At 44.2% G+C, this 144179-nt stretch overlaps 6 protein-coding genes across 13 annotated transcripts; 4 read left to right on the plus strand and 2 right to left on the minus strand.

Moving 5' to 3' along the window:
- Positions 1-15695: 15695 nt before the first annotated feature.
- Positions 15696-29433, minus strand: LOC105278805 (F-box only protein 11). The gene is made up of 8 exons (XM_011338169.3): positions 29279-29433; positions 25450-25767; positions 24289-25110; positions 23098-23950; positions 22735-22955; positions 22095-22313; positions 21775-21982; positions 15696-21645 (listed from the first exon to the last, which is right to left on the minus strand). Exons 1-8 carry the CDS (start codon positions 29373-29375, stop codon positions 21516-21518), a joined length of 2868 nt encoding a protein of 955 aa, XP_011336471.1. The 5' UTR covers positions 29376-29433; the 3' UTR covers positions 15696-21515.
- Positions 29434-29934: 501 nt separating this feature from the next.
- Positions 29935-33687, plus strand: LOC105278801 (CAAX prenyl protease 2). Of its 2 annotated transcripts, XM_011338160.3 has the most exons (6): positions 29969-30120; positions 30828-30933; positions 31060-31198; positions 31279-31515; positions 31767-31829; positions 31912-33687. In XM_011338160.3, the coding sequence occupies exons 1-6, from the start codon at positions 29996-29998 to the stop codon at positions 32124-32126; spliced, it is 885 nt and encodes a 294-aa protein (XP_011336462.3). In that variant the 5' UTR covers positions 29969-29995; the 3' UTR covers positions 32127-33687. The 2 variants fall into 2 exon arrangements, with proteins under 2 accessions (XP_026830201.1, XP_011336462.3); XM_026974400.1 differs by having other exon boundaries at positions 29935-30120; positions 31767-33687.
- Positions 32754-58924, minus strand: LOC105278802 (BTB/POZ domain-containing protein KCTD3). 4 transcript variants are annotated; one of them, XM_026974399.1, is made up of 11 exons: positions 58743-58924; positions 50052-50365; positions 49802-49964; positions 38435-38626; positions 37793-38272; positions 37560-37676; positions 36422-36442; positions 35617-35756; positions 35336-35522; positions 34934-35212; positions 32754-34570 (listed from the first exon to the last, which is right to left on the minus strand). In XM_026974399.1, the coding sequence occupies exons 3-11, from the start codon at positions 49905-49907 to the stop codon at positions 34365-34367; spliced, it is 1728 nt and encodes a 575-aa protein (XP_026830200.1). In that variant the 5' UTR covers positions 49908-49964; positions 50052-50365; positions 58743-58924; the 3' UTR covers positions 32754-34364. The 4 variants fall into 4 exon arrangements, with proteins under 4 accessions (XP_026830200.1, XP_026830199.1, XP_026830198.1 ...); XM_026974398.1 differs by lacking the exon at positions 58743-58924 and adding an exon at positions 50581-50827; XM_026974397.1 differs by lacking the exons at positions 32754-34570; positions 34934-35212; positions 35336-35522; ... (5 more) ...; positions 50052-50365; positions 58743-58924 and adding an exon at positions 43129-47209 and having other exon boundaries at positions 49802-49941.
- Positions 58925-60364: 1440 nt separating this feature from the next.
- LOC105278800 (putative odorant receptor 92a) lies at positions 60365-69930 on the plus strand. 4 transcript variants are annotated; one of them, XM_026974265.1, is made up of 7 exons: positions 60365-60571; positions 66879-67187; positions 67575-67858; positions 68114-68213; positions 68296-68400; positions 68856-69005; positions 69528-69930. In XM_026974265.1, exons 1-7 carry the CDS (start codon positions 60416-60418, stop codon positions 69585-69587), a joined length of 1164 nt encoding a protein of 387 aa, XP_026830066.1. In that variant the 5' UTR covers positions 60365-60415; the 3' UTR covers positions 69588-69930. The 4 variants fall into 4 exon arrangements, with proteins under 4 accessions (XP_026830066.1, XP_026830067.1, XP_011336456.2 ...); XM_026974266.1 differs by having other exon boundaries at positions 67635-67858; XM_011338154.3 differs by lacking the exons at positions 66879-67187; positions 67575-67858; positions 68114-68213; ... (1 more) ...; positions 68856-69005; positions 69528-69930 and adding exons at positions 61743-62051; positions 62433-62719; positions 63032-63131; ... (1 more) ...; positions 63790-63939; positions 64446-64941.
- Positions 69931-77902: 7972 nt separating this feature from the next.
- Positions 77903-81301, plus strand: LOC109610939 (kinesin-like protein KIF16B). The gene is made up of 2 exons (XM_020031477.2): positions 77903-78209; positions 81005-81301. Exons 1-2 carry the CDS (start codon positions 78129-78131, stop codon positions 81101-81103), a joined length of 180 nt encoding a protein of 59 aa, XP_019887036.1. The 5' UTR covers positions 77903-78128; the 3' UTR covers positions 81104-81301.
- A 5998-nt stretch (positions 81302-87299) lies between these two features.
- On the plus strand, positions 87300-113876 carry LOC105278799. The gene is made up of 6 exons (XM_026974312.1): positions 87300-87304; positions 101840-101946; positions 102598-102902; positions 103896-104073; positions 106766-106935; positions 108107-113876. Exons 1-6 carry the CDS (start codon positions 87300-87302, stop codon positions 112898-112900), a joined length of 5559 nt encoding a protein of 1852 aa, XP_026830113.1. The 3' UTR covers positions 112901-113876.
- Positions 113877-144179: the final 30303 nt, after the last annotated feature.

A 144179-nucleotide genomic window follows, 5' to 3' on the forward strand; every position in this document is an offset into this window, starting at 1 on the left:
GCTAAATTGTTGGCGGCAGGTTGCAGGCTATAATCAAAACTCGCCGTTCGTGGAGATTATAATTAATCGTGAGCACGCGAGGTCGGCGATGCAATTTTGCTTTTTGATTTATAATTGTAGCCGTTCGCCGGCTTTTCCCTTCGTCGTCCAGGCAAGAGCCTGGAAATTTTTATCGCTGCACTATCTAGCCGATAAAATTAATGAAATCTCTGATTAAAATGCGTGACGCTTGCCGCACGCGGTAATTTTTCTTTGAGCGTTTTAGTCAATTGATTAGCCGCGATATCATCGCGATGCGCGAAATGCGCTCTTAATAAATCACGGCGACGCGGAGACCGTGGGCTTTGAAAATTTCGTGCCGCCGCTTTTATCTCCTTGGACAAACACGAGGGAACGACTAATGAAAGTTACATGGAGCGCCGGGGCGGCGAAGACCTACCCCTGCTTTTAATCCACGGACTTTCCTGGAGGGTGTCTGTAGCTATCGCGGCGGTTGTGCGGCTGCGCGAGCGGTGCATTCACGCCGTCGCCAGGATCGGAGGAAAGTATTCATGAGAAAACAAATTGGTGGCGCGGAGAGGACCTATTCGGCATACAGGGTGTTTCGTGAAGTTTACATGGGACTCGAGCAGCCCCCGACGTATTCTGTGTTCAAGATTCCCCACTCGCCCCCTCGGAAATTGCAACGCGAGCGAAGTTACTTCTGCTCCTAGCTCGGAAAGAGTCTCGATGCTGCATTGCACAATATAAACTAATGGACAGAGAGTCTCTCTGTCAAGCCCAAGTAAAAGAAATTGGAAAAAAACGAAAAAAAAAGCTAAGTAATGAGGAACACTTATCGCGGGAAGTTTTAAAGCCGCGAACGATCCCGGACGAGTCTTGCCAAGGAATTTTACCTAGTCAAATTGGAAGAAAAACGTCGTGAATTTAATTCATAATTAAACAAATTCCAAATTCCAACTTTCAAATTCCAATCCGAAATCCGAGTACGTACGCCAGATTTACCGTAGAACTTGCTACCTGTATCGATTCGCAATCTTCGGCGACTTTACAGTCGAATCCTGCCCGAGAAGCCTCTTCAACTCCCGCAAAGTCGTATGAAAGCGAACGAATAAATCACGACGGAAACGGATAGTCATCCCGCGCGTCCCCGTGTCGCGTGCACCCGTTATTGACACACCCTGTACCTCGCGAGTCAGGTGAAACCGTCGGCTCGTCGGTCTTACAAATTATCCGGCGGGGAGGAGGGAGGGGACGAAGTATCTGGCCGAAAGACGACGATAACCCGAGAGGGTGTCTCCGGCCGGAAAAAAAGGAACGAGCGCGATCATCTGACGTGCCGGAAGTCGAGGTTCCCTCTTCCCGCGTCCCTTGTGTCCGATCAACCCTGCGCGGTAATAGGTCCCTCCTTTACTCGGCAAAGTCACGATGCGTCAGGGGTAGGTGATAGACGCAGGGCCGTACGATACGACACCACCCCCGCGCGCCCCATTACGGTCCCTCGCGAGCGATAAACGATAAAATCTCCGGGCCGGTTTTGTTGACGGCGATGTGTATCGAATTGCGAGGGTAACGCGACACCAGCTCGGGTTATTATGAGCCCCCGGAAACGCACCCCGATAACGGGTGGATTTTTGCCGAGCGGGCCGCCCGCGAAATGATGTTATTCGAGCAAAAAAGGTAGCCGTTAACAGAGAATCGAATGGAACCGCTCAATTGGCATAAAAGCGACAGCGGATAACGGACAACCAGCCCGTGAAACTATTCGCGCTCGAGTGTCAAGCGCAAGTGCAACCCCAATATATATTCAACGTGCCGTCGCGCTCTCGACGAGATGCTCTCGATAATAATCGCTGGATATAAATACGCCGGTGCTGCCGCGCGCGCGAATTAACACTTAAATAATTCATTGCCGAGCGCCCTTCTCCGTGTCAGCGATCGACTAATTCATTCTTGTAGGGTATCAAATGTACACCGCGAGTTGATTGAGTGTCGCGGTTCTGTTGGATGCGCTAATCGCTAAAAGCGTACAGCAAGGGAAAAAGGTTGAGACAGGGAAAAAGAGAGAGAGGGAGACGTCTCTCTTCTATCTGAATAAAGAATGAACTGATGAACCCGTTGCTACCCCTTGCACACTCCCCGTCCTTTCCTCTCACGTTATTTTCTCTCTTTATTAATAGAAATTCAATTATTCCGCGACGGCCGCGCGCCGCGACGTTACGCGCGAGCTTCTTTCGCCATCCGCGCGACCCAAATTTTGATTTAGCCCGAAGTAAGTTTCGCAATATCAGGGCGGTTACGCGGGGAGAGAAGAAGGCTTTTTGCAGGGGGGGCTCGAGCAAAACGGCAATACGCGGCGTCCGCACTCGGAATACCCGAAGAAATTGCACGCGAGCGCTTTCGCGCGCGCGCGCGCACACACACGTACTCATGCTTGCAACATGGGCTGTCCAAAGAATTAATCACGTTATCGTGAATGCAATTGACGCTACTTACGAGGACATCATTGAATCAATGTCGTTATGTATGGAATATCGAACCAATAACTAGCTTCCACCCCTCTCAGCCCCGCAGCTCCCCCGCCGCGAGCTGAACTGAACTCGACGATATCAGACGGAAATTGCCGGGAGATATAAATAAGAGTACGCGCCCTCAATCCCTCCGCCCCCTCCAGACGCGAGCATCAGGGAGGAATCGTGGATTATCTGGCGAATCAGGGGGATGGTGCGTTTACCGCGTTTTAGACGTAAGAAAGCGTGACGAAGGGTTGCGAGTTCCTTTGTGGAGTCCGCGGCGCGCGCGGGGGTGGGCCGCCGGGACGCGGAGGACGCGAAGGGACACCGGGGGGTGGCTCGATATTCGGCTGTCGGAGGGTAAGATCCTCCTTCGAAGCTGTCGGATCGCGCTTATCCTCCATATCAATAATACCCTTATTCGATATTATGTCCTGCTCGGATGCCGTTTGAATACCGGGTTACGTCCGGGAGATAAAGCCAGGAGGGAGGAGCGAGGAGGGGGAGGAAGCTACTTTTTTTATCGCGCTATACCATTCGTGCGGGACTTCGGGGGAGGAAAGGGCAGGGAGAGTGCGATCGTGAGACGCGCGTAAATTGACGTGTGCCCGTTTCGCTTCACCCTCTTATACATTTTATCGAGATCACGACGCGTGCATGTAAAATCAATTATTAATTTTTTTTGGAAGGGAGAGGGTTGAATTCTCCTCCTCTTCGCGAGGAGAATCTTGAGAACAGATCGGGCATTTTTTCACAAACGTGCGCAATTAACACGCTCAATTCGCGAACGCTGGAAAATGCGAGGAGTCGTTCGCGTGCGGCTTTCATCCCCTGGGCGTATTAAATGCGCACGATTAATATTCATTAATAGCATTAACATTTATCTGGCTCGCATCGCACGGGTGCCGCGTTATTAACGCCGATTGCGGCCCCCGCGAAAATTTCCACGTAAATGCGACGTTCTTATTAATCCGCCAGAAATTCACCCCGCGATTAACTGCCGCTGAAAATCTGATTAAAGTTCGATTAAAACGTGATTAAAAACCGTGTTATTAAAGAACGGCGATATCAACGAATCGCACGGACTCGAGCCATCGGGCAATCTGCAACCCTCGACGCGAGGACGCGGAACGCGAACGTGATACATATCCGGGTATCCGCGCACCCCAATCGTTATTGCCTCTTTTCTCCTCTCGTCTCCTCTCGTCCCTCACCACCACGAGGGGCGACCGCGTGTCGGAACGCGCGCGGGTGACTCCGTCATCCGCGAATTGACTTGTTACCCGTCAGGGGCGCGCTTCGGCTCGCGTCACCCGCTCCGTACCTCCGGACAACCCCCGGACAAGGTACTCGATGTTACGTTCGTATGATGCGCGTGTCAGCCGAAAAGCGGCAGGTTGTCGCGTGCGTACGTACGTGCGTGCGTGTGCGTCAGATTCGAAATGCGGCTGCCGTCGCCTTTGGGCGTTTCCGCAGGGCGATCGTTAACCACCGCCGCCGCCAGCACCGCCACCCGCATCCCCGAGTGTCGAATGCAAGACCCCGAGGATCTTTTCGGGACACCGACCGACTGTTCCGCACCGACGTGAAATCGCAAAAACGGGTTGATGGTGGGAGGCACGAACAAATTCGTTAGCGCGAGAATAATTACGTGCGTCCGCTCGCGCGCGCGTGCACACACGCGGATGACGATTAAACGACAAACGCGATCGCGTTTGGGCAAATTAACGTTGTTAACCGGGAGCCGATCGGTGCTCGCGCTTCCGTGCGAGCACACGTGAAACGAACGAATCGACGTGCGAGCGTAAAAATGTAACTAATTTAATTGTCGCGATAATAGCCGTGTTTTATTGCGCTCGAAACGTAATAACGCCGAGAGGATGATAATAATAATTCCCCGGGCGACGGAAAATAGAGTTAAAAAAAAGAAATAAAAGAAATAAAAAAACGAGAGAGAGAGAGAGAGGCGCGTCGAGGTCAAATGGCGATCGCGAACGCGCGGAGCGGGATAAAGCAAACTGGAATTCGATCGCGGGAAATAAAGCGGAAATGCACGACGCGGGATAGAATGAAATTAAGTAAAGAGCGGCGCGGCGCGAAATGGGGTCGAATTACGTCGAGATTAAATTGAATTATATGCGGCGGCGCGCGGAGAATCGAACGGAGAAACGAGATCAAACGAGACCGACACAGACGCGGACCGACGCAGTTGACGGCGAGGAAATTGCGCGCGCGAGGAAAGACGCTGCGAGATAAAATCTCGCGATTCCCGCGAGACGACACGCGGTCTCGCGAGAAACGCGAGCGTTTACGCTCGCGTAAAAGCGCGCGGCGGCCCTTGGCACGCTTCCTCCTCGCGAAATTACAAACGGATCGATCGGGCCGCCTGCATCGGCCGTGCATAATGATGCGCATTGTGCTGATCTCTTTTTCATGCGAGCCCCGTGCACGGGGGTTGGTTGGTTGGTTGGTTGGCCGGCAGCGCGCGGCGCTTCAACGCGGACGCGCGTGAATGTTTCACGAAGATACGAACGAACGATCGGCGAACGAAAGGACGGGGCGTAATTACAAGCGGGTCGCAATTTCGCATCGTCGGACCGCTCGATAGATAGATCGAGACGGCGGGAGCGAGGGGAGGGGTGGGTGGCGGCGGCCGATCGAAGCCGCCCGCACCCCCTTCGCGGTGACCGGCGTGACCGGCCGGCGATCGATCCGGATTTCATCCGCACCCCCACGCGCGCCGGTCAAGACCGGCGTTATCTGCAACGTCGTTGCGAAAATATTCATGCCTGCGGGGTATTCATGTGTAATTGAATTCGTGCATACGAGCGCGCACCTCTCGCCCTCGCTGCCCTCTCGCTCCCGGTGGTCCCTCTGTCGCGCGTTTCAGCCCCTATGCGGCAATTCATACCGCAATTCCAGGCCGCAAAACGCGGCCGCAAGACAAGACGCGCTTTGCCGGCGCTATTTTGAGATTATTACCATCGCGATTGTCGATGTTCATTGTTTCTGCGCGTTAATTAACGGCGCGATTGATTCCGCATGGAAGCCTTACTAAATTAATCGCATCTCCCTCCTGGATTAATTTTATCAGTGCTGATAAGGTAGCCGGCTGCATATTTTAAATCGCTCTCCCGCGGAGAAGTGATCCATAATTAGATCTGTGCTACTGCTACTGTTCTATCACCACTACCACGTGCATAGACTTTTTCAGGCGGCTCGAAATAATTAAATAAATGGAGTACCCGCGGTGGAAAATCAATATTCGATATCGATACATCAAGAAATGTCTGACGAATGTCCAATATTGATATCAATTACACGAACACGGTTAATCTTTCCTCGCGTGCTGCCGGTGAATTAATATTCGCGTAGCGAACTGGCTCCCCCGATTTTACGGATTTTCCAGGAGACAGACGGTTCCCCATTATTTCTTCCCCTGTCGCGCGGCATTTAGTTGTCGCGCAAGAGTTTCTTTTTCCTTACCTCTCATCCCTTGACTCATTCCGGCGTAAAACTCCAGACGAGTTTTGTTCGTTCACATTTCGATGCGGCGATCCGCTCCGCGAGGAAATGATGGCAAAAGTTCCAGGCGCGTTGTGCCACCTCCTGCCAACTTCTCTCGAGGATGACGGGGCGCGGAATTATGCAGAGGGATTTGATGTCCGGATACCCGTCGCTCGTTCCGCCTGTAATCAAGCCTCGCGTGCTTCGAGGATGGCCTTTACACCGGTCCGTTATTTTTAGTTGTTCCTCCGCTCGTCCGCTGCACCCCTCTGCCCCGTCATTCCCCGCGACGGAGGACGGTGCCGGCAGATGTGGGTCGAGAATTTTTCAGGCACCGCCCGGCGCCTCGTTGCGCGTTTAGGCGTAATTAAGAATGCCCCGGCATCCCCTTCGAAGCTCGCACCACCCCTCGCGTGCTCGCACGCGGTTGTTACGAGCCCGCTGCAAAAACAGTCGCTTCAATCCTCGTTATTGTGTAATTTCGTAATTATGCATAAATCTTCCCTCTCGCGCGCTTCTTCCCGTTGATTACCGCGCGCGCGAGTTCCCGGCTGAATTTTCGGGGTGAAGGGACTCGCTTCGAGAGCGTGACAGAAAAAAATAAGCGACAAGGGTGACAATAATTCCGAGGTGGTTGCCTAGTCGTTGTACTATTTCTGAGAGCTCTCTGCTCGGCGATGTGTGACGGGATATTTGAAAATTTATTATTCTCTGTCGTGGAAACGAACGGCGGGGTGGTTTATTATTTGAATAACACTCGTATTTATCGAGTCGGTATTTTCGCGACTCCGTCAATATTTTAAATAAATGGTGCGAGCGTTATTCGTCTGTTTCTATTAAAAACTGACCCGTTTAACGTTGTGTTACTCGCGGGTAAAAATCAACCGCGCGCATTCAAGAAAGAAATGACCACCGTGGAGTAAAGACGTTTTCCCCAATAATTTTTAATTCCGGGTGCCGACTATTTTTTATTTAAGCGAAGAGACTTCTGTACACACACACACGCATGCACAATGCGTCCGCGTATTGCATTATGTTTCACCTCGCGTGTATTATTCGCGAGCTGAAATCCGCGCGCTCGAAGCGCGGAGACACATTCGCATTCGCGTCGCGCGTTGCCCGACGTAAAACAAGAAAAATATGACGTAAATCTTTATTACAACGGAAATAAAATTAGTGCGCGCACCGTATTTGCACGCGTGACGGACAGGGTGAGGAGGTCGCCGGGTTCCCGCGGCGAAAGGATAAAATCTACCGTGTCCGCGTCAAGCTATCCTCCATGAATGAGTGATGAATTCATTTTCAGTTGACATTTATTTCACGCGGTCATAATTCGCGACGCAATTATCCCCCTTTTTTCCGCGGGGCTGCAAATAGACAGCTTTTGCGGACCGGACGCGAGGCGGACAGCGCTAAAAGCGACGCGACGCGCTCGCTGGAATCCTCTCTCTCCCCCGGAATCTAGATTTTAATAAATAATTCGAAATCGCAATTTGCCGCAGCTGAAAGATCGTCGTCGTCGTCGTCAACTTATCGCGGCTCTTAAGCATTCCGTTTATCCAAACGCCGTCACCGCAGACGCCCTCTGAAATTAAAATCCCATTGAAATCAGGATGCCCGCTCACCCGAGATCAGAGACTCGAATGAACCTCCCGCTATTTGCCCGAACCTTATTTCGGTCCCTGCAAACGCAGACTGATGTAATAACGTCAAATATTAACGGCGCAAAGAGAACGGAAAACGCGTCGGCAATTATTATATCGATGTTTATCGAGGGGTGGATCGACCCTCTCGAAATGGAACGAGAGAAAGAGGTCCGCAGCCGCGGAAATCAGGGTCACCGGATGCACATCCGCCGCGCTCTTATTTTTCTGTCGATCACGAAATATTCGAGGATACTATCGGTTTGCCCCGACACGATTGCCGCGCGGGAGGGGAGGCGCGAAGGGATGAAAAATGGTTTTGATTGTCACTCGACGTCGATTAAAGTCTTGAGACTCGTCTTGCGGCTGCTTAAAGAATAATCAGCGTCGTCAGCTCGATGATGACGTTGCCGGCCGTCGATCGCGGCATCCGGTATTTCCGACCTGACTGCGCCAACGTGGTGAGCATTCACACGCAAAAACTTTCGAAGAAAACGTCCACTGCGTGCAAATCGATACGTATCGCCTAGATACGACGCGTCGCGACGTAACTACGCGAGCCATAGTGAGCATTCACACTGATCGCAAAACCATTCGAAGAAAACGTCAAAACCGATATGTATCGCCTAGATACGACGTACCTAAGCTATAATCATAGCGATTAGGTTCTCGGAGTGCGCAGCAACCAGTGGGGAGTTCCATGAGTTCCGGTCACCATCACACTGTTCTGGTTCTGTTAATAATAGCATTATATTTGAAATAGTAATGTTTACAACATACAATTGCGACTTGTTACTACAGTTCCAAGTGTTCGATAATGTCTCGCAAAGACGTCGCGAGATTCCGCGTACCACACGCCTTTCTCTCGCTCTCTCGTTCACGCGATCTCATTCTCTCTCTTTCTCTCACACTCTCTTCCTCCCTCTTCTCGTCGAGGGAGAACACCACACCGGCTCGTTCGGGGGGTAGCTCGCGCGAGGGGGTTCTGGTGGAAGCGGCAAATCTAATCGCAGACTAACGGCGTCGAAAAATAAGCCGGCGAGTAATAATGTACAGTAACGGGATGCAACCGGATGTAGGTGTACGTGTGTGTAGTAACCGAGGGCGCTAGGCGGGTCCGGAAATCAATCGATCAATCTCGGCTTCACGTGTGCGTGCATGCGTGTACATATATACGTATACCGTCGCATCGGTGCTCCTCCGTGGAACCGCTCGCATCCGACTCCGATCCGCGGCCGATCGAGTCGCGAGACGCAGCGACCACGATGACTTCCGCTCGCCGCGTCCTCGTTTCGCTCACGCTCTCTCTCTCACTCTCTCGTCACGCGCGATCGCAATAATCGTACAGCTAATTGCTCGTGTAATTAATAACGGTTTCGCACACCCCCTTTCGCTCTCGCTCTCATGCTCTCATATCCCCTCTTTCTCTCGCGCGCGCTTCCTCGCGAACAGCCGCTCTACCGATCTCTATGTAATTGTAATCGTGTACCTATGGACTATGGCACTTGGTGCAGCTAGAGTCTGAGAGATTTACGGGTTGGATACGGCTTAAACGGTGTGTCGTTTAGGTACTTATCGTTTAGAGCGTTATCGTTCGCCGTTGTTCAAGTTTCGGTGTTGCAACCTACGTGCGGGAAGGGGAGCAGGCAATTCACGCGGTTTTTCGCTCGTCGTTGCGCGATACAGGCGATTGCCCGCCCGTGTCGCGCCCGCGACGGAACCACCCCGATCGGTCGTAACGATCACGCGATCACCGCCCCCGTCAGCGGTGGCGGATAAAACGGGGGTGGCGGAAGGGTCTGAAACTGCCGTCCCGCATGGTGAGCGTTTCCACAGGTTTTTCCGCCATCACCGTCACGCCGTGATAGGGGTTGCTCGGCCGTTTTTTTTTATGTCCGACCTTTCCTCCCTTCTTTTGCAAGCGTACGCGTCATTAGGCGCCCTTAAACAAGCCAATTTAGCGATACTGTCGTCGTAATCGCGCTGGACTCTCGGTACCTCGTCCGCGCGAGGGTGACTTGTGACGAGAGCGGTCAAGGTTTTTTCCCGCGCTTAAACAACCCCTTGTGCGACCGACTTTTACGAGTTTCTCCTTCGCTCCGGAGTCTCGCGCGGTCTTCTTGGCTCTTGACGCAGGCTGGGGATAGGTAATTCTCTTAGCCGAGAAAGAGAGAGCGAGAGAGAGAGAGAGAGGCTTAAAGCGACGTTGATGCTGTCAGCTTTCACGTCGCGAGCCATGGTTAATTAACTCTGGTTAATGGTGCGCGTTGCTCCGCGCACAGCGACCGTAATTCCAGCCATTTTTGGCTCGGGAAATTTCGCGAGGTGGCCTCAGAGTCGCGCCCCAGAGGGGTAATTAGAAGGCAATTTCAGACGTAACGCGCCGATCAGCGTGGCTTAACGCTGGCATACAAAATAAAATATGTAAAAAAGAAAAAAGTGAAGAGAGAGAAAGGAAATTCAATAGGTAACACGAAAGATGCATGCCGGGGCGCAGGAGTGACTCACCCTCTCGCTCGGAACTGCCGAGGCGAGATAGCGAGCGATCGGAAGGGTGAAACGTCCGCCTCGAATTTACCGTCGATTCTCCTCGCTAAATATTCAATCCGTTCGGTTGCGAGACTCGAGACTGCACGCGAAAATGTTGACGTCGGGTGGTCCTCATCCCCATCTCCGTCGCGCGCCCTGCAAACGAGTCCCCAGGCATTTGTGCTTTGCACGGCGGACGAGAGCAGACCCGCATCCGGAGGTGAAAGATTAATCGTACCGCTCCTCTCCGCTTCGCTTCTCTGCTGCGCTATTTACGCGTCAATCCGCTCGCGATCGGCGTCGAATATTTCATTGAAGGACCGGTCGACGTGCGTTTCCGCCCTTAATCGTCGATGATTATTTCTCGCGCCCTTCAAGGAGGTACACCCCTCGCGCGTGACATCACGAGATTTTTCCGCCACCGTGATGGGGGTTTGCTACGCCGGGATTCTCTCGTGTTTTCTAGAAATCGCAGGGGGTTGAGAGACCCTCCGCGAGCCGAGATTCATTTATGCACGTGGGAGAGACTCGCGTGCCGCAATCAATTCCTCCGCCGCTACCCGAAGGGGTTCGTGTTGGCCCTTCGTCTCGTCCCAGATCGGAATCGCCCCCGCGCTTTTAGCACGTTGGATCTCACCCTCTGCTCTCCAGCTAGCTAGCTAGCTCGCTATCTATCTATCTATCTCTCTCTTTCCCGCTCCCGCAGTTTCTCTTGCCAGAAAAGCCGCTTAGGATCGATCGCACCGACAGTCTTGGTTAATTAACTGTTTAGGTTGTATCTACCGGATGGGCGATAAAAACGTGGTATCCCCCGCAGCGAGTGAACGAGCGAGCGAGCGTGTCCTGCAAATACCGGTATCGCAAACACGTGAAGAGAAATTAATATAATCCCGTGAAGTTTCCGTGCGCGATAGCGCACCGCCGAGCCTTTCTCGCCCGTTCGTCCCCCCAGTGGCCAGCAGTAGCTGCCGAGCTAATAATAAACAGACTCGAGATTCGATAACTGCATTCAGGCTGCGCTTGATACAGGACGATCACGAGCTTCTTCTGTTTGGCAGAATATTCCGTGGGAAATTTTTCGCTCCTGTGTTCCTGATTGGCAGTCCGCCAATTCGAAATTCCGCCGCATGTATAATAAAATTCGGTGGCTCGCGAAAATTTGTCGGACTTGTGGTGAACGCGTTTCTGCTGGTGCACAATTAGGAAAACCACCCCCGCGCGGTGAGTAAGTAAGTAGCGGCGAGCGCCACGTTAGTGGAGCATGATTTAATAATTGACCAGCAGCGTTGCATGTGCGGCCATGAGGACCGCGTGCAGCCCTGATGAAGTTATTCCGAGTCCCGAGCTGTCCCGGTTTATAGCCACATCGTAGATACATCCATAACACGGATGAATAAAGAAAACTCTGTTAACCATGTCTGACCGACTGACCAACTAACTCCCGTTAACAATTTGCCTCCCCCGTCCGGGGATTGTTATATACCCGGCACATTGTGCCCATCGCGATTCTCTAGCTAGGGAGCGCGGGGGTTGCAAAGGTGAACGACGGGCGACAACTATCCCGTCGGGGCTCGTGAATGTGTCGCGTCCTCCGATTCCAGTTAGCGATCCCCCGCGAGTCGCACACTCGCAATCCGCAGACTCGAGAGAGTTCACGCCGTTCACTGAATCACCTCAAGCGAACAAAGCGAGAAGATTTATCTGAAGGGAGCGAAAGGGGAAAATTCGCGGGAAGAGCCGGAAGCTTAATTCGAGACACGGGGGTAAAACGCGGCGCGAAATTAATCACGCGCGAGCGTTATTAATTGACGCGGGGGGTGCGAACGGTCAATCCGGGCTAACCGACTCCGATTAGCGATTTCAGCTGGCTCATTCCAGATCATAGCCGTGCGAGCGCTTAGAAGAGAGGAGGAGAAGGAGGGAGGATGGGGTTGGCGCGCGCGCGGAGGAGGGACGAGAGTGAAAAATACTCGACGGGTCGATTAATCAACCCCCGCGCGCGCAACCGGTCCCGTAATCGCGTGTTCCTCATCAACCACCGACTCCCCGACTCGAAGGGGAAACGGCGGGGGCGGGGGGAGGGAAACGGAAAGTCTTGGCTGGGAACAAAGGGAGATTAACACGTACGCGGATTACATCGAACACGGATTTTGCGGGGAAACTCCGTATTACGGTAGATTACACCGCCGTCTTAACCGACGTCCGACGTGGCTGAGTCAAAGTTCTCGCTAATACAATTTGCATCAATAGGAAGCCACCCTTCTCTTTCCTCGTCTTCCGTGTCCTCTTTCATCCCTCTGAGCGGTGCCATGATTCGACACCGTGCACAGGCCACAAAGCTCCCGTATTGTCCGTGACGTTAGCGCGCGCGTTACGTTATATTTAAGACGCGATATTGCGAGGAGTGTGTCGGAGGGCGGATTAATATCCGGCGAGGCTGGAGGGAAGACCGACGCGATTTTGCAATTTGCCAGTGAAAGAAGAGGGGAGAGGAGAGAAGAAAGAAAAAGATTACACGAGATGTCCGAGACTCGCCGAGAGTCGTTCGCTCCGGAGGATAGATTCCCGATAGACTTGGGACCGAGAGGCTCCCCCTCGATAAAATTCAATTGGATGCTCTCCAGAGCGTCGAAGCATGCTCTTACATTTTTTTAAAATCCGCGAGGGAGAGGGGGAGAAAAAGGGGAAGAGAACAGGGAACACGCGCGCGGGATTATATCTATCGGAAAATTATGCGCGGTGTACGGAGATGATTCTCCCGGCGTGTGCTAAAAGCGCACCGGAGGGTTAAACGAATTGGCACCGCGCTGGCTTCGATTAAATTATAGTCGATTTACATTCGTTCCATCCCCTCGCTCGGCCGCTCCGTCCCTCCTCGCGCGAGTGCCGGCGACAGTCTTTCCTTCGCGACGAGAAACGAGCCCTCAACCGGAAGTACACGTCTACACGACGCACGTATTGATGATATTGTGCAAAATGCCATAAAATTATTGAGACTGGATCTATTATTATAAAGAGGTCACAATCCACGCCAATCATCGAATTTCATTAATCATCACGGACGAGCACAAATCTCGACGGTACATTGAGATCATTGATATTTACACTCGAGCTTGAACCGGTTGCAATTTTTTTAAAAATTTTACTTCAAGTAAAAAGTAGAAACTTGCCTCATCTCGTTCTAAGACTAGGGCTGGCCCTTTGCGCGCACCCCTCAAGCGTAATCGCGTAAATTCGTAGACGCTATTCAAAATTGCATTCGTGAACAAAGATCGTTCTACGTTTAATTTAATTTAATTTAATTTATTAGAGGAACTCGCGCAATTGAATAACAATTAAATGCGCTCAATTATAGCAAGATAATAGTCTAAAAAAAAGAAGAAAAAATAAAGAGAGGAGAGAATATAAATCGGTGTTTAAACACGCTGGGGAAACGCGGGTTGGAGTTTTGCGTACACAGCAAAAACATTTGTGTAAAATTTAATACATTTTACAAATCTCAAATGGTCCATTAAAATTTTTGTATTAATTTAACATAGTGCAAACAATGGCGTCAATATTATGTAGGTAAACTTAATAAAATTGATAGGAAATGTTTGGAAGCAAAAATTTTATGTAAAATAAACATATTCATAATATTAAATTTTACTTAAGGAAAATGTTGTTAATTGCATGGATCGCACAATGTTGCACTGCGCGTCGCGTTAATGTTTGAAAAGGGTTGATTTAACACACGTGCTGAAATATGTTATAAAGCAAAATTCTTGCTGTTACACAAAATATATTATTTTAACATTTGGACGAGTTAATTATAAATTCAACACATAAAATTCAATTAACGCAACGACAATTTATTAAATTCACACATGGATGTGCTGCGTTTTTTAACATAAAAAATTTTAATGAGGAACAGATTTCCAACAGAAATACAAAATATTTATTGCTGTGTAAGACTTCGGTCGCGAAGCTCCTCCTCGCGATTATCGGTCGCGAACAAAGGGGTGCGTGCACGATTTTGGCGCGTTGCGTCACGGAATAGAGTAATTTCGAGCCTCGCAAATATTTCGGGCTGTAACGTCAGCGTCGCGTCGGCCCTTAAGTGACTTTTTAAGCGTTTTTAGGGGACTTTTTAAGAGCGACGTTAAATGACTCTTTACGTGCAATTAACGTATACGACGACTTTTTATGACGGTCATTGTGTATCGATTCGACGTACGAGACGCGATGCAGAAACGTTTGACATTACGTTGACGTGACGGTGACGTTACGTTTATAGCTCGTACAATCGGTCTTTACACCGCTCCGACCGTCGCATGCGACTTTATTACGCGGCACTTCTGCATAACAGTTACAATTCCTTGCGCATACGTACGCTAAAACCTCATTTGCTATAAGGCGATTTACCATTACACGAAATCGTAATCGAACGGTATCTTTCGTCTCTTCCGCCCCCTTTCTTTCTCCCTCTTTGTCTATCTCTCCTTTACTCTCCTCCCTCACGCAACCCTCATCCGAAGTTCACTTTCAATCCAATGCGATCGTGATTCCGTTCCGTCGTTATCGGGGATTGAAACCGGCGTAACTCCGACGAGGAGCCCGATTTCCGACGAATCGCCGCCGAAACGTAAAAATAGAGCTCACAGCGTTCCCGGGCCGTTCGCGGAAGGGGAGGAAACGCGGGTAATATTTTCGCGCACCCCTTGTCGATACTCGATCTCTCGCAGAGATTCCGCGAGTTCCGCGAGGGGAAAAAAGCTCGTGCGCTTTTTTTTCACCGCGATGAACTCAAACGACGAGGAAACGATTGTCGTTGCCGGGATGTCTACCGCGGGATCTACCCCCGCGATTGTATCGCGCATTTTCCCCCGTGCCCGTTGTCGCCGCTTCGGGTGGCGTGCGCGATACGCCTGAAACGTGTAAACGCGCGCGAGCTTGATAGATAAAATGATAAAGGCGCAATGCGCCGTTTCTTATTGTCGGTTCTGTGGCATTACGTGCGACGCGATAATTTAGATATTCCGCGCGCGGGGACCGGCGCGGCACCGCGACGCCGTAATCAGTCGCCGGACTCTAATACAATCTTCTGTCGTTAACGCGTGTTACTTAAAGCGCTGAGTAATTATTACGTACCGAGATCGCAATCTTAAGCGAATAATCACGACACGGAGAGAAAGCGCGCGCGAGAGAGAGAGAGAGTGCGTTTTCCTTTCCTCTTTCCCTTTGCAATCATGCCGTTAAGCGTCACGCTTCCCGATCCGCTCGACCGGAAGGTCCGTTTTGCATCTAGAACAATTATTTGGTAATACAATTTGGTTTACTAAAGCGGAAGAATAAAAATCTACGGCGGATCTACGACTGCCTGCTTTTCTCCTTTCTCTCTCTCTCTCTCTCTCTTTCTCCTCTCCGAAGAAGCGAACGGAAGAACCGTGTCCCGGCGAAACGAAAAAAAAAGAACACATGAATCGACGTGACACACGCATAATAAAGGATAAAAAAATAAAGATTATAATCGACAATAATATATATATATTTTTTTATATAATAGTGCAATCAGTACGCGGAGCACGGACGGGCGCGCTCGTCCGCGCACACGCGCACGCCCGCGCGCGCCACGTGCACACATATATAATTATATATTTATGTATAATGATCAAGTTTTTAATATTTACATCATATACGTACTGGTATCGGTTGCAGTTTCGCGGATCCGTGTGTGTGCTTGCACGACAACGCTCGGTGTGTCTCGTGTGTATGTGTATGTATGTGTGTGAGTGTGTGCTCTTAAAGCTACCTAGCTTCTTCCGTTACCGCACCGGGGCTATGGCAACTAACGTGATAATGGCAAGTACCTGCTGAAATCCGGAGGGAGGAGGAGGGGGTGGGATGACGTCGACGTCGATGGACGTTACTGGAATCCACGGAGAGGAGCGATCGAGGATCCAATCGGGGACTGAAGCTTGTGAAGGGATCTGACGGCCGGTTTTCCTACTCGCTTCGATGCGATCAAACGCAACTGAACTGAAGAACGATCCCTCCTTGCGCTCGTTCTTCTCTTTCCGCGGAAAAGCCGGTGAAACGCGGAGCGACTCTGCGCGACCGAGTCTGCTGCCTGATTGACATGAACACACATAATTCAGTTAATAATGCGATCATATAAGACGACGTTGATGACGTCGAGAATTGAATGTTTCAGGGACGATCATCAGCGCGAATGATCTGCCCGTGGAACATTTTCCAGCGTTCGAGATACGTGCATCAGCATTTTTCATGATGATGTTTTCATAATGACGATTAAATTGAACATTGGACAAGGCTCATCCGATCATCCGAACGCCGAGTCCCCGTCGATCATTATATAAAATGTTCAATGAGAAACGCGAGATGTATATAATAATAAATAAAACATAAATATAGCAACAAAACAAACAGAACATTTTATAACATATATATAATGTTATATATATGCTTATAGATATAAATTAAAAATTTATGCCCTTTTGTGCGTCCAAGTATCGATCGCCGGAGGGGGGACGACGTACCAGCCAGCGTCCGGATAATCGGCCGTGCCGCGTCGGTTCGAGTTGCGCTAATTGCGAGTGATCCGATTAAGAGCTCGACAATCCGGCACGCGTAATCAACGCGCGATCGCGGCATCGTGCTGCGACCCTGCTGTCCGCTACATTCCCTGCTACACGACCGGAAGAGCACGCATACTGCTGTTCGCGAGAATGTCGCTCGCGCTTTACCTTCGCTCTGCCCCCTCGCCTCTCTTTCATCAAGGAAAGCTCGCTCGTTCACGTTCCTGAAGCCTCATCTCGCGGGCGTGAAGCGATTTCGATGATCGCCCTGACGGGCGAGCGGAGCCTTTTGTTTAACGTCAGTCTCGAGAACGACAAACAGAACGGCGGCCGGGGATGGGGCTGCTACATTGATCGAGCTTCATCCCTAACGCATTCAACAACAAGGAGAAACGGAAACACGGGATCGCGAATACGCAGCCGAACACGAGAGTCTCGCGACCCATTGTGTCGCGCCGGGGTCCTTTGTGCGGGAAAGCCTACACATTTCTACCCTCATCTCCCGCGTCTGCCAGCGCGTGCCGCCCTACACGCCTTCTCTCTTTCTCCCTTCTCTCTCCCTTTCTCTCCGAGTTTCAGGTCACGCGAAGGGTTGCGAGCGCCGTGGAGGCGCGTACGCTCGAGCGGAAGCGGAGGCGACGGTCTCGGGGTGCTGCTATTACGGGGTCCACGAATCGCTGCTCTCTCGGTTCGCATACACAGCTGTTGCGCACGCGAAAAGAAGAAAACAAAAGAAGAAGAAAGGAGAAGACAACGTATTCGAGACATTACTCAACATACACACTTGAAACGGGGGAAGAGAATGGCGCCGACACGCCGGGATCTGTCACTGTCGCGGCGAGTTCGTTGGTCATTGTACGAACAGCGGGAAGACCCGTCCAGAGAACGAGGCTCGCTCTGCCACCGAGGGTTCTCTTGGAATTTGCAAATTATCTCGTTGTAATGATAAATTGACTGCTGTGTGTGTGTGTGTGTGTGTGTGTCTCGGTCGGTCTGTGTGTGTGTCACGTGTGACGTCCCCCAAGTGTCTTAGAAAATCATACTAGGGTCGCTCGCAAAAGCTACCTGCTTCAGTAGTACGCAAAGCCGTCACTCTATTACTTTGATCGTGAATTCACGAGTCTCTCGGCAGACTTTTTCTGACTTTTCCAGAAGCAGACAACAATACGAAAGATTTTCAAGACTCTCAGATCAGCGAATTGTTGTTGTTCGTTCTTACAGAGAAATGCGCCGGGAATGTCAACAAAAAGATTTTGTCGAATAAGTAATGGAGAACGATCAATGTGAAAGATTCGAGACGCTTGCTTGCAGATCATCATCGAGCGAGCAGTAGCAGCGACAGTTTTGAGAATTGCCGCGACATTGCGTCGTGCTGGCGAGATTCTTTTCCTCGGCGTACGCGAGGTGGTGAGAAACGCTCGCGCGCGCGACGATGATGAATCTTCCCTTCCGAGGGCTTCGTTGCGGGACTTCCATTTTTCCAGAAGAAAAATGACGTGTGCGCGAAACTCTTCCTTTTTTTCCGGTCACAATCGCGATAAGGGAGAACAACGCATTCACAGTCGCGGGCCTCCGTGCACACGTGTCGCATACAAGACAGACTGCCGCGAGTCGCGGAAATCGTTCGAAATTAAATTAATGTAATTTACAAATGATTGACGCGAGCGAATTATAATGTTCTAATTATAATTACGATTACGCATCCGCGTTTGTATTCGACGACGAGGGACAACGAGAGGCAACAGACGGAAGAGAAGAGTCACGTTCGCGTTCCTCCCGCAGCGTCGCACACGAAGAGGGATCCACAGAAGCCCGTTCATCGGAGAAACAAACGTCGACGAACGAGGTAACGGACCATCGCACGGCGCATCGTCGGCGAGAGGAACCTGAAGGATCCGACGCGTCTTATCGATCGGTTCCTTTCTCGCCTCGAAAGGATCTGATGCAGCGTGCGCGCGTGAAAAATGCCTTTCTCGCCTGAATATCAATCGATATTGAATATCATCTTGCACAATATCTCCCCCTGTCTAGTCGCTCGTGTGCGTCGTCACGCACGATTTTCGCTGCGATACGCACAAGGACGACGTATACTGTATCAGAATTGGCGAACACAAAAGGCACCTTTTCATCCGGCGCAGCGCCGAGTGCGACGCACAAAGGACAACGCGTGCGGTACAGTGGTACGTACGATAACGAATCGCTCGCTCGCTCGCCGAAACTCTCTCTCTCGGCACGAAATTCGCAACAGTGATTCGCGTCACGACAATACACACACGTTCGCCACTTCTCCTTCCCTACTTATCTGTATATTTGCGTATGGACCGCTTGCGTAAATAAAGCTTGATCTCGGTCTAAAATTATATCGCTAATAGGCGCTTCCTTGTTCTCGCACGGGAGCGCGCGTCGCTCCCGGGAAAATTACAATTACAACATTAATGCGATTAGACTCCTGCCCTTCTTTTTATCCTCCTTTTCCTCCACCCCTCTTTTTCTCTCTCTCTCTCTCTCGCTCGCTTTCTTTCTTCTTTTTATCCACTAACGTAATAATTAAAAAAATCGGATTACTCTGAAAAATTCGAGATTACTTTTAAAAACTGTTCCTCGGACAGTACGTTTTTTTTTACGTTTTCCTTTTCCGCTCATCAACTCCTCCTCCTCCTCCTCCCCTTCTCTCCGTCTCACTGGTATTACACCCCGTCGTAGTGTGTCCCACGTGCGCGCACTCCTCCCATTTCTCCGCACCACCCTTCACCGCACTCTTCGACGTTAATTTAACTTTGAACATTTACCCCCCCTCTCTCTTTCTCGTCCACTTATTATGCACTTCGCCCGTAAGAGGGAAGAGAGGCGACATTTTTTAGGACCATCACGTGTTTCACCAGCGATTATTAAATGGAAACCGTTGCGCGTTACGAATTACGAGGTACGTTCAAGTCGAAAAATTAGCAGAGGCTCCATCTTCATTTTGATTATGTCACCTGTGTATGCGTACGTCTCCGTGTGTGTGTGTGTGTATGAGTTTCGTATATCACATATTTTAGACATTCGTGCCGCGGATGCGTCTTCGCGGATCCTCGCGTTCTGGATTCCCCGTCGCTTCCTCGTCCCTCTTCCCCTGCCTCGCCTTCGTCCTTCTCACGTTTCGCCTCCGCCGTGCGTACCGCACGGATTCGATGAGTAGTCTCCATCGACGAACATTGCACACAGTTGTGTCGGTACGTTGACGTTGACGATGATATTCCATGGGTGCCGTCGGTCCTTCCTTCTTCTCTTCCTGTTCTCTCTCTGGTCGCACGGATGTGATTCAGCGTTCCCGATCACGACGCGCGCACGCTTTCGTAGCGTCTTTTCTTTTCTTTTTTTTTACACATCGTAGTCCATTCCCTTTATTAACTGTCGAGTGCAAATTTTTTATTCCTATATTTTATATATATATATATATATATATATATATATACGATGTATGTATATCGTTATCTTATCGAGATGTTGATGCTTCTGCTCGGGAAAGTAGGTAATATATAGTCTCAATGTCGCTACTCGCTCTCCGCGCTCGATTTACACAATTTACATATATCCCGGACACGCGCGCCGCCGCTTCGCACGAACGGCGTGAGCCCAACGCTCGCGTTCCTCCTGTCTGCACGTTCACCGCGGCGTTTCGTTAGTCCTCAAATAGTTCATTAGAGCATGTTACGAGGCGTATCAAGTATCCTTATTATGGCGTATACACACGTTGCTGCCCTCTCCTCTCCTCCCTTCCTCTCTCTCTCCTCCCTCCGTTCTCTTCTGGTTTTTTTACACGAATGCACTTCACTTTTTTACGCGCAAAGATTCTTTAATACTTCTTTTTTTTCTTTCGTTTTTCTTTCGCAGAGAACTTCGATAAAAAGGACTACGTGAAAAGTTCAATTTTTTTCTCCTCCTCCTTTACGATTAGCCTAGCGCTCCCTCCTCCCTCCCTCCCTCGTTTACACATTTAAATTAATTAATTTGATATACCTAATATTATACTGCGTTTTACATATGAGGGTTTCATCTCGTTACTTTATTACTACCATCTCTCTTGGCGTTTTTTTCATGCGCCGAGTTCGTCATTAGCTTCGACCGAGATGGAGAGATCTACAATTAGCTTCCCCCCCTTGATAAATTTTCAACAAGAATTAAACAAGAAAAAAAGTTAACAATATTCGCAATAAAATTCGAAATACGATCGAGATCAGTTTTCGCGTCAGTTTTGCGTGTCGACAGGGAGAATTATTCACCCATCATTCGCCAATCATCGGTGGATGAATGACACGCGCGTGAAAATATAGCAAACTATTTTCTTTCTAATGTGTACGTAAAACGTAAGAATTTTCGTTACCGAACACAACGAATCATCAGAAGCAGAAATTCGTTAAATGAGGGAAAAAACACGTACAACACGCGGGAGATGAATACGCAGCAAGAAATCATGATCTCGACGAGAAAAATAAACGGGCGGTACATTGCGCAACACACGTAATGCAACGATAATGATGATACGTCAACAACAGTCAATGGTTACACGGCCCCGGGGAAAACAACGGACAGTTTCCTCGAGTAACCGCAAAATAATCAACAATCGCGAGTATGGACTCGCGAGGATTCTCGAGAATCCTAATGAAGAACTCGGCGGCTTACGACGTGCGTGCGCTCGCGATAGTTACTTGGACTTACGGCTCTAACATCGTTTGATTGTTTAAATTAGTTTACGTTAGTTCCTAGTTAACCATAAGTGTATGCGATTCCATAGGAGCCGCGCTGTCGTATAAAGTGTCCGTGTCCTGCGTAGGCTCGCCTTGCAGCTGGCATTGGTTACTCAACGTGCCAGCACCGCAGTCGCAGAAGAATCTGAAAGCATGCGAGACACACGTGCGTTACACATCGTTTGGCCGACGATTACGCAATGATCGGCGCCGCGCCGCGCGTCACGTAGAAGCTGATAAAGCTGATAGAACGAGAAACCCGCTGCTCACTCACCGATCGTGTCTGATGAACTCGACGTCGTGACCGGCGTGGCAGGTCTTTATGCAGTTGACGCATATCGCGTTGCGGTCTGTCGTGTTGCACGTCTGACAGCGATAGAAGTCGTGCATGGGAAAGGAGGTGTACGACGATATCTTATAGAGGCACTGGCCATTCCCCACTGCCTTCTCCACCGCGTCTTGGTTGTTGAAGATTTTATTGCCTGAAAGCGCGCGCGACACACGCGTAATTCGTCAGGCTCATCTTCATCGAGAGAAAGTACTTGCGGAAGAAGTTTGTCCGGTGGAAATACCGGCCGGAAACGAGACGCTTACCTCTAGTGGTCGGCTGGACGCCGCTGGCTAGACAGAGCCCGCCGAACCGATTGTTGAATATCTGATTGTACTCTAACGTGGCAGTGGCGTTGTTGGTGATCTCGACACCGGCAGCCAGCCCGTCGAAGATCCGGTTTCTCCTCAGGATCGGCTGCGACTGCGTCGAGATTAGCACACCCGCTTGCGCATTGCGAAATATGTCGTTCTCTTCCAGAACACCTGCGACCGAAACGTGCCAGCGTTATTAGCGATTCGCCATGATGATATATTCGGAAGGCAATCTGACAGAAAGATTTTGTTAATCTTCATTTCTCACCGTCAGAGAATGAAAAGAGAATAGATGGAAGCTATAGTCTTCGTACTAGCAGCGTCGCGTTTAATTATTCACGATATATTTCACTTTGCAGCGATTGTCGTCGCGACTCGACGTAGATAATTTATCTCCAGCATCCGCGATTAAAGCGAATCGCTTGAAGCGATATAATTTTGAGTTCATGCATTCGATAATTGGAATTTCTGAATCTATTCAGGTTCAATAAAAAGTGACCGTTTAAGACTCGAGGAAGTAAATTCTTGAGAATTGTCGTCGCACGATTCGCGCATCGGACGCACGCGAGCGGAAGTCGAGCTGATACGTTACCTTTGCCACCGTTAAATATACAGATACCGCCGTCTCGTCCGTCGAAGATCTTATTTCTCTTGAGAGTCGGGTTGCTGTCGGTCTTGATCCAGACTCCCGCCATGGCGTTGTCGAAGATCTCGTTCTGCTCGAGTAAGCCCAAGCCGCTATTGTACACGAGTACGCCTCCGTTCTGCCCGCCCCATATCTTGTTGCCACGTATCACCGGATTGCTGCCGGTCCTAGATTCGACATGAGAAGGGAAACGGCGTTTCAGGCGCGTCTCGTCAATCGCTCGCGCTTGCACGGAAGCGGGAAGTAAGAATTATAATTATAATGTAAAATAAAAATAAAGTTATTATTATTATTGTTATTATTAATTACCTTATTTGTACTCCCGAGTATAAATGATTGAAGATATCATTGTCCTCCAACTTGCCGTGGCCGTTGTCATAGAAATACACGCCGACCTGTTTGCCACTATGAATCCGGTTTCTCCTGAGCACCGGCGTCGAACCCGTCGTGATCCAAACACCCGCGAGAGTATTTGCATAGACCTCGTTCTCCTCGATCAAGCCCTGGCCCTTCTCGTGAACGTAAATGCCGCCGTGCTGGCCGTGGTGTATCTTGTTGTGCCGCACTATCGGGTCAGAGTTTGTTCTAATTTGTATACCGGCCAACGCATTACCGTAAATATTATTGTGCTCGATCAGGCCGCGGCCCTCGCCGAATATATACACGCCGCCCTGGTGGCCGTTGTATATCTCGTTTCGACGTATCGTCGGATTCGAGTTCGACGTGATCCACACGCCGGCAAAGTTATTCGAGTGTATCTTGTTGTCAATGAACTGCCCGAGACCGTTCTCGTGAACGTAGATGCCGCCCGTCTGGCCGTGGTGTATCTCGCAGTGCACGACGGTGGGATTTGCGCCAGCCTTCACCTCGAAGCCGGCTATGCGATTGTTGTGGATGTCGTTCGCCTCGAAGTAGCCCAGCCCGTTGTCGAATGTGAAGATCCCGACGTCACGCCCGTGGTGAATGTGATTCCGTCGCATGATCGGGTTCGCGTAGTTCTTCACCCAGATGCCGGCCAGAGCGTTGCGCGAAATTTCGTTGTCCTCGTAGGTGCCCTGAGCGTAGTCGGTGACATACAGACCGACGTTCTCGCAGTCCGATATGTCGCAGTTCTTCACCAGTGGATTCGCACCCACGCCGGAGACACACACCGCAGCGCCGACTGAAAAGTAAAGATCAACGTCAGTACAATTTCTCTCCAATAAACCCTCGTTAAGCTGAATTCCGTCGAAATTTATTCGATTTAAAATTTCTAATTTTTAAATTTATTCGATTCAAAATTTCTACTTTTTACATTTATTCGATTTAAAATTTCTAATTTTTAAATTAATTCGATTCAAAATTTCTAAGTTTTAAATTTATTCGATTCAAAATTTTTAGTTTTTAAATTTATTCGATTAAAAATTTCCATCAACATTAATCACAAAGCTCTACCTACATTCGAGATTCTTCATTTGAACTGAACTGAAATATCTGCGCTTGTTACGAGCATCGACTCACCAACGCTAGAACTTCTGATGATACAGTGATCAACGGTGGGACTGCAATTCTCGCCAACTTCTAGGCAGTAGTGCTTGTGATGAGGCACAGTGCTGGTCACGTCGGGCGTGAACTTCAACGTGAGATGCCCGGCGTACGCACGTTTCGCCCCTTCGACAAACATTACCGTCGACTCGCTTTCCCGTTCCAGGATGACCGACTCCGCGACGTTGCCCGGCGCTGCACCAATCAACGCCACGTCGCTGTCGATCACGAGGAATTCACCTCTGTACGTTCCAGCGTGCAGAAACACTAGATGCTGCGTCGTCGTGTCTTCACCATTCGTCTGCGAGTTGCTGTTGCAACAACCCTGGCCTCCTGGAGCCGCGCTGCTTCCGCTCGTATTCCCGCTCGTAGTGGATGTGCTGCTGCTGCTGTTGTTGTTGCTCCTGTACTCGTCGACGTAGTCGAGCGCCCCCTGAACCGTGTTGAAGTACGGCAGATTGCGACCCTTAAACTTGAGGTCCTGGAAGCCGGGCCGCACGTGCACGCCCCTGTACAGCTGCCTGAAGCTCTCCTTCCATGGATTCGGGTACTCGGACTCGTCCGGCGACACGAACTCGAATTTACACGGAGCTGGGTTAAACAGCGGCAGATCGTACTCGTAGACCTGCTGGTACAGTGATTTCCACAGCTCCGTGTCATTCGCGATCGCCTGGAAACGCTTGCACACCTGCGACACTCGGCAAAGGTCCTGCTCCATGAGATAGTTGAATATCGTGAGCAGCACCTCATCCGGTAGCTCATACTGAAGATAATGCGCTGCTGTGTTTGTGTTTATACCTGCCACGAAATCAGAAATCAGAATTAGACGAGTTACAAAGGGAATTTTCGAAAAGAAAAGAAAAGAAAAAATTAATGAAATAAAGATTCGCGTCTCGAAGGAAGGAAATTGCAACGGTACCTTTAGAAGTACGAGGACTCTAAAGCTAAAGTCTCCGTTGCTCAAAGATTTCGTCTAAGGTTGCATGCTTTTGCGCAATACAGTGACATGATACGTTCGATATGACGATTGCATCATCAAACTGTTCTTTTCAATTTCGGAAAAATATTTGAAATAATTTCTGGCAAGACCGATCGATTAGTTAAAGATTAGTCTGAGAGCATCAGTGGAGACGATACCGTCGGTGGACAGCGAACACGTTCGCCTTGGTCGTTTCCTCGCTGGCAGCGACGATGAACCAAAAGTGGCCGCGATGCTACTTCCGCCCGATGGTGGCAGAGCTGAGCTGGTACCAGGTGCAGGATCCGGATGAGGTGGACTTTTGCGTCTAAGATCGTACGGTGAAGAATGGGACTGCGAGGGGGACGGCGACGGTGCAGCTACTCCGGATACACTAGGGGACGAGCCTCGTCCACCACTTCCTCCGCCTCCACCGCCAACTCCACCGCCCGGAAGGATCTGATTGGACGTTGGACATGGCAAATCGCATGGCTCGGCTGACAAAGAGACGTACAAAACACCGTCATTAAAGGACCTGAAGCTTGGGCAGGCAGGTCAAAAGTTTCCAAAATATTTCTTTAAAAGGCAAGTCACACATTCAAGAAAGTGAATGAGCAGAAAAAGAGGGAGAAAGAGAGAGAGAGAATACCGTGTTGTCATCTTCTGCGTGTTTCAGCATAAACTTGTGCGTTCAACGTTTTATGGTGGCAAGCGACGTTCGTTTGTGTGAAAACCGCCATGGCTCTCGCTACCTGCCGCATAATTTGCGGCAAATTAGAGACATTTGCACGGTGACACGGGGCGGCCGGCCCCGGTCTTTTACAAATGATGCCGACGCATGATAATGTCGCAAGCCCCCGCGCTTGCCAGGAACTCGGTAATGAACCGTGTCGTAATTATCCCGGATCCCGGTGTAATTGTCGGCATTACGCGAATCCAATTGCGCTGCCGATATCGCGGCGAACGGAAGGAGCGAGCGAGAAGCTGAAGGGTGCGAAATGCAAAACGGATTCAAACGAACGAAAACGCCGCGCGCCGCGTTCCTCTCGCGGCCGCACCGTCTTTCGTGCGGGGAACGCGTTATCGGAGTGCACAATGCGCACGAGATTATCAGCTAATCTCCTCCGACCGGCGAACCGGCGATTATCGCCGGACGAAAATTCACGTTGCATATCAAAGTACGAGTCGACGGAAAAGGAGGAGATACCGCACGACGCGCGGTCCGGGGTCCGGCGCGTTCACGCGTCCCTCCGTTCACTATCAAATCATTATCGTGTGACGAACACTGACACAGGCGATCGTCACGCGCTCGGTTCCACTCCGCTCCGTAAACAGCGCCTTGAATCGTTTCACTTTCTAGTCGGTAACACACGGGGGTACATGCACGCACGCGTGCATGGGGGGGGGGGGCGGCAGGAGGTGCTCCGCTCGTGGAAACCGACGAAATGCACGGGCATCCCGTGGCCGGGGATACTCTCGATCACGTTTTCGGGTCGCACCGCTCAGGGGATCCTCCGCGCGAAAGTGGAGCACCGCTAAATCATCACGCGAAACGCACTGGTAGCGCCGATACCGCGTAACAGACGCCAGCCTCTCCTTTCCTCCTTCTCTCTCTCTCTCTCTCTCTCTATCTCTCTTTCTTTCCTCAAAAGTACATCCGTGCTCTGTAACAAATACTTCATTTAGCATTTCTAAGTATTATGTTTAACAGTAGCATTAATAAAATTAATGTAATTACGTTAATTTTATTAATGTAATGTGTTTTACATTTCTGCGTAAAATCACTTGCGGCACACTCGAGTTCGATGAATGGTTGCATGCATTATTTGTGGTAATGTAATTCTCCATTTCTCGGATTTCATCAACAACAGGAAGAACTTAAATATCGATTTCCATAAATGCGATTCTCAAGACTGCTCGTTCACTCGTCCCTCTCATTCTCTCTCTCTCGCACTCTCTTTCTTTCTCGTTCTGCCGCCGTCTTTCCCCTTACTTCATCCCTCTCTCTCTTTCTTTCTTTCACTCTCCACTTCTCTCCGTCTCGCTCGGACCGCTGGAAAATTCGGCACTCGATCGACATGTACGCGGAGTCGCGCCGGAGTGCGTTCCAGCTGGATCGCTGACACGATTCGGAATCGAGAAGAAAGGGGAGAAAGAGGGAGAGAGAAAGGACGAGAAAAAGGAAAGAAAGAAGTACACGGTGGAGGACGGAAGGGGAAGGCGACTCTGGAGCCAACATTCCTACGGATTGATCGCGGAGCGGAGATCGCGATCGATACACGACGACGTGTATACGGATGCGTACCGTCCATACCATGAGACGCACAAAGGTTTTTCGAAGCGAGCGCGATGGTCCCTGCGCTATGATACAATATTATATTACAATAAAGATCACGTTCCCTTAATATATTATACTATCATCGAAGGGGGGAGGGTCATTCAACCCTTGTCACGTTATAGTTTCGAAACTCGATTCTGCATTATGCATGCATGCATCGTCATAACAGGCGTCACTGTTGACTCGATTCTCTTCTCCATCAGGAAAAACGTAGCAGATCTTCAAAATTCCATTAATCTGATTTTGTAATCTGTAATTGAATCGTTTTGGCTGCCCATTGGTGTTTGACAAATGGAACAAATGTAGTTTGGGGCTCAATAACGAGCAAGATTAGCGAGATGACAGATTGCAGGCTTGATACTTGCATCAGAAGGACCAGAAGAGTCATCCGACGTTAATCGTGATTGACTGAGCTGTTTTTTTACTCGATTTTCTGCAGTCACCAATTACAAGGAGACCGAGCCTTCACTCGACAGAGGAATTTCGCTACGGAAAGCCAACGAGTGCACATTCAGCGTAAAGTTATAAAATCAGCCACGCCGAAAGTGGCAGCGAAGCGTGTGCAGCTGGAGAAGTTCAGTGACAGTCCGCGCAAACAGTGCAGAGGATTAATAAAAACCAACTGCATAATCGCCTCACAAGTGGCACGAAATTACAAAATTGTAAGGTACTCTGTTTGCACTACGCATGAATGTGTACTGCCACGATTCTCCTCCGCTGCACGTGCACCTTGTCACAATCGAGCGAGTACTGTGAGTTGCACAGGCAATGATTCTTCGTTACATTGGCATCAGATCGGACCAGAGTAGATACTTAAATCCACACGCTTCTCAAATACATGCCAAAGTTGACACTTCAGTCCACTGAACACACGCTGCCCGATTACACCGATGTGCATTCACTGGCACTTCTTGGATCACTCTCTCTTTCTCCTCGGTCACTCACTTTCCCAAACGAGACGAGAATCCTGAATACAGAGAACCCTGAAAGACACAAGTGTAGAAAGGTGCACAGTACAGAGACACAAAACGTACGCTCAAGGCAGGGCTAACCTCAGGCTCTCCAGGGGACGCATGGGCGCAGCCCAAGCATCCTCTCGAGCGCGCCTGCTCGTCGAGGCTCGCTGTCCAGAGACGCGAAAGGGACAGAGAGTCGCGCGAGGAAGGGCCACGAAGAAAGAAACGGACAAAGGGAAAAAAAGACCTCCGCGCGCCGCATCGAAACGGTCGTCCTCTCTCGCGCGGGGCATCGCGAGCAAACGGAATTCGCCCGCGCATCGGCGAGGTTTTCCGGGACCCCCGCCCCCCCCCCCCCGGAATTCCTCGCGCGAGGGGGCCACGTCGGGGGTACGCTCGGGCGACGTCGACGAGGTAGACGCGCGTAGACCCGAATGCGTCTGCACGCCGCACGCACCGTCGAGAGACAAAGGCCCGACAGCGGGGGACGATGGATGAACCGCACGAATCGCGAGACACCACGACGACGACGAGTTCCTGGACAACGGCGCTCGACGCGGACTCCTCTTTGTCTCCGTCTCTCTCGCTCATTCTCTCTTTCTATATATATATATATATATATATGTAATGCTCTCTCGCTCGCGCTCGCAGTCTCTCCTCGCTCGCTCGATCTCTCTTCGTTGCACTCGCTCGCTCGCTCACTCGCACGCTTACCCGAAGTAGTCCTCGATGGCAAAGGGATCCTGTTTGCGTTTTTCCGTCGCGACCTCCGTACGTAGCTGCGCGACGACGAGAACGACGCGCTCGGCATGTTCGTGTCGTCGGCGGCACTTCTCGGCGGTCGTCCTCGTCTTCGTCGTCCCCGTAGCCGTCGTCGTTCTCGTTCCCCTCCTCCTCCTCCTCCTCCGCCGCCCGCTTCTCCGCCGCCTCCCGCTCCTCCTATTCCGCTCTCGTACGCTGCTATCGGGTCGCGTGTAGCTTCACGGTTACGAGGTACGTGCACGACGTACGGCGGTACCCTCCCCGGCGGTCGGGCGGCCGCCGCTGCGGTGCCGTGGCTGCGAACGCGCGCGCGAAAGTCCGCCGGAGGAAAACCACCTCCGCGGTACTGGCACTACACAATAGCGACTCTACTACCACCATGCATCGGCGGCCATCTTTCTCGCGGCCGACGACGACGACGACGACGGGCAGGTCTCTGCTTGCCGACTGGTGGACCAGAGGGCAGCCGCCAATCGGACGGGCTTACGATCCGCGTGTGCGTGCCGTGCGCTCCGCACACCCCCCGCCCCCCATTCGACCCGTCGCCGACCCTCCTCGCCCGCTGCCCCTGCTACTACCCACTGCCGCCGCCGCCACCACGGGGCTTATTACCGAGCCCCCCTTTCGCAGTGGAGCGCGACACGAGCGACGGGTATCGGTTATGGAGTTATGGAGGCCGCCGCGCAGCCGAGTTACGAGCAGCCGCACAACTGCGCGTCCGCGATCCTCTCGTGCCTCGCGCTCTCGGTCGTCTACGTGGCGAGCCTGTACGTCTGGAGTACGCCGCACAACAGGTACAAACGACGACGACGATCGGCCGCGCCGATGCGAGTGACAGCACAACGCACTGACGAACCGACGAGTCCCGGAGGGCGTCCCGCTCCCGTTCCCTCCTCGCGGTTCTTCCTCTCGCGAGCTCGCCACTCCTGCTCCCGTTTTATCGCCCCGCGAACGAGGGATGGATGAGCGACGGACTCGCCGCTTTCGTCCCGTCCTCGTCCACGCCAAGCCGATTCGATGGAACGCGGATCGCGACTGTTCAGCACCGACTCCGCCGCCTCCAGATGGCTCACTGAGCGACGTCTCCGCTGACGCACAAAGTGCCGCGCGCGGTGCCGCCATCTATTCTTTCCATCGCCGCCGCCGCTGGACAAGTCGGCGGGAACGTCCGTTCCTGGCGATCGAGTTATCGCTCTAGTGGCTTTACGACCGTGGCGCATTTTGTAAATCGGGAGCTTATATTTTTTTTTATTTCTATTTGGAAACTTAAATAGGCATTAATTAATTTTAAGTGCGAAGAAGTGCTATGCTCAAAATGTCTGATTGGTATAAATTTAAATGTTCGAATTTGAATATTTAAATTTGAACGCGAGCGAATGGCAGTGTCATGGCGTCCGCGAGGTCTGGCGGGAGGTTTGAAACTCCATTCGTCCGGCGGTATCAATAAGTGTCGATTAATTTTCTCCATTGTTCATGATTAAATTCTACTTTTGTGTTTCAGAGAGCACCCGTCAACGATAAAGAAACGATTCTTCAGCGTCTTCATCATGACTTTCCTCTCGCCAGCGCCTCTGTACTTTGGATTAAATGAGAAAGTGTTCCAAAAGGTAATTGTCGACTCAAAAATGTCCTCAATATTCCTCAAAAATCGCATAATAGCATAAAAAATAAATTTTATAAATAGATAAAAAATAAAATTTATAAATAATATAATTATGCGTTACATGTGGCAGGCAAGCATGTGGGAGCTGTTGGGTCTACGATGGTCGGGCTTCATACAGGCTGCCGTGATACCGTTGCTCCTAACGATGATTCTGTTCCTAGGTCCCTTGAGCTTGCAGGGCTTCAATGGCTTGTGGCGACTGTACACTGGTCAGTATCCTGCGAATCCAATCGAAAAGACATGCAGGAGTCCGGTAATTAAAATAACGAGCACGAGCTTCACTCCTCAGAGCCCATGTACTGGCTGGGAAGCGTGCGGACGTTGATCTGGTGGCGGAATCAGGTGGTCGCGCCCCTCTCCGAGGAGTGGACCTTCAGGGCCTGCATGCTGCCGTTGCTCCTGCAGTGCTTCACGCCGGCTACTGCCATATTCGTGTGCCCCCTGTTCTTCGGGGTGGCCCACTTCCATCACGTGGTCGGGAGGGTGAAGATGGGCATGGGGATCAAGCACGCGCTGTTTATATCCTGTAAGTTCGTCGCGCTCTGAAAAATTATGTTTTTTCATCCAAGAAAATATCGGGAATCGAATGAAATGAATAATCTTTCACCAGGCATTCGATATCTCAGAGAAAGAGATTTATACAAATATAATCTGTTGTAAATAATAATAATCTGTATAAATAATTTATATAAATTAATTATTAGGAATTAATAAATTTATACAAACATAATTAAATGTTCCTAGTGAAAACAAAAGTTAACTCCGCATGGAATTTAGGTTTCCAGTCCGCGTACACGACACTGTTCGGAGCGTACGCAGCCTTCCTCTTCGCGAAGACAGGTGGGCATCGCACTTTCTTCCCTTCCACACGATCCGCGAGTCTTCGTGAAGAGCTGCTCACACGTGCTTGTATTTTCTCCAGGACACTTCGTAGCGCCGTTCGCCGCGCACTCCTTCTGCAATCACATGGGCTTTCCCGATCTCTCCGAGATAGCGGCGTACAAGGACCCGCTGAAGAGGGCCGGGCTGCTCTGCCTGTTCGTCATCGGTCTGGTCGCTTGGTGCTTCCTGCTGACGCCGATGACGCACCCGTCGCTGTTCAACAACAACTTGTTCTGGACTAAGCAATCCGTATGAGACAAGTTGAGCAGAGCGCGAGCTTGAGCAAACGCCAGGAGCTTCTAATTAATTCTAACGGAGTTTCTACGCCATAACTACTGCTCCATTACCGACTTAACTGTTTTACATTGTTGTGTGATATTTTATATTTGTGTCTAGTGTATATATATATATATATATATAACGCTTATATATATATATATATGTCTGTTCAAGAGTCGCGTCTCGCAGGGATTTAATATCAGTGATGTACATGCGACGATAACGACGCACTCTCAACTCAAACACGGACAAATCCGCGCTCCAACTTGGACTCGACTCGTTGTTACGACAAAAGATGTATCACCGTAGTGCCTCAGATTTAATTAGACTTTTTGAACTGTAATTACAAAGGCATCACAATAACTGTCGGATATAGGTAAACTCCGTTCGCGAAGCCGAGGCGCGAGGGACGCCTCGTGCACCATCATTCTTCACGAATTAATCTCTCCAAGTGCGTCATCGCGAGGCGAGGTCCGCCGGGGCGGACGTCCCAAAGCGTCATCGATTTGTTCAGGGAGATCTTTTTTGTAAACGGGGATCACGTAGCGTAGAGACTATTCTAGCGTAATTAATTAACTGGATCAATGAAGTCTAGCGAGAAAGTTTGCAGATCGATCTTTATATAATCGTCCGTACTTTTATAACAGTCTGTAATATAAATACGATGTGTGTGCGCGCGCGTGTGTGCGTACGATATGGCAGTGACGAGATATACCCAAGCGTGACACGCCGCCCCGTGCGCGCACGAACCAAATGTTTTTATTTGCATCACAGAAGTAACGGTCGCGCGCAACAGAAATGTCACAGAAATACACTTTTGTATGAGTGTATCTATTGTACATGTACACGTACATACATATATGTGTGTGTACACTACCGTCAAAAAGTTTCGGACCGAAGAAATTAATAAGATTTGATTATATAATTTCATCCCCAAAGGATAGTGTCAATTACTTTATTATTTCGTGTTTCCCTTCTCCAATAAAATTTAATTTCATTATAATTCGAAGCAATTTTATTTTCTATTTCTATTTGTTACTTTTTTTTTCTTTCTTAAACTTTTTGACGGCAGTGTACATGCAGTGCAACTGAGAACGAGGGCATGTAAGTACTTATGTGTATATATATATAAGACGTGGACGACACTGGTTTCCTTTCTTGTGAATAATATCTTTCAATCGAATGCGTAATTGTGTATATCACTTGTTAATCGAGACACGAGTTTATATCGCGGCAAGATCGACTTTTTAAACGACGTTCGGAGAGTACGAGAAGTGTTAACGAGTATACTAATACGATGATGTTGAAGTGATACTATTAGTGTTTTATAGTGAAGTAAAAAAGAAAAGAAGTAAAGCTACAAATCGCTGCGGAAATCGATACTCAAGATTATTCCCGCGAGGACTCGTAGGACAATTTCGTGCGAGTGTCCGTCGAAATCTGTTAAACGTTTTGTTTTTTGCGACGAGAGAGGCGATCTGATTTCCGTGCACGATCGTTTCACTTTATAACATTGATACAGAATATATAATTCTAAACAAAACGTCTAACTTGCATCATTTGTCAGTCATCATGATCCTACGCTTATCCCTTGTCCTCGATAAATTTACCTTGAATTTACCTTGCGAAATAGATTTACGCAAGACGTAAAAGTGAACGTTGAACAATAAACTCTGTGGAATCTCCATTTGCCTTCAATTTTCTTCTGGAATTCTTTTTTTTCAAAGACGAATTGTTTTGGGCGAACAATAAACGACAAGCGCGTGATCAAACTTGCAAATATTCATAGAACTCCTCTCAAATGTTCCCGAGTGACCTCATAAACTTCTAATGATTATAATAATTATAAATTATGAACTTGTAATAATTTTTAATTTACGTCGATTACGAATTGTTACTCAATAACAATTAGAGACTCGTCAATAGCGCTTTGCTCATTATTATTAAATGTCGCGTCTCGTAATGATACTTTCACGTTGTAATAAATAGATAAAAATGACGATGATTTTTCGGTGCAAGCAAGAGGGGTTTGCCTTGCCTTACGCGCGAGTGCTTGAAGGCCGATGCGAATTTAGGAACTGCGACTACGTACAGTCAGTCTTCCCTCGGACGATCATCGACGAACTATCGACTACGCGAACGTCTGATAAATAAATAACTAGATAAATGTAGATTCTGATCGCGCAAACGTGGAAACTGCTCGCTCGCGCGTCCCTACGCTTGGCTTGGTCCGGGCGTCGCGTCTGGATTTTGCGACTGATTGAGGAACAGCATGTTGCTCGTCTTGATTCTCGATCCGGCCGCGATCAGCGAGGGCGACGGGCTGATGCAGGGCGTCGAGCAGTGGCTGTTGCTCAGGTCGCACTGGTCCAACAGCTTCCAGAGCTCCTCCGGCGTCGGCCCACCGGAGGTGTCTCTCGCTGAATCAGGAAAGGTGACAAAACAAATTTGACCATCGTAATCCACGATCTTAAATCTCGGCGGGATAATTTTCGAACAGATAGCGAAACCGGTTCGTGCGAGCTGCGCTTCGCGAAAATCCACCTAACGCGTCAAGAAAGTTAACGTCGCCGCGGTCGCGCATGCAAAATGGATAACCGCTCGCTTCCCGTAGAATTTCAGACACGTGATTCATTCTAATCATCGGCTTCCTGCAGACTTTCAGGTAGGTGATTCACGTTCGACGACTGCGTTACGTCAGTGCGTTAAGAAAGAGGAGAGAGGAAGAGATAGGAGGAGAGACAGAGAGACGGGGAAGGGGAGGGGGAGAGAGCATGACGTACCTTGAGTGGCGTTGAAAGACGGATCCAGTGCCGTTGTGAGATCCCACATTTGTATAGTGCCGTTAGAGTGGCCGGTGAATATGAAACGTCTGGGCCTTGAGCCCATGCGACTAGAGCCTTCACACTCGTGCACGTAGAACGAACTTATGATACTGCCGTCGACCGACTGTATCACGCAGACTCGCTTCCCGTTCGACGCCAGTCGTACGAACAACTGGTCCGTCTCCGGGACGACTTTCTGCACAAATACTTGCTCGTCGTCCTGCTCACCGAACGGCCCTGCACAGCGCGATCCAACATTTCCGTTGAATAAATGAAGAAGGTAGAATCTCGAAAACGTAGCGGTCGAAAATCTTGGAGGACTGCGTGATCAAATTAATTGCAAATCGAGCGGCGCGTTACCGAAATCGTTGCCGGCGTTGTAGCTGACGCAGGGGTCGATCGCCTCCAGGGAGACAATCTTGAAGCTGGCCTCGGGCGTCGAGCCTGGCTGCGTGGAGATCATGCCGCGGAATCTGGTCACCGCCCAGCTTCTGACGTGGTTGTACTCCGAGCAAACCGAAACCAGATACTTCTCCGACAGCGTTACCTGCGAAACGCGCCACGAATTGAAATACTGTACACTCAGTCGCTTGATTTAGAAATTTAATCAGTGAGCGAGTTGAACGAAACTGACGAAGTACCTTGGTCACACTGCTCTGATGCACCGTGAACGTTTGAAACAACTGCGGACCGTGTCCGACAGTTTCGGGATGCTGGACGATCACTCTGACACTCCCGGATTTCGTGCCATAGGCGATCTCAATCCAGTTTCCGCAGAGACCTAGAGAGCGGTGAAGGTTTAGGATATATTCCTCGCATCGCGGTAACCAATCGTCTGATGCACTCGGAGATTAATAATAATAAATTAACTATCTGATTGCGTAACATTAGCGATACGAATTCGTTGAGATTTCGAGCTTATACAATTAAATTATTAAACAATTGGATTTCATACTATGTATGGATTTAGAGATAGAGTTTTGGAGATGAAGAAATTCTTGTAGTGTATCAGAGGATCAATTGTTCACAATTATGAATAAATATTGTGAAAGACATTGAAAGTGTAGGCACAGTAACAATATTCGAATAACGCAGATGCTTGGACGTGTTATTAATACAAAGTAAACGAGACGTAAATTATATATTCTGAAGCTCACGACGGTCACGTCGCGCCGCGTTTTATTGCAGCAACAAGCAACAGTTATCTTATCTGTGACGAGCAAGAACATAAAACAAAAAAAAACTGTAAAATTGCGATTCCTGTTTTGTATCATCAAGCAGCTAGACATTAATTAACACACACATATATTCAATCGAACTCAATCTACAGTGATTTACTCTAAGAACAAGATGAGATGTCGCGGTGAGTTACTTACAAATACGTCGCTATATACCAATAAAAAAAGAAAAGAAATTATGCAAGCAAAGATACACATTTTCTATTACCTCCCCTCCCCCTCTCAGATGCTGGCATGGAACATATTAATATAGTATAGGAGTAGCGAGCAAGCAGCTTCACGAGAACAAGAGATCCGAACGGAATCCACTGCGCGGAGGAAATAATAATACACACGAAGAGACCAGATTTAGAAGAGAACACTGCGTTAAGTACAACTGGACGCATAAGGATAGCAGGGCTGCGTGTGTGTGTGTGTGTGTGTATGTGTGTGTGAGTCGTGCAAACTCCGACACTGCTCACAAGTGCTCGTGAGAGTCCACATTCTCTCGTCTACCCGAGCACTTGCACTCGTCCTCTACTGGAATCAAGGGTACGTGCCTTGCGATTAAAAAAAAAGAAAGAGACGAATGCGTTTTTTGCAAGTACAGATAATTTTGTTGTTGCGCCGCGCGTGAAGGAAGGTGCACGACTGTGCGCCAGTGCATTCACGAATAGAACTCTGATCTGATGAGAGGAAGGAAGAGTGTACGTTATTATCGTCGTCGTTAATCTAATTGCACGATTGTCATGTGATTTGATGCAACGAAGAAGACAGAGAGAGAGGCGGATGAGAGAAACGCGAAACTGAAAGGTGAAACGAGAAACAAAAAACTTTTCCGTAAATTTTACCACCATACTTGCCTTGTGCTATTTATCCAGTTGTACGAGAAATGATGAGAAGCAAAGAATGTAATAATAAACTCTCGTTAATATCTTTGGAAACCAACACATGAAACTGATGAAAGTTCCCCTAACGATATCTTACATAAATAAAATGTGTATAAATTATTAATAAATATAATCTATATATCTATATGCATGAATGATTAACTTGATAATTAATTTTCCGAAACTTCTGAAACAACAATTTTCGTTCTATCGTAATGCGCGATCGAAATTGTGATCGTTGCGAGATTAACCAAGCTGCTAACGGTGACGTGTCTGTTATTATTACATTCTGCAGTAAGCAGCCGTAACGTGGACGATCTAAGGTACACGTCACTCGTTGAGATTCGCATTTTCGCGAACGACACTAGAGCTACCGCCAATTGAGAGAATTTTACCTCGGATTTCTGTATCTTGGATTACTTGTCGAGTTTGCTACGTTAAGATAGAGGGGAAAGATAAATGTAAAGGGAAGCTTACTTGTCTTTGGCGTCAAATACACGGATATCGCAGTTATGGGGTCGCAGCTCGGGTCGCGATACAGTTCGGTCACGAGCAGGTCGTTATCCTTCATTCGCAAAGGAAACTTCTGCATGTCTGCAATCACATAATCAGAATTATTGGAAAAGGATATTAATATTAAATATTTCTTCAGCTGGAAATTCAATTCCTTCAACATTTTAAAGCAGAATGCAATTCCCATCTTCGCTCACCGATGTAATAGATGGAGCCGTTCTTGCAGCCGAGCAGCAGGAAGGATCCGGCCGTGTCGAAGGACAGGATGGGCACGACGTCCTGGATTTGCCAGTGATGGGTCATCGCATGCCAGACGCCGATCTTGCCGGTCGGCGAGAGCGCGACCAGCTGGCTGCCGATGAAGAACAGGTACTCGACGCGCACGCTCAGGTTGAACGTGCCCACGTTCACCCTGATCCCTTCCTCGGACACGCCCCACAGCCTGACTTGGCTGTCGTAGGAGATGGCGACCATCTTGCCGTCCACGCCGCTGCCCATCTTCGCGTTTATCGCCACCCGTTCGATCGTGCACTCGATGTGCGGACTGGTGAACACGTGCTGCCAGCCAGACGAATCCTTCAGCCGGTAGCACGTTATGAAGTGCGCGTACGCGATCACGATCCAGTTGTGGTGCGCCTTTATGATCTGCACCCTCAGCGGATCCACCCACGACGAGACTGCGCACGAAATGTAACGGTGACGATATAAAATATATTTAGAATAGATATTTATAAAACTGCAAAATTAATTAAATAAGAAATCATGAACAATGTAATATAAAAATCCTTCCTTCTCCATAATATTCTAGCGTCTTGCTCTAACGATTCGTCAGTCCTCACCTTGATGCGAGCCAAATACCAGACTGATATCGTTTTTGTAAAACTTATTCAGATCCGCCGAATTGTTCCTCACGTGCCTGAGATCTAGCGACGGTGTGCGGGAATGCGGGAGGCCGCGCTGCGGCAGTCGATAGTCCAACGAGGAGTTCCTCACGTGCGTTCCCAGCGCTCCCTTGTGGCTCTGAGGACCTGCTGTAGAATAATCCTCTGTCAGTCTTTCCTTCGCAATATTTCATTATTTCTTTTTGGAATAGCGAAGTGAATTTTTATTTAATGGAGGATTTTATTTTGTATGAGAATTAGATCGAGGACAACCTCGTCAGGCTGGCCGAGCTGTAAGGGCCAAGGAGCGATGATTGTTTTAGCCAGACGAGTAGGAAATTTGTGAGATCGGATTCAAATTGCGGGCGAATCGACGTAGAGACCGAAAGCGAGTTTATTTCGTTCAATTCCGTTCTTTTTCTTTCTTTTTTTTAATTTTTAAAAAATATATCAGTCATATACCTACTATCTCTAAGTGTCATCATTGCCCTCAGAGGCTCTATCCTAATTAAATCGATATTATAATAACACATTACATAAATCTTGTAATGAGCTTCTTCAATGAGCATAAAGAATTTTCACGCGACTGAACTATAGACAGAAATCTTCAATTACCAGTGGAATTCTGATTCGTGGAGCTGCTGGTCGCCGCAGCTTGCGAGGTGGAGGACCCATCGGTTCTGGAATTTGCAGTGGCGCCGATTCGAGCATGAACAGTCACTTCGCTGACGTTTGACGTTATCGCGATGGGTTCTTGAAGTGGTATGTCTTCAAGGAAAAAGGAGTCGTTGTAATTATCAAGCTACATCAATCTCATTGTAATTACAATTACACTCTGCAATTGTTCTGGCTTACTTGGGGGTGGCAGGTAGCCATAGAACAGCACATCACCGCAGGACGACTGCGTCAGGTCTTCGCAGAGCATCAGGCGCTTGACCAGCGGAGTGATGCCATAGTACTCAGCCTCGTGTCTCAGGGTGCGAATGTCCACAGTCTTCAGATCAATATCCTTCGTTCGCAGGTAATTCAATATAATGGAGAACAACTTTGGGTCCCTGTCGATGAACAGCGCGCCACTCTCGTCCTTGTGGCTGTCGATGCGGTTGCTCAGCAGCGCCGTGAAGAACGAGTCCTGAATCCACGACAGCGTTTGGCGGGACGTGGAGAATCTGGAGAGAGAACAATATTTTACACCGACTCTTTTTTTATTCTTCAAAGAAAAATGTTAAATAAATAAAGCGCAAGATGCCGTGCGAGAAACAGGAAGCAACATTCTGCAGCTGGAGTTAACAGAGCTAAGCGATGCCTCAACTTCCCAGAATTAAAATCCTGTAAGCATCGAAACGGTGAGGGAGGAAACGAAACAACAAGTGACAGGGAGCTACCTGGTGCCGCCGACGTTCAGGTGAACGATGTCGCTCACGCTGTCCTCACGCTCAGGTTGATCGGGCGCAGGCATCCTCGTGATCATCGCGCGCTTGTACGTTGCTCAATCATATCCCGCGAGACTGTCAGTCGCAGCAACAGCCAACTGGATGATCATCAAAACAACTTGCCAATAGGTTATGTACAAATCATCGCAGTGCCGCTGCGCAAATGCGACTATGCGCAGAGCGCAGTGGCCAGTACCTCTCCTCAACCGAGCGAGCGACGTGAAGGCAGCGGCGCTTCGCTTCGATTCTCTCTCGCGAGACATCGACTGATTTATCGACCATTTAAATTAAATTGAGATTTGAAAGATGCGAACTTAAATTCCAGTTCAAGACACACACACATAATTTCTTCGCCGGTGAAATTTAGACTGAAAGAATGACGGAAAGAAATTAATCGGTCATTTAACCGGCATTGATTCAGATGGTCGGAATCGAACTTTAAAACTGCGCGCCGACGGGATTTGTCAGTCTTTGAGAAACGCAGTATTACCTTCAGATAGGAAGGAATCTCAAATTACCTCATTAATTAACTGTATTGCGAAAAATATCATCCCAGCCAGGAATCGAACCTGGGACCTAATTATTAAATATTTTTAGTTTTAAATACATATTAAAATCTTAAATACAATTATTATATAAATAATAATAATAAATTGCGTGATTTTTATAATGATTTGTCGCTAAACAATTTTGTCACAGTTACATTTTACCTTTAGAATACGCTATTAAAGTATTGTACAGAGGTTTTGAGACACCATGTATAAATATAAAATAATGTCTTTAATAATGTATATTTTATTTTAAATGAATAAATGTTCAATAATGGATGTCTTATGGATGTCTATTGGAGTTGCAAACGGATGTACAATGGATGCCTTTGTACTTCCGCTGTAGTTGATATGGAAGTCCGCTGGCTGTACACAATGTCCGGCATGGACGTCCATCGTACATACATTGGACGTATTTGTGCTTATTGGGTCCATAAGGCCGCGGATATTACGTATACAATATATTTGTCGTATGACAAATTTTTTAAGCCTACTGACAATGAGTGACTAGTATAGGATAAAACATTTCTTGAATCTCTGGAAATTAGCCATTCAGTAGGCTTAAAAAATTTATCGTACGACGTACAAACGTAATATCGGTTTTACGTATATGCGTATCACGCGCCATAAAAAATTATAAACGACGACGAAAAATTAAAATATACCCTTTACGTGACAGATAAAGTAACGCTATGCCTTACAACTATTTTTTATGACAAAAAATTGATAGTATAAATAAATCCAAAGTAAGTCCATGTACAAACGTCCACTGGATGTACAGTATATATCCATAAATTAGTTATATAAAGGGAATCTTAAATGGATGTCCAATGGATATTCGTTACGTATATCCATTGTATGTCCTTGTATGGATATACAATGGACGACTTTATTATGTCCATGGACCTATGGTAATAAAATGGATGTAAAACGGACGTCCATAAGATGTACGGTGCTATTTGGGATAATAAACCTGTTTACATCTCAAATATTTTATATAATAATAAAACTTTTGTTTATAATAAGAAAATAAAAGAGAGAAGTTAACATATTATTGTCATACATATCTAACATAACAGCACATCGTGTGCGTGTTGTGTGCGTGCATGCGCTGAGATGGTTCTGAGAAAATATACCTATACTGACAACCATGCCTATAATACTGTCTACTTTTGCAACATTCGTCGAACAATCTCAGAATTCATTCATTTCTCAGAATTTATATATTGGCGATATAATGCTATTAGCTGTATCGTTTAATACCCATTATAAACATCAAGCAACAATAATATCATATCAATATTATAATTATTAATTTACCACTCAATCATGTAAGTAGTATGTCTTACATAATAGTTTCATTGAATAAGAGAAATCATAACATTGATATTACTGTTAATCAAAGTTCATTAGGTATATAAAGCAGATAGCAGCAAAAGCAAATGCTGTGAATGCTATATTGTGGAGCCGTGTGCGGGAAAGCTGCATGCACGGTTCTTTGGGGGGGACTATAACGGATGAACCTAATTGTGGGATTTAAAGTTATAGGTCCATATTCTCAACTCACTTTTATGATAAATGCGTGCATTTAGTATACAGTGCTGGCAAAAAGTTCCGGAACGGTTAAAAATCTTGGAAAATAATGATTTAGTGGAAAAATGTTTCAAACAAAAAGTATAGGGCTCAAAAAAATCTATTAGATGATGATATATATTTGACCTTGGTATGACCTTGGAAAGCCCGGTCATGGTCAACATAAAAATCTTAAATGGAAACCCCTATTTTTTATTACATATTCTTGTAGCTCAGTTCGAGAGCTTTTCGAAATGCTATAATAAATTTTTTTCTCTTACGTACTTTTTGACTTATAAGGCTTGAAGGTTACACAGTACCGCCGGCATTAGAATTACCCAAGGTGTACCGCATGGTACACACTCATACACGCACAAATACGCACGCACGCACGCACACGCACGCGCGCGCGCGCGCACACACACACACACACACAAAAGAGGTGTAAATCCGACCGCGCAACCTCCACGCGGTACACCTTGGGTAATTCTAATGCCGGCGGTACTGTATAACCTTCAAGCCTTATAAGTCAAAAAGTACGTACGAGAAAAAAATTTATTATAGCGTTTCGAAAAACTCTCGAACTAATCTACAAGAATATGTAATAAAAAATAGGGGTTTCCATTTAAGATTTTTATGTTGACCATGACCGGGCTTTCCAAGGTCATACCAAGGTCAACTATATATCATCATCTAATAGATTTTTTTAAGCCCTATACTTTCTGCTTGAAACATTTTTCCACTAAATCATTATTTTCCAAGATTTTTAACCGTTCCGGAACTTTTTGCCAGGACTGTATAGTTCACGTTACATATATTACAGAATATCAGAAATAAATACGCGCATTTATTGATAAAAGTGAACTGAGAATATGGACCATAGTCTCTACCAAACCATTATGTCGTTTATCGCAAAAACTCATATTTTACACAATCTGAACGAGGAAAAACATTCCTTGAACGAATAATTTCATTATATTTGACTTGGAAACAAAAGAAATTAAACCCTTTCCAAAATCTCCTGTCTATTGTCTCTCACACCGCTTAGCTGAACGGATACATAGTCTAACGGTTGTCCAAAGCTTCTTTTATACTTTTTTATCCACCGGCCTAATCCACCAGGGTTTATAGCCCTTCTTAGTCAATAGTCCGAACAAAACATAACTATGTGTGTTGTTATACTTAACTCTGCTTACTGTAAAACCATATTTTATCTTGTTTGGATTATTATGAGAAGAACTATACATTTAACTGTCTTGCTATTTTTGCTATTAGCTTTCCTGATTTTTCAACTAATTTCATAGCTTCTACTTTGAATTCTGTTGTAAATTTTCTTCCATTTGACAGATTATACCTCTATTCTTTTCATAGCCTAAACTACCTACCAATATTATTTCCAAACAATCCAATTACTTCTACATCAGAAAGACAAGGTGATATTAGAATCGAAAAGACAAGCTTATTTATTCATCCAAGCTTTTGTATCTTCAAGTTTTTTTTTAGTCTTCTTAGTTTTATCATGCTCTTCACCTAGTGTTCTTATTTGAATCTCAAGAACCTCTTTATATATTTTAGATGCTTTTTCGTAGTGTTTCAATGCTTCTATTGGATTGTCTTGTGATTTTAATCTACCAAGGTTATTATTTGTGTGTGCAATATCACGTAGAGTGTTTAAAGTATGTTCATGTTCTTTATCTAGGTTGTTGTTTTGAATCTCAAGAACCTTTTCATATATTTCAGATGCTTTTTTGTAGTGTTCCAATGCTTCTACTGGATTGTCTTGTGATTTTAATCTGCCAAGATTATTATTTGTGTGTGCGATATCACGTAGAGTGTTTAAAGTATGTTCATGTTTTAGGTTGTTTTGAATCTCAAGAGCCTCTTCGTAAGTTACTAGTGCTTCTTTGTAATGTCGTAGTGCTTCCTCTGGATTGCTTATTGATAGTTTTAAATCACCAAGCTTATTATGCGTATATGCAATATTACGTGCAGCATGCAGAATATCTTGCACAGTTCTTGAATTTGCTGGGTGAGTTTCCCATTGCTCTTTTTCTTGAATTGTAAGTACCCTGGCATACATTTCAAAAGCCTTATTATAATGACTTAATGTTTGATTTAGCCTTACCTCATTTTTGTGATTAGATGATTTTAAACTAGCAAGGTTATTATTAACAAATGCAATATCACGTATATTCTTCACAATATCTTGACTAACTACTGCATCAGTTCTTTTTATTTCATAAACCTCTTCATAAATGTTAAGTGCATCTTGATAATGTTGTAACACTTCATTGAATTTCGTTTCATCTTGTAATCTTTTGTTTGGCAAAGACTTTTGTTTCGCATTAGCTAAAGATGTAAGTTCATAAGCGATATCACTTCTGATTTTCAAAATATTAAGATACTTTGAATCCAATGCTAAAATATTTAGATATTTTTCCGATTTCAAAATATTGTCATAAATCTCATACGACAATTTACTTACATCACTGTTAATTGCAAGTTTCATCACTCTGTCATATAAAATTTTGTACTCTTCATTTGAGTCCTCATAGTTACCCATCAAATGTTTGGTATATGCTATATCACTTGAGACTAATAAATAAAGCTTATTAAGCTCGATGTCTTCCATTCTAGAACTATCATGCAATGTATTTAAATTTTCTACATACTGTATTTTTCCTTGTATGCTGGTAAAAATCTCTAGCGCATCTTTATAGCAGCCCTTCTGGTTTTTTACTCGTGCCATAGTACGTTGAACATGCAAAACATCCAAATCTGAACTATCTTTGCTAAGCAAAACATTTTTTATAGAATCAACTTCTTCAACTTCCAAAAGTTCAAGTACTAGGTCATACTCCTCGTTACTATACAACTTATCAACTGTATTTTTTAATAATCTAAAAGCTTCTTTTACTAATTCAATTTTTCCTGAATTATTACTTAAAGCTCCTAAAATTTCTGCAACATGTTTAGGGTTTTTAAATAAACAGTACATGTTTTGAATATTATTTTTTGAATTTTCTATTATGTTAGAAAATCCTTGAGTTGTAATAACCCCTTGTGTTAACTTGTTTGCTATTATTAACTCAATAACGTAAGGTGTTATATACTCTACCTTTAGAAATTTAGTTAAAAAATCCTGAGTGATATCTATTTTTTCATTTAATAAATAGTCTAAAAATATCTCATCACTAAACATTTCTTCTATGGTCATAGATAAAAAAGGATATAGAATATGATCATCTAACATCTCAAGCAAGTTTCTAGTGGTTTTTACTACATCCACTAACCCATCAATTTTTTTACCTTTATCATTTTCCACATTAAAGTCTGAAGAAAGATTTATGGATTTATTTCTTCTACTTTTAAGGCTGCCAAGCTTCTCTTCAATAGACGACTTTTGTTGAGTAGTTAATTTTAATTCTAACAAATTAAAAATCTCTTCTCCCTTAATGAATTTATCATAAATTGCGATAACCTTTTGGGTAGGTAACTTGTAATCGTCCCTAATAGATATAAGAGCGCAAACATCGTTATTAACTATTTCAAATTGACTGATTGTGAGTGGGTTATCACTTATTACATAGTATTCAAACATTTGTTTGAGATAAAGCTCTGGTATCCATATTCCATATTCAGTTCTGAGTCTTTTTCTAAGACCTCTTATTAACTGTTTCTTATTGTCATTCTTATTGTCAGCTTTAAATGATTCTTTCAGCATTTTAAATTTGTTATATATCCGTTTTCTATCAATACTTTTCAATTCCCTATTTATTACTTGGTTTTTGTTTTTTTTACGTCTCACCTCTCTTTCTTTTATTACATATTCATTATCAATAACAGACATTAACTTTAGATACTCACATACAAAATTTGAGAGTGTTAAGTTACTTTCAACTCCCCTTCTGGTCAACTCCACTACTGGTTCAACATTATTACTTTCATTCGCAAGGTAATATTTCTTAAAATTGTCCTGGGTACGTTGTAATAACTTTGAGATTTTTTGCTCAATTGTTTGCTGACTAGAACAAGCAGGAGTTAGGTTCTTGAATTCTTTGAAGACTTTTCGGCTAAAGTAGTACTTAAAAAAGTAATCTAGTAACTTGTGTATTCCCTGTTTTAGTATCAAATTCCTTTGTAGAGAACTATCACCATGTGCGTGAAAATTATGAAAAAATTCATTTCTAAATTTTCTTATTTCCTCCAATCCCTTAACGCTCAATTTATTTCGTGATTCAGAATACATCTTTCCCAAAATAGGCATAATGTTTACAGTAAGATTAAACATTATTTCTTCCCCTTTTGCTACGTTTGGTTTATTCCCAATTTGCTTTATACAGTTTTTAAACAGTTTCGATAATTTTCCCTGTATTTTATCGCTATTCAAGACTCTACCAAAACATTGTGTAGTTTGCATGTCCTCTATCTCATTTATTGTTTTTAGAAAGTTTTTAGGCTCATGATCGAGTTGCACGCTATAACTTTGCACTCTATCAGATTTGAGCTTTCCATCAACTTGACTCACGTAATATCTTAACCTTCGAAAAAAAGTTCTGCAGCTAATATTGGCTTTAAAAAGCTTCGCCATTTCTTGGTCAAGATTAACTTTTTCTACTACTCTCTCATAATTACAATGTAGAAACAGGTCGTTCCGTATTGTCTTTGCCAAAGCTAAATTGTCACTTCCAATAATTTCGTTTTTGATCTTTTCTAGATAATCTTTACTTAAATGAGGCGAGTCTTCTAATGCAATTGCTTCTAGAAAGAATAGAAACACGTTTACGTTTTCGTAAGAGAATTTTTCAATTTTCATTTGGTTTAAATTTAAATTGTTAAAAAGCTCTGAGCACACTTTTATCTTATTTTCCATTTTGTTTTTCTCCTCTAGTTGTTTCACAAGCTTTTTCCTATCCTCTTTAAGAGAAGAGTAATAAGTGTCCTGTTTAAATAGCTTTCGTATTTGGTTTCGTACATTTACACTTTTGCCCTGCAAGTTTTGTATGATAGATTCTGCATCTTTAAAAGCAAACATTCCAGAGTTGTACTTATCTGTATGCTTGTTGATGATTGTATAGTCTTCAATATTATTATTTTGACCATTGTTAATCTGGCTCCATGCATCTTTAATAGTGTTGATTCTTTGGCGCAGCTCTTCCATACAGCTCTGGCATACAGCTCTTGCAACATAATAACCATGAAATTGTTGATTTTTACAATGGATCACCAATGTTACCCAATGCAGGTTACCCAAATCAATCATAACTGCCAATAACTTTTCTTGATTTTCAGGTTTTCCCAATTCTGTTTGATATTGCTCTAACAACTGATTATCTAGCTCGTTTACTGAAGTTACTTTAAATATTACTTTGCTGTTTCCATACCACTTAATTTTTGCAACATCCTCAACAGTCTTTCTGTCTAAAGATATCTCATTATTTTTAATATTATTGATGGAATTATCTGTAAAATCATTAGGATCACAATCATCATAAGATTTTTTTAACTTTCTAAAGGTATCCTTCACCAGCCTTTCTTGATAATTATTGATAATACTTTGTTCTAAACCAAAATTGTAATGATTTGGTGCTCCACCGGTTCCTGATAAGTCCACATGGAACAACTGCATTCGAGTATTACCATTCTCATATTGGCTTTCAGTTGCACCAGAAACACTAATGCTAGCGCTAAGCATTTTACTCATTGCTTTTATTTCAGGTTCACCTCCCCAAGTACCAGAGTTTCTCATATCATCTAAATACTTATCAAAATCTCCTGCAATAAATCTTTCAAATATGCTCCTGTTATCTGACATATAGTTGACTATTCTATTACGAAATGTTTCTCTTATTAATTCTCTAAGTCTGTTACTGTCAGGAACACCATCTAAAGGATTGTAATTCTGAATTGACGTTCTAACACTACTCAAGCTTTGAGATACAATTTCTTCACTTCCAAACAAAGCTTCATATCTTTGTTGAAATAAAACATCATTGTCTTTAACAGGTATTAAATGAGCAAGAGTAACAGCCCAAAATAAGCAACTATTATCTGCTAGAACATTAACCTGCTGAAAAGCTTGTTGTTGATCATGTCCCCAATTATTGTCAGATCTTCCTGCTCCACTTCCTAACGAATCTGATGATTGTTCTCTTGGACTGCTGACTTGACGAGGAGTTCCTGACTACTGACCATCAGAATTTCCTACATGCATGACTACCTTCCCTATAAAGAATTACCAATATTCTTGATTTAGTATATTTTATTGCTTGAAAAGATGCAACAGAAAAAATTTTTATATGTCGATAAAAAAGCCTTCAACCCCCAACTATGGATTAACAAACGGTAGAAAAGGCAAGAAAAAAGGATAAACTCCCATTAAATGCTTTAAAACCACAGCCATGAATAAAAATATAACAGAAATTTTCTGTGTGTCTGTGTTTCATTGATGATTTTTGTAATGTGTTAAAACGGAATTCAGAGAAAGCGTCGTTCCCCGATATCGCGTCTTGATCTCGCGTCGCTCATGTGTTATTGTTTCCATTGAGTCAGCTGTTGACAGCTGACCGCGACACGACTATGACCAAATATGGAATTGTTTGCGTCTCCCCCCCCCCCTGCCGTACCGTCGACTCGATGTCTACTTTCCAGCGAACAGCCGATCTCAGCTTTATCTCAATAAAGCATAGAAGAGCGAGCTAATCAAATCGTATCGAACGTAATCAAATCGGCGTTAGAACGTTGCGTCTCGTGCAAAATCTGTTTCGATCGGAGAACATCGTCTCCTGTACAACTTTATTCAATCCTATGTTCAATTAAAATCTGAATTAACTCAAAGTCAACGAGTTTTCGTGAAATACTTTCCCGAATTCATACCTCAACTAAACATAATGCTATTGATAAAAATTGTGCAGATGAGCTATCTGTCCAATGGCTACTAGAATACCAGAAATCAAATACTCTGAAATTTTAACAATAATTTTGCTTTATCACCACTCCAGATGTAAAAATTTCAAATCTTTTTACGTATGTTATCTCAAATTATTATACAAATCAGAGTTTTTAACTCTACCCTCGTATGAACGATTCATTGCCTTAAAACCACGGATTTTGTGGTACTTAGCGTTATTGTCACAATGGTTATTTGGACAGGCAAGAAATACAGGAATTTCATATATAGATGCAACTTCTATTGCAGTTTGCCATGCAAAAAGAATATCAAGAAATACGGTTTTTGCCGGAATTGCAAAATTAAGCAAGAGTACATATGGCTGGTTTTTCGGCTTAAAATTACATTTGATAATTAATGAGAAAGGAGAAATTCAAGCATTTACGCTGACAAAAGGCAATATTGACGATAGAAAACCTGTGGCAAATTTGACTAAAAAAACTTACCGGTCTTTTGTTTCGTGACAAGGGTTATATTAAAAAGGAACTTTTTCAAGAATTATTCAAGATATTTAAAACTTGTAACAAATATAAAAAAGGGTATGAAAAGTGCATTGATGCCAATAAATGAGAAGATTTTTCGAGCTCCTTCATTCTTCTTCATCCTCACTCATCCTCCTACTCTCTTCTTTCTTCCGACTTTTTGTTAATTTAAAAAAAATATATCAGTCATATACCTACTATCTCTAAGTGTCATCACTGCCCTCAGAGGCTCTATCCTAATTAAATCGATATTATATAACTATACTTTATATAAATCGGTTTCTTCAATGAGCATAAAGAATTTTCACGCGGCTGAACTATAGACAGAAATCTTCAATTACCAGTGGGATTCTGATTCGTAGAGCTGCTGGTCGCCGCAGCTTGCGAGGACCAGTCCATTGGACGACCCATCGGTTCTGGAATTTGCAGTGGCGCCGATTCGAGCATGAACGGTCACTTCGCTGACGTTCGACGTTATCGCGATGGGTTCTTGAAGTAGTATGTCTTCAAGGAAAAAGGAGTCGTTGTAATTATCAAGCTACATCAATCTCATTTTAATTACAATTACACTCTGCAATTATTCTGGCTTACTTGGAGGTGGCAGGTAGCCGTAGAACAGCACATCACCGCAGGACGACTGCGTCAGGTCTTCGCAGAGCATCAGGCGCTTGACCAGCGGAGTGATGCCATAGTACTCAGCCTCGTGTCTCAGGGTGCGAATGTCCACAGTCTTCAGATCAATATCCTTCGCTCGCAGGTAATTCAATATAATGGAGAACAACTTTGGGTCCCTGTCGATGAACAGCGCGCCACTCTCGTCCTTGTGGCTGTCGATGCGGTTGCTCAGCAGCGCCGTGAAGAACGAGTCCTGAATCCACGACAGCGTTTGGCGGGACGTGGAGAATCTGAAGAGAGACAAATATTTTGCACCGACTCTTTTTTTTTATTCTTCAAAGAAAAATGTTAAATAAAAGCGCAAGATGCCGTGCGAGAAACAGAAAGCAACATTCTGCAGCTGGAGTTAACAGAGCTAAGCGATGCCTCAACTTCCTGGAATTAAAATCCTGTAAGCATCGAAACGGCGAGGGAGGAAACGAAACAACAAGTGACAGGGAGCTACCTGGTACCGCCGACGTTCAGGTGAACGATGTCACTCACGCTGTCCTCACGCTCAGGTTGATCGGGCGCAGATCATCCTCGTGATCATCGCGCGCTTTTACGTTGCTCGATCATATCCCGCGAGACTGTCAGTCGCAGCAACAGGCAACTGGATGATCATCAAAACAACTGGCCGATAGGTTATGTACAAACCATCGCAGTGCCGTTGCGCAAAAGCGCAAAGTGTGGCAAAGTGATGTCAGGCTCAGGCTTTCCCCCTCGCGACAGCGTTCGTGCGCACGCGTAAGCTGACGGCACATTCAGTGATGTATATACTTCGGCAAACTATGAGGTGTCGTTAGTCCCGGGTGATAAAGGAAATGGGAAGAAAGTTGCAGGAGAGAAGACAAAGTTTTTATTAAAGGAAATTATTAAAGGAAAAACCATAGTAGATAAAATAACGAAATTAATTTATTTATTTTTTACGTCTGCAGCCGATTTATTATACAAATATCAACATTCGTTGCGAGGGTAAGGGAAACTGCAGAAAACCTTACCAGTATTTGAAATAAAAAACATTCAATACAAACAATATACAAAAATATTTATATAATAATAATGATACTTATATAATACTTATATATTAATACTCAAATATTAATAAAATATTTTCCTTATCTATATCCTTATCTATATCCATACTTCTATACTAATATATAAAGAGGTAAAGTTTGTTTCATTGTTTGGGGTAATCTCAGAAACTACTAAACCGATTTGAAAAAATCTTTCACTGGTGGATAGCTTAGATCTTCCTGAGTAACATAGGCTGCAATCGTCTTGCAGCTTCTAAAAATGTGCGCATCGTAAAACAATACGTTCTTTATGCTTTATATTTTCCAAATATACCGAGCGCGCGAAGCGCGCGAGGAACAAGCGCCAGCTATAGTATCTAATATGAATATCTAAATATAATACAATAATATCTAAATAACTACATTAAAAAAACATATTAATATTTTTAAGAAACTATTCTTATATGTTCTTGCAATTGTCATTAAATGTGTTGTCTCAACATTTCTTCATAAATATCTCTCTACTTAATGCAATATAAAAGCGCGAGAGACCTACTTCCCGAGCAGCACATAAACATTGGTCTTATATTGGATTTATGTTGATTACCCAACGTTTATCATGTTGGCCCGACGATTGGTATTGCGTCGTCGATCGATTAATGTTATTAAATAATGTTACACTAAAATGGTTACAAATACTGCAGGCTATTTCAAAACAGATAAAATTTATAAAGAAACAAAACATATATTTTATCAATGTCTTTTACAATGTCTTATCATATGATAAAGAATAGCTTGATGTCACTCGCGGACACTCGCGCACGCATAGAAGGAAACACAAGCGTTTCTATAACTTGAAATAGACTGTATTTTTTAATAATAAAGTTACAATTAAACACTAAACACACAACGAATTACTCCGAATACTAATCCGGTAACCGCGCACACAGAACAAAGTATGAGTCAGCAATCGTGTATTTCCGAGATATCTTGCAAGACTGAGACGATTTCTCCAAAGACGGTCCTTTTATTTCGCGCTCGGTTTCCGAGGACCGACGTTAAATCAATATATAAATATTTATGATGTCTTAGAAACCAAAACCGACGAATTTCATAAACAGACTGGCAGATCTTTTTTATTGATCTGCGAGTTGACACTGACGTTGTCAGCTGACGAACTTTGCCGCTCTCGCTGCCGTGACCGATTCGCGTTAGACGCACGCTCGCGACATCATATATTTAATTCGAGTATGAAATAATAAAAAAGGAAAGCATTTTAACGATGTCGGTCAACATTGTTTTCCCAACTGCCGATGCTTCCGATTTAAAGCCAACTGTTGGCCAACCAACATGTGCTGCTCGGGTTATTACTTATAATATACTCTCTATTTTTGCAACATTCGTCGAACATTCTCAGAATTCATTCATTTCTCAGAATTTACATATTGGCGATATAATGCTATTAGCTGTATCGTTTAATACCCATTTTATAATCCTTCGACGAATGTTGCAAAAATAGAGAGTATATTATAAGTAATAACCCGAGCAGCACATGTTGGTTGGCCAACAGTTGGCTTTAAATCGGAAGCATCAGCAGTTGGGGAAACAATAATATCATATCAATATTATAATTATTAATTTACCACTCAATCATGTAAGTAGTATGTCTTACATAATAGTTTCATTGAATAAGAGAAATCATAACATTGATATTACTGTTAATTAAAGTTTATTAAGTATATAAACTAGATAGCAGCAAAAGCAAATGCTGTGAATGCTATACTGTGGAGCCGTGTGCGGGAAAGCTGCATGCACGGTTCTTGTGGGGGGACTATATAACGGATGAACCTAATTGTGGGATTTAAAGTTATAGGTCCATATTCTCAGCTCACTTTTATGATAAATGCGTGCATTTAGTATATAGTTCACGTTACATATATTATAGAATATCAGAAATAAATACGCGCATTTATTGATAAAAGTGAACTGAGAATATGGACCACAGTCTCTACCAAACCATTATGTCATTTATCGCAAAAACTCATATTTTACACAATCTGAACGAGGAAATACATTCCTTGAACGAATAATTTCATTATATTTGACTTGGAAACAAAAGAAATTAAACCCTTTCCAAAATCTCCTGTCTATTGTCTCTCACACCGCTTAGCTGAACGGATACATAGTCTAACGGTTGTCCAAAGCTTCTTTTATACTTTTTTATCCACCGGCCTAATCCACCAGGGTTTATAGCCCTTCTTATAATAGGCCGAACAAAACATAACTATGTGTGTTGTTATACTTAACTCTGCTTACTATAAAACCATATTTTATCTTGTTTGGATTATTATGAGAAGAACTATACATTTAACTGTCTTGCTAGTTTTGCTATTAGCTTTCCTGATTTTTTAACTAATTTCATAGCTTCTACTTTGAATTCTGTTGTAAATTTTCTTCCATTTGACAGATTATACCTCTATTCTTTTCATAGCCTAAACTACCTACCAATATTATTTCCAAACAATCCAATTACTTCTACATCAGAAAGACAAGGTGATATTAGAATCGAAAAGACAAGCTTATTTATTCATCCAAGCTTTTGTATCTTCAAGTTTTTTTTTAGTCTTCTTAGTTTTATCATGCTCTTCACCTAGTGTTCTTATTTGAATCTCAAGAACCTCTTTATATATTTTAGATGCTTTTTCGTAGTGTTTCAATGCTTCTACTGGATTATCTTGTGATTTTAATCTGCCAAGGTTATTATTTGTGTGTGCAATATCACGTAAAGTGTTTAAAGTATGTTCATGTTCTTTATCTCGGTTGTTGTTTTGAATCTCAAGAACCTTTTCATATATTTCAGATGCTTTTTTGTAGTGTTCCAATGCTTCTACTGGATTGTCTTGTGATTTTAATCTGCCAAGATTATTATTTGTGTGTGCGATATAACGTAGAGTGTTTAAAGTATGTTCATGTTTTAGGTTGTTTTGAATCTCAAGAACCTCTTCGTAAGTTACTAGTGCTTCTTTGTAATGTCGTAGTGCTTCCTCTGGATTGCTCATTGATAGTTTTAAATCACCAAGCTTATTATGCGTATATGCAATATTACGTGCAGCATGCAGAATATCTTGCACAGTTCTTGAATTTGCTGGGTGAGTTTCCCATTGCTCTTTTTCTTGAATTGTAAGTACCCTGGCATACATTTCAAAAGCCTTATTATAATGACTTAATGTTTGATTTAGCCTTACCTCATTTTTGTGGTTAGATGATTTTAAACTAGCAAGGTTATTATTAACAAATGCAATATCACGTAGAGTGTTTAAAGTATGTTCATGTTCTTTATCTCGGTTGTTGTTTTGAATCTCAAGAACCTTTTCATATATTTCAGATGCTTTTTTGTAGTGTTCCAATGCTTCTACTGGATTGTCTTGTGATTTTAATCTGCCAAGATTATTATTTGTGTGTGCGATATCACGTAGAGTGTTTAAAGTATGTTCATGTTTTAGGTTGTTTTGAATCTCAAGAACCTCTTCGTAAGTTACTAGTGCTTCTTTGTAATGTCGTAGTGCTTCCTCTGGATTGCTTATTGATAGTTTTAAATCACCAAGCTTATTATGCGTATATGCAATATTACGTGCAGCATGCAGAATATCTTGCACAGTTCTTGAATTTGCTGGGTGAGTTTCCCATTGCTCTTTTTCTTGAATTGTAAGTACCCTGGCATACATTTCAAAAGCCTTATTATAATGACTTAATGTTTGATTTAGACTTACCTCATTTTTGTGATTAGATGATTTTAAACTAGCAAGGTTATTATTAACAAATGCAATATCACGTAGAGTGTTTAAAGTATGTTCATGTTCTTTATCTCGGTTGTTGTTTTGAATCTCAAGAACCTTTTCATATATTTCAGATGCTTTTTTGTAGTGTTCCAATGCTTCTACTGGATTGTCTTGTGATTTTAATCTGCCAAGATTATTATTTGTGTGTGCGATATCACGTAGAGTGTTTAAAGTATGTTCATGTTTTAGGTTGTTTTGAATCTCAAGAACCTCTTCGTAAGTTACTAGTGCTTCTTTGTAATGTCGTAGTGCTTCCTCTGGATTGCTTATTGATAGTTTTAAATCACCAAGCTTATTATGCGTATATGCAATATTACGTGCAGCATGCAGAATATCTTGCACAGTTCTTGAATTTGCTGGGTGAGTTTCCCATTGCTCTTTTTCTTGAATTGTAAGTACCCTGGCATACATTTCAAAAGCCTTATTATAATGACTTAATGTTTGATTTAGCCTTACCTCATTTTTGTGGTTAGATGATTTTAAACTAGCAAGGTTATTATTAACAAATGCAATATCACGTATATTCTTCACAATATCTTGACTAAATACTGCATCAGTTCTTTTTATTTCATAAACCTCTTCATAAATGTTAAGTGCATCTTGATAATGTTGTAACACTTCATTGAATTTCGTTTCATCTTGTAATCTTTTGTTTGGCAAAGACTTTTGTTTCGCATTAGCTAAAGATGTAAGTTCATAAGCGATATCACTTCTGATTTTCAAAATATTAAGATACTTTGAATCCAATGCTAAAATATTTAGATATTTTTCCGATTTCAAAATATTGTCATAAATCTCATACGACAATTTACTTACATCACTGTTAATTGCAAGTTTCATCACTCTGTCATATAAAATTTTGTACTCTTTACATGAGTCCTCATAGTTACCCATCAAATGTTTGGTATATGCTATATCACTTGAGACTAATAAACAAAGCTTATTAAGCTCGATGTCTTCCATTCTAGAACTATCATGCAATGTATTTAAACTTTCTACATGTATTTTGTTTTTTATGCTGTTAAAAATCTCTAGCGCATCTTCATAGCAGCCCTTCTGGTTTTTTACTCGTGCCATGGTACGTTGAACATGCAAAACATCCAAATCTGAACTATCTTCGCTAAGCAAAACATTTTTTATAGAATCAACTTTCAAAAGGTCAAGTACTTGGTCATACTCCTCGTTACTATACAACTTATCAACTGTATTTTTTAATAATCTTCTAAAAGCTTCTTTTCCTAATTTAATTTTTTCTGAATTATTATTCAGGATCACCAATGTTACCCAATGCAGGTCACCCAAATCAATCATAACTGCCAATAACTTTTCTTGATTTTCAGGTTTTCCCAAGTCTCTTTGATATTGCTCTAACAGCTGATTATCTAGCTCTCTCATATCATCTAAATACTTATCAAAATCTCCTGCAATAAATCTTTCAAATATGCTCCTGTTATCTGACATATAGTTGACTACTCTATTACGAAATGTTTCTCTTATTAATTCTCTAAGTCTGTTACTGTCAGGAACACCATCTAAAGGATTGTAATTCTGAATTGACGTTCTAACACTACTCAAGCTTTGAGATACAATTTCTTCACTTCCAAACAAAGCTTCATATCTTTGTTGAAATAAAACATCATTGTCTTTAACAGGTATTAAATGAGCAAGAGTAACAGCCCAAAATAAGCAACTATTATCTGCTAGAACATTAACCTGCTGAAAAGCTTGTTGTTGATCATGTCCCCAATTATTGTTAGATCTTCCTGCTCCACTTCCTAACGAATCTGATGATTGTTCTCTTGGACTGCTGACTTGACGAGGAGTTCCTGACTGCTGACCATCAGAATTTCCTACATGCATGTCTACCTTCCCTATAAAGAATTACCAATATTCTTGATTTAGGATATTTTATTGCTTGAAAAGATGCAACAGAAAAAATTTTTATATATCGATAAAAAGGCCTTCAACCCCCAACTATGGATTAACAAACGGTAGAAAAGGCAAGAAAATAGGATAAATTGCCATTAAATGCTTTAAAACCACAGCCATAAATAAAGATATAACAGAAATTTTCTGTTTCACTGATGATTTTTGTAATGCTATTGATAAAAATTTTGCAGATGAGCTACTGTCCAATGGCTACTAGAATACCAGAAATCAAATACTCTGGAAGTTTAACAATAATTTTGCTTTACCACCAATCCAGATGTAAAAATTTCAAATCTTTTTACGTAGGTTATCTCAAATTATTATACAAATCAGAGTTTTTAACTCTACCCTCGTATGATCGATTCATTGCCTTAAAACCACGGATTTTGTGGTACTTAGCGTTATTGTCACAATGGTTATTTGGACAGGCAAGAAATACAGGAATTTCATATATAGATGCAACTTCTATTGCAGTTTGCCATGCAAAAAGAATATCAAGAAATAAGGTTTTTGCCGGAATTGCAAAATTAAGCAAGAGTACATATGGCTGGTTTTTCGACTTTAAATTACATTTGATAATTAATGAGAAAGGAGAAATTCAAGCATTTACGCTGACAAAAGGAAATATTGACGATAGAAAACCTGTGGCAAATTTGACTAAAAAAACTTACCGGTCTTTTGTTTCGTGACAAGGGTTATATTAAAAAGGAACTTTTTCAAGAATTATTCGATAGATATTTAAAACTTGTAACAAATATAAAAAAGGGTATGAAAAATGCATTGATGCCACTAAATGAGAAGATTTTTCGATCTCCTTTATTCTCCGTCATCCTCACTCCGTCATTCTCACTCATCCTTCTACTCTCTTCTTTCTTCCGACTTTTTGTTAATTTAAAAAAAATATATCAGTCATATACTTACTATCTCTAAGTGTCATCACTGCCCTCAGAGGCTCTATCCTAATTAAATCGATATTATATAACTATACTTTATATAAATCAGCTTCTTCAAATAGCTTAAAGAATTTTCACCCGGCTGAACTATAGACAGAAATCTTCAATTACCAGTGGGATTCTGATTCGTAGAGCTGCTGGTCGCCGCAGCTTGCGAGGACCAATCCATTGGACGACCCATCGGTTCTGGAATTTGCAGTGGCGCCGATTCGAGCATGAACGGTCACTTCGCTGACGTTTGACGTTATCGCGATGGGTTCTTGAAGTGGTATGTCTTCAAGGAAAAAGGAGTCGTTGTAATTATCAAGCTATATCAATCTCATTTTAATTACAATTACACTCTGCAATTATTCTGGCTTACTTGGAGGTGGCAGGTAGCCGTAGAACAGCACATCACCGCAGGACGACTGCGTTAGGTCTTCGCAGAGCATCAGGCGCTTGACCAGCGGAGTGATGCCATAGTACTCAGCCTCGTGTCTCAGGGTGCGAATGTCCACAGTCTTCAGATCAATATCCTTCGCTCGCAGGTAATTCAATATAATGGAGAACAACTTTGGGTCCCTGTCGATGAACAGCGCGCCACTCTCGTCCTTGTGGCTGTCGATGCGGTTGCTCAGCAGCGCCGTGAAAGAACGAGTCCTGAATCCACGACAGCGTTTGGCGGGACGTGGAGAATCTGGAGAGAGAACAATATTTTACACCGACTTTTTTTTATTCTTCAAAGAAAAATGTTAAATAAATAAAGCGCAAGATGCCGTGCGAGAAACAGAAAGCAACATTCTGCAGCTGGAGTTAACAGAGCTAAGCGATGCCTCAACTTCCCAGAATTAAAATCCTGTAAGCATCGAAACGGCGAGGGAGGAAACGAAACAACAAGTGACAGGGAGCTACCTGGTGCCGCCGACGTTCAGGTGAACGATGTCGCTCACGCTGTCCTCACGCTCAGGTTGATCGGGCGCAGGTCATCCTCGTGATCATCGCGCGCTTTTACGTTGCTCGATCATATCCCGCGAGACTGTCAGTCGCAGCAACAGGCAACTGGATGATCATCAAAACTACTTGCCGATAAGTTATCTATGAGTCATCGCAGTGCCGCCGCGCAAACACGACTATGCGCAGTGCCTCTCAATAGAGCGAGCGACGTGAAGGCAGCGGCGCTTCGCTTCGATTCTCTCTCGCGAGACATCGACTGATTTATCGACCATTTAAATTAAATTGAGATTTGAAAGATGCGGACTAAAATTCCAGTTCAAGTTCAAGTTCTAAATGAAATTTCAAAGAAGTTCGCCCGATCGCGGGACAAGAATACTAATACGTTTAAATAAAAAGGTACTCATCTCTTCGCTTAAATATTTAAAACACGCGTAAAGGAATGCGAAATTCGGGAAATCGAGAGAAAAGTGTGTACACTTTAGGAAAACTGTGCGTAAAAGAGCGATTTAAATGCTTATTACGCAATTGATTTTGAGATGAGTTTAGAGCAAAATACGGGGACGCGCGACATCACGAGATTCGTAATTGAAAAATCGCGATTGTTTTTATCGAGATTTTTGTTATTTCCCGGAGTTACATTACACGTGTAGGCGTTTCTGCGTCTACCTCATCGTGATCTCTCGGCCGGATGCATATTTATCGTTCCGCGGGAATTCCCGATCGTATGGAAATACAGGCTCATGCATATGCATGCTGTCGGCTACCAGCAGCCACCCGTAATACACGTACATTTATCACGCGCAATAAATGGTAATAAATAACATGATATTTTTTTACTCACGTTTCCTTTGTACCTGCACCTGTTATACTCCTGCGTAACATCCCTCCGACGTCTCCGCTTCGCTCGTTTTCAACAGGAAAATCCAGGATGCATCGCAGACACCCCCTGACGCCGTTCCGTCTCTCTGCCATTCCCAAGTCTCCCTGTAATAAAGTCAAAAATCACTTAGCGAGACAGAACGTATATCATCTATTATTCTCCCACGTTCTATTATCTCCCTACACTCATCGTGATTACATAGAATATTCGTAACTGCACGCCACCCCCGAGACATCGGCGTAGAACGTGGAACAATCGCGGGGCGTGAAGCACCAAAGAGAAATTACCGAATCCATTCTTCTTGAAAGGAAGAAGAGTTCTGAAGAGCGTTCGACAAATCTGCAAAAATACATCAATTATTGTAAAATAGTAAGAAATGAATGTGCAACAAAATGCGCAGCGATGCTACATAGTAATATTAAAAAATGATGGAAATTCTTTTCGCGTCAAAGGGGAGGCAAGGCGACGTCTATGCAATCGCGGGAAAGTTTGCAGGGTCCCGTTAGCGCTAGTTCGGAACTTCGTGCATTATGCCACCTACGAGAGCGATATCCGGTCGTTATCTCGTCGTTTGCGCGATCGAACGTCCGGAATAACAGGGTAGAGAAGATTGGCACCCTCGGTGATCGGCTCTTCGCCCCCCCCGAGGGATCGCGAGCGATGGACTTCCGGACTTTTCCGCAGTCGTGGAGAGCCGCCGGTCGCGGTCACATCGAAACCCGATAATCGGTTGGTCGACAGGAAAAGAACGATGAAGCATCAAGTACAAGTCGACGAGGAGTACGACAAGCTGATCAGGCCCATCCTGGTAATCAGCAAATTGATCGCCGTCTGGCCCTTGAAAGAAGATCGTCCTTTCAGCGCGACCGTGTTCAGAATCTGCCACGTGGTCTTCTTGCTTTTCATGGTGCGTAAAATGATTATTGAGCTTAAAATGGATTTTTTTAAATGAATAACTTGAAGCTTTAGTTGTAAGGTATTAGCAATCTGAAAATTTAAGGGCGAAGCTTAAATAGTTATACATTAGATCATTAACTAAATAATCTGGGTTGCACAGACTAGGTGGTGACAATTCAATGGTTTAGCGATGTTTTGGAGACTTTTGTTTTTTAAAGATTGTTTACTCTGCTGTATTGAATTAATATACAAGTTACGTTGTGCTATCATAAGTATGTATCTTGATTCCTTACTATCTAGACACGACCCGGATTACTTACAAGGGAACCTCTCGAAAATTCCGATTTTAATGACACTTGGCATAAATGTAAGTAACTAGGTAAATACATGAATTTAGAAATTTTTCGTTCCGGCTAAAAAATGGTTTGAAGGGGTGAAACCACACTGCAAAGATACGGAGGTTTTCCATTTCCTTCAATATATCTCGTAAACCAAATGAAATATCAAAAAATGTTTTTTACAAGTTTTGTAGAAAAATAGCTCTATTTAACATCATTCATTTTTAGAAAAAAAATATTTTCAAGAATTCATCCTTTGTGCCCCCTATATGACAAGTTATGTATCATGCTAAAATCCTACTTTTAATAAAATTTGCCATAACTATAGAATAAAGATATTAATATAGAAACTTTTAATTGATGCTTAAAAACGGACCAAAGGCGTGCAACCACTATTCTATATCGAGATTTTTGCTTTCTTTTCTCGGAAATATCTCGGGTTCGAGAGGGTCCCTTATTAGTTAATGATGTAATATAATATAAAATGTACAATAATAAATTACAATAATATAAAATATAGAATAATAACTATATAATAAATATAAAATGTGTAATATAATTATTGTACAATAAAAGGTACATTTAAAATTATATCCAAGTCGTAAGAACGGCAAGTAGAATTCTGCTGAAATAAAATTCGCTTCATTGGAGACCGACAATAACACCCAAGAGGTAATGAAACTTTACCGCGACAATTAACGCTAAATACCCGAACGAAATCACTCGCGAAACTTTTCCGCTCGACGGGCAGTCGTCGAATCTCCACGCTGATTCCGTACCAAGTTCTGGCTTGATACAAGCGATCGGGCGTCTCGTCGTTTGTAATTTTGCAGTCGTTTGCAGCTTCTCTCGCTGTCCATCGCCTTGACCATCGACATATTTTACAACACCAACGATGTAGACGAGGTGAACGAGCGTATTTTATTCGGCTGTGTCTGTTATCTCTCCGTGATACGCGTCATCATCTTCTCGTTTCATCAGAAGGACATTCTCTATGTGATCGAGGCCATGAGGAACGACTGGATCGGCTCGTCTTACGAGGAGAGAGCTATCCTGAGGAACAAGTGTCTGCTTGCGTACCGACTCGCCAAATACTTCATAACCGTAATAGTCGGAAACGGATTCGTGTACGTGCTCGTACCAATTTTCGAGGTAGAGGACTCCTGTTACGGAAACATCTGTGCACGCACGTATTATACATATTACGCAAATAATTAAACCGCTGATCATTAATTAGTCGCAAAAAATTAATTTGGAGCGAAAAACTAATTAGATACCAATAATGCAATCAATCGCGAATAATAGCATCAATTAGAACGAGGTTGCAGTTGCGACGAGCCACAACATCGCGATCAATTATTCCCTCGACTATCCATTTCCGGCCAACTATGATTCTATCAATTCATACAATTCCATTTTGTTGCATAATTTTATCCGCGCGAACGACAAGAAATATTTATTAATTAATCGCAGTGGAACAATCGAGTCCATTTGATCTCTCCGACTTCAAGAATGTGACGTTTGTTCAATTAGATGAATTTTCTATCGGATGTGGAGAGGACGCTTCCCTTTCACGGTTATTTTTTCGCCAATCAGACAGTCTCGCCGATCTACGAGTACCTGTATGTCGTCGATGCAATCGGTGGTTTGTCAGCGGGTTGGACGGTCGCTAGTGCGACTAGTTTCACTCTCATCGTGGCAATACACGGATCAGTGAAATTCATGATGCTGCAGAGGAGGCTGGAGACGATAAAGAGGGATGATCCCGATGTCGACAGAGTCATCGCCAACTGCATCAGGCGTCATCAAGATGCAATCACGTGCGTAACAATTCTAAAATCAAAGTTTACAGTTTCGCTATGTACATAATTGAAGATACAATGCTGAAAACTTGTTGTAAATAATTGAAAATTTTTGAAGTCAAAATATTTATAAAATATAAAATTGTTTGGAAGAATATTGAAGCGTGACAGAGGACATTTATGCAGAATATAGTAAAATGTAATGAAAATAAAATAAAATTAAAATTTAATAAAAATATTCATATATAGAAAAATTATTGCTTTTAATTCTTATTGCTAATTACAAACAATTATTGCTAACAACTCTCACGCTTTTAATTTCAATTTTAGTTTCGCGGATGCGTTCGAGAGGATTTCAAATCTCTTGGTGTTAGGACAGTTTGTTACTAGCATCGGTCTGGTTTGTTTTGCGGGATTTCAACTCGCCATAGTAGGTTTAAATAACACATATTAAATAAAAAATGCATTTTCTAAAAGATACGTTATAATAAAGTCTTTCTTAAAGTTATTATAAAACGTTGCTGTTTCAGATGCTGCACGATAACATACAGCTATATCAGACCTTGATCTTTCTGATCTTGACTATCCTCGAGTTATACATGTTCAGTCTAAGTGGAAATAAATTAATAATCGAGGCAAGTATCTGCAATCACACGTCGTTTCATCGCATCTCCATAAAATTTATTCGCAAGTGCCGATCGCTCGTTCTAGATTTTGTCCGTCTGCAATTAATAATTTAATTATCAGATCATTTAAAATTTTACAAAGCAAAAATCATCGTGCGCACATTTATGCAACAGCGTAGCCGTTCTATAGTCGTTTGAGAAAATTTAGGTATTGTTATCTGTTCAAATTATATTTATATCATCGCACAAATCTCACTCTTCCGACGCGGATTACCGTAAGTCCTTTTCCGATTTAATTGCGCCGGCATGGGTATCGAAAGAGAGTTTTAACAAGCGACAAAAGATTCGATGCACGGTAATTGCATCGACCGATTACCGACGCATGTATCTTCATTAACGCACAGCTCGCTGATCTCACAATCGCTTGTAATTAATTTACGGCCAACGCTCATAACGAAGCAGAGCGACGCCGTTGGCGAATCGGCTTACCGGAGCGATTGGATCGGCGGCACTTTTGGCCGAAGCCTGCAAATCGTGATGATACGGTCGAGAATTCCCTCCAGGATCACCGTCGGCAAGTTCTGCGACGTGTCTCTCAGAAGCTTCACCCAAGTGAGTCACCGTCTGCCTAACAGTGTCCGAAATTAAATTTAACCGTCTGTGATTCAATCGTGTAATTAGGTATAATATTTCGTGCGCACGCTGCTGAAACTAACATTTATTGCTCAAGTCTCTTCGAGAAAACTTTATAGAATATACTGAATAATAACTGATGAACGTTAAACAATTTCTCCAGGATTAGAATAATTTTACGCTCCGCGGGTTTCTTTAAGTTTTACTTTATATGGCAAAGATAGCATCGTATTTCAAAAAAATGTTTCTTCCTTCATTGGTTCTCTACATCAAACATTGCAATATTGCTCGTTCAATATTGACGAATATTGAGCAAGCAATAAAGAACAATTTTCCAATCTCAAAATTGGAGAGATGAGAGAAGCGTGGAAAAAAATACACGTCTACCTTTTTCATGTATCTACAATCAAATGAAGCTGGTAGCGCTTTGTGCATTCAAACGTTAGTCAAGGTTCAAACTGTTAATCGTGATGCATTGTTCGCAGGTGCTCAGTACGTCTTTCTCCTACATGATGGTCCTATTCACGATCATGACCGAAGAATAAGAATCGCGGTGCCGGAGTTCCATCTGACAGAGAGAATATGCTTGAGAAAGACGGTTACAGAAGGCGATTAGCGACAGCATCGTCTAGTGATAGGAGAGAGTGCCTTGGGGAGTTCCTCAAGTAGACGTCTAGCGCCTGGAAGAATCTACTCATCGCTACTTGGGGTCCCTCCTTATATCCTTATATGCTGCGTGTTGGATCTTGTTTGCGAGAGAACGCGCCGCGCCGCAAGCAAGCCGGTGGCAGTGGCGCCATGTACTATTCTGAAGCGCCTGGCGCTTCATTGACTTGTGGCTGTCACGTAGGCCGGCCGCAACTTTTATATCGTATAGTGGTGGTGTCATGCCTTTAATCCTTTTTTTAGCATCAATTAAAATTTTCTATATTTGTGGATTTATTCGAACTATATTTATGGCAAATTTTATTAAAATTGGAATTTTAGCACAATACATAATTTGTCATACATATAGGGGGCACAAAGGATGAATTCTTGAAAATATTTTTTTTCGAAAACTGAATGATGTTAAATAGAGCTATTTTTCTACAAAACTTGTATAAAACATTTTTTGATATTTCATTTGGTTTATGAGATATATTGAAAACAATTGAAAGCCTCTGTATCTTCGCAGTGTGCGGTTTCACCCCTTCAAACCGTTGTTTAGCTTCAACGAAAAATTTCTAAATTCATCTATTTACCTAGTTACTTACATTTATGCCAAGTGTTATTAAAATCGGAATTTTCGAGTTCGGGAGTTCTCTTGTTAATGATCTAATATGATGTGTAAGATCTGGAAAGATAGTCGAGACTGACAGGTCGTATAGAGGATCGGAATGAAAACAAGTTGATCACAACAGTAGGAGTATTATTGGCCGTACAGCCTAAAACATAGGCGTGTGAACCAAGGATCCCGGAGAGTTCGAGTTCAAATCTAAGGCAGTCTCCTAGTTATTTTTCGCCTCTTACAATTCAGAAGTGGGATAAAATCCGCTACCCCTCGAAGACAGTTGAGATTCATCCGCTACCCCTCGGAGAGGAGGGAGTTGAGAAGCAGCTGGCCGGTAGTGAAGCCTGAACATGGAGGTCGGGACGGACTCAGAGGAGTGAACCAACATGGAGGTTGGGAGGGACTCAGAAAAGTGAACCAAAAATGGATGTTGGGAGGGACTCAGAAGAGTGAACCAAAAATGGAGGTTGGGAGAGACTCAAGTGGAGTGAACCGACGATTTGGAGACATTCGGGGACGAATGTAATGTCAGGCTGGCCGAGCTGTAAGATCTGGAAAGATAGTCGAGACTGACAGGTCGTATAGAGGATCGGAATGAAAACAAGTTGATCACAACAGTAGGAGTATTGGCCGTATAGCCTAAGACCTAGGCGTGTGAACCAGGGATCCCGGAGAGTTCGAGTTCAAATCTAAGGCAGTCTCCTAGTTATTTTTCGCCTCTTACAATTCAGAAGTGGGATAAAATCCGCTACCCCTCGAAGACAGTTGAGATTCATCCGCTACCCCTCGGAGAGGAGGGAGTTGAGAAGCAGCTGGCCGGTAGTGAAGCCTGAACATGGAGGTCGGGACGGACTCAGAGGAGTGAACCAACATGGAGATTGGGAAGGACTCAGAGGAGTGAACCAACATGGAGGTTGGGAAGGACTCAGAGGAGTGAACCAACATGGAGGTTGGGAAGGACTCAGAAAAGTGAACCAAAAATGGATGTTGGGAGGGACTCAGAAGAGTGAACCAAAAATGGAGGTTGGGAGAGACTCAAGTGGAGTGAACCGACGATTTGGAGACATTCGGGGACGAATGTAATGTCAGGCTGGCCGGCTGTAAGATCTGAAAAGATAGTCGAGACTGACAGGTCGTATAGAGGATCAGAATGAAAACAAGTTGATCACAACAGTAGGAGTATTGGCCGTACAGCCTAAGACCTAGGCGTGTGAACCAAGGATCCCGGAGAGTTCGAGTTCAAATCTAAGGCAGTCTCCTAGTTATTTTTCGCCTCTTACAGATGTAAAATGTACAATAACAAAGTATAATAATATAAAATATAGAATAATAACTATATAATAAATATAAAATGTATGATATAATTATTGTACAATAAGAGTACATTTAAAATTATATCCAAGTCGTAAGAACGACAAGTAGAATTCTGTTGAAATAAAATTCGCTTCATTGGAGACCGACAATGCACCCGAGAGGTAATGAAACTTTGTCGCGACAATTAACGCTGAATACCCAAATGAAATCACTCGTGAAACTTTTCCGCTCGACGGGCAGTCGTCGAATCTCCACGCTGATTCCGTACCAAGTTCTGGCTTGATACAAGCGATCGGGCATCTCGTCGTTTTTGTAATTTCGCAATCGTTTGCAGCTCCTCTCGATGTCCATCGCCATGACGATCCACGCATCTTACAAAATGGACGATGTAGACGAGATGACCGAGCTTATTTTAAGCTGCTGCGTCTGTTATCTCTCCTTGATACGCGTCGTCGTCTTCTCGATTCATCAGAAGGAAATGCTCTACGTGATCGAGACCATGAGGAACGACTGGATCGGCTCGTCTTACGAGGAGAGAGCTATCCTGAGGAACAAGTGCCTGTTTGCGTACCGACTCGCCAAATGCTTCATAACCATGGTGATGGGAATCGCGACCTTGTTCGCGCTCGAACCAATTTTCAAGGTATAACAGGACTCCAGTTACGGAAACATCTGTGCACGCACCTATATGTATTATACATATTACGCAAATAATTAAACCGCTGATCATTAACAATCGCAAAAAATTAATTTGAAGCGAAAAACTAATTAGATACCAATAATGCAATCAATCGCGAATAATAGCATCAATTAGACGAGGTTGCAGTTGCGACGAGCCACAACATCGCGATCAATTATTCCCTCGACTTTTCATTTCTGGCCAAACATGATTCGATAATTCATACAATTCCATTTTGTTGCATTATTTTATCCGCGCGAACGACAAGAAATATTTATTAATTAATCGCAGTGGAACAATCGAGTCCATTTGATCTACCTGGCTTCAAGAAAGCGACGTTTGTTCAATTAGATGAATTTTCTATCGGACGTGGAGAGGACGTTTCCTTTTCACTACATCTACTTTAATCAGACAGCCTCGCCCATCTTTGAGTGCCTGTACTTTTTGGATACAATCGCCGGTTTGTCAACGGTTTGCACGATCAGCAGCGCGACCAGTTTCAATCTCGTCGCGGTAATACACGGATCGGCGAAATTCGCGATACTACAGAGGAGGCTGGAGACGGTGAACAGGAATGATCCTGACATCGACAGAGTCATCGTCAACTGCATCAGGCGTCATCAAGATGCAATCGCGTGCGTATGCAATTCCAAAATCAAAGTTTACAGCTTGGCTATATGCATAATTGAAGATATAATGCTGAAAATGTCTTGAAAATAATTACAAATCTTTGAAGTCACTGTTCAAATAACTGGAATATAAAATTGTTTGGCAGAATATTGATGCATGACAGGGGATATTTAATGTAGTAAAATGTATAATTTACTAAAAATATGTATATATAGAAAAATGATTGCTTGCAATTCTTACGCTTCTAATTTTAATTTTAGCTTCGCAGATGCGCTCGAGAGTGTTTTAAATCTCTTGGCGTTAGGACAGTTTGTTCTTAGCATCGGACTGGTATGCTTCGCGGGATTTCAAATCACCTCGGTAGGTTTACATAGTAAATATTAAATAAAGTCTTTTTAAAGGATGCGTTAATATAAACTTTCGTTAAACGTTGCTCTTCCAGATGCTGCAAAATAAGGTACAGTGCTTGAAGTACTCGGGCTTTCTGTGCGCCACTATCCTCGAGCTATTCATGTTCAGTTCAAGTGGAAACGAATTAATAATCGAGGCGAGTACTCTGTAATCACACATCGCATCTCCACCATAAAATTTATTCGCAAGTGCCGATCGCTCGCTCTAGATTTTGTCGTCTGCAATTAATCATTTAATAATTAGAGCGTTAAAAATTTCTGTCGCTTTTTCTGCAGAGCAAAAATTATCATGCGCAAATTTATGCAACAGCGTAGCCGTTCTATTTTCGTTTAGAGAAAATTTATTGTTATCTGTAAATTATATTTATATCATCGCACAAGTCTCACTCTTCCGACGCGGATTACCGTAAGTCCTTTTCCGATTAATTGTGCCGGCACGGGTATCGAAAGAGAGTTTTAACAGGCGACAAAAGATTCGATGCACGGTAATTGCATCGATCGATTACCGACGCATGTATCTTCATTAACGCACAGCTCGCTGATCTCACAATCGCCTATAATTAATTTACGGTCAACACTTATAACGAAGCAGAGCGACGCCGTTAGCGAATCGGCTTACCGGAGCGATTGGATCGGCGGCACTTTTAGCCGAAGCCTGCACATCATGATGATACGATCGAGAATTCCCTCCAGGGTCACCGTCGGCAAGTTCTGCGACGTGTCTCTCAGAAGCTTCACCCAAGTGAGTCACCGTCTTCCTAACAGTGTTCGAAATTAAATACCTAACGTCTGCGATCTATCGTGTAATTAAGTACAATATTTCGTGCACGTGCGGCTTAAACTAATGTTTATTGCTCAAGTCGCTTTGAGAAATCTTTACATAATATACTGAATAATAACTGATGAACATTAAACAATTTCTCCACTATTCGAATAATTTAATTTAACGCTCCACATAAAGCTTCTATTAATTTTTATTTTTATTATGTAGTCAAGATTAGCATCTTATCTCAAAGACGTGTTACTTTCGTTTGTTCTCTATATAAAGTTGTTAGCAATATTGTTCTGGCATGAAATATTCGTCAGTATTGAGCACGCAATAAAGATCAATTCCCCAATCTCAAAATTCAACAAACCAGAGAAGCGTGGAGAAAAATACACGTCTACCTCTTTCATGTACGTACAATCAAATGAAGCTGTAGCGCTTTGTACATTCGAACGTTAGTCAAGCTTCAAACTGTTAATCGTGATGCATTGTTCGCAGGTACTCAGCACGTCTTTCTCCTACTTGATGGTCCTACTGACGGCCATGAGCGAAGAGTAAGAATCGCGGCGCCGATGTTCCATCTCACAGAGAGAATACGCTAGTCGATGTTGCGGAGCCCGAAAATATCACGGATCAAAGGGAGGAGGCCCTCGCTTGTGAAAGTCGCGACGCACTTTTAAGACCGTATAAAAGACGGATGAAGCGCCTCAAGGGGAAATGGAATACGCGCATAAAAGGGGGGTAGCACCACCACGATACCCTCTCGGCAGAGACATAGATAGAGAGAGAGAGAGAGAGAGAGAGAGAGAGAGAGAGAGAGCTGGGTTTTGGTATGTACGTGCGTGTTCCCTATGCTAAATATGAGAGACGTTCACTCACAGGGCGAACGCAGTAGACAGCAGCAAATTGCCTTCTGATTAATTCCTCGCCGATTGGTCCCCCTTCTCCCCGCGTGTGAAGCTACCCACGCGCGCACCACGCTGACCCAGTAACTCCATTAAACAGGGAGATGCGCCGGTGCGACTGTGCCCTCGTTGTACAAGACGGGGTAGCGTAATCAACGATACCGCAACAGCGACCATTTATTCCCTCCCCGTTCCACGAAGTTTCGCTGAATCGTCCCGCTGAATTACAGGGCGATCCGTAAGTCGCGGCTTGCCTCGCGGTGGCAGGCCCAAGTGGCGAAGTTGAGACTTCTTCCGTCGAGCAGATGATGAGCGTCACCTTCCTGTGAAGGGAATATATTTTTTAAAAAGGATTTTCGATAATGCAGGAAAAGGTTTCTTTAGGTGCTCTTGGGTTGCACAACATTGCCTCTTCTGAAGGCTTCGATCGCTGAATTCTGGAATATTTAGGTCTTCTCTGGGTCTTCCTTAGCTTCTTGCATGCTTGGATCCTGAGATTCGAGACTTCCGGCTGATCTCCCGGCTTCGTCGACTCGCAGATGCTGCTTTTTACAATAATATCAAGCTTCCACGCGCTTAGTATCTGGCAATCCTAGATCTGCGAGTGATCTTGTCTAAAACTACTGGACGTCGTGAAATCTATATTTTTAGATCCGCGAATCCCCTGGTTCTCAGGTCATGGATCCCCGAGGCAGACAGCCCCGAGCACTCGGGCTCCAGCTTAAGCTGCGCCACTTAAATCTCTCCGTTCTCGCACTCGTAGACCTTTAAATCTTTCAAGCCCCGGCAGCAACCGGGCTCAGTTCGGACAGCTCGAGACCGCATCCTCCGCACCCCGGTCACTCGTATCTGCTGTCTTGTGGAACGACTTGTACACATAATTCACCGACGAGTCGTGGTGCTCTCTTTTGCGGGCTGGTGTCGTCGGGGGCAAGGAGTCGGGTAACGTCCGGGCGAAACGGCACAGCCGAGAAGCACTCGCTCGCTCGCTTACTTCTGGTGGGGTAAACCACGAGCGCGATGGTCTCGGGAGCGAGTCGAGGGTATTTTCATCGCGGCAGTGCAACACGTGCGGCCGGTGCACGCATTCGCCTTCAGGGTCCTCTTCTCTTCGTCCTCGTCGTCGTCAGCTCGCGCTACCAAAGCTCCAGGCTGAGATGCGAGCCGCCAGTGATCGCGTGATACTCTCGCCGCGCACTCCGTCCTCTTCGTTGAGCTCCAAGTGATCGATCGATCGATCGAGGATCACCATCTTTGCCGGAGATGATCTTCAACTCTGCCACGGATCTGTCGGTGGATAACGGTGGATAACGGGGCACGCGGACGCCCGGATGACGCCGCTCGTCGTCGTCCGCGAGATGGTAACATGGCCAACATCAAGGTGGCTGTGCGAGTAAGGCCGATATCTGCTAGGTGAGTAACAGACAGAGTAGTGAGCGATGATCTTGCTGCTTCGGCGCTTTGAAGTACTTCATCCTCTGGCGTCTGCGTCGGTCCCGGAATGATAAGTGCGAGCGAGCATATCGATAGGAGAGTCAGAAGAGAATTATTAATACTTCGGAGGGAGGAGGGTGACTACTCTCTTGCCATTGATAATCGAGTTTCTATCGCTTTTGTAGAAATTGTGCTTCTATATTCTGTCTTTCGATAAGCTGATTCGGATCAATTCTATGATTCTTCTTCATGTAGAATTGATGTCGCACGACTCATGCGACTTTGTGGAGACGTGAAAAGATGAAGTAGGACAGTAGAATATTATTATAATAATAAAATGCTCGTCGTGCTTTTCAGATATATTTCGGGCCGCGCGTGCCGCTAATGAGGCTGAGAATAGTCCGGATTGTTTTTATGATTGTCAGAGTCGGGGATCGCGTCGTTTTTACGACGCTTCTGCCCCATCGCCTCGAAAAAGAATTCTATAAATAAATCCCGATTATATAATAAAATAATTTAATTTGGAGAACAATAATAATAATGAAAATGTATCCACTTATATCTGACAATACAGAAGAACTCTCGGTATTCCCTCTTCGTGCTTTTCAAAGTGCTAAAAATCGCAGCGTAAAAGAGGATCGCATTTTCCTCCTTTCGCTTTCGCGCGGATTTCCAGGCGTCCCTGGATGTGGGTCAAGGTTTAGCCTTCCTTTCTGCATTTGCGTGTAACGCAGGGACACGTAATATTTCAGAGAGATGAGGTATTGTTACATTGAAGCCGGTGCAAACTGCAGCGGGGAAAGTTACATCGCTCAAACTGTAACGGGGACGCCAGAAGCGAGGGTAATACTTTTTTCCAACAGGTATCCAATTCCTGCACTTGGTGGGGTCGAGGTTTACGACGCGGCTTCATTTTGCAAAATGAGGCCCTTTGTTCCCTTTACGGCTTACACGTCTGGGAAATCGCAGACAAGTCGCGCTATTCGAGGTCTCCTCGCGCGTGCTTCATTCTTCCAGTCCTTGCGATCGTGGAATTTTGCATTGCCAAATATGAAAAATGCGAAATCTGAAAACGGAAAATGTTGCAGATTGAACTCGAACTATCAGATCTTCTTGTTGATTTTTTTGTATCCTGAAAAATTGTTCAGGAGCTTTTTTCCGAAAATTTCGAGCATCGCATCCTGCGCGGTCGCTCGAGATTTTGACAACTTCGAGTTCCAGATTTATGCACTCGCGCACGCATTTGCCACGCGCAAACACTTATGAACTCGTTTCTATACTTAGACCATTAGGATGGCGGCAAAAAGACGAGCGCACGCTTCGCTCGCTCGCAAGCAAGCGGTAAAGGGGTCCCCGAGCGGAGCGAAGCCACCGGAAGCGCGGACGAAAGCAATCGAGCGCCGAGGAATCAGCGCTTCTTCTTCTGGGAGGGTTTCCGTCGCGGTTGAAACGCGAGTGCGCGTTTATTCGCGGTACAGATATCGTAATTAAAGTGTGATTCATTGCTCCGGTGCGCCCGGTCGCGCTGCATTAGCCGAATAATTTAGGGTCGCTTAATTGTGCCACCCCTCGTCGGCCCCGCGCGAGCGCCGAGGGTTTCGTTACGGCGTCTCGGATATTTTACGAGACGTATCCGGTCCCCGTATTTCACGCGAGATAAAATTATCCTTCCCCCAGAGATCAGAAGCACGTAATGCGTGATTTCATCAAATTTCAGTTTCATGGAAAAAAGAAAAATTCGCATTTTCGCTCTTCGGCTTTCTGGAGAACCGTTCTTCTCCACGCGATCGCACGAATTGAGCGCAACCGGTGTTTAGGCTCCACTCGCGGGTATTTAAAGGTACGGAATGGGGTCTCACGAAATTCGTTTACCGCGGGAAATGGATGATTTCGCGCGCCAGAGTCTATTAAGCCTACGAGCGGCCATGCGAGTGAGCAACTTGAGCTTCGAGCTTCGAGAGAGAGGATATTTGCAGCTTTGGATACGTGCAGCTCGGACGCTCGCAGGCCGCTTGGACGCGACGCGATAAATCAACGTATTCTTAGATTTATGGATCTCGAGGTTTGCCTTCGGCAAGTCTTCTAGAATCCGCTCGCTCACGAGTCAACTGGAGTATCCAAATCGCTGGATTCGAATCTTCGGGTCCGCAGATTACAAAATTTCTTCGTCTCCGAGGACCGTTCTCAATCAAAGTCAAAAGCGCAGAGTCAAAGAACGATCCGACCGCGGTGTGTAGAGCCGTATCTGAAACGGATATCTCAGTCGCAAGATTGTTGCGGCCATCTCGCTCCTGCGAGGCTTCAATTTTCCTCGAGCGAACAAAGAGACGCGTCATTAGTGCTGTTGACTGCATGCAGGCCGCCTTAATGATTCCCGGAGCGGTTCCACTCCGAAAATACTCCCATTGACTTGGCGTGAGGCTGGTCCGCCGCATGGGAGGGAGATCGGCAGCGAAACCATGGCTTTGTGACGGGGTGCAGGGTGACCTTACGTTGACAGCTGGCGCATCCGTTCCATTTATAGCCGCCTCCGTCTGACAGGTACGTGTGTATCGTCTTAAAGCGTCGGCACTATTATTCTCGTGGCTATGGCGCCAGGAAAATCGAGGATAAGTTCTGCCTCTCTGCTTCATCGCGTATGCGCTCAGCGGGATGGCAGGCTCCAACAGTGCCCCATAATTCAAAAATTCGTGTGACGCAAGACGGTTTGCCTCTTTTAAGAGAGTAGCACGTTGTTAATAAATGTTTTGTCACACGTGAGGCACTGCGAAAGGTGGTAAAGGTAGTAATACTTAAGTAGTCAGATTTCATGGACAAGCAGCACGATCGCTAAAACGATCGTGTAAGTGCTTGAAAAGTTCGTATGATGAAAACTATATTTATTTATTAATAACAACGAGATGACGCTCGATTTCTTGAGAAAAATTGAGGGAAATCAAGGAAGAAGAAGAGAAAATAGAAGAGTGACGGAGGAAAATCATCCTGATTGGAGCTCGTCGAAAGTAATTCGTCTCGCGTCTATCGTCATCCAGCCTGTCAACGCATGATCTCGTCGGAGACGAGATTCTTTTCTAGCTCCTCTCGAGCGATTAAAGCGCGAAGAAAAATAAACCGAGCGGAGATGAAGCAACAAACATGCCCTCAAGTATGATGCCGCAGAATCCGCGGAGCATCTGTTGCGCGCACTTCAAAAAACGCTGATTCTCGTACTGCAAATCCTCGCGAGGTTGCTTCCTTGACTATTGCAGAAATAAAAAAAAGGTAAAACCACTCCTCAAAAAGAAACTGGATTTTATTCGCGATTGAAACGAGACGAAACGCAGCGTCAAGATAGCGTTGAGAATTGAAACGAGGACGAGTGTAGCGCGGTTGATGGGGTTGAAGACGCGCCACGAGGAGAGTTTGCACGCAATCGCACTCCCGTGTCGCGGCACGCAAAATGCATCGCCACACGACACCGTGTGACCCGGAAACGCGACCGGCCGTAATTCACGTCGTGAACCTCGATTTCCGCGGACTTGTTGCATGTCTTCGAACCGAAAGACGAACCCAGAAGCCGGGAAGTTTGAGTCCATAAATCTCTTTTGGTCTCCTCGCATTTTTGCACCGCAGAATTCTCATCGTTCTCGTAAAGGGAGAGAGAGGGAGAGGAGGGTGAAGGGGCGCGTCGTGCGGAGATCTAAAAATTAATTGGCCATCGCGGAGTTTAAAGAGGATAATTTTTTGCAAAGTCCGAAGCGCGGCCGATCGCACGGCACGCTTTGAGAAAGTCGAGCAAAGCTCTCTATAAAACAACACGGAGGGGGCGCACATCCCCGTGTGAACGCGACGCACGATACCATGCACCACCGCCACCGCCGTTTTTCGATGAATCGATTCCGATCCATTAAGCATGAAAAAATGTGCTTGGCAAAAAACGGGTGAAATAAAAAGAACGACGAGACGCGAGCGTGCCAGTGAGGGAAGGTGGAAAAGCGATGCCGGCTTCGAAAATGTTGGCAAAGTTGTTTGCAATGCCCGTGCGCGTTCGTTGACCCTCCCTCGCAAATATTCACAGCGATACTATCCGCTTTATCCCCTGTACGACTGCCGGATCAACCGCTTTCGCGGAACCTTGAAGACCGAATATTCGTCTTCAGCGATCCGCTTTGACATTCGCAACATGCGACGCGTTCTAACTATTGAAATATTTCTATTGGACTGTAACATGTATTCGTCCCAATTTTTTAGCGTTTTTAATAATATGGATTGTAACATATACAGGGTGGTCCACTTAAATCGATCATCTTAGATATTTCACTTGTTTTTGATGATACAAAAAAATGTCTGAGGAAAAAGTTGCACCGTTCGAAGGGGCTATCATGATGACAGAACAACAATTTTTTCAAGGCTATTTTTTTCGGAGATTCAAAGGTCAAGATAATTTTTTTAAATGGAACTACATATTTTTGTTTGCGCAATTTTATAGCCAACATCGAGAGGGGTTCAGCGACCTATGACAACATGACCTTTAAATGATCTTGAACGCGGGAAACAGAAAAATCAAACTTTATGCTCTTCAACACAAAAATTTATTTAAGGAGGTGTTCGAAATGATGTCCTCCGACTTCAATACATTTTCTAATACGATGCACAAATGATACTCTTACCCTTTCTATCATTTCTGAATTTATACTAGCACATGCATTCAAATTGCGCTCTCTCATGTTCTCTTGTGTAGTTGGTACATCATTGTAAACAGTGTTCTTTAACATTCCCCACAAAAAAGTCTAAAGGATTCAAATCAGGAGAACGTGCTGGCCAACTGATATGTCCTCCTCTTCCTATTCAGTGTTCCGGAAACATTTCGTGTAAAACTGTACGTGCAATACGTGCGTTATGAGCCGGACAACCACCATGCTGATACCACATTTGTAAACGAGTTTCTAACGGCACCTCTTCCAATAAGTTTGGTAATTGTTGGGACAAAAAATCAGCATATTTTTGACCATTTAATGTACCATCAATAAAGAAAGGGCCAATGATTCGATTGTGTAAAACACCACACCATACATTAAGACTCCATGGACGTTGACGTTCTACTTGTCGAAGCCACCTTGGATTTTCAACGGACCAATAGTGCATATTTCTTCTATTTACTTGTGCATGGTTAGTGAAAGTTGATTCATCGGTAAACAATATTCTGTTGAAGAAGAATTCATTGACCTCCAACTGTTGTAGCGCCCATTGACAAAATTCTATTCGATTAATAAAATCATTTCCATGAAGTTCTTGATGCAATGCAATGTGATATGGATGAAATGAGTGGCGTTTAAGAATGCGTAAAACACTTGCTTGGAAATACCAGTATTTCTTTGTATTTGTCGAGAACTGATATGTGGATTATTTGCCACTGAGCCAAAACAGTAACTTCTGCTGGTTCATTAGTTTGCAAACGAGGTCGCATTTTCTTACGTGAACAAACACTTCCAGTTTCACGAAATGTTTTAATAAGACGGTCAAAAGCAGCGCGAGACGGTAAACGCTTTTCAGGGTATCTTTGGCCGTACATTCTCTGCGCCTCTGTAGAGCTTCTTCCGCTTTCACCGTAAATAAGAAGCATTTCTATTCTTTCCTCTTTCGTATAATTAGTCATATTTAAACTCTGATATCGAGAAGCTCAGGAAATGAACTGAACTGCGAAAGCATTTCACGATCATAAATATTTACATATACATACACACACGCACACAATACATGTATGGAATTATTTCAATCTTACATTCCATTGAATTCCAGAACAAGAGAGTGTTTACCGATGAATCAATGTTCACTAACCATGGACAAGTAAATAAAAGAAATATGAACTACTGGACCGTCGAAAATCTAAGGTGGCTTCGATAAGTAGAACGTCCATGGAGCCTTAGAAAATGTATTGAAGTCGGAGGACATCATTTCGAACACCTCCTTAAATAAATTTTTGTGTTGAAGAGCATAAAGTTTGATTTTTCTGTTTCCCGCGTTCAAGATCATTTAAAGGTCATGTTGTCATAGGTCGCTGAACTCCTCTCGATGTTGGCTATAAAATTGCGCAAACAAAAATATGTAGTTCCATTTAAAAAAATTATCTTAACCTTTGAATCTCCGAAAAAAAAAGCCTTGAAAAAATTGTTGTTCTGTCATCATGATAGCCCCTTCGAACGGTGCAACTTTTTCCTTAGACATTTTTTCGTATCATCAAAAACAAGTGAAATATCTAAGATGATCGATTTAAGTGGACCACCCTGTATATTCGTTATTTTTATTTTATTTTTTTATTCTACATGATTCTTGATATTATTAAAAATTTCAGAATCTCAGGCTTCTACGGATTCTCGAATTTTTGGAGTCCGCAGACTTTTAATTCTCCAAGCAGAGATTCGCAGAGCCCTGAATTTTCACTCTCCCATAATTTTCAGGCTTCAGTTTCTTCGAGTTTTCAGGAATTTTAATTTTTATTATAATTTTGTGTCTTAGTAGATCTTGATTGAATTAATAACATGTCTTTCAATCTGTCCGCAGAGAATTGAGTTTGACGGGGTCCGAGGTGGTGGTGCGCGCTGAGCCGAGCGAGATTTCTTTGACGAATCTAAAGGTGTCCTCCAGCAAGGCCGGGGACAGTCGCGAGAGGACGCGGAGATATGGTTTCGATTATTGCTTCGACTCGTCGGATCCCGAAGCGAAGAATTACGCCGATCAAGCGACGATCTACGAGACCCTCGGCCAATCTATCCTGGACGCGATGTTCACCGGATATAATGGTTGCCTGGTGGCTTATGGACAGAGCGCTTCCGGCAAAACGTACACCATGATGGGGACAAAGGTAGCCGGACACCGTTTTTCGTTTTATCGTTACAATCTTCAGCTGGATTACTCGCGGATTGTCGTCGAAATTTAATGACTGATCGAGTGCGAGTTTTAATTTGCGCTCGCGCAGACGCGAAATGTTGCAACATGTACATACATGTATATGCGGTATCTGGGTCCCGCGCGGCGCGCATTAAACTAATTTCGGAGGTTTTCGTGAATTTTTAAATGTCAACGGGCGCTCAATTATAAATGTACTTGGCGGCGGATCCTCGATAATCGGCCGCATGAATAATTGAACGTTTAGCTTATTTTGACTTTATAATGCGGCACGTTACGATACGCGCGCGCGCGCGCGCGGCTGTGTGCGTGCAAACAATAATTCATCAGCGCATTATGGGTTATTATGAAATGTTATATTATACACCCCCTCGCGCTACATGTCGATAATGTTCACTTTTGCCTAGATACCTCCCGAGTCGTACTAAATAATAATCAGGTGGAGAATTTCCTCATTTAAAGCTGCGATCCGGTGTCGTCAAATGAAAAATATTATTTACAACATCAAGAAAACGTTTTTAATATCCCATCTGAATAATATTGGGGTATATTTCTCGTTGGAGTTTTATCTGCGAAGCGGAACGGCCTGCGCACCACGAAAAACACCGCGTTAGTGATTTCGCGCAACCCCCATCGTCCCCCGGCCTTCCTCTCCCCCGTGGCCCACCGGACCGAAACACATTTCGCATTTCATGTCTATTTTATCAACGTTATTTTCGCGCGGCAGCTTTGCAGAACTCTTTTGCCGTCTGAATAAACCGGTGATGATATGTTTACGGGTCAGCGTGCAGCGTGCGAATTGTTTCGATTTATCTCGTAATAAATCTGATTGGCACTTTATTTCCATTTTTGTGCAGCATAATAGACCCTCACCCACGCATCGTTGACCCACCCCATTCCCGCAGCACTTTGACGGCGCCCGCCGCTGATATTATTTTCAAAAGCGGAGGCGCGTATCGCGTACGCACACGCACACGGCGCCGAATTATTTTGATTTATCTCGTGTTTCGTTAATACATCGCGAAACGTTATTCCTCTTTCCTCCTCCCTCCCCCGTTTTATTTATTTATTTTTTTATTATTCTCCCCCGCACAATGCGACGGGCGGCAAGGCAATCTATTTGCTTTTATTCCGACCGAGCGACGTCCCGTTGTCATCATTCCGTTGTATCCGCCTGACGTTTTCGCAATATCCGCGCGAAACGTGTATACACGCCGATACGAGGGCTTCCGCTCGCGAGAATCCGCTCCGCTAATTAATTTCGCCGGAAAAACACCTTACCGGCTTTTTCGTGCGGCGAAAAGATCCCACGGACGATCAATCTTCTCGTTTCCCTTTGGGTCTCCGTAAGTCCTTCCGCGGTGCATTCGAGGGAAAACGAGTGTTTTGCGGGCACAATGTCGCGCCGTTCTCCGCTGAAAGTCGGAAAAGGCGACGACGCGACGCTACCTTCGTAGCCAAGCGGCCGCGTAATTAGTAGATGATGATTAATTAATAAATATTACAATTACACACGACACTTAGACCGTCTAGCTAATTTTTTACCACAATATATTAATATTTTATTTTTGTATATTATATTATATAAATAATTATTTATTTTATTCTCACTCAATATCTCCGTGAATATAATTAATAAAATTATTCGTATTACTTATTAAAACTGTCACTCATACGGATAAGGCAGTCCAAGAAATCGCATTCGCCGATCATCTCGTCGATTAATCCGCTCGCGCGGAATCTCGCGGCTGCCAGCCACCCTGCTCGTCTTGGCGGCGCATCGGAGGTGAAATCGACGGGATGAATCCTCTCTCCCCCGGGAAATATTTAGCTTCCATCAGCCCAGGCGCTCTCGCATAACGGCTTCGTGAAATTAGATGTTTTGCATTCTGCATAAACCGGCCGATGCATATTTGGAGTTCAAACAGCATCGACCTGATTATCGCCCTCCGCCTCCTTCTTCGCCATCCCATTCGCGCGAGCCATCCCATTCGCGGAATTATCATATCGCATCGCAGGCTCTAATTGCCCGACAAGAGAGAAAAAGAGATAGAGAGAGAGAGAGAGAGAACGCAGAACAGCGCGATTCCTCGTTGCAGGATCGAATCGACACGCTTCCCGAAAATTTCAAACAGTAAATTGAAACTGTTTTTGCGGAATGGCGCTTAATTAAATTGCCTGCCGGCCTCCGGCGGCGTATTCACGCGACGCGCGGGATGCGCCGGGGATATTGTGCAGTGGGCGAAGGGGGTTGCGGCTCTGCGGCAGGGTGGGCGAGCGGACTTTTAAAAGCGCAGCACGTGTTGCGGCGCGCCCGTTGCTCGACATTCGTCCGGCTTCAATTATAAAGGGATGCGAGCGCGCCGGTTAATAATGCACCAAATTTCGAAATTGACAAGACCGGCCGCGTCAATTCCAAAGGCGAACGCTCCGTTGCGTTTCGATCGAACGCCTGGCGAGCGAACGAGGGGGTAGTTTTATCCCGCGATCCTTTGTTAATCCTTTACCACTTTTCGTTCGATTACTTCGCATTCCGGAACCGCCATTGAATTTCCATAGAAGCTCCTATCACCGTGGCACATCTCGATGATTCCGCTCGCGGATAAAATGATTTGTTCAAGAGCTTTCTTTGAAATGTCCCGCTGATGTTGTTTCGATTGGATATCGAGTCGAATGTGTGTTTGATTATTTTTCAAAAGCGCTCTCGAGATGTGATAATTTCCTAATCAGCGATTTGTTTCTTCTTCGCAGGAGGATCCGGGACTCATCCCACGGCTCTGCGAAGGAATCCTTTCGAGAGTCGAGCAGGAAAGCAGCCGGGAGAAGGTCCATCGCGTGACTGTTAGGTAAAAATGTGTAGTCCGACGAAAACTTTTTCTACTGTTCAGCGACGAAACACGCGTGCGAAAGTTCGTTAATCCGCAACTTTAAAAGTTCGCTTTCGTTCCGCTCGCGTTCCGCGTCGTTTGCGCGAAGAGCGTGAGCACACAATCACGCTCAGCGAACGTTTCACTCGACGTTGCGATTGTTTCTCACTTTACTTTTTATGATCAAAAACTAAAATAATATTAAAAAAATATATATAATAAAATATATTAAAATAAAATAGAGAATGAGAGAAAAAGAGAATTTACACGCGAAATTTATACAAAATATATTAATATCTGAAACAATGTGCCCGATAACATCTAGATTATGAAACGTCGAATTAATAACATTTCACGTTACATATCCTTGTCATTACCGAGAGAGAGAGAGAGAGAGAAAGAGAGAGACACGCATAGCAATAATCCACGATATCCCGTTAATATCCTTAACGCGATAAGAATGTAAAACCCGTGAGCCTCCACTTTCCGATACGCGTCGACAGGGAAGAACTTTTTGATCGCCACTTAAGGGGGGAGCCTGCTTTAGAACGCTGAAAATAAGGTATATTTTACGAATTGTTTTTGGAGAAACTATACAGCGGATCATTATAAAACTTTGATGCATTTATTAGTACATGTTTAAAGATAAAAAAAATTATTTTTTGATTTGAATATATCGCTTGTAGAGGTCGTCCTGGAGAAATCTTAGTGCAGCCGCGTCGCCGGCATTGCAAATTGGTGAGCATTCTCCTGCCTCCGAATTTCGTCTAAACTGAAAAATTGAAATATCTTCTCGTTATTTATGAATTCCCATCGTCGATGAACCAAAGAGAGAAGAAAAAAGTTGAAAAGTGCCAAAATGGTGGAGCTTAGAACACAAAAGTACGATTTTTAGGCAAAGGTTTTGAACTTTTTCATGCAAAAATAATTGTTTAACTTAATGTTTTTTGAATATTAAAGGTTCATCGACGATGGGAATTCATAAATAACGAGAAAATATTTCAATTTTTCAGTTTGGATGAAATTTGGAGGCAGGAGAATGCTCACCAATTTACAATGCCAGCTGCACTAAGATGCCTCCAGGACGACCTCTACAGGCGATATATTCAAATAAAAAAATAATTTTTTTTATTTTTAAACATGTACTAATAAATGCATCAAAGTTTTATAATGATCCGCTGTATAGTTTCTCCAAAAAAAATTCGTAAAATTATACCTTATTTTCAACATTCTAAAGCAGGCTCCCCCCTTAAGATGCCCCAAGTACTCCGATACTTTGTACTAAGTACTCGGAAAGATACTTGCGAACCGCCACATCGCACGTGCCTTTCTTTTACCGGCGGAAGTTCGAGCCGCCGCGCTGTCTTACCGCAACCCTGATGAAATCTACTTGCGTTCTCTGCTTTGCCTCCCTGTGGCTGGCTGCGCGTCCGGAGATCCTCCCTCAATATATTAATCCTCCCCGAACCCGATCAACCCTCCCGTTATAAACTTCTTCGTATTATATTATCTCGGGTTCAGCGGGGGTGCGCGGGGGCGCAAATTCAAATAGGAACTCGACACAATGTCCGTCGCGTTCCTCCCTGCTCGCGCGGAGAAAGAAGTTCAACGGGGGTGTGAAAAACGTTTCAGCGTGGCCATCGATTTTCGATGAAACGGGAAAAACAATTTAGAGGAACCAATCCCCGTCGCATTAAAGAATCACTTCGGCCCCGTATTAACATTGATTCGCGCTCTAAAGGGAGCGCGACGTGCGAACAATCAGTTCGCGCAAATCCCTCGTTTGTCGTAAGAACTCAATTCCGCGCGAGTGCCCGCGAATTAATAACGCTAAGCGAGTGCTGTACAACGTTTCAGCGTAAGCCGATAAATAAAATAAGCGCTGACGCAAACCGCGACACAGATTTCTCACGGTCGTTAATGTATTCGTGTATGCGTTATTTATGTATTGCACAATATTTATTATTGCCTACGTGGCGACACGAGCACTGTAGCATCGTCGAGCACCGCTCGCTCAGGAAATGCTGTTTCGATCAAATCGCGCGCTGCAAGTCGAACAGATCGGCCTTCGGAACGCCGATAACATGTCCGCCTTGATAACTGTGGGAAAATCAGCAGCGGCCACCGTGCCCTTTGCCTCGCGAGCACCACACGTATGTGCGCGAAATGCGGATACAGGGATGATCGAAAAGTCACGAAACTCAAATGGATACATGGCACGATGCGCCGCTGGCATAGGTAGGTATTTATGGGTGGTGCGTGAATAATGCAAAATTCTTTTAATACCGGAAAGTCTCACTTTCTGAGCGAGGTACAAATGCAGAACTGTGCTTTAATTCTCAATACAGAGTCTTGCGTTACCGGGAAGTAGTCCGTGTGGATTGTTTTTAGCAAAATTCAAACGCGAAACTTTATTATTAAAAATATTGAGAATTAAAAGCCGATACAAACGCGAGTGGTCGAGGCCGCGCAAATTACGTAGATTACGGCAAGCCGTAAATTAACGATAGCTTGTTCTATTTTTTTTCTCTTTTTCCCCACCGCGCTACATTGCTGAAATATAAAAAAATTATAGATGCAGTTAAACAGCGGGGTGTAAATAATTCCGTATTGTATGTGGAGCGTTCTCGCCCGGCGATATTGCACCGCGCTTCTCATAAAGCACATAAAGAAAATTAAGATGTATCACCATGTCCGGTAACAACCGGCGACAACTATGTTGTCGATGGAATATTTGATACCTACTGCAGACACGTGACGCAATGTACGTGATTTATATTAAAGTTGGCTATAAACGCCGCGGTGTTATGTAACTACCGAGCTTTTTCATCATGCGCCTCGTCGGCGACGACATCGGCGGCTTTCAGTCAAGGCCCGGCGAGCTTTTATCTACGATCGTCGATAGCTTTAAGTTCATTCGTTCGTTCGTTTCGTGTCGACGAGCACGGCGTGCAATCGCCTGGCGCGCCGGTAATCGCCATCGCGAATTGCAAGCTCCATTCCGGCGTATTAAGCGTACGTGCCGGGGCGAGAGCTTGCCGCCCAGCCAGCGCGACGCGAAAGCTCCTGCAAGTGTAATAATGATAAATTGATAACGCGCGAATCTCGCGCCGGCGATCGCGCGCGAAAGTCGTTCCGAACTCGATATCCATCTATCGCCCTCGGGAGCGCGCGGATTTACTATTTATTCCACTTTAATCGTCATCGCGCGCGCGTCCGCGCTCGCACTCGTACGGGAACAAATCGCTCGCGATAATTGGCAATCGGCAGAAAAATCCGCCGAGACGCGAGCGAGCCCGGACTGTCCGCCACGCGGGGATAAAAGCATACCGCGATTTCGTGGATGCTCCGCTCGTTGAATTTGCCGCGGGATGGAATTGAAGATCACAGGGGGGGGGGGAGAGAGAAAGAACTGCAACTGGAAATTTCAAACCTGACGTGCATATAAATTTTTTCGGTAATTATGTACTTTAACGGACCAACCTTCGATGACCTTGACCTTGACATATGTTGTCAAGGTCACCCTCCTGAGTGACCTTGAAGAGGTTTTAGCCGTCGCTCGTTGTTTATTAAAAAGTTATTAACAAAAGAAGTTTAATAATTTTGCACGAATTTTCAGCTGTCCACGCGAAGCAAGGACTTGAGTTTGACATATATTACAAAGGTCACCTTCCTGAATAACCCGCACTAGGTTTCACCCTTCGCTCATTGTTTGTTAAAAAGGTATTAACAAAAATGTTTAATGAATAAAGCATAATTTTACGATACCATATACGTTTACGAAAGAGTATATTTGATGGAATTTTAGCTTTAAATCAGAAATAGGTTTGGGTTAGGTTATATTTTCCGAAACTGGAGCCCCGGACACATACGCTCGTTTTCAGCCCGCTTCGCGGGAGGGCGGGGGGAGGGGGCTTTGCCCCTCCCCCCGCCGGAATCCGTGGCGTGTACCAGGTGATCAAAATCTGCACGGTGAAATCTGTTACACTGGCCCCGGCGGGGGGGAGGGGCTTTGCCCCTCCCCCCCGCCCTCCCGCGAAGCGGGCTGAAAACGAGCGTATGTATCCGAGCGTATGTGGCTCTAGTTTCGGAAAATATAACCTAACCAGGTTAGGTTAGGTTAGGTTAAGTTAAAGCAGAGAATACTTTATATTTAACTGTTTGTGCTTTTGGTTAAAGTGAAGAATACTTTGTACTTATATTAAAAGAAACTATTCTATATATTAACAATTCACTGCTTTAAATGACTTTCCTTTCTTCGTTCATATACATATTCGTCGTTTATATCTTTCAATATTCAATATTCTTTCAAAATAACTACTATATTTTCGAAATTTCTTTTGTTAATAATTTTTTCATAAACAACGATCGACGACTAAAACCTAGTGCGGGTTATTCGGGAAGGTAACCTTTGTAATATATGTCAGTATCATGTTCTTGCTTCACGTGGACAGCTAAAAATTCGTGCGAAATCATTAAACTTTCTTTGTTTATAACTTTTTAACAAACAACGAGCGACGGCTAAAACTTCTTCAAGGTCACTCAGGAGGGTGACCTTGACAATATATGTCAAGGTCAAGGTCATCGGGGCTGGGTCCGTTAAAGTACATAATTACCATTTTTTCTACACGGCTAATGGAAATTATATCAATTTCATTCTTCGATGATCGCAGACTAACATCGAGCCGCTTGTCCTTTCCGCTTCCACATCGCGACAGCTGAAAGTTTTCGAATTTCCTGCATGCACGTTCGCAGGATAGACGATCCGGACGCGATTTCAGCGGCCCAAAAGAGATCAGGAAGTTTCAATATTTCAAAAAGTCGGCCGACTTCTCGATACTTTCAAAGTGTTCAACGGGGGGAAGGGAGGGGGTGAGTTGAAGAAGTCTACGAAGAAAAATACTGCGAGCAGGGGGGTTGCGAAGGGTTGCGGTGGGCGGCGGTAGAAGGGAGAGGCGATAGACATAGGAGCCGCTGAGCTTGCGAGTCGCGAGGGCTTGTAAACGTAGCAGTCTGTTGGCCTGAATGTGTCTTGCAAGCTCAGTGCTCCGTGACTCGCAATCCCAGGCGGACGCGATCCTCCCCGCTGCAAGCTGGGTAAGAATGCACCTCGAATCGCGGCCTCCTCGAATTTCCCTTCTTGCCCGTGCTATTCCCGCGTCTCACGATCGAGCAACGTTGCACGAGCTTGCACACAAGCTTGCCTTCCGGGATCCTCGACTACTTCTCGTCGACACGTTGCTTCTCAGCACGCTCAAAAAAGCTTGGATTCGTTCTGCAGACTCTCCTGGCGATATTCTTGAATGCCCGGAGCTTTCGCACTCGAAATTCTCAGTTGGCTCTCAGCGCGGATTCGCAGAGCTTGCCAAGCGAATTGTGAAATATTGTCGAACACACCAATTTTTTTAATGCTTACATTCATTTCGAATCCCCGCCGAGTTGCTGGGATGTTAATTTCATCCTTCGCGCCTCAAGATTCGATCGAATCGAGGTGATTATCATCGAGTACCATCCGATGCTTCAATTCGTGAAGCGAAATATTAATTTTTTTATATTTTTGAGTGTTTACGATTTTAGATTGCTGGGCTGCGTTGTTGAATAGCTTATTTTCCCAGCTCGATATAAAATTACGAATCCTGCTTCAATCCTTTTGAAATTGCATCGCAATTCAATTATAGACGGTGACCGGTCCTTCATTTTCTTTCGCGTGAATCTCGCGGAGCGAGGCGAGGTCAATTAGGATCGCGCGGTGATTAATATGTTTTCTCCTCGTCACGTGTGAAAAAATCAATGGAATTTGTCTCTTTTGTTTGGCTCGTCTGTCTTTCGCGGAGCGAAAAGTTCCTCGAGCGCATGTACGCTCCGTAGAATAGAAAATGCGATACACGTATCTCGCAACGTTGATGACTGTGATTATTTCGCAGAATCAATGCACGAGTCATTAAACATGCATGAATATAAACAGCAGAACATAATTATGGCCGCGCGATAAAAGCACGCGTAAAAATAACACATAAAATGTAAATCGTTTCATTACACGCCGTTATTACACGAGCAGATAAATTTGAACGGGCTCGCTCGCGTATTAATACCTCTCTCTTTTTCTCCGACAATTAAGCGAGGCATTTTATTGCGTGCACGAACAATCGATTAAGAGGGATAAAGTGCAAATGATAAACATGAGGTAATGAATACGCGCGATCGGAAAAATATTCAGAAACCTCTGCCGCGTCGGATTTGTTTCCGCTGCGTTTTCTCTTTTTTCTCTGTCTCGGTAAAACAGCAATAGCAACTCAAAACAAATCCCGTGTAATAAAGGTCCGAAATCGGATATCGGCTGTGTCTAATAATAGACAGGTAATAAAAGAATGGAATAATAACGGATTCTATGAATGGCACACAGAGGCAATGGCGAATCGACGAACAAAGCTCACGACTCTTCTCCATTCTGTCGTCGATTATACACGCGGATTGATATTGGTTCAGGTGCCCGAATCGGCCTGAAAACCGGAAAGCCGTGCCACTTTTCGATTTCGGGCCGATGCCATCGGCCGTCGTCAGCGGCCGGACGTAAAATCGTTAAGTGGGTCGAGCAAGAAAGTTCGTCCGAGGCATTTCTGCTTGCCATCAGGGGTAAATTCAATCGTCGCGGCTCGCGATGGGATGGACGCGCGCACGCAAAAAGTTTGCATTTCCCGAGACGTTCCCCGTCAAATAGCAATCGCGGGGTGAGAATAGATGAGCCGTCAATTATTCCCTTTGCCGTCGTAAGAATGTTCGCTCGACAAGAATAACGTTGATCCTCTCGCTCCCCTGATGCCGACTATAATCGTCATTTGTGAGGTGAAATGTGTGGGATGCTAACACCGATTACAGTCGTGTCATGCATGAAATGGCCTGTAGATTAAATATAAATTTAAATATAATACGTACCTACTGTTCTCGCGTGAAAGCTTCATTTTGTTTTTACGCAGTAAAAAAGATTTTGTGCTTTTGTTGAAAACGGTGCTCGTTAAAATTTTTGTATTAAAGTTGCAGCATATTCATGCGTGAAACAACTTTAACAACTTGTCGCTCTGTTGATTGGACTTTATGCGTTAAATTTATTATCAACTAATCCAAATGTCAAAATAACTTATTTTATATGTAATAGTAAGAATTTTATTCTACACAGTCATCATATCAAAAGTTAAAATTAACTTTTTCCGAATATTAACGCGACGATGACGCACAATGTGCGAACATTGTGCGAACTATACAAATAACATTTTCCTTAAATAAAATGTAACATTATAAATATATCCATTTTACATAAAACTTTTACTTCCAAACATTGCAATCTTCCTACTAATTTTTTATTAAATTATCTACACATAATGTTAATGTCGTTGTGACGCATTAATTCGCATGTTAAATTGACACAAAAATTTAAGTGAACCGTTTAGGACATGCAAAATGTGTTGAATTTATCACAAAACGGTTTGCTATATACACTGCCATGTGTTCCATAATGCAAGCAATGTTGCAAAGGAGTTAATCGCAAAACCCACCGAGTGCCGATCGGAGGAACGATCCTCGCGATTGCATTACGTTTCCTGGCGCAGCGTGACACGTTGTATCACAGGGCAATCAGGGCAGCCAGGGTCCCGATATTTCATCAGGATTAATCGGTGCCGATAATGGACCGTTCGACGCTGCCGTTGCCGCGTAAAATGCGCGGCGCCTCGATAATTGCAATCGATATATCGGCGTGCTCGTGAAAAATCGGGAACGCAGCAGCACGGGGGCACTCCGGCACCCCTCGACTTGAAAAAGGACCGGAAGTCATCGTGATGTATCGCGCCGCTGTCGCGGATTAAATGTGTGTTAACAGCGAGCGCGGCGGCATGGCGCTTTCGATCGATTCGTCCGCGCGCGCGGCTGCGGATTCATCATTGAAACGCGCATCTATAATCGATGGACGCATTAACCCACTCGAGTCAGCTGCCCAATGTACCCGTCAAGCGTGATTGATCGGATATAAAGCTTCATCCGTAATCATCAAACAATACAGCCCGGCCGAAACGCATCGCGAGTGTAGCTGACGGATGAGAAATAATGTTGTAGCGATGTCCGGGCGCGGATGTTAACGCTTTTACGCCGGAATTGAAGGCGGGACCAGAAGGGTGGTATCGTTAACGAGTGTTGGCGGGATCAGCACGAAAGTGCACGGCCTGCCATGGGAGCATTGCTGCGTTTTAATCCTCCTTTCAAGCTGCCGACGGACGTGCGAGCAGTCGATGAGCCTTCGACCTGTGGTCGGTTGCGACGTCTATCGGCTTTTTTAATTTAATTGCTGGTGAACTTATATCGATTCAAGTCAAGAGGTTAAACGCTCTCAAGATATCAAGATCAATCTGAAATAAAAATTACATGATCTACTTGCCTATATAAATTTTACGACAAATTAAATAAAACGGAATTTGTTTAAGTTAAGTTTAATTAGCACTGCCTATGTCCAGAATATTTTATCCGCTTTTTGTCGACATGTTGCAACACTTTCTCTTGAGAGACGAGCGCTCAATCTCTTCACTTTTAGGTCGCAGAAAGACTTGGAAGACTTTGAAATGTCTCTTTCTCCCTCTCGACATAAGCAAAAATATACTTGCGAGAAAGGATTTCGAGCGGACGAGCGGAATATTCCGCTGCAATCGGCGGAAGGATATGATTCGGCTTTGCGGCGGCCAGTATGGTCGGACACTAGCGGCGCGATGGCGCGATATCACGGCGGTATGATTTCATGAATCCGGACGATAAAACGCGATGGCGTTTTGCATGTAGACATACGCTCGTGAATGCGCATATGCACGTGCAACTGAAACAGGTAGCGATTTCGTGATACCTGTGACGAGGGGCGGAAGGTGTTGCATGCAACGCGTAAATAAGCAACCGTCCCGATACCGACGCGTGCATTCCGCGCGTGAGAAATGCGCTAGAAAGTCCGTCATCTTCGCACGAAACTGCGACAGGGTGGAAAATAAATTTTGCAAGCGCCGTGAGCTGTCCCCGATCGAAGTTTCGGATCACTTCTCGTCGAGCTGAGTCTTGAATTATCGGGTCGGAACGCTGGAATTGTTTGAGGATATGATTTTTTTAAATTTCACTCTAAACTGTCACTTTCGGCGTTTTAATACTTTAACGTTCCCGTAAAATGGAATATTATTGAAGCGCGGGATCGCGCGTGAGAGCGACGAATTCGACGTGCCGTGAAATGACACGACGTGGAATATTAGCCTGCCCCGAAGGAAGATCGGCAGACCTCCCATTGACACGCAGGGACCATCGAATTTCACACCCCCGCCGACGACACGTGGAGCCGACCTTCGTGGATTTGTGCTGTCGCGTATACCGAGATGTCGAGCGGATTCCTGATAAATAAAATTCACTCGTGCGAGCTGTTAAACGCCGGATCGATCATGAATTTCAGCCTCGGCGCACACTTTCTGCTACATAAAAAAAAGAAAAAAAACAATTAGGATTGAATGATTTAAGAAATTAAAGGAACAGAAAGAAGAGAAAAAGAAAAATGAACGGAAATCACAACAAAAAGTGGCTTGGCGAAAGAGGAAAACGTTCCATCACGATCCTTTAAACGTTAATTCATATTATTTTTAGGTACTGCCAGTCTTGTACAAAATATTTGACGGCTGAAACTTTTAACGTTCGAACGTTACGATTTAACGCGCGAATAACAGCGCGAGAGCGATTACCGCCGCGATTTATATAATTTCGCCGACGTCGTCGCGAATTGACAGCCCTTCGCCGCTTCTCGCAGCGGCGTGCAAGAGGGTGGAGGGAATAAAAACACGGGGCAAAGGCCGACGCTCGGGGTGGAGGATAACAAAAACGCGCGAGCAATAGAATTAGCGACCGTAGCATTTCCCCGTCGAGGCAGGGGAAAACCGAGGGGGCAAAAAAGAAGCGGAGGAAGGCTCGATTGGATTTTATTTGCCGCGAGCATGGTGGTGACCAACGACCGCCGCAATGGCAATCGGGATGCTCATGAATGTGGAAGTCGCTTTGTGCAAGTGTTCATTGCCGATGCCTTTGCATTTTTGTTGTCACGCCAAACTTCTGCGGTCCTCTTGAAGAAATTTCAATCGGAGTTTGTCACAATTCAAATATTAACAATTTATAATCCACTCTCGCACGGGAAATACCTTAAGGGGGGAGCCTGCTTTAGAACGCTGAAAATAAGGTATATTTTACGAATTGTTTTTGGAGAAACTATACAGCGGATCATTATAAAACTTTTATGCATTTATTAGTACATGTTTAAAGATAAAAAAAATTATTTTGTGATTTGAATATATCGCTTGTAGAGGTCGTCCTGGAGAAATCTTAGTGCAGCCGCGTCGCCGGCATTGCAAATTGGTGAGCATTCTCCTGCCTCCAAATTTCGTCTAAACTGAAAAATTGAAATATGTTCTCGTTATTTATGAATTCCCATCGTCGATGAACCAAAGAGAGAAGAAAAAAGTTGAAAAGTGCCAAAATGGTGGAGCTTAGAACACAAAAGTACGATTTTTAGGCAAAGTTTTTGAACTTTTTCATGCAAAAATAATTGTTTAACTTAATGTTTTTATGAATATTAAAGGTTCATCGACGATGGGAATTCATAAATAACGAGAAAATATTTCAATTTTTCAGTTTGGATGAAATTTGGAGACAGGAGAATGCTCACCAATTTACAATGCCGGCTGCACTAAGATGCCTCCAGGACGACCTCTACAGGTGATATATTCAAATCAAAAAATAATTTTTTTATCTTTAAACATGTACTAATAAATGCATCAAAGTTTTATAATGATCCGCTGTATAGTTTCTCCAAAAAAATTCGTAAAATTATACCTTATTTTCAACGTTCTAAAGCAGGCTCCCCCCTTAAAAGGTATTTTGACTGATGTGGTCTTGTATTTTTTAATGGAAGAAAAACAAATAACTCTATCGTTATGATACATCTGCATCGTTTGCAGTTTCGTTTCAGGTTGAATGTGGAAATATTTTCACAATTATGATGTTTTTTGCACAAAAACCTGTTAAATCTCCTGTTGCAAACATAGCTACACAGTTGGAAAATTTGTGGTTTTTTGTTAAAAAATATGCCGGTTAACATTTGTGTGTTAAATATTTAACACATTCATGTGTTAATTTAACATGTTGCTGTTGTGTTAATTTAACTCAAGTGTTAAATTTTTAAAACAACTAAAAAAAGTGTAAAAATTACACATTGTGCGCCTAATTTTGTATTTTACACAATAGATATGTTCCGTATTATTAGTGACAAGTTTTATCTGTTAAAATTTACAGAAAACTATGTTGAGAGTAAAGATGTATGTAAAAATAACTTTTTTTTCGAGTTAATTTTATCATTAAAAATATGTTGATTTTACACAAAATTTATTTCAAATTACTTCGCAGTTTGCATTCATTTTGGGTTAAAATATTAACATAATATTAATGTCACCATTTAACATATTCATATTATGTTAAATTAACACAAAAATTTATGTGGACCGTTTGAGACATGTGATACCTGTTAAATTTAACACAAATTTTTCACCTGTGTAAAACTCATCAAAAACCGAGTGATAACAGTGAAAACTATGCAGCCAGTAGCGAAATTAGAACGATTAGAAAGTCTTCTCTCCTGTATGGCCATCTATCCCGAAATCACTCTATACAATAAAATTGAAATCCTCTGAAACCTAGAATAAAATTGATAGTTCCAATCGCGTTCACGTAGATATCTTACGGCGACGACGAAAAAAGGGAAGCAAGCGAGCGCGAAGGGGATAGAGCTTGCCGGGTGCGAAGCGGATTTATGAACATTTATCAGCATCTACAACTCGTTCGCGCTCGCTCGAACTAATTAACTACTTTCCGCGCGGGGCAGAGGCTTTTTCTGAGCGGGCGTTTTATCTAGCACGTACCCGCGCGCGTCCTTTCGCGTATCTTCATTATCGGATGCGGGCGTGCAAATGTAAAACGCGACGATGATAGGCGCTAAAACGGCGGATAAACGGATTTGCGGATTGCGAAACGAAATGAACGAATCGAAGATGGGCGATCCTGGCCCCGCGAGCGGGGCAGGGGTGAAATCCGACGCGCGCGAGTTTTGTTGTGCAATTAATTACGCCTATTAGCGAGCATGCCCGTCAATAAACGTCACCCATGTGCGGGTATAATTAAATTTACGCGCCAACAGCGCACAATACCACGGCTCCACCGACTCTGACACGTGCCTAAACGTCAATACGTTATAACGTACTAATGTCGCCCTCGGAAATTGTCACGTGGCGCGTCGTCCAATTTCCAGCGTTTTCATTCGTTTTTCCTGCTGCAGCTTCTGCGTATTCGCATTCGGGAGAGTCTCCTCTCGGATCTCTTACTCGAAATGTTATCAAACGAACCTTTGCCTGACACGAATCTGCTTTGACTCTGAATTTGCCTCTGTTCTTTGTTCAGTTCGTCGTCGTGCACTCTTGAATTCGATCTCGCACACTCACACATATTACACCTACATTTTATAATTTCTTTTTTTATTACTAATGAAATAGTTGGAGATTCTATTTAATCGAATTACAAGGCAAGTATTGGGTCGTCCGGAAAGTTCGTGCCGATTTTGAAGGAAAATTCAAAGGCAACATTTTTTTATGTCGATAAATATTTATTGACTTATGTATGCACCGTTTTGTTTCACAACCTTTGTCCATCTTTCACGCAACTGGAAGATTCCATTCTCTCAGAACTTCTTAGGTTTCTCGGCGAAAAACTCCTCAAGGTGGTTTTTTATGTCGATCAAAGAGTTGAAGTTCTTGCCGCTAAGAGAATTTTGCAAAGACCTAAATAAGTGAAAGTCTGAAGGTGCAATGTCTGGTGAATACGGTGGGTGAGGTAGCACATCCCAGCCAAACTCCAACAATTTTTGTCGGATAGTCAAAGAAACATGAGGTCTGGCATTGTCCTGATGGAACACGACGCCCTTCCTATTAGCTAATTCTGGACGTTTTTCCTGAATCGCTGTCTTTAATTCGTCCAGTTGCGAGCAGTACTTATCTGCATTTATCGTTTGGTTGTGTGGTAGGAGCTCATAATATAGGATTCCTTTCCAATCCCACCAGACACAGAGCATGACTTTTTTTGGATGAAGGCCGGCTTTCGGAGTGGTTAATGCTGGTTCACTTCGCTTACCCCAGGATCTTTTTCGTTCTACGTTGTTGTAAATGATCCATTTTTCGTCACCCGTCACTAATTGCTTCAAAAATGGTACGTTTTCGTTGCGCTTGTACAGCGAATCGCAGATTGAAATGCGATCCATTAAATTTTTTCGGCCAAATTATGCGGAACCCATACATCATAGCGACTTACGTAACCAAGCTTCACTACATGATCGTGGACAGTGGTTTTCGATATTTTCAGTATCTCTGCTAATTCACGTGTCGTGTAGCGCGGGTTATTCTCGATCAGTGTCTTGATTTGGTCATCATCAGTAGTAGAGGTCTGCCCGAGCGTTCTTGGTCTTTAAGGTTAAAATCACCAGCTCTAAACTTAGCGAACCACTTACGTACGGTTCTTTCAGCTAAAGCGCCTTCTCCGTAAACAGAACATATCGAATTTGTTGCTTGTGAGGCATTTTTGCCTTTCCGGTAATAGAAAAGCATCAAGTGTCTAAAATGTTCTTTGTTTTCTTCCATCTTCAAAAGAGTACAAAACTGACACAAATCAATTTATCTGAAACAACTTTTTTCCTAAAGATGCGTTGAAATGTCACCTTTAAGCATATGTATATAAATCGTATGTTTTCAATAACATTGATATATTCAGACATGTTCCAACGCCATGTATTAAAAATCGGCACGAACTTTCCGGACGACCCAATAGAATCCAAAAGGGCTGTCGATGTGTGCATTTCATGCAAATTATTCAATTTGCGGTATAATATTCGTCGAGCATTTCAATCTCGTTTCGGATTCTCTTTAGCAAGCAGCCAAAATTGTTTCTTCGTTTTTGATTTCCATATCTGAGACAAACGGTAAATCAACATGTAATTTGATAATTAATAGGCAAGATATCAACTGCACACGAATCGTCATGGATTTTTCAAACTCGCAATGCCGAGGTACAAGGACAAACAAATCGAGCTCAAATAGAATTCACCCTGAACTCGAAGAAGCCATTTGAAAGGCAATCATTTTCGTTCGATCCCGGCAATTTCACATCGAAATCGAGCGAGCGAATTAATAACGGTAACGCAAGCTTTTATTCGTCATCGGTAATGCCCGACAACGTGATGCGACAGTCGCGATATTTGACGTTTCTCTCTGTCCGGCCTGGTCTCCGCTTTCTAAAATAATGAATATCAATCTTGCCTGGTAACAGTTGCCGGCAAAAATTAATTAACGACACGCGCCTGTCTGCCGCGCAACACCACCCAGCGGACGGATACATTATATCCGCTCTGTTTCTATGACGCGACGACAAGCTCGCGCTGATAACACGCACTGTTTAAAAAATTATAATGTTCGCCTCACGTGACGCACGACGTAAAATAAAATACGAGCCGAACTGATGGGCTACGCCCTTTCGGAGCACACGTGATATCTCGCGTTGCGAAATTCGGGGATTTAATTATTAGTTATGAGTACGAGGATTATTTAAATACCTCCTAGCGAAAGCTCTTAATTAGCGGACCACTGAGCGCCCCGCGTGTTACGTAATATTCCACGCTATCAGCCCTTATGAGCTTGTAATCTCCGTAATCGCTGCTAACGGAATCTTAACGGAATTTCAGTGAAATAATTTCATAACGGTTAAATCATTAAAAAACCTTCCATGGACGGCTTCGTTGGAGAGTTACATTTTCTGCCTACCTTGTCGCAAAGAACTCATAAAGAACTCGCACAAGCGAGTTCGCTCGTGAGAGAGAATCGATGCGGGGAGAGCTCGGGGCGTCGCGGCGCGATCAACATTCTCGTGGAAAAGAAAAGAAACCAGGGTAGAAGGGTAGGGAAAACTTTTTCCGGATGACATGTCCACCGGAAAAAAAAGAAAAGCGAACACGGCGAGCACATTTTCATCGGAGCGCAGGTGAACGCGGAACTTTCCTGATGCGCGTCCGTTCCTCGTTCCTGGTGCATGCGCTAAATGACGGCCCTCAGCAAATAGAGACGGCCGAATGCGGATCGAATTGAATTTGCGATTCAGTCGCGATCGCGTAATGACCAGAGCGGTAATCGAAAACGCGCCCCGGCCGAATTAAAGCTCCGAGAGAGATAGAGAAAGAGAGAGAGAAAGGGAAAGGGAAAGAGGGGGCGGGAGAGTGGAGGCGGAGGACAGAGGGACGCACAGAGGGTGAACACTATCGATCAATCAGCCATAAGTAATGCGGAGCTTTTGATGGCTCACCGTTTCATTGCGGGCGGAAAGAGCGAGCCGGCATGCCATCATGTGGCACGGCGACTTAGTCGCATTAAACGTCAACGCCTAATGACAGTAATTGTTGATCGATGACGTGCACTCGATCGTTTTGTTTCCGCCACCCGGGAATCACCCGCTTCCACGCAAGCCCGCTGATGTTTCGGGGTGCGATCGCGTAAAACGTTAATTTTCTCCGTACGGTTCCAGCACGCAAAAAGCGACAGAATTATTGTAAATCAATATTGTTAATGGAAATTGTGTTTTTTAAAGCTATTTTATGTGTAGAAATGCGATGTAATCCCCGCGAGGTAAGGGCAGTGATGTAATGTAGAAATAGAAGCAAAGGTTGCAATATCGGTTGCAAACAATGCACAAAACTGTAGCGCCCGAAGATAAAGCACGGTCGAAAATAACGTATTTACGTATCGATGCCGCGGATACCGTGTATTGAAAGTATTTCATTAAATGCCACGCAAAACGCGCCGCGTGGGGCTTTCGGCTATTTATTCCTCTGATCGCCGTCGCGTTAGCGGCATTCCGCCATCCCCGAAATGTCTCGCGTTTGCATTGTAAATCGGCTAGCAGACTGTGGGCTGTATCTAAAAGGGAAAAAAGGGAGAAAAATAATAAAAATAATTTAACAAATTCGCATTGTGCGGTACCTTACGTAGTCCGCTTTATTCCGATCGATTCAACCGCTTGTCATGCACTTGTGCACTCGTTTTTGCGCTGATATTGTCCCTCGCTCGTTTCTACGTGATTTATTATAAATAAAAAAAGTAATAATAGTAATAAATAACTCTGTGAGAATAATTAAAACGCTTCTCGAGAATAAAATAAGCAAAGTCGCGCACGTAAAATAATTCAGCATTCGGAACGCCAATCGTACGTGGTTAGTTTTTTAATTAACAATCTGAGACGCAAATGCAAAGATAGATAAGAATTTGTAGTTTCTGGAGGTTGTTAGGGATTAATATTCACCTGAATTCGGGGCTCAGCTCGTGGTCAACGGACAAGTGGAGCATACGGGAAGCGTTGACCCAGGTCAGTTAACCCTGAGAGCCCTTTGCTGCCTTTCACACGTAGGGCTATCGAGGGTGATCGGCGGCATCTTTATCGCGAACGTGCTGCTCGTTGAAGCTGATAACTTTCACCTTTATCATTCTCACCGGCCGAAGGCGGAAGCCCTTTGTCTCTCTATCTCATTCTCTCTCTATCTCTATCTCTCTTCCTCTCTTCGTTTGCTCATCGAAGCTCATATGAGGCGACGTGCGAACTATATTTTTAAAGCTGGATCGCTGATATCACAAATATTTTTCTCTCGCTCGTTGCATCGATCATGCAATTTTTCGTATAGCACATCATTATCTTCTGAATTAATTGATTCCATAAATTTTCGAAAACATCATCATGCGTCGTTAATCTCCGAATGGCTTGTCGCCAGCAAACGAATCCAGGAGAAAATTGCGAAGAAGCGTTACTTTAATAACTGCAACCTTTCTTATAATTTCGAAATGAAATTTTCTTTACAAATAAAACAGCCTTAAAACGCGTGGACGACTTCATGTACTTCCTTCTAACAATCGCGCGAGTGAAAACCGCGGATTGCGTCGCGCGACAGGCAAGTCATTCAGTGCATGCAGAGTGATTCTTTCTCCTCGGCGCTGATGTTACTCCGATATTGCCGGCATCGAGGTTGCAGGAGATCGATTCCCATTCCGGTGGCGTAATATTCGTCAGACACGAGAGAGAGAAAGAGTCGGCGTGGACTTTCGTTTTCGCGAAAACAAGCCGCGCGCCTCTCGTCCCCGTTTCAAGCGGACAGGGGAAAAGGAGGAGGACACTCGAAAAGTTTTAGGCCCGTAATAAATGGCTTTTGGAGTTCGCCACCCGGAGCCCGGCGCGCGCCTGGATATCATTAATTAACAGTAATTAACGCGCGCACGCCGGCCACCCCCTCGAGTTCCCGCGCGTCTTATCGGCGAGAGATGCAATTCGCAAGGCGAGCTGCGCGTCCCGTCGATGAGCCGTAGAACGCGTCGTCATTCGTATCGGAACGTGAATTCTCACGTTCTGGGATAGCTATTTTAATATAATCACTTCGATATAATCATATCAAATATTTTAATATGATACTACCCCTCGCATGCATTAAATAATATATTACTCACCTCACGAGGCCGATCTGAGACGAATTAAAGTCACCGGAGCTGCATTACGCTTGCGGGAATTTAAGTAAATATATTGTGAAAGACAAGTTCAATGTTAACAAAAAGATAATGACCGTGAAAGTACATGGAGCTGTTTAGTTAAACCGAGCAACGATTTCCGAGGAAGGATGGCCGTTTCGGAGGTCGACGAGATTGGACGCCATCGATTAGCGATAATTCAATTCGGGACATTAATTTTCATTAACTGCCGAGTATAGAACTTTCCTGCCATGTTGCTGGGGTAGTCTCCAAGGAGTCTGCACCGTATCGATCCTTCCCCGAGAGATCCGGTGTCCTCAATGGGGAGATAACGGCAAGTTTCAATGAGGAGACTCGCAAGTTGTGTATCGCGCGAAAATTGCCCATGAAACATACGATCGAAACTGCGATCCGTATTAATTATAGTAGTACAATAAAGTTATGCAACCACGAAAATTTATTTATTTGCTATTATATAGCGGTTACGTCACGCCATGAGTCACTCTGTTACATTCCCTCGCATTGAATTATTATTATATTAGATATACAAATTAATGCGATGCTTTTCTTGAAGAAATTGAGCTTTTATTATAAAAATATAATAAATATTAACATATAATGTTATAAATATGATTATATCAACTTTCGAAATTTTATATTCGTCATTATTTTCTAGTACTTTTCTCCATCTATCAGGCAGCTGATGAATCCACTTTCAAACAAAAAAAAGTCAATAAGGCTAAATTTTTTTCAGAAAACAGCACCGAATTAATGTAGTTTTTAGCTTTTGGTAATGAATTGTTATTAATATAATATATATAAACGCCGGCTCTCACATCCTATGTCTAAAGAATCTCAAATCTTTCTCAGGATGTGACGTAACTTCTTTGTTACCGCGGAGATCGCAAGGAGGGCCAGATGTTTCCCTTGCAGAAGATTCTTCCGCATTCTAAGCGGATTATGCTAATCGAGTTCATTAAAACGCAGCAAGCTGGTTTCCAGTTAAAGATTAAAATTGCCTCCGAGTTATCTTCCGCTATTATATATCTAACAAATTCGAAATTCATCCCTTCCTGGCGGAGCCCTTTGCGAACCTGACAAACGTCGTTCGCCAGCGGCAATCGCGAAACGCGCATCGTCGATCGATCGAATCGTCATTGCGTGGCGCGGTTCCGCCGCCGCGATGTGAGGAGTTTCGAAGAAAAATGCGAAATGGTGCTCCACATTTCGCGTAATATTCTCAGAGCGATTTTTACGAACGCTTCATAAAAGCCTCGCGGCATTACCGGGAAGCGAAAATCGCGAGCGGGAACGCAATCGGTGCACGCCCAACCCCGGCGAATTTCGCCGTCGTAACTGCCCTTTGAACTTGGAGCTCGTTTCTCGCAAATCAGGCCGGAAATCGTAACGCCGTGTTTCGCCCGTTCCGCGAAATTTCCCTGCCGCGTGTAATCTGCGCCACCACCCCCGTAATGCCCGTCCCGATAAGCGGCTGTGTATCCCCGGGTCAAGGGAGACGGACGGCGAAACTTTTCTCGGAGAATAAGGGTGCAATCGTTATACGTACGTGCAATCGGTTGCAAAGAGCTCTGGAACAGTTGGTCGATCGCGCAATCTTTTAGCGGCTATCTTTTTCAGGAGAGAACACAGGGAATGATAATTAAGATACGGCAAAATAACGAGCGATTGCTTAAGGGAGAGGTGAATTTAATGCGGATTATCGTCCTGCAGGAAAGCAATTAATGAGTGTAAATGAGAAAACTGGCATATTTAATTTTGAACCCCAGCGAACACGCAATGCAAGGTCAGTCGGTTTTCAAATTATTTTCTATTTTATTATCGTTAATTATTTCATTATAATTATTTTCGGTTTTTTTTATTGTTTCGTAATTCGTTTCTGCATCGCTAGTTGCACTCAAACTCAAAGAGTTTTGCTGCAAATACGCATTAATTAATTGCTTTCGCTGTTTTAATTTTCGTTAAGTAAATTTATTTCGATAAAGCATGTATTTATTGAAGATAAAGATAAATTTTGTATCGCGTTTATCTTGATTTCCGATAAACTGCGAGATAATCCTGCACACCGCCGTTTTCTGTACAGATCGCTGATCGCGATCGAGACTCGCGAAGAGCCGCGGATTCGTAGATCACGTTGCGTCGTGAAACGCCGAGAGAAAAGTGAGCAAAAGAAAAGCACGAGCAAGAAAGAAAGAAGCAGAGAGAACCCACGGAAAGCGAGAAAGTGTTTTACCTGGCGAACGTGACCATTCGAGGCCGCGATCGCCGTTAAGCCGATTTACGGTCGCACGTGCGAGCATTCCGCGAGCGCAACGACGCGAGTAACGACGTTAAGAGGATCCGTAGGAGCTTCTTCGTGGTACTCACGTGTCGTGCACTCGAGGTCTCGCACTCGTTTTCGTCTCCGTTGCTGTGAAACGCTTAAATGCATGATACGTCCTCGATTCCTCGAGGATCGAGGAGGATCGCGTTGCGGTACCAGCGAGCAATCTTGATCGTCGTTTCGGGATTGACGAAAGTCTCCGCAAGCTGATTTGCGCTCGAGCTACGAAATCTTTTCGTGAAGATTTTTTATACAATCGATACATTAATTAGGATTCTGTCTCGTTGAAAGAAGAGAATAATGCATCGGTTTGCTGATAATGGTGAGATGCTTTTAATTGTTTTCTATCTCTGTTCCTCGACACGAATATTAAATGACAGGCTGCGCGAGTCCCTTTGTCGCGTAATAATACACTCTTCGTGTTTTAAAAATGTATAACTGTCAAGAGTAATATTTTAAGAGAGACTCTAGTTTGTGTTTGCGATGCTGCGAATAATAATAAATTATAACGGATATATACTAACATATATATCCGTTATAATTAATTAATTATTCTCACAGAGTCGTTGACAGGTACTCTTGCAAAGGTATTTTCGATATTATTAACAAAGGAAAACTACATATTACAACGGAAACAAAATGAGAAGCAAGCGATAACACAGCGTTTATATTAACGTGAAGCGAAGAGTCCCTTTGAAATTACATGTTGAATTATACGAATCTGTTTCAGTTATCTGGAGATATATAACGAAAGGGTGAGGGATCTCCTGAAGCCGTCGACGAGTGCGAGCGGACTCCGAGTTCGAGAACATCCTCGACTAGGGCCTTACGTTCAAGGTACTCCGCTCATTTACCGTGAAATGTCGCGTACCGACGGGGACGTCGTCGGTTAAAATTCCTCGAGGGTCTTCTTACTCGGTGTGTACCCAAGTCTCGGCGCTGTTTAAATCTCCACCGTCCCCCTTATTTCGCTTTGGCGGCCGTCTTCCCGCGGAATATCTCTCTCGTGCTCGCCCGCGCGTTATTACAGTCCGATACGGTGATATAAATACGGTATATTAAACGTCGTATTAAATGTAATATCGCGAGCTTGTGATTGCAGCGGAATGATCTTTCTTCCTGCGGGATTAATAATGTTGCAATTAAATGCACGTTCGTTTAGTTCGAGGCTGTTTAGTTTCGCTACTTTCTCCGCGTCGAAACAGATATTCTGCATCAGTCGAGATCTCGATCGTTACGTGTCGACATCTTTCGACTTTCAGTCGGCTCTTTATTTATCGTCTCTCAACATTTTCGAATCATAACATTCTTTCGTTTTGAAATATCAAATCATCCAGTATCCTTGACAGAATCACCAAGATCGTTGAACAATTTCCTGGTCCATTCTCACAAGTTTCACTCACTCTTACTGCCCTGCAATCTACATTCTCCGAGCAACTCTTCTTTTCTACTTTTCTACTTTTGATCCAAGGATCTTTCCTTTCTCAGGATTGACGCGCCACGTGGTCCGCACCCTGGGATCGTTGATGTCTTACGTGGAGGAGGGCACAAAGGCCAGGAAGACCGCGTCGACTCTTCAGAACCCCAGCAGCAGTCGCAGTCACGCTTTGCTCACCCTCGATCTCTCCCAGGAGACGAGCGAGGCCGAGCGTCCTGGTGGTGGTGACACCACTTCGTCCTCCAGGAAGCAAGACACAAATCCCCGCAACGGTGGCAGCAGCAGCAGGTTGCACCTGGTCGACCTGGCAGGCAGCGAGAGCGCGGCCACCTGCGGCGGCGTTCATCGACTGAAGGTGAGTCATCCCCTAAAAATAATATCGTCCGCCAGGATATTCGCCGGCTGAATCTCGCGTGATGAAAATCGATATTCGCGCGCGAACCCGCGGATGGATGGATGGATGGATAAACGGAGACCTCGCCGAATTATCAATCTTCCACTGGCCGCCATTGCGCGCCAACGGACTCGCTCCTGATCTGGGTTAAGCGCGAAAGCACGGAGCGTGCGAAGTAAGTGACGATTACACGTGAAACAAGTGATAAAGTGCCTCCGTCGTCTTCGAAATGAATGGCAAATGGCTGTGTTGATTGATGAAGTGTTCTCGTTTCTGCGTTATCAAAGAGCAGTGCGCTTTCATCTTGATTCGGAGATATAATGATGATTCCGAGAGTCCATCTTTCTTCGTGTCTATCGTGAGGGTAGTTTTAGTTTTATGCGACGTATGTGTGGATGATCAAGCGATTTATATGTATGTGCGAGATTGATCTTTAACAGCATAGTTTAAAGTGAAGATATCGCGGAAGAGAGAAAATACTCTTTTTGCTGCTCCGTGAATTAGTCCACGTGCAAGCTGATGCGTTGTCATCGACGATTGGCGCGATCATGCCTTCCAAGATCCACGAAGGATCGTCGCGACGCCGCAGAAATTCGAGAATCATCGCCGGTGGCGTCTCTCGCGTGAGAACCAAAGTACGTTTCCGTTGGTCGAACAGCAACTGACAGATATCGCAAGCACGCGTACGTTCCGGCGATCATCATCATCAACCCAAAGATACATCAGGCAACGTCATAATCAGATCTCCCCACCTTCCTCGCTTTTCCTGATCGAAACTATTAATACCAGCTTTTTGTAGTGGTGGAACTATGAATAACGGAATTGAAATGATCGATACTGCTTCTGCAAAGATTTCGCAAGGCGGAGGTCGCTCTCGCATTTCATATTTGACAATAAAATCCGGAAATCCGATCACGAGGAACTGGTGTTACTCCCTTTCGCTGTCGTTTGCAGGAAGGCGCGAACATCAACAAGAGCCTGGTGGCTCTAGGGAACGTGATATCCGCGCTCGTCGAGAGAGGCTCGACCGGAAGTGGGCCAGGCAAAAGATACATCCCTTACAGGGATTCCTCGCTCACTTGGCTGCTGAAGGATGCACTCGGCGGAAATGCCACCACCATTATGCTCGCCAGTAAGTGTCTGCTACGCCGCTCTTTTTCCCTTTTGATCTTTCCCCCTCCGGCGTTCTCCCGGCGAACTCGCATTCCACCCTCACTCCCTCCCTCCTGCCCATCTTCTCGCCCCCGGGTTCTCAGCTCCTCGCCGCCCCGCTCCGAGCGCGTGATCTTAGAACGACGTTCCGTCGACGTTAAGAGGTTTCCTTCCGGGAATATTCTCCCCCGCGCAAATCGCGTTTCGCCGTGTGTATTTTCGCGTGGAAATTATAAGCTCGCTTTTCCCCTCCTTTGATCTCACGAGCCCACCCCGTTTTAATATCCTTTCCCTGTTGCCGACGGTATCGACGCGGTACCGACGCGTCCCCATTACGCAGATTGAAACTCGACAAACTTTCGATTCGACACCGCTTAATTGACCCTTTTTAGCATGTCGAGCCGTTTGCGCCTGGGTTCAGCGCGCGCGCGCTAAGGGGGTTAATTAGAATCGGTTGTTAATCGATCTCGGGTTTAGTTTATTCCGCGTTCGTATATCTGCCTCTCACGGTTGATTTGTATTAAACGGGGATTATTCGGGATCGCAATGTTTTGCCTTGGAAATAGCTCCTAGTTGTCGAGCTGTAACGAGAAGCTGATCGCTCCTTTCCTCTCCTTCCCGCCTCTTCATAAATCCCGCTGGTTACCGCTTGGAAAAGAAGTATTATTGCGACTCCACACGGGAAGTCCGTAAAATTATTCCCGCCCGCGATAACCCGGGCGGCATGTAATTGGTTTAAATGCTTTTGCAGGCGAGCTAAGACGCGGAGATTAAATTTCGATAGAGAGAGAGAAAGAGAAAGAGGGTAGTGACGCGAGAGGAGCGGTAATATAAGTAAAGTCTGTAGTGGGCTTGCTACAGTAGTTACATGATCGATGCCAATGTATTTATCTGTAACGCTACCAAACATTCGATATTTCTAATGAGAATGCAAAAATTGATTGCAATTGTGACAACTGCCAAGATCAAACTTGATACCGAAATTATTGAAAAAAACGTCTCATGAATCATCAATTGTCTCGATTATCAAACAAGTTGAAAAGTAATCATTTCAAAGTAATCAAGAAAAGTAATCAAGAGAGTAAACTGCGGACGACGAAGCAGTTGAATTTAATTGGGATTATGTGTAACAATCAAATTTTCCTGCATACGTTGGTCACTGCATTTTGAACGATGTTAACATTTGAGCTCTGTAGAAAGCATGCTAGTTATATTTAGAAACAATTGATTTCCGATGATAATTATGCGTGATCCATCTCGCATCGTAAATGAGAAACATTTCTGCCAGCTGTACTCGATCTCGATTGCAATTAACGTTACTCAAACCCGGCGCAAATCTGACGGAATCATCTTCACGAACAACGATTAACGTCAAAATCGCTATCGAACACTACCTCTCCGTAGAAACTTGTCGTAGTTAGATGAAGCACGTAGAGAGAGAATTGCGTTCCACACGTTGATAGATGAACCTTCATCAAACATTAATATCCATGATATCCACTATAACGCATATTAGAAATAAATTTACATTACATAAAAAATCTTTGCACTTCTAGTGAACCCCTTCGATCTAAAAGAATGACTTAATAGATGTAGGGGATTACATGTAGGGAACCGTAAAAATTTGTTCCAAGACACGTAGCATTTCCGAGATCAATTAGACCGATCGCGTGGCACGAATTACACGCTCTTCGCCGCCGTTTACTTCGCCGCGTCCATCAGCGCGCGATATTTTCCAGCGTTCCGCGATAAAGCAACGGGATTGAACGTAATTGAGCGAACGGCGTAAAGAGACGTTAATCGAGAGAAGGCGGCCTTCCCTCTTTCAACTCGTCACAATTAATTGCCGAAATGGAAGAGTCGATCGCGCGCGATCCGTATATAATTGGCCGGCGAGCTTACTCGCCTGCTCGCGGCGAATTTTGTGAATACTTCTATAACCACGGCGGCCGGCGACGTGTATAATTAACCGTGGCGAAATATTCCGAGTCGCTGATCATCGGCAATTAATTGAATTGCTAATAGCATTTCGGTTTATTATATCGAGGAGACGTTTAATATTCAGCGCGGCCATTCGCGCGCTCGCGAATGGACGAATCGAGCGCATTCCGCGACGATGCACGACTTCCCGAAAGAGATCCGCTCGAAAGCCATTTCGAGGATTGTCGAAATCCGCGGCAAATCATCTCCAGTTAAGTTGAACTTCCGCTTTCTGTATTCTCGCAGCCGTTTAATTCGATTACTGTCTGCCGACTCGACGGATCCTCCACGATTGCGAGTATTTCTGGTTTTCTCGCGCATCGATCAGCTCGTGATGCAGCGTGGCTCTACATCAAGCCGTTTTCGAGAAGTGTCGTATTTGCTCAGAGAGTCTACAGAGTCATGTTCATCTACTCGTACGGTCTTTTAATTGTCTCCGAGATAGGCGAGTGACTTTTGCTGCGATACTTTGCGGTTACAGGCACCTTTAGATGTAGCTATTGCTCTAGCCAGCAACCCTTCGTATCCGATACTTGATCGCTGACGTAACAAACGTACGTGGAATGCATCAAATCCGCAACTCGCAGTCTCAATTGAGAAATCGCACTGTATGGATCAAGCGATAGCTGTAGTTGGAACGTACGCAGAATCGATCTGTATTTTCTTCATGTCAGATTCCTCGTGTCTTTCAGCGATATCTCCGGCCAGCGGAAGTTACAACGAGACCGCGCACACCCTGCGATTCGCGCAAAGGGCGCAGAGCGTGGTCAACCGACCGGTGGTCAACGAGGATCCCGTGGCGAGACTCATCCGCGACCTTAGGGCTGAGGTCGCCAGACTGAAATCCTTATTGTCGGAGAAGGTGAGAAATTCAGGGACGCTTTAGTGGCCGAAAATAAATTTCTTGCTTACCGCAAATCAGAAAATATAAATTCTCTATTCTAAGAAATCGAGAAATCCTCAAAGAAGTTGCTTACCTTGTGAGACTTAATAACTAATTGTGATAAACTGTCACTTGCTCGTGTATTACATTTATATCGAAGAGGATAAAAAGGATCTCTCCTCTCTCTCGATTTTTTTCTCGTTTATATCACTTTAATAGAATAAAAATTAATGTTATTTTTCGCGCCGGTCGTTTGACGCGACAGGAATGAAAGATCGAGCAGAACGAGACTAAAAACGCGAAAGGATTTAATCCCTCGGCTGATGTTGATCGAGCGACTTTATAACGCGGCCGGAGGCCCGTACGCTGCCGGCGGAAAATATTAATGAGTTTCGAGCGGGCGGCGATCGGTAATAACGCAGCATTATAAAACAAATTTCGCAATTTCGCTTAACGTGGAGCGCGCGCGGATCCGCGATAAATGGCGACCGATTTTTCAGCGGCGCTTTAGCCAGCTTCAGTGAGCGGGCGCGTGCGGATGCGAGAGTTTATTATCGGGGGTTTACCAATACGAGCGGCGCCGCGATATTGTCCGATGTCATTACGCAAATGAGATTCATTGATCGTTTATTTGACACTTATTGAGCGGCCGTTGCGAGGGATTGGCCGAGCGATTGCTGATAAAATATAGCGTACCGACGCGTTTCGCTTAACGAGCGATCCGCGTTTCCATTTTCATCACGTAGGCGCTATCCTTCATTTCCGCGCGTTGCATAATCGCCGATTAATTAAATTCCTCATGCTCCGTCCGTGATCACAACTCCGTTCGACTACGCCTCGCGTCGTGTTTCCAGCTCGAGATAAAATTTTCGTGTCTCTGTTAAACTAGTTTTTTTATCAAGCAAAAACGAAAAAAATGAATAATCTCAAATTAGAAGTTATTTATGAGATTTCAAATGCGATACGTTACATTAAAAATTATGATAATAATTATCGCCATCTTCGGCAGGAAATTAATCTCTTTTGGACGCTCAGTCAACCTCTAACAGGCTTATCGCGTAGGATCTATTCCATAACTTTATCATTGATATCGATTAATAATTGATTCGCCTCCTCGATATAAATTAAGATAAAATTTCTTTCGTTGCAGGACATCGAGACAAAAGTGCCCTGTTGCTGCGGCAAGGCACAAGCTTCAAAGGATTCGTCGACGGGTCCTGAAGACCACGAAGCGCAGGAATCTCTCGGTACCAAGGAGTCCGATCGCAAGGACGAGTCTGAGCGATCTAAGAGCGATCCTAGATCCTTCGAGGTGTTTCCGATCAGAAGATTCAACTCCAGTGACAGCGTGACGACTTGCGAGACCGGCTCTTCGGGGTCCATCAGAAAGTTCAACTCGTACGAGCACCTGCAATCACCTGATCGCTTCGCTGGCAGTTACAATCGGGCGAAAGTCACCGAGATCAACGACGAGGAAGACGAAGTCGTGGACGAGATCAACGAGCCGGTCTTCGTCGACATACCTACACTGGTGGCCGTGCTGATCAAGCCGGACGACAGCCTGCACGAGTCCTCGGCGCGGATCGAGGAGATCTGCTCGGACGAGGTGCAGGACGACGCCGATTTCATCGAGGCCGGCAACGAGTACGAAGAACCGACGAGAAAGCTGGACGACGACGATCGCAGCAACTCGACGAATTCCTGCAACGTCCCGGACGATCAAGAGATCAACGAGATTCATCAGATTTCTTCAGAATGTTCTCCAGCAAAGGCAAAGTCTGTTGAGAGAGGCAAGTCGAGAGGTAAACTCAGCAAGCAGAGTTCCATCGATCTATTGTCCAACTTGAATGTATCGCGGAAATTTGGCTCCATCGAGGGCATCAGCAGGAGCAAGGAGCCAACTCTCGCTCTTCAACGATCGCACACGAACCTGGAGAAACGGCCGGCGCTGCTCGAGCGCGGGAAGAAGCTCAACAACATCCGCGAGATCGACGATCGCAAGGCGAGCGGCAAGTCTGGAGTCTGGAGGGCGATCGGCAATGTCGGCAGCAAGGACCACCTGCAGAGGAAGAGCAGCAACGAGTCCGACAAGAGCCTAAAGGAGTCCAACAGCAGCAGGGCAGCCGGCTACGCTCACAGCATCGGCAGGAAGCCGAGCTTGGAGAGTCTGAAGAGGAAAACCAGCAAGGACAGCAGCTCGAGCAGCTCCAAGGAGGAGCAGATCCTCATTTCAAGCTTGACGCGCGACAAGTTGCTGCGCCGAAAGAACTCCTTGGACCACGAAGTGGCGGCTGCGGGTGGCGCGAGACATCACACGGCCATTCAGCGAGTGAAACGTGCCGAGATCGTCGCGGCCGTCACCGAGAGGCTCTACTCCAGCAGGAAGCACACGGAGGAGAGCAACATGGCGAGCAACAGCGCGTCGGGGACGCGTTCGCCACCGGAGGGTACCGACGTGAAGGTTACGACCGGCAGCAGCAGCATCAGCAGTCTCACGGCGCGGTCGAGGCTGCAGGAGATCTCTCGGAAGATGCTGCTGAAGAGACGACGGATCAACGTGGAGACGCAGACGGAGGCGGCGTCGACGTTGCGTTTTAGGGACGCGGCGAGCCTCACGGAAGAGCCCAAGGTGGTCCTTCAGGACGCGGCGATGCTCACGGATGATCATGCAGACTATGTGATGCAAGATTCAATTATTGCCAATGTCACGGATCATCGGCTGTCCGTCCTCAGGGTGAAGGACGCGGCCACGTTGACGGATCGACGGCCGCGGGCGGACATCTTCCGCTGCAAAGATGCTGAGAGCCTGACGACCGATCTTGACTTTGAGGAATACGAGTCGCACTCGCCGCGAAATGATTCCGGGGTGCTCTCCGACGACACGCAAAACTACGCCGAGAGCAATCCGTCCGAGGTGTCCGAGCACTTCTCCGGCCATCCGGAGGGTGATCGAAGGGTGTTGTGCACGGACAGCTCGACCAACACGTTCCTGACGTCGCCCGCGAGGAATTCAGCGGTGCAAACGAGGCGTCCGGAAGTGAAGATCGATCAGTCGAAGGCGAGTTCGGAGAGTAGAAGCTGCGGTCACTGCTGCAGCTTGATGCACGAGGCTGGCCAGCGTGCATCGGCGAGCAGTCCCGAGAGAAACGTCATCTCCATATCCCTGCCGGATATGATCAGCATCACTATCGAGAGCACGAACGGATTGGAGTCGAAGATCGCGGTGGTGGATGGCACCGAGGTCGCGGAAGAGAAGCCAAAGCTCTTCAACGACAAGGAATCTCAGACGGACGAGTACGTCAGAGGCGATGCTGAGAAATCCTCTTTAACGGACCTCACGCTCAAATCAACGGCTACTCAGGCGGACGGCAGAGTCTTCAGGATCGAGAACATCTTCGAGGATCCGAAGAGCAAGAGCTGCCACGAAGCGACGGCTGATCTGAGGCGGGAGGCTGCGACGAAAAAATCGGTGACGTTCAGAAACTCCCTGGGAACTTCCTCGGTCGTCGGGACCAAGGAAACCGGAACGGAGACCGAATGGGAAAGGCTGCACGAGGATGCTTGTCACAGGAAACGGGCGATTCTGAAAGACGGCTTGGCGCGGGCCTTTATCGCCAGGAGACGCAGTCACAGCTCGAGTCCTAGAAGACCAACGCACAGACTCGTCCGTCGTGATCTATGGAAGAACTGGACCCTTCCAGGAAGATCGTCGGGATTTATCGATTACGGCAGAGAGACGAGAACTGTGCTCTCTTCCGGCCAACGGAACACTAACTTAGGAATAATTAATAATTTATCTTCTAGGGAGAGCAACGAATGTATGTCCGTTGATAAAATTCCAAAAGAGCCGTCTCGCGAATTGTTAAGTGGAACTTCCAGGAGCGACTTGAAGAAAACGAAAGTGGCTTCGACGAACAGCTTGGTGGAGTATAATTTTTCGGACGACAGCCTCGACGATCACGAGGACAATGTCGCGAGGAAATTAACCGACGCGGAAACGACGAACTCACTTGAGAACCACGAGAACCTTTGTCCACCGGATGTAGTCGCGCACACGAAGAGAGAAGCCTCGAAATCGGCGAATCACGTGGATCTGGCCAACGTCGAGTCTTTGATGGACGATGATTTCGATGATACTGAGGTGGAGTTCCCGAGGAGAAAATCTACCGAAGTATCGAGCGTGGATCCAATGCAGGATTACAAGGCGCTGATCTTGGGATTGTCTTCGAACATCGCAGACAGCGACTCCGAAGAAGAACTAAATGCGATTACGACGCCTGACAGCAAGAAGAAGGTCTCCTTCTCAGACCCCAGCAGTCCCGAAGAAATAACTGACGTCATGATCAACCGCACGATCCTGGCGCCGAAGCACGATTCGGAGACAGCTTTAAAGTCCATCATCAAGAAGATGATGAAGCCGGTAGTGAGCGAAAGCTTGGACATTCTCCAACCGAACCGAATCGAGATCAACCAGTCCTTGCAGCGAAAAAAGGTAGACTCAACAAAGAGCGAAGAAATATCATCTACCAAGAAAGATAATAAAAATTCTGAGGATTCGAAAAAGCCATTTGACAACAAAAAGGTGGAATTTCCCAATAAAGATCGTTCGGAAGAATCTTACGGCAAGACAAGTGGCAACATCAGCGGGACCACCTGTTCTCGCCCAATGCCGAAGAGGAACATCTTCGAGGAGTATCTGAACGAAGCGACGACCTTCATGCGCAACATGAACTCTATCAACGAGTACATGAGTGCCACGAGCGTGTTGGAGAGCTACGGGAAGCATCGCAGGAAACGAGGAGCTCATCGAGGGAACAATCTTAGCGCGAATAAAAATCTCACGGAAATTCGAGAGCGGAGGGTGAGCCCAGGAGATGACGCTGATGCGCAGTCGGAGCAGAAGGGAACCGCCGTCGAGTCCTACGAGAAATGCCTGAAGAGCATCAAGAGGCTGGAGGCGTGCATCGACAAGGTTGGCAGGCACAATCAGGTTCTCCGGGATAGATACGGTATCGACGTCGAATCTGCTGGCGCTAAATCGGGTTTAGCGTGTTCCAGCCTAGATTCCAGGATGCCCGTCGTAATGGACAACAGCGTGATTCGCCGATACGGCGACGCGATTGCCGGAAACGACGTTGAGGGTCGAGGCGACGAGCTGAGACTCTCCAGGATCTCCTCGCCCTCTTCGTCGTCCACTCAAGCCGAGGACACGTGGCGATTCACGTTAAATGAAATGAACGGGTATAAGATGGCTTCCAAAATTGATGAACGTGATGATGGCAGCAATGACGTCACGCCCGAAGACGATCTCGAGCGCAGGATCTTCGATCAGCTGATGTGCGCAGCTGATTCCAGCTGCGAACACTGGAGCCAGAGGTTCAGTAAACCTCGACAGAGACGCTTCTGGAAAAGCGACTTCAGGTCGCGAAGCCCGACGACTTACTCCAAGTTCCGGGAGACTTTCCGGCGGGACGGCCGCGGAATCCTTAATTCCGACGAAGTTTCCGTCGCGGGAGATTATCCCGGCGACACCCGCGGAATCGAGAGCAGCCCCTGGAGTTTACGGAGGGCGAGGTCGACGAAAGAAACCGGGAACGCCGACTCGAGGATCTCGTCGATCGATCCCGCGCAATTCCGCGATCAACTATTGCGGGAAACTGATGATCCATTGGAGATCAGGGTGCCGATGGAGTACCACTGTCTAGCAGATCCCGTGGAGTCGATCGGGACAGATCAGACTTCCTGTGCGGAAGAGGAGATCGTGCGGAGAGACACGCAAGAATCAAAAGACAGCTTGAGGATCGAGTCGAGCTTGAATCTCAGATTCGGAGGACCCCTGAATATTGGATTGAAATATCCTGGTAGTCCAAGGGCGAAATTTTTGGAACTTCTAAGGGAGAGGAGGCGAATCGTGGAGAACAGCAGAGGTACAAATGCGTTCTGAGAGAATGCTAGGGTGCTCGTAAAGCGCGTAATTACGCCACGTAAATTGTAAATCTATTTTTCATGCGTATTTTGTATTTCGATAATTAAGGAGAGAAAATTATAATATAATCGATTTAAGGATTGTAGATGTTAAATATGAAGAGATACTTGTAAATAATGGCGTTGTAATAATGTTCGTTTAATGTTCTCTTAAACTCGTGGGAGAGCTTTTTGATTTAACAAACTAATTGTTGAAGCTGTACTTTTAGTTCATAGTTGCGTTAATGATCAAATAATTATGTGCGAAGTGTTAATAAACTGTTGGCCGTAAAAATATGCGTTAAATATGTGTTTAATTTAATTGAGCATCGTTGAATTTTACGCGCGAGCTTTCACGTGTGATATTTAATGTTTGCTTAAATCTTTGGTATTATTATACCAACGTTCAATGTTGAATATTAAATTTTGCGAATTTTCCGAATGCCAGGAATTTTTATTCAAACGTCATTAACATTTTTCACATATTACGATCATATAATTGTACTAACGCGATATTGTACAATATAATAAATAATGTTCTGGTCATTTTTTCAAACGAGCACTATTGTCCAATATAAATTTTTATACTTCTGCCATAAAAATGAATATAATATTTCTATATCATTAGTAAACTAAACATTTAATTTGTAAAAAGTATAACGTGCCCTTAAAAATTCTATGAGTCGTGTGCTATTCGTTGCATCAAAATGAAAAGGAATTCAGAATGAAAAAATAACGGATAGCGAAATTAAAGAACCATTTTCGATCTAATCGTAAGAAATAAGTTAACCATAAGTCCATTTAAGACGCGAGCATCGTGCGAATCTTCATGTTCAAAAATGTACAATACTATGAATTATATACTGTATCATTAAGATGAGCTAAAGAAGTAATTGCTGTATCACTCGCGATCGTCATTAATAAAGCCGTTTAATAAAGACTATTTTATGAAATAATGAGACAAGAGTTTTTCACCATCACAATCCGAACGATCAACGAATTCTCCTATTATAACTACTTTCATTGCATTAATTATATGACACGACTAACGCAATAATATGCAAAAAAGCTAATAATTGCATCCTTAGAGTTATTAGATTGAACGGAAAGTCCATGCCAACCTTCTTAGCAAAATTCCGATGCAAAATCCTGCATTAAGAATTAATACAAAGTTTTACGTTTGAACTTTGTCAAAAAAAAAAGACACAAATCTTTCAATAAACTTTCAATAAACGCAAAACTTTGCATTCTATGTAATTCTTAACGCTGAGTTTTGCGTTTGAATTTCGCTGAGAGGGTCGGCATGGACTTTCCGTTCAGCCCGATATATCTTCGCGCGAGAAGTGAATCGCGTTTCTAGGTCGCTTTCCAGGTCCTCGCTGATAAAGGCCGGTTGTCGACACGCGTTCGGAAAACTGCTGGTGCACGTGCTCTACCCGTTGCATCTTTGCATGTCTCCTTTGATGCTGATGCAAGCGTAACGATGCTCGTTTAGGGTCCTCGCAACGCAGACAGCACGAGCGCTGGTAAGACGCGCGATGATCGCGCGCGAATTTATGCGAACGTCGGGACTCACGGCTCTTTTTACTTGGGATTATTCTATTCAGGCCGGCTACGCTCGCGAGAGCCGCACGTGCGACATTTTCAGATTTTCCTGGTGCATCTACCTTTATTTCTCTTGGAAAACGACGATGCGAAAAACGAAGGAGTTTGGAAACTGCGACTTCGAGTTTTACTTTGAGATTGAAAAGCTGTGTAAAATTGCCTAGGATTATTACTTGCATGAGGAACAATGAAGCTTTCTTTCTTTCGACGATATTTTCCATTTAACTTGGATTTGGACCTTTCAGCTAATTCGGTTAATTTTGCTTCCTGCGTTAAAATATATTCTGCAAATCACCTTCTACTTTTCACGTTCAGTGTCTTTAAATAAAATCATTTTTTTAAATTCTCATTAAAAATGTTAATAAAGCCGCACGATCCAGCTTGGTCGAGCTCTAACGTGGATTCGCGATCGGACAAAAAATCTCCGAGGTCAATCCGGAATTTCGCGCGTGCAGGCGACGTATATTGCCGCGCTCTTCTCCTTCGTCTCGCGTTTTACGCGGATACGATTAGGTTTTTGCGTAAACTCGAGTGGTCGTAAAGCCAGCTTTTACGAGGCTGATTACGGGCAGCGATATTACTGCTCGTCGACGACACAACGACGACGACGATGACGACGTGTATCTTGAATAAAAATTCCGGCGCGAACTGCGGCGGTGGTCAGGCGATCAGCTGCGCCGTTCTGCCTGATACATTTCACGATCGCGAAATCGGTAGCAGCTCTCTCTCTCTCTATCTTCCAACTGTCGGTCACGCTGATTACAGCTAAACGCGACTAACGTAGCTGCAGAGCGCGACGATAATCGTATTGGCCCAATGCATAATGGAGGTATAATGTAATACCGAGTGTTTGGATGTCATCGTATAACGTGATATAATTATTTCGCACGTGTAACGCGGATACAAAAGTGATATAATTATTAATAATGACGCTGTAATGTAGCTGTCATAATGTAGCTGTAATGCAATACAGCCGGAAAGTATGTAGCTTCCACACCGTGTCTATTTTCGCAGTAATAATGCGGCGAGTGTGTAACTCACTTTTCGGTAATTACAGTTAATTAATTATTATGAATTCATAAAATTGCTCCTATCGCGCTATCGCTTCTCGAGGCTCTCAACGGGAAAAATATTCCCGTTCCCGATTCGCAGTTTTTGCGCCCGTATAATAATTCCGGCCCGGATTGACTCTGATTGTTCTCCGGGGAGAGAACGACGTTAAATCATTTTTAATGGCTTTGTTGAGTAAAATGCGCTTTCTATTTTTATGCGCTAATAGTAAAATGACATGTGACGCAAAACCAGGCACACACGGACACGCGCGCGCACACACGTCCACGCGATACACAAGAGTCCATCGATCCCCCGAGCACCCCGCGGTGGTGGAAGCGGCTCGGGCGGCGGATCCGACAAACGAGAGAGAGAGGGAGAAAGAGAGAGAACGGGACGAAAGTGGCGGCCTGAATTTACAGCATTTAATATCGGCAAAATGAAGTACGGCCGCGGGAGGAGAGCGCGTAAGGAGCAGCCATTTTGCGGCATCGATAAATTTATTTTATCGCCGCGGCTTGTAGGCGGGTGGTCCGACTTCGATCGCCGAATGTGTGCCGAGATGCGCCCTCGCTCATCCACCAGGATCTTCTCCATCGATCGATCTCCAACGTATCATAAAAAAGTATCATCTCAAAAAAAGAAATACTAAAATGTCAATATTTTTAAACGCTGCTTTAGATCTGCGTGAACAATTTGGACGCAAGCGCTGCCCGCGTCTGCCAAATAAAACTGGCAAGAAAAATTGCAGAAGACTACAGTTTTCTATTAATTAGCCTTTGCTTGTACGAGCAGTTTATAAAGTCATCGCGGAGTTATTGTAATCATGAATGCCAATTTATTCACTGAATATCGCGTTATTTGAAGCAAACGCGCGGGAGGCGAGACGAGTTGGAGAATTCGCGGGAGAACTTTGGGGTCTCGTCGAGGAGCGCTTTAAAATTGCAATAATCCAGACTGCCGAGTCGTGGCTTATCTTTTCATGGCTCGTTCCTCTTTTCTTTTAACATAAATCTCAGGGCGCATCGGGAGATTCGTCGAATTTATGAAGCTTCGGCTTTAGGGGCGAGAAGCTCGACCGGGGGATTAGCTTTGCCCAGCCATTCTGGGGACCGAGCGAGCGAGCTTTGTGACTGAGAGAGAAGACGCATTTCCAGCAATTATAGACATTTCCTGCGATTGCGAATTTATATATAGACATGCATATGGCGCATATGCTCCAAAAAAGCAATGCACAATGCGAAGCTGAATCAAATGGAGTTGAAACCGCCTGTTCCATCAAACATTTAATTCAAATTTAGTTCTCTATTCATTGTTACTTTTCGCGCTTGTGATATTCGTACTACCTCACAAATTTATAGCAAAATAGCAAAATAATCTACAATACTAAATAAATGAATAGTAAAATCTCAAAAAATATTAAGTGATTAATTAACTTTAAAGGGAGAAAATATATTTACTCAAAAACATTCTAATTTGCATAATGTTACAAACGCGTAACTTTCTTCCACCTATATTTTCCAAGATAAGCTGTTGAATCATTTTGCACTCCGCGCTATACGTGCGAGGACAAAGCGTTAAGATGGAAGGATCCGTTTCGGCAGCAAAAGGAACAGAAAACGGTGGGAGAAAGAAAAGCGGCGACGCGATAGACGTACAGCGGGACGAAGAAAAAGGAAACGGACGTGGCCGGACGGGAGTTACTTATTAGTTTTTAAGCTGCTTGTGCTGCGCGTCGTCGCGGAATTAACGAAAGACAAGTGAACTTCTGCCGGTAGCGGGCGGGCGGAAATGACGCGGATGAAGACTATCGGCGGAAGTTTGTGTGTGCGGGAGGAATTAAAGTCGCGGGGTTGAGCTCGATATTCTGCCGGCGCACATAAAGTCGTCGCCTTACTCAAACTCTTATTCTTCTCGGCATTAGAGGGTGTATATATTAGAGGGTGTATACCGGGTGCATGAGGGGTAATGTCTTTCTTCGTAATGACAATTCATATTGAAGAAGCGAAGCTTGTCTTCGACATGTTAGTCGATCATTTTTATTAATAATACAATAATTTATATAACTATTAAAACTGTATGTCTAAATACAATATTTTGTAAATGTATATCTATATACAATATTTAGATATCTTCTTTTCATTAAACAAATTAATTAAAAAATTACGCCATGGACTTTTCCAACCCAATACATTTTTAATAGTTATACAAATTATTACATTAAACGGTTTTCGCAATAATGCAATTCGGTGATCGAGTGGACGAATAATTAATCGTGAAGATATCGATACAGATGATGTGTCGTGAGACTTACCGATAACGTAGAGCAGGACTGCAAGCTGGAGCTCGACGATGTACCGCGAATCGTGAATAGCGTGGAAGGTTTACGCTGACGAATAACGAATGTCCACTGAATCTCTACGAATCACGAATCGCGCACAGTATGGCGCTAGCTTCACGCGTAGGAACGAGACCACGCACGAGTAAAAGACACGGGACGCTCTTTAACCTCGCGCTGCGTCGTTTTATCGCGCGGTCGCGAAGCAAGACGAAGTTGTTTGGAACGTTCTCCCCGCGCGGTTTCCGCGGACTCGTTTTGAGTCGCAAGCGGAATTAACACGCGGAATAAAACTGACTACACACACGACTACTGCGTACTTCACTTCCGCGCGCGCGAAGAAAAGTACTCGATCGCGTTATCTTGGCGCGACGTGAAGTGCGCGCCGCAATCGATAGCGTCGATTAGTCGCGATTAGTCGCGAGTGGCAAGTGCGGTGTCCTCTGATTGGTCATCGCACTCCGATATAAATGGGAATTAATGAGAAATTAATTATTTAAGAACGAAAAACGAATGATTGATATTTAACGACTTGTTCCGGCGGTACGAGTAATCGATTTACAATCGATTTCTACGATATACTTGACGGGACTCTGAGAAGCACGATTTTCAACCGTATCAGCTCCTTCCTTGCAGGAGATCGTCGCTGTCGCTCTGTTACTATTATTATTATTATTATTATTAGTGAATTCGCTAATTATTCCACAGTATAATTAGTATGTGCGATCTGTCAGTTGTTTGGCTTTGCATCGATCCCTCTGCGCATCGTCATTGTTTATTTTTTGGAAGCGAAAGCAATGAGACAATTATTGTACGAGTAAAATCAGTGAGACTGTGACGCTTTGAATCAAGCGCTGGATTTTAGTCCAAAACTATGGCGGAATGTTAAGTGATGAAGAAAAGATCAAAGGGCCGACAGAGAGTGCCCGCACTAGTTATACTATGATTATTTTACCATATCTCGTGAATCTAGTCGTGCGCACTGTGTTGCGCGTCAGCTGCACTTCGACGCGTCGGATGAGAGACGTGAAACGTTAATCCGCACGCGTTAGTCGTGCTTAACAATAGATTTACGATATTTCAACGATATAACCGGCATTTGCATGCAACCTGTACATTTTTCGCGGTGTTATTCGCCGCGGCGACACTCGTCGCGAAATATATCGTGCGGAGAAAAAAAAATGAAAACGATTACGACCGGGTAACCGGGTCGGCTTTTGCACTTTCGCACTCTTCACTTGTCGCGTGGTAACAGATCGCGGATAAACGACCGATGCATTTTTGCATTTTCGTGTAACTCGCGGTATAAACTGAGATATGCAAAATCGGTCATAATTATCGGACGCGGGAACTGAGAAACACATGAAAGTACATCTCGCGGTGCGGTTTTTCAGAAAATTTGAACAACGCGAGATTATAGGGAGTTCGCGTGACGTGACGTCACGCAAGCCCCTAGCACGTTACTACAGGGTGTCCCGGGTTTTAACCGACAAACTGCGGGAGCATATTCTACTAGTGGAAATAAGAAGAAATTCTTATATCGAGTTTGCTTAGAAATGCTTTATTACAAAGTTATAAACCAATATTGAAAAGAAATATCAGATAAGTAACAACGGAACATAGTGTAGAATTTGGAAGGTCGAAGATGTTTATGTTACGTGTATTCACATGTATTCATGTTCACTATGTTCAAACGATTCAGTATGATTGTTACTTTCACAACAGTAGCTGTTAGATTTCAATCGTCGTGTCAACTAGCAATTACTATCAGAATGCCAAAAGTGTTTTCAAATGAGGAATACACCGATATTCATTTCGTGTACGGATTCTGTGACGGAAATGCACGAGCTGCCGTACGAGAGTATCAACGTAGATTTCCTAACAGGAGAGTACCAGATAGATTTAAAGCAACGAATTACTAATTCAGTTACTGAGACGCAACAAAATTTTCAGGAATATCGTACTGTAACAAATTCTGTACTACGTCGATGTCTAGCTTGTATCGATGTGCAAGGACAACATTTTGAAATGCGTCACTAAATCATTGCGTAGATAATTTTTATTTTTGTGAAAAAATCCGTTGTTACTTATCTCATATTTCTTTTCAATGTTGGTTTATAACTTTGTAATAAAGCATTTCTAAGCAAACTCGATATAAGAATTTTTTCTTATTTCCACTAATAGAATATGCTCCCGCAGTTTGTCGGTTAAAACCCGGGACACCCTGTATAGTAGTTGCTTACTTCACGTCGCGGTATGTCGCAGCGCAGGATCGGATGCGAAGATACGTCGTTCCGCGTTTCGCGCGCGAATTTTCTTCGTCTCAGGTGAGTTTCCTGCAAATCTACGTCGGAGATGCGAAATCGAGCGGCGAACTCCGCCGGAAAGGGTCAACCGGTGAGCGCGATCGCGATAATTCGCTCCTAGACTATCCTGAAGTCAGTCGCGCCTCTATTATTAGGTTGTTCATTAAGTTCTGCGGTTTTCTCGATAGATAGCGTTTGTCCATTGAAAAAGATAGCATGCATCGCCTGAACCGCGGATTGCCGCATACTCCGTGACAGGTTAGACAACGCTTGACATTTCGCCAGAGTCTTTGTTGTGTTTTGACGTGTTGTGTGTACGCGCTATTCATTGAAAATGGAGGATCAAAAGGTGCATTTTCGGCACATTTTGCTATTTTTCTTCCGCAAAGGAGTAAAAGCGACGGACGCACAACGTGAGATATATGGCGTGTACGGGGACTCGGCCATAAGCGCTGACACTTGCCAGCGTTGGTTTGCGCGCTTTCGTTCCGGAGATGTGAACGTCTCCGATGCTGCTCGCTCCGATCGTCCATCCACCACTGACGACGACCAAATCGTGGCCGCAATCAAAGCAGACCGACACCTGACGACGCGGGAGATCGCGGAGCGCTTCGACATCGCCCATACAACGGTTGCGCAGCGATTAAAACGGCTTGGGATGTCGAAAAAAGCAGATGTTTGGGTCCCTCACGAGCTCACCGAAAAGAACATTTTGGACCGCGTCATGATCTGTGAATCCCTGTTGAAATGAAACTCGCTGGAGGCCTTTCTCAAACGGGTGGTCACGGGAGATGAAAAATGGGTGGTATATAACAACATTCGACGCAAGCGGTCATGGTGCGGTCCGGGTGAGTCGTCACAATCGGTTGCCAAAGCGGATTTGCATCCGAAGAAAGTGATGCTGAGTGTGTGGTGGGATTGGCGAGGCGTCCTGTACTTCGAGCTGCTTCCGCGCGGTCGGACCATCGACGCCGAGAAGTATTGCGCTCAGTTAGAAAAATTGAAGCAGGCAGTGGCGAAGAAGCGGCCGGAATTGGCGAACAGGAAGGGCGTTGTCTTCCACTACGACAACGCCAAACCACACACTGCTTTGGTGACCAAGAAGAAGTTGAAGTGCTTTGGCTGGGAAGTCATGCAGCACCCAACGTACTCCCCAGACCTTGCGCCGTCGGATTACCATCTGTTCCGGTCACTCCGAAACAATCTCGACGGGCAGCGCTTTAATTCAGTGGACGATATTCAAACGTACTTGGAGGACTTTTTCGCGCAGAAGTCGCGCGACTTCTACAAACGCGGCATTATGTCCCTTCCAGAACGTTGGCAGAAGGTGGTCGATCAAGATGGACAATACATTCTAGATTGAATAAATGTGTAAGTACAATAGATTTATGTTTTAATTTAGGGCAAAAAAACCGCAGAACTTAATGAACAACCTAATACATCGCGTCGCAATTCGCGTCCGACATATTGTTCATTGTCGCAAGTCGCAAGTCGGTGCTCCGCATTTTTCGCGTTCCGGGAGTGTCGGAAGTGCCGAAAGGAGCAACGGCGATCGTCATGATACGTTGATAACGACTATGATCGCGGTTACGCGATGTTCGTCGCCGGAGATCCGTGAAGTTGGTCGCGTTCATTGTTTCGCGTCGCCTCGCGGTTATCGAGCATCGGCGTGACTTTGTTTTCGGATTCGATCTTTCCGTATTTGCGTACGAAGGTGTCGAACGGTATGGAAAATCGTTCCTCGTCCGACGATCATAGATCGATCGAGTTAACATCGCGTCCTTCGCATCGCGTCGCGTCGGAAATTCGTTAGTTAAGGATCGGTGTGAAGTTGCTCCTATACCCCCTTCGATTCTCGAACTTTTTGACCGTACCTCGGCGCGACGTCACGCAAGTCGCGCCTAATTGCGTAGGTCACTTCGCGTAGCAGAGTGGTCGCAAAAATGCATCGTTCCTCGCGTTTCCCGCGTTTCTCGCGTGCGTTTTCCGCGCTCGAAGTACATTGCGCGTACGAACGCGTATCGGGAATGTTGAATTATGCGACGGACGATCGTCGCGGAGTGTTGATCGCTGAATCGATCGCGATAACTCGTCTCGCCGACGTCCGATATGAAGTCGGCCATTTTTTTATTGTCGTCGTATTGTTGTCCGACATCGAGCCGATGCTGCGTTTTCCGAAATTCTCGAACGTGTAGCGGGAGTGTCGGGAGTGCGGAGTATGTCGAAATCGGGAGTGCTGCGAGTGCCGTGTGTGAATTCGTGCAGCAGCATTCCGGCGGGACATCGTCGCGGGAGGTTAACTGGCGAGTATTTGTCTATTAATTATTAAATTAAATTTGCCTATTAATGCTATATTTGCAACACTTTGGCAGTATTTATCAGTATTTTATTGATGCACAAAATCAATTGTCGATATATATTTGTTTTATTAAATTAAATAGTAAAAGATATTTTTGTTTATTTATTAACATTATTAAAATGAAAATAGATAGAAAATACGATCTGAATAGGAGGAGAATAGGAGGATCTGATTTTTATATAGGAAAAATGTTCTTACCATCAGGATTTTGTCCACATAATTCTTACTTAAAAATTATGATAACGCGAGGACTTTATGTTTCTCGCAAATTGTATCAAATTTTCTCGTCATTGCGTTTGAATAATGGAATAATTTCCTGAAACACCGGTTCTTTTTTTGCAGATCGACCATCGCTTCGCCGCGTATTCAAATACCTGCAGCAGCGTTCAACAATGGTGAGTACTACTTTACGTGAACGATAATACCTGTTTGATACGCTTCAATTATACGAGGAGCGAGTTGAACGATCGCTTTGACTGTCGTCCTTAAAATTGACAGTCGATGTAGGATTTTCTGGAGCGTGATCGTGGAACACAGTCTCCGAGAGATTTTCCATTTCCTTGAATAGCGGAGAAAACCCTTGTGCCGCGACGAATTCTGCGCGCCATCGGAATCGCCGTACGCGAGAAGAACGAATCGAAGTAGTACGAAGTATCTGTAAGAACGGAATATTTTATTTCACTTCTCGCGAAGTATCATATTCAATATTCCTCGAATTTATTCTCGACGAATCGCGAGCGCGTATGCATTACCGTAAGAACTCAAGAACCGTCTAAATAGCGTCTACAAGCTTACAACAATTTTTCGATCTCCTTAAAGCGTTCCTCAGACATCGTTCTCGCGGGAAAATGGTGGTCCGGATTCTCAATCGAACGTTGCAAACACCGCGAATCTAAGAGTGTTATTTCCTCGCGCTTCAAATGCATTTTTCGTTATTACTCGATCTGTATGTGTTAAAATCACAAGTAAACGTGTTCATTTTTGCAACAATTTACGATTCCATCGATTATCTGATTATCGATTTTGGAATAAAAAACTCCAATCCGGAAGCCAAACCAAACTAATATTTTCCATATTTGTATTTTCAATTTATATTTATATATTTTATATATTATTATATATTTCAAATAATACGTTGAAATTATAAAACGCATTGCACGACACGCTTAGACCGCACTCCGCAAACCGCGATCGTCCCACTTCCTCTCGTTTGCTCCGATCCTCGTTCGAAATAAAGTTCCAGGTGGAACGCGCGAACGGTTAGCCGTGCAACAAATTCACTCCCGGAAGTGCGTCGGTTACAACTCGTTTTCATTTACGGCGCGCCGATGTTCGACGGATTCCTCGGGCTCGCGCAACGAACGGACGTACGCCTCCTTCGGGCGAAACACGGGCTGATTCACGAAATTTATTTGTCGAAAGTTTGCTCGTTAAAAGCGCGAGCGGAAAACATACGGGGAATACGCGCGCGTATCCCGCCGAACTTACGTACACGAGCACACGAGATAGCGGGCGAGTGCTTTCCGCGCTCGCTTTTCTTTTTTCTTCCAGCAGCCCAGCAGCGGCAACCGGCCACGGGAGCGTATCTGCCGGAGAGATAAGCGACGAGAAAAGCACCGCGAAGCTTTCCACGATTCACGCTCCTTTCTTTTGCATCCTTTCAGCGCGAGTATATCTCCCGCTGCTCGCTCGTGACCTTTTAATCTGCCTTGACTGGCAGATGCTCCCATTTTCCGAAGAGATAAACATTTTTCCAACGGAGCGTTCCGTGCTGATTTATTTATGACGTCGCTTGTATTATACACGCTAATAAATTTTTGTCTCGTGCAACGTGACGCGATGACGTAATTGCACGTGCCGTTGATTAAATAATTATTTTCATAATCGTGCCGCGATTATTTATCGGCTACGATATTCGATAAATTATTGTAATATTGCCCCGCGCATATTTTATAGGAAAAATTTTCATGCGCGAAATGAGTTTTTAGTAGCGAGACGCATGGGGCGCTGAAAGGAAAAAAGAACGGCTTGCTGATGAATCGTAACTTGTTTCCTTCGATTCCTCGTGGAGGGGAAGGGAAAAGTCTCTCGGTCGCCTCAGAGTTTTTAATTTTCGCGAGATTAAACATAATTATTTCCGTCGTGCTTCTTCCTGCTGGCCTGCGACTCCGCGTATAATTAGCAAATGGAAACTAATTCACAACGCTTCCTTGAAAGGGTGTCCTTCCTTCCTGCCGTTTGTTTCTATTTTTCTCTTTCGCGCAGCCCGCGCCGCTCTTGCATTTTTACTTATTTGTCCAAAGTATGATTTACTCGGGGTTGTAATTAGCGAAATCTCCATGTAGCTCTGTCGAGATAAATATACTCGCGCGAAAGAAAGTTTTCCCTTTCCCGCTGCGCGATAGGAATTAAGAAATGTTATTGAAAATAGGTAAGTGAGTATTCTTTATCATGATATATGCAAGAGCCATGTGTGTAACTAACGAAGCATAAACGAATATAAAAAAATTGCAACGTATGTTGAAACGCGATGGTAATTTCGTGCCATTGATTAAATAATTATTTTTATAATCGTGTCACGATTATTTATTGGCTACGATTGGCTATTGTATAATTTTTTAATGTAATTAATAGTGTAAATAATTAATATTTTGTTCTAGTTATTGTAACTCGAAGTGCTTTTTTGTGATGCAAAATTTTATTTCTTTATTTCCTTATTCTTATAAATTTATTTATCTGTATATTAATCTCACATATTGTTACTCTCCGACAATACGGAGAGAATTATTATTAAATGATATACTGCGCGATTGAATTATATTTACATATATAAACTAAAATCGAACATCATATATTGCGGCAATCAGTTTTGTGCAGATATATCTTTTAAATGATATAAAAATTTATCATACGCACGTATGTAGCATGAATGAATTTTTTTAATTTGCAATTTGCTTCCGATTTGCAATACTTACTTATCTGCAATTCGGCTATTAAATATCCCGGCCAAGATCAGACTTGCGCGTACGTTTCCAGTTGGTTGCAAATTTTGAGAGAATTTTCTTCGTGCATTGTCGAAAATACGGCTTATGTCGCCGTGCGGCTTAACGACTCGTTCGAGAAAATAGCTGCAGGGGGATTATGGTGTTCCGGCGCGATCGCATGGAAAGCTGCAGACATTAAAATCGATATACGATTATGACGAGAACTATAAGTTGCGTTATGCAACAAAATGTAGGGCCGCCGTATACCGCGAATACAGTTTCCCATTTACTGCTGTATCGTCAATTTATTGCTAATTTGCATCTGTATGGTACTACCTGCGCCCTGCGCGTTTCGCTTCCTTTGAGGCGGATGCAACCTCCCGCTCGCGAATTCGCGAATATATTTGATTTAGCCCGGGCACAAGCAGTAATTTTAACTTCTGCATGTATACATACGTATATTACGCTATATGTATTTTTTGCATTGACTGCTGCAATTTAAATACAATTAAACGGCAAATGTTTTTCCATCAGCAGCGCGTTTAGCCACGACAAGAAGATGAATCCAATAAATTACCTGATCCACGAAAATCAAGTGAAATTATTGGCCACGTTTTCCAATTAATTTCTAGTATCGTCAATTGTCATTTGCGCTTCCGCAATTTAGCATCATTTATACATTCGAGTCAGATAGAGACGTGTGTGTGCGTGTACGAATTTTGTGACGAATGTATAACAAGTTTTGTTACAGTAAACAATAACTCATCGTCAAACGTGGATAACGTGTCGTGGAAATCGATAATCGCTGATTTGCATTTATATTATATTCATCTTTTTTTTTTAAAAAAAAAAAAGAGTCAAAGGGTGGCTGGCTAAGGATGGTCCACGAGGAAGCGTTTGCGAAAAGGGGAGGCACGAGGGAGAATGTGGGCCGCCTCGTTGTCTGGTAACATCATTGCTCGCCAGTATCGAAAATCGTTTCTGTTTTACGATATCGAGACTAATGGCCGGGATCGAAGGAACTTTCAATCGTACGTCGTGCTTTTACGAAAATTACTCTCATTTAAACGGGCCAAGTACTTTTTAACGCTTCGCGTGTAATACTTTTAGTGTCCCGTTTTATCCTCCTCATTGATCGTTTCCTGTTTCTCCGTTACTTCGGATTCATTAAATATTGCTAGTGTCTCGCGTCGCGAACCGTGGAACGTCGAAAACCGTGAGGCGATAAAACCAGCAAAAAACATGGAAATTGCGGGAGCTCGTGCTTCTCGCACGAGAATACGCCCAATACGCGATGCAAACTGTTTGTCGACACGTAGCGAGCAACAATTGACGATCATGAATACTCGAACATAAATCAAAAGTCCGCGATATAAAAAATTCATATAAAATACCTCGTAAAAATTATTTTGTTCATTTTGTCACACAATACTTTCTTTGCTGACCAAGTAAACGGTCTCTCTTTAAGAGCATCTTGATTCGCAAAGCTCACAGCATCCCAAACAAACTCCCCGACATTATCACTCCGACCGTCGAGTGATCGCATCGACACGTGTACGTGAACGTAGCAATGCTCATCTTTTAATTCGCGCGGCCGTGTCTCGCGTGACGGCCGACACGCTCGCAGGATTAATCGCGAGGCGAGACATTCGCGTGAATAAAGCACGAGGTCGGTAACGAGCTTAGCGCGCGCGAAGTGATTTCGGAGCCGGATACTGGGTACCCGGGTACCGGCCGAGTATTAGCCGGGTGTACCAGCCACCGGACGCGTACCTGGCCACGCAGTTAAGGCCACCTGGCGTGTGTGCATCCCCCGGCGCACGGGTGTGACGAGGGTGGTTGCAACACGGGCTTCTGGACCGCAACAACGGCCACAGCGGGGGCGCAAAGCCGACGCGGGGCGTTGCGGCGCACGTAACGCACGTCCGCCGACGCCGGCCGGCCTCAGACACGACGCCGACGCGACGACGTATAACGTGGAAAGCCGTGGACAGCCATGGCGGAATGCTAACGCCCGCATTAATACAAACTAGGCAGCGGGATGTAATTAGTAGCGCAGCCTGGCCACGTCGCGTTATTCTAATGCGCACGCCGGTTGCTCCACGTCCGCAGACGGATGTTCACTTTCGACCGACGCCACCCGGTGGATCCAGGTCGCGCGATGATGAGTCTCATGAAGCCGAGTGATTCCTTGTGAGAGGAGATTCATCCGGGGGGAGGCGGGAGGGGAGATGAAGTTTAGCACCCCGTATATCAGCGTATAAGCTATTCGATTCGATTCAATTCAAACTGTTCGATCTTAAAATCGAATGTGAAGTTAGTACTCCAGTTTTTTAATGCAACTATGGTCGTGTTAATCGCCGTAATTCTGTTTTCAGTAGTGTAATAAATGATTGGGAACTCTGGAATTCTTCAAAAGAAAGCTTGAATCAGAACTAGGGAATTTTTATGTCGGGGTGTTAACTTTATGCACTCCGTTCGGGGAGGAATCGTGATGGAGGAGAAAATTCTTGATTAAGGGGGGAGCCTGCTTTAGAACGTTGAAAATAAGGTATAATTTTACGAATTTTTTTGGAGAAACTATACAGCGGATCGTTATAAAACTTTGATGCATTTATTAGTACATGTTTAAAGATAAAAAAATTATTTTTTGATTTGAATATATCGCTTGTAGAGGTCGTCCTGGAGGCATCTTAGTGCAGCCGGCATTGTAAATTGGTGAGCATTCTCCTGCCTCCAAATTTCATCCAAACTGAAAAATTGAAATATTTTCTTGTTATTTATGAATTCCCATCGTCGATGAACCTTTAATATTCATAAAAACATTAAGTTAAACAATTATTTTTGCATGAAAAAGTTCAAAAACTTTGCCTAAAAATCGTACTTTTGTGTTCTAAGCTCCACCATTTTGGCACTTTTCAACTTTTTTCTTCTCTCTTTGGTTCATCGACGATGGGAATTCATAAATAACGAGAAGATATTTCAATTTTTCAGTTTAGACGAAATTTGGAGGCAGGAGAATGCTCACCAATTTGCAATGCCGGCGACGCGGCTGCACTAAGATTTCTCCAGGACGACCTCTACAAGCGATATATTTAAATAAAAAAATAATTTTTTTTATCTTTAAACATGTACTAATAAATGCATCAAAGTTTTATAATGATCCGCTGTATAGTTTCTCCAAAAACAATTCGTAAAATATACCTTATTTTCAGCGTTCTAAAGCAGGCTCCCCCCTTAATCGAGACACCACTGAGTACTGCTTTCATGTCTGTATTTTAATTTTGTGATACATTTTTTAGTGAAATTAGTTATTCTAATGCTTCTTCATTTCTTTGACATTAATATAATTCTTCTAAATTAATTATTTCAAATGTGATACTTGATGAATCTTTTTTTTTACGTTGACAAACTGGAAAGAGAATAACATCTTGAGATCCGTGTCAACGGTTTTCGCATCTCGTCGCAGAGTTTGATTAAATCTCAGGCACAGACTCGATCACATTTATTACACTTCCGCGAGCACTTCGGGCTCGCTGGCGCGATCCAGCCTTCACTAATTTCCGAGCTCCCGCGAGTTCTTCGAGCCGAAAGATTCAATTTTTTCGCGAAGGCACGGCCGCGCGTGATGCACGCGGGCGGAAAATAAAGGCGATCCGCGGATGACGGATGTAAAGCGGAAGTCGCCGGGAAGTACAAGCGGCAGAAACTTTTGATTGGGACGGGGAATCGGGTCAGTCGCGAGAAATACGCGCGTTTTACAGTCAAGCTCCTCCGTCGACGGCAAATCGGCGGGAATCCGCGACGCGATCCGCGCCGTACTAAAAACTTTGTCAGCGCGGAAACGCGTCGCCGGGTTGCATTTCTCGCCGCGAATTTTTTTCGCGACCGGGGAAAGACACAACGTCGCGCTTTTACGACGTCGGTTTTCAACTTCTTACGCGAAGATCCTCCGCCGGAAGAATCGGCTCCTCCCTCCCTGCACTTCCTCCCTTGATATTCGGCGAACACGAAGTTCTGATTTTCTGCGCGAGGTATCTTTCATTCGAGTCCGGCCGATCGGAACCGATCACTTTGCAGTCGTTACGTTTTATTTCTCCTGTCGGCGGGATCACTGCGGAAATTTACGGCAAGATATATTCGATCTGGGTTTACAGCCATTGTCGAAAATGTTTCCGAAACTTCAGTAACGGCTTAAAGCACGAATGCATGGACGAGGATGTTATTATATACATGTCTCGTGTCGCTTGTCTGACGCGATGGAACTCGATCTTATCAATTAATTTCATAATTATTATTTATTGAAATGTTAAAAATATTGAAATATAAAATGCTGTCGATGTATTTCAAGCGAGGTCTCGTTTCTTTCTCATTCATTGTCGAGCTTCGTTCGTTGGTCGTTGTTCCTTGCGCGCACGGTTGGAGAATGCAGAAGCGCGAGTTGCAGGCAGGTAGGCAGACCAGCATCCGGCTGGTATCCGCTAATGAGCGACATTACCACCTCGTTTGAGCAATCCACGCAGGTGTCTTCGCCACGAAAGATCTGTAAAAAGCAATCACGCTCGACAATCACGCTACAGTCCGGCTCAAAACGCTTTCTCCGCTCACGAACGTGAGCGTTTATGCAATGTTTCATTCATTGTTTAGGTAACAGGATTGTTTAATCGATCGATCACATACTCGTGCAGCATATAAATAAATTTTGAACCTCATGCTCGAGCGACTTGAAGTTTTGGATGTGGATGCATTTGTTATTGTCTGAATTATTAACAGAATATCGATTCTGATTGTGAGAAATTGGTGTGCATCTGAAAATAGATATTTATGAAAAGAGGATTGTAAATAAAACTTAAGGGTTTTGAGTATCCCATCATTCTTATATCTCTCAAATTCTTCTTGTTCAAATAAATCCGCAAAAGTTCACGAGTAGATTTCTGCTACGTACGTACATCTCGTTTCATCGGAACGTAAGAAATCGGACGTGGACGAGAACAAACACGAGAGGGAAGAAAGCGTCGGGTTAACCGTGCGGATCGCGAAGCAAACAAAAGCGAAACGATCGTTCGATACCTCGAGCTACGGGAGAAAAACCTCGTCGAACAAGTCACGCAGAACATGTTCATCCGAAGCCGTTCTGATGACATCGAAATGTCGAAACATAAATCCTCTCAGAGAGCATTTTTATATATAATAATAATAATAATAATAATAATAAAGTGATAGATGCGCTTCGAGAATTAAATATCCATCCATTACAATTTGCAAGTGTATTTCTGAAGCGAAAGCATTTTTACGCCAAAATATTTTTTTTATTACGTCTTGTACACGAAATTTTTCTTTACGGTTAACTTTTATGTATACAGGGTGGCCCATTTTAATTTATAAAGTCGATTTTTTAAAAAACTAAAAGAGATACGAAAAAATGTTTCAGACAGACATGTCACGATTTCGAGGGGGACATAAGATAATACCATTGGTTTGACCTTGAATAGTCGTTTGAAGGTCACGCGAAGATCACCTTCAATTTCTTAAATTGAAACCCCAACTTTTTATTGCAGATTCTTATTCTCCATCGAAAAGTAAGTAACTTTTGTCTGAAATATTTTTCCGAAAAATGTCATCTTATGTCCTTAAAATGTCCTCAAAACTCATTTTGAAGATCATTTTAAGGACATAAGATGACATTTTTCCGAAAAATGTTTCAGACAAAAGTTACTTACTTTTCGATGGAGAATAAGAATCTGCAATAAAAAGTTGGGGTTTCAATTTAAGAAATTGAAGGTGATCTTCGCGTGACCTTCAAACGACTATTCAAGGTCAAACCAATGATATCATCTTATGTCCCCCTCGAAATCGTGACATGTCTGTCTGAAACATTTTTTCGTATCTCTTTTAGTTTTTTAAAAAATCGACTGTATAAATTAAAATGGGCCACCCTGTAGATATTAAGTGCTACTGTAATACGGTGTTGTGACATTAATTGAAGAAGGAAGATTACCGGTATTAAAATTAAGTTCGATATTACCACACGATAAATCCCGCGGGCGATGCTCCGCGCGAAACGAGATTCGCGAGAGAACCTTTACGAAGAGTCTCTTGCTCGAGGAATCTCGAGGCTATGCCCTTTGACCGCTCAATTAAAATGATCTGGAAAGCGCTCCTCCGCGTCAAAGGATCCTCGTGAATTTCACGTCGCTTTCGGCGTTTGATTATGATCGATTCCCGACGGGATACTCGTAATTACCGGGCATAAATAATTGCTCGTAATTTAGTTTGCAACGCGAACAACACGCCCGCTCGTGTGCCATTGTGATATTGTGTACGCATAAATTATAATAGACATAATTAGCGTAATAGAAATTCCGTTATTAGGCTATTCATGTTGACGTATGACCGATTCGTTGTTTGGCAAATGCTGTGTGCACGCTGCTGCAAAGCTTCGCTCGAAGAATAAAAATAACGCTCTCTCTCTGTACCAGTATGACTCAAATCATCTCTCAGAGAGAAAAGCAAGACTTTAGAAAACATAAAAATCCAAAGAGGGAAATTTTACAACTCGGTGATTTGAAGAATTGATGTTGAATGTCGAAATATCTCGCAGTCGACGATTCGAGGATTCGAAGTTCTGTGTAAACTTGGCATTTTGATAAATTAAGTTTGGAATATACGAGATGGTAGCACTTTGTTCGTAGTTTTATATGAAGGAAGTGCATTTTTTAGTTAGGCAAAAGAAATGATTTTATTTATAACAAAATTGTTCGCCTTCGATTATAAGATAAAAGAAATTTTAATGATATATCAATTAAGTATATTCAGGAGATAAACAATTACGTGAAATAAATATTAAATATTTAATATAAATATTAAAAGATTCCAAGTTCACACAAATAATTGGAAGACCGTACAATATTATTTGTGCCATTGCTGCGTCCATTTTTTCGTCAACTTGCGAGAGCTATAACAAGCTATAGCAGTCTGATGGTCCAGCATCAGCAAACGTCGGCGGAGAAACTATGGTGGTTGCCCAAATGAGCGATGCAATCGGCCTTGCAAATGGCGACGATGGCCATCCAATCTTGGCTCGACACTCTTGAGACCTGCGAAGTGGATGAACACGAGCTCGGTAGGACGTCGTCCGTACAGCTTCCCGTGTAGCCATTGACCAGATCCCGATTGTTTCGAGGGAGCACGAGCTACTTTCTCCAAGTGCTCATTCGATCGCGAATACAGCGCTTGGTTCTATCTGAATGCGCCCGTTTCCGCCGACCGGTTTATAAATTCCGATCGCTTCGACGGAGACTTGTGGAACGGCGAAGTCGCAGTTGTCAATTAAATGTAAAGGATATTTATTGCACCAAAAGTTATTCACAGAATTAAAATGGGCGTACGAGTTCAATCGAGATTATAGTATCGAGCCCACCGACAGCTTAATTAATGTAGAAATTACATTACAGGTTGTATTTTATGTAATCAAATTATTCCAATTAGGTTCTACTTGCTTATATATTTTTGCTTACTTGATATATATTTTCGAGGGAACCTTTGAAAACTTCGCGAGCGAGACTTCGATGTACAAGCAACCAATCTTGAAAGTATTAAGTAATCATAATTTTTCTAATAAAAACGGACTCGGTATAATTATTAGGTTGATTGGAGAACCGGCTATCGATTGCAGAACGAGTCGAATAATCGATACTCTTCAAAGTAGAGAAACAAGTAATTGTTGCTTTTTCACCGCGATCTGCAAAGTTTTTCATCTTCAACGCGTGTTTGTTCATCTAGATATTAAAACGTGGTATCTACTCGTATTTTTGCTATTGTTTAACAAAACGGACCGTATAGAGCGCGTTTCAGCGTTCGCAGTAAAGCGGGGTACGGTTCTAATTAAGAGGAATGCCGGCATTACGTTCTGTTCTTACTCGCGGTTGCAGTTGTTCGCCTGAAGAACGACGGGCATTATCTTTAATGAGAAATTGCGTTCAAGCCGGGCGTATCACGAAGAATCTCGGACGAGAAGCGTACCCCGCAGTAGCACCACGCACACGCACACACACGTGCACAATTCTCTCGACATTACGTGCCGCACGACACGATGTCAGGAAAATTGTTTGCCCGGTAATGACACCGCGCTTCGGAATACTGTCATCTTTAATGATTGCCATTCGAAGAGAAAGAGAGAGAGAGAGAAGTTGATTTGGGATCTCGAAATAAAAAAAGACAAATTTCTTCGATTCATCAATTTTATTGAAATATTTCATCGACATAATCTCATAATTTTCACGAATCTTTACAAATCGAGAGTCGTGCAATTAATTCCGATTTCAATTTGTTTAGTTTGTAAAAAATGCTTCTTATTTGATAACAAAACTGGTGTGTTACGCCGTGACAAAGTACCGAACATAAATCAAATAATAGTGTTTACGATATAAGACGCAACTAAATATCGATGAAAATAATATCGCTGCAAATAATATCACTGCAAATAATATCGATGTAAATAATATTGCTGTAAATAAAAACGCTGTAAGTAATATCGCTGGAAATAATAGCGAGTAAATAGTATCGAATAAAGAATAAAATAAATAATAGCGAGTAAATAATAGAGTGTTTGAGTGTCGCACTGACACTGCTGAAATCGCAATAATAAAGAACCAAAACGCCTCACTGACGTCATCGTAATGAAAATTAATATCGAGTAAATAATAGAATGTTGAGTGTCGCACTGACACTGCTGAAATCGCAATAATAAAGAACCAAAACGCCTCACTGACGTTATCGTAATGAAAGAAAGAGTGTCTCGCTGACACGACCCAAATTAAAGAAATGTAAGTGTCTCACTGACCTTGAAACCGTGCGTCTCACTGACCTTGTAACCGTGCGTCTCGCTGACGCAAGCCGCTCGGGGCGTGGAAAAAGTGTCTACCTGAGACACTATCACCCTGAAGAGGGCTTCGGCTTGATCAAGGCCGAAAAGTACTCACTGTACTTACTTCCGTGTCCGCAAAGCTCACCCGTGTAACCTCGCCTCGCACTGAGGGATCGCAATCGAAGGAGGGGTCTCGCTGACATGGTCAGGAGATATCCACAGGACCCACTGTCCTCTCTAAATCCGTTCGCCCTTCGCTCGCAGAGAACACACTTTTCGTTTCAGCAACTGACGCCGTACCGAACAGAGAACGACGAACAGAGGAAAATTCGCGCGGCGCACCCGGAAAACCGGCCTAGCAGAGCGCCCTCTCTCGCCCGAAACTCTAGCGCGATCGTCCATTATCGAGCGCCCTAAGTCGCCGAATCGATGTCGGTAACATTGACTGTTTCCGTAACACAATTTCAAGAACAATAATTCGCTCGTCGTACAAAACATTCCTCTCTGCGGAGTGTTCTCGCGTTAAACTTGCCAGCATAGCGTGAATGATATTAGGAGTGTGATTTAGTTTTGAGGGTTTTGCAACAGATGGCTGTAATGTCAGTTTGTTCCAATAGCTGTTGTTTCTTACAGTGCTGACATTATCCATGACATTTAGTAGCATTATAGCAATAGACGCAATAACAGTCGTGTTTATATCATCGTAAAAATGCAACTTCCGAAACAGCATTTTCGACATGCGTTGCTTTTGTTTTTTAATCAAAACAAAACTGCGGCTGACGGTTATAGAATTCTTGTGGAAACTTATGATGATTCTGCCCCATCAATTAAGACGTGTGAATACTGGTTTAGACGCTTTAAAAGTGGTGATACTGATGCGAAGGACAAAGAACGCTCGGGACAACCAAGAAAGCTTGAAAATGCAGATTTGCAAGCATTATTGCACGAAAATCCAACAGAATCCACTTCAGAACTTGCCAGAGCATTAAATGTTGCTCGTACAACATTTACATGAAATGGGAAAAATTCAGAAAGAAGGGAAATGGGTTCGACATGAATTATCGGAAAGTGCCATTGCGAACCGGTTGAACATTTGCATTTCGTTGATCGCCAGGCAAAAAAAGAAGAGTCTTTTGTCTCGGATTGTTACTGGGGATGAAAAGTGGATCTATTTTGATAATCCGAAAGGCAGAAAATCATGGGTGGATCCAGGCGAACCATCAACATCCACTCCGAAACGCAATATTCACGGTTGAAAAGTAATGCTCTGTATTTGGTGGGATAGTGTACTATGAGCTGTTAAATCCGCATGAGACTGTCACGGCTGATCGTTATCGACACCAATTGTACAAGTTGAAGCAAGCATTGGACCAAAAACGACCACCAATTGCGAGTAAACGACGGAAAGTGATTCTTCTTCGTGACAAGGCTCGACCTCACGTTGCGTTATCAGTGAAACAAACACTATAGAGCTTGAATGGCAAGTCTTCTCCGGACATTGCTCCATGCGATTATTATTTGTTCCGGTGGATGCAACACGCTTTAGAGGATACACACTTTCATAATTTGGGAGAAGTGCGAAAATTCGTCGACGAATGGATCAACTGAAAAGAAGAGTGATTTTATCGTGGTGGAATCGATCTCTTGCCAGAAAGATGGGAAAAAGTTATAGAAAAGGAAGGAAAATATTTTGATTAAGGTATTCATTCATTATCATATTTAAATACATGCGTTTTTGAGCAAAAAGAACCCTCAAAACTAAATCACACCCCTAATATAATGATGCAAGGAAGATTACGTCGCGAAGCCAACGCGAGATCGTGGCAGCAATCAAAATTTCAGCGGCGATGCAATGCAGGGACGTGCACGTCGGTCCAGTCAGTATCGTTATCGCGAGCGTTGCGTTTCTCGATCGTCCAAGATACAGACGAGTGTCGGTGACGTGTAGTACAACGTCGTTGCTTGCCGTTCGGGCGACAAAGAGTACTTGGGCACGGCAAAAAGACCTCGTGGATGTAGCAGATGTAGCAAAGGGTGATGCTGGCGGACGACGACGCATGCCAGATGCCGTGTCGCTCTGATTTAATAGCCGCCGATGAACGGTCGCTAATAGCCGGCCTTCTTTTTCATCCGGACGAACACGGCCGCGTCTGGTCGCGGGGTTAGCGCCGGAAGAGAATCAATTACGAGCTTTTAGTCTCGTTAAGCGAGATGACACGCCGGCGCGTCGTTCTTCCCTTTAGAGATAGAAAGGTTATTAATAAACGTCACGCGCAGATAGAGCCGTCGTCGTAAACGAATGGCGCGAGCGGCATAAATTTCCCGCCTTGAAAATATCGTTCGAGCTCTGCTCATCGTCGTCGTCATCATCGTCGTCGTCGCTCGTTGTCATCGCGCGCGCCTTCGTTCTTTGCTCGAGAAGCGAGGAGATGCGGAGGCCTGCTAAATCTGTTTTTCCCTTTTCGCTATTTTATCCGCTGCACCGCGTACCGAGAAGACTGACTAAACGGTGCATTCGAGCCTTGCGTGATCATCGACGACGTTGATTGCGAGAGGAAAACATGTGTTTCTTGCCTTCTTTCTTGTTAGATGTGGACAAGCTTCTAGACAAAAAAAACAAATTTGTTTTCACGTAAAATCCGAAATAGAATGGAATTGCGTGTTATTTATTGACGCAGTTTGCAGTCTACTTCGATCTCGATATCGCGAGTGCACGAAAAAGTAACAATAATTGAAAGATAACCATTAGGTGAGCGGTGCCCCGTTTTCCCGCTACGATCATAAATTCAATGACTCGGTAATCAAGCAAGTCGGCAATCCGGATCATCGCCAGTCCGCCAACCGAAAGTACCGAAGCGGGGGTGAGGGGGGGGGATTAATAACGTCCGCGGACATGGAGAAAATCTAGCGGCTTATGCGGAAAAGAAGGAGGATCACCGGTGTAGACGAAACGTCAGAGCGGGGAGACGGGGGGAGGGCGGGAAAAAACGGAAAAGAAACGACGGAGAGAGGAAGATGCGATCCCGCATCTTCCGCGAGATGATGCACGAGCACGCGGGGGATGACAGCCGCATCCGGTGCTATCCGCGCGGGCGAGCGCGCGGAGAAATGCATTTCCCGGGGTTTATTTAACTGTGTCACGTTATACGCCAGATGATAGACCGCCACCAGTGTTTCTCCCGACTAATGCGCCGTACCCCGTTTCTTATTTCCCCGGCGCGGTGGTAGTGGTGGGTTTTTTTTATCGTTTTATCACGCAGACCGTCCTCGGCGACGTCGACGTCGTCGTCCGGCTCGAAATAAGCAGAGCTAAACGCTCGGCGCGGGAAAAGTACGAGCGACTCTCTCAATCACGTCAGCGTCAGCGAGGAAAATATGATACAATATATTTTACCGCTGTCGCTCGCCGCGTGTGATTATTCATCCGTTTGATTCATTCGGTGGCGAAAGAGAACGGTCTCTCTTTGCCGGTGTCATGGATTTATTTCGAGTCGCGGGTTAATTGATTGTCACGCAGTGCGCGATTGTCTAATGTATCATTCATTAAGTTGAATGAACAACATGGAGATTGATTGCACGCAATTATTCCTGGCTACTGAGTAATTAATTAGATGTTATTTCATTATTAGATGAAATAATTGGGCTAAATTAAATAATTCGATGCGTTACTAGTTATTATATTTTTTCAAGCAATCATCACGCGCAGATTTGCTCGAAATTGTTATTGAAGTCGTGATAAATGTGGATGAATGATGGTAAAAATATCTGTGCGCTGCAATGAATGAATTTTACGCCGGTCTTTCCGATGATTCTCTCGCGGTCGTTCACTGCGTTGCACGTTCGTTCCGTATTGCAGTTTTTACGGTGAAATATATCACGTACTAGTTTATTACCATTCAATATCGACAAGAGAAAGAGAGAGAGAGAGAGAGAGAAAGAGGACGCGGATCGTGCAAGGAAAATCACGTATTGGAAAACGGATCGAGGAAATCTGGTGCACGTTTTCGTTATCCACGTGACGGAACAAATTGTCGTTTTGTGTAAGAACCGGCATATCGCTGTGTATTTGTCGCTTCTAGAATATTATTATTCATCACCTCGTGCGCGGAATATTACGTCAAGCTTCGATAAAAAAAATGCGTTAAAATTTCACGTTGTAATCTCGAAATTCATAAAGAGCATATTGCGTGGACAATAATGACGTCGATCAACATTTCACCGTGATATTAAAATGCATTTTGCATTTCAAATGCACCAGACTTTGCTGTAAATTAACACGCAAATATGTTGTCAAAGAAAAAAGGGAAATGCTTAATATTTTTTTTATGCAATTAATTGACCATGCTGGAAAAAGAGTTGCGTATGCGAGGTTAAACGAGATTCATTCATTGTTGCTAAAGATTCAAATGTCGGCGGAATGGAGTTTTCATGTTTAATACTTCCACGCTCTGGTCAATCGATGACAAATCGCTCAATGCGGTACAATTAACGGAAAAAAGAATGCGTTAGTTAACTTTTCGCAAGAGTCCGGCTGCGTTCAACGCAATTCTGAAATATCTGCGGTTCGGCGTTGCAACTGCCGCGAGGATGAATGCGGCGTGTCACAATAACTCACGTACGTAGAATTTATCTGTAAGATGATTTGATGATCGATAACTTGGGTCGGCAGATAGTCGGCATCGATATAGTTTTAGCGGTGCAACGTTCACGCGTGACATATGCAAATCGGTGGATTATTTACTGTTGTAACAACGTTACGATGGTAGTTACACTGTAGTTTGTCTCTTCATCTGCTTCCTCGAAATGCGTGACTCTTATAAATTTAGCGATTTATCTCTTCATATAACAGCTTTGCGATTTATTGTGGATTTATCTGCGTGGATCTCTCTCTTTCTCCGTCTCTCTCCTCGATTTAGTAGAATCTTACTAATGCATCAGGAATCTAAAATTTATAGTGCACACAAATGCAACTGCACTTAAGGGGGGAGCCTGCTTTAGAACGTTGAAAATAAGGTATAATTTTACGAATTATTTTAGAGAAACTATACAGCGGATCATTATAAAACTTTGATGCATTTATTAGTACATGTTTAAAGATAAAAAAATTATTTTTTTATTTGAATATATCGCCTGTAGAGGTCGTCCTGGAGGCATCTTAGTGCAGCCGGCATTGTAAATTGGTGAGCATTCTCCTGCCTCCAAATTTCATCCAAACTGAAAAATTGAAATATTTTCTTGTTATTTATGAATTCCCATCGTCGATGAACCTTTAATATTCATAAAAACATTAAGTTAAACAATTATTTTTGCATGAAAAAGTTCAAAACCTTTGCCTAAAAATCGTACTTTTGTGTTCTAAGCTCCACCATTTTGGCACTTTTCAACTTTTTTCTTCTCTCTTTGGTTCATCGACGATGGGAATTCATAAATAACGAGAAGATATTTCAATTTTTCAGTTTAGACGAAATTTGGAGGCAGGAGAATGCTCACCAATTTGCAATGCCGGCGACGCGGCTGCACTAAGATTTCTCCAGGACGACCTCTACAAGCGATATATTCAAATCAAAAAATAATTTTTTTTATCTTTAAACATGTACTAATAAACGCATAAAAGTTTTATAATGATCCGCTGTATAGTTTTTCCAAAAACAATTCGTAAAATATACCTTATTTTCAGCGTTCTAAAGCAGGCTCCCCCCTTAATACAATTAATAATGCACAAGTCCAGCGTTAATTAATTATTCCTCGAATTTGCAATCTTTTAAATATCTTGAAACTTTTGTTTCGCTTTCACATTATACTTCGCTGTCGCAGTTTAAAATTTTGTTTAATTACTCGGCGATTAGCTCGGTCGTTTAATTGGTTTCGCGAGTCACAGTGACTAACATGATTAATCGTCGTGTCAACGACTTGAACTAATTTAATTGTTTTCGTAACGGCGCGAAAGCCTCGCTTAATTAAAACGCGGCTTGACATAGTCCGTGCATTATTTTTGCGTCTCGTAGCGCTGCCGTGTGCTCGACTCATGTTAATTTTACGCCCCGGACGGGACAATGGGGTGGAAATCGTAAGTCACTTTCACGTTGTCCGGTTCGGATGGAACGGTACATGTGCACGTTGCCTGAAATTCGTGTTCGCGTGCACTGTATCTTCCTTTCGCTGCGTACCATTTCTTGTCGAATTTGCAGCGCTCGTATTTGCCGCAAAACACGTCAGTCCTTCGAATTTGTTGCTCAACACATATCGTCACGCGTAATTTGGTTGACTTCCCGTCACTTGAATTACTATAAGATTCATCGTGATCGTTTCCATAATTTTAATAAATAGCTTTTCTATTATTATTAGACAGTCATTATCTGGCAAATTGGATTTCGTAATATTATTCACGTGTCTTGACACATTTAGATATCACATGTCGGTCGTCGGTGAGCGTCATGGCGGTGAGTTAAACTTACGAGAACAATTTAACTCGCACACAGAAAAAAAGTAAGTGTCACATCAAAACTTATATACTTGTATATACGCAACAATATTTATAATCTTCGTAAAAGAATTTAATAATCTTGAATTTCAACTATATTATAATCTTATTCCAATATTATAGTTGTCACCTGAAGAATACAATATAATTATTTTCTCGACTAGAAAATGCGTCAAATAATAACGGAATAAGATCGTGGGCGTGGAGGTAAGAGACGTATTTTCACGTTGACGGGATTATATCTTATATCTATTATTTATTATATGCACAATTATCACACTCTACCAAATTGTTAACCTCCACGCGAAGACAGCCGCGCGATGGTAATCTAAACTGAACATAACGCACAACGCGAAAACAGTTTGAAAATATGTTATTTTCTATTTAACATTGTTTCCTTTCTATTCAAGAAAATTATTCTTAAATAATAAAAATATATTTTTCTTGATTGAACTATACAAAATTGCTTTATTCAAAAATTGTTTTCTTCGTTTAACGTGATATAATTTCATTATTTCATTTTAGTTGAAATTCAAGATTATTAAATTCTTTTACGAAGATTATAAATTGTTGCGTATATACAAGTATACAAGTTTTGATGTGACACTTACTTTTTTTCTGTGCAGATTGTTAAAGTTGTCGTTATGAGATTAGTTTTATTCTCTTATTGACGAAAGCAGAGTTTATCTTATCGCTCTTATTATTCGATCGATTTTCACAAGACAGTTATATTTTATTACATGCTTTTTGGTGCATGTACTCGTGCGAGTTCGATGCACTCGCATCTCCAGGTGTAGCTTGCAACACGCTGTTGCGTCGTATCGTAACTCGAAATCATGTCGCACAATGTGCACGTGCAATTTACTGCTGATGGAAGGTAATTCCGCCGACTGATAATCGCGGCAACATCCGGCCGGTGTGATCCGTACAATAAATACAGATACACGACTAAGTGAAGATTAATGGTAACTCCGTACACTCTCTCTCTGGTGCACGTACGCGCATTTCCACCTCCCGCTTTGTCGTTCTTCCGGAAAACGTTTCGCGAAATGCGTTACCGCGTGTTCCCCATCTGCAACATGAGAACGTTACAGATAATTCCATCTAACGCGGCTTGCATTTTTTATATTATTCTATGAATAATATGAATAATAAGAATAATACAAATACAAAAATAATAAGAAAAATGCAATATGAATAATTATTTGGACGCCTTGGACGTAACGCGGGACAACAATAATAATGTGGATATTATATTATAATATAATATCCTGTTGTGATATTTTATGAATTATGCATTTTATATGAATATATTTTACAATCGTTCAACATGAATATATTTTGCGACGTGCAACAATATTATGAAACGGAGAAAGACTAAGAGAAATGTTTAATCGTTGATGCTGAAATATGAACTTACATATCTATCCTATATTTATACAAATATTCACATTATATGTAATCTTCGCTTTACACATGTTACCACATGCACATTTGCTACATATTTCAAATAGTGACTCAACGCGCTGATCGCGAGGAAAGTTTCAATCCTCTTGCATATTCCAACAAGTTTTATACCATAATACATAAAAAGGGCCCGAGTATTTCCATCTCCCGGCGAGTTTAATGTTATAATAGCCACGCAGCGAGCTTAATGTGCTCGCGAGAAGCAAGCACTTTGTACGGCGAATTATACGTGTAATAAAATGCGCGCGGTCCGAACAACAAATTCGTCACAGCCGCGCGCGAGGAAACGGACGAACGCGGAGGGGGTGGTATTGCGCGCGGGGTGGATTCCGCGTCGTTTGCCCGTAACCGGGGATCTCGTTTTTAACGTTCGCCATTACGACGCGGGCCGGTAATGGAGCTGTTGAACAAATAATCCGGCCCGCTGCTATACTGTATATATCCTGCATACCCGCGTGCATTTACGGCTTCAATTTGCGATAATCCGCGGTCGAGATGACGTTCTTCCGTCGCAGCGGGTGTATTAACTCCCTAACAGCTCGCGCACTCTCGCTTGCCACGCTACGTGCGACTGCACTGGCCGGTGTTGAGAGTTTCGCGATCAGTTGATGGAAATGATATTTACGCCCGGCGTGTTGTAAACGAAAGTTCGTAGTATCGTTTAATTTCTTTTATGAAGGGCGCACGAGAGGTTCTGACAGCGCGAAATCATAAACCTGCAGCCGCGAGGGTGGCAAATGGTGATGGAAATGTTGCACGTGTGCCTGAATAAATATTTGTACACATGTGTGTAAGAGGCGAAAATAACTAGGAGACTGCCTTAGATTTGAACTCGAACTCTCCGGGATCCCTGGTTCACACGCCTAGGTCTTAGGCTGTACGGCCAATACTCCTACTGTTGTGATCAACTTGTTTTCATTCCGATCCTCTATACGACCTGTCAGTCTCGAGTATCTTTCCAGATCTTACAGCTCGGCCAGCCTGACATTACATTCGTCCCCGAATGTCTCCAAATCGTTGGTTCACTCCACTTGAGTCCCTCCCAACCTCAATTTTTGGTTCACTCTTCTGAGTCCCTCCCAACATCCATTTTTGGTTCACTCTTCTGAGTCCCTCCCAACCTCCATGTTGGTTCACTCCTCTGAGTCCTTCCCAATCTCCATGTTGGTTCACTCCTCTGAGTCCGTCCCGACCTCCATGTTCAGGCTTCACTACCGGCCAGCTGCTTCTCGACTCCCTCCTCTCCGAGGGGTAGCGGATTTTATCCCACTTCTGAATTGTAAGAGGCGAAAAATAACTAGGAGACTGCCTTAGATTTGAACTCGAACTCTCCGGGATCCCTGGTTCACACGCCTAGGTCTTAGGCTGTACGGCCAATACTCCTACTGTTGTGATCAACTTGTTTTCATTCCGATCCTCTATACGACCTGTCAGTCTCGACTATCTTTCCAGATCTTACAGCTCGGCCAGCCTGACATTACATTCGTCCCCGAATGTCTCCAAATCGTCGGTTCACTCCACTTGAGTCCCTCCCAACCTCCATTTTTGGTTCACTCTTCTGAGTCCCTCCCAACCTCCATGTTGGTTCACTCTTCCGAGTCCCTCCCAACCTCCATGTTGGTTCACTCCTCTGAGTCCTTCCCAATCTCCATGTTGGTTCACTCCTCTAAGTCCTTCCCAATCTCCATGTTGGTTCATTCCTCTGAGTTCGTCCCGACCTCCATGTTCAGGCTTCACTACCGGCCAGCTGCTTCTCAACTCCCTCCTCTCCGAGGGGTAGCGGATTTTATCCCACTTCTGAAT

This window comes from Ooceraea biroi, chromosome 12, assembly GCF_003672135.1.
Source record: "Ooceraea biroi isolate clonal line C1 chromosome 12, Obir_v5.4, whole genome shotgun sequence".
Lineage (NCBI taxonomy): Eukaryota > Metazoa > Arthropoda > Insecta > Hymenoptera > Formicidae > Ooceraea > Ooceraea biroi.

What these genes read in the sequence shown, in the direction of transcription:
- LOC105278800 (XM_011338154.3), top strand. Translation starts at nt 60,416, where the DNA reads ATGAAGCATCAAGTACAAGTCGACGAGGAGTACGACAAGCTGATCAGG. An exon ending in CGTCATCAAGATGCAATCAC is followed by an intron (nt 62,720 to 63,031) that starts GTGCGTAACAAT and finishes TTTCAATTTTAG; the next exon opens with TTTCGCGGATGCGTTCGAGA. An exon ending in GAAATAAATTAATAATCGAG is followed by an intron (nt 63,337 to 63,789) that starts GCAAGTATCTGC and finishes ATAACGAAGCAG; the next exon opens with AGCGACGCCGTTGGCGAATC.
- LOC105278799 (XM_026974312.1), top strand. An exon ending in GCGGCGTTCATCGACTGAAG is followed by an intron (nt 102,903 to 103,895) that starts GTGAGTCATCCC and finishes TGTCGTTTGCAG; the next exon opens with GAAGGCGCGAACATCAACAA. An exon ending in CACCACCATTATGCTCGCCA is followed by an intron (nt 104,074 to 106,765) that starts GTAAGTGTCTGC and finishes CGTGTCTTTCAG; the next exon opens with CGATATCTCCGGCCAGCGGA.
- LOC105278802 (XM_026974396.1), bottom strand. Translation starts at nt 48,122, where the DNA reads ATGATCAACAACAAGCTTTTCAGCAG. An exon ending in AACAACAAGCTTTTCAGCAG is followed by an intron (nt 47,210 to 48,096) that starts GTTAATGTTCTA and finishes TTATGTTGCAAG; the next exon opens with AGCTGTATGCCAGAGCTGTA.
- LOC109610939 (XM_020031477.2), top strand. Translation starts at nt 78,129, where the DNA reads ATGTTCACCGGATATAATGGTTGCCTGGTGGCTTATGGACAGAGCGCT. An exon ending in ACACCATGATGGGGACAAAG is followed by an intron (nt 78,210 to 81,004) that starts GTAGCCGGACAC and finishes TCTTCTTCGCAG; the next exon opens with GAGGATCCGGGACTCATCCC.
- LOC105278805 (XM_011338169.3), bottom strand. Translation starts at nt 29,375, where the DNA reads ATGCCGAGCGCGTCGTTCTCGTCGTCGCGCAGCTACGTACGGAGGTCG. An exon ending in TACTCGGGAGTACAAATAAG is followed by an intron (nt 22,956 to 23,097) that starts GTAATTAATAAT and finishes TGTCGAATCTAG; the next exon opens with GACCGGCAGCAATCCGGTGA. An exon ending in CGTCCAGCCGACCACTAGAG is followed by an intron (nt 21,983 to 22,094) that starts GTAAGCGTCTCG and finishes GCGCGCTTTCAG; the next exon opens with GCAATAAAATCTTCAACAAC.
- LOC105278801 (XM_026974400.1), top strand. Translation starts at nt 29,996, where the DNA reads ATGGAGGCCGCCGCGCAGCCGAGTTACGAGCAGCCGCACAACTGCGCG. An exon ending in TGGAGTACGCCGCACAACAG is followed by an intron (nt 30,121 to 30,827) that starts GTACAAACGACG and finishes TTTGTGTTTCAG; the next exon opens with AGAGCACCCGTCAACGATAA. An exon ending in CTTGTGGCGACTGTACACTG is followed by an intron (nt 31,199 to 31,278) that starts GTCAGTATCCTG and finishes TTCACTCCTCAG; the next exon opens with AGCCCATGTACTGGCTGGGA.